Source organism: Lontra canadensis, unplaced genomic scaffold (assembly GCF_010015895.1).
Source record: "Lontra canadensis isolate GAN:19392208 unplaced genomic scaffold, GSC_riverotter_1.0 scaffold33, whole genome shotgun sequence".
NCBI lineage: Eukaryota > Metazoa > Chordata > Mammalia > Carnivora > Mustelidae > Lontra > Lontra canadensis.
In genome coordinates, this window is record NW_022631027.1 from 13,214,599 (window position 1) to 13,358,777 (window position 144,179).

General features: G+C 39.7%; 3 protein-coding genes and 1 pseudogene across 7 annotated transcripts in view; 2 read left to right on the forward strand and 2 right to left on the reverse strand.

The window, feature by feature from the left end:
- Positions 1-903: 903 nt before the first annotated feature.
- Positions 904-55,357, reverse strand: DBT (dihydrolipoamide branched chain transacylase E2). The gene is made up of 11 exons (XM_032867218.1): positions 55,285-55,357; positions 49,192-49,315; positions 45,515-45,590; positions 33,691-33,872; positions 24,344-24,465; positions 14,565-14,781; positions 13,078-13,244; positions 8,447-8,524; positions 6,545-6,736; positions 6,323-6,394; positions 904-2,558 (listed from the first exon to the last, which is right to left on the reverse strand). Exons 1-11 carry the CDS (start codon positions 55,333-55,335, stop codon positions 2,391-2,393), a joined length of 1,449 nt encoding a protein of 482 aa, XP_032723109.1. The 5' UTR covers positions 55,336-55,357; the 3' UTR covers positions 904-2,390.
- An 8,512-nt stretch (positions 55,358-63,869) lies between these two features.
- RTCA (RNA 3'-terminal phosphate cyclase) lies at positions 63,870-88,942 on the forward strand. Of its 2 annotated transcripts, XM_032867219.1 has the most exons (11): positions 63,870-64,005; positions 64,094-64,194; positions 65,979-66,122; positions 71,516-71,639; positions 72,036-72,094; positions 73,454-73,595; positions 74,191-74,315; positions 76,279-76,337; positions 83,035-83,129; positions 85,109-85,213; positions 88,581-88,942. In XM_032867219.1, exons 1-11 carry the CDS (start codon positions 63,961-63,963, stop codon positions 88,680-88,682), a joined length of 1,101 nt encoding a protein of 366 aa, XP_032723110.1. In that variant the 5' UTR covers positions 63,870-63,960; the 3' UTR covers positions 88,683-88,942. The 2 variants fall into 2 exon arrangements, with proteins under 2 accessions (XP_032723110.1, XP_032723111.1); XM_032867220.1 differs by lacking the exon at positions 63,870-64,005 and having other exon boundaries at positions 64,095-64,194; positions 65,964-66,122.
- Positions 83,150-83,601, reverse strand: LOC116873436 (annotated as a pseudogene).
- A 37,803-nt stretch (positions 88,943-126,745) lies between the features above and the next one.
- The window catches only part of CDC14A (cell division cycle 14A), a 170,507-nt gene continuing 153,073 nt past the window's right edge, over positions 126,746-144,179 (forward strand). For 2 of the 4 annotated variants that reach the window (XR_004383809.1, XR_004383810.1), the window contains exons 1-2: positions 126,755-127,373; positions 128,175-128,265. Coding sequence is in view for 1 of the 4 variants with exons in the window: in XM_032867221.1 (XP_032723112.1) it covers positions 127,325-127,373; positions 128,175-128,265 (140 nt within the window). In the remaining 3 variants the exon portion in view is untranslated. Of the gene's footprint in view, positions 127,374-128,174; positions 128,266-144,179 lie in introns of all 4 variants that reach the window. The other 2 variants (XR_004383811.1, XM_032867221.1) reach the window with 2 other exon arrangements.

A 144,179-nucleotide genomic window follows, 5' to 3' on the forward strand; every position in this document is an offset into this window, starting at 1 on the left:
CTTAGAGAAGACCTGAAACAGGATAAAGTAATATCTGGGCTTCATCAGGCACTTCCCTTGATAGTGATAACCCATTACTACTCTCTATTGCTTATTAGCTTAAGTAAGAGAAGTTGGTCAGAGTTGTGCTAAGACATAATGTGACAGAGTAGCAAGTGGATCTACCCAGACTGAGCCTCAGTTTGCACTGTAGTGGATGTGTGACATGAAGAAATTGCTTTATGTATTACAGTCTTTAACTTAAAATGTATAAAATATCTTCTATTAGCAGAGATGGCAATTATCTCCTAACAGCCTTTCTCTCCTTTACCCAAAGTAACAAAATATTTAGCTAAGCACATGCCCTCTTATTTCCCACACTTTTTTCAACTAGGTTGGCCATATAACTAAATTATAGTCAGTGGGAAGTAAGGGACAGTGTCCAGAGTGGCTTTGGGGAATCTTCCTTAGAGGACAACTGACCAGGCAGACAGCCTCTTCTCTGCTGTCCTGCCTGCCACTCCCTTATGGTATATTCAGTAAACTTCTATCTCCTTCATAAAAAAGAGAGACAGAGAGAGACAACTGAACATATTGTTCTTCATTTAAAATTCTACAAATGCCATCAGTAGAGGACAGGTTAAATTATGGTACATACTCTCCTAACCCTCTAAGACAGGATTAGTAACCTTTATTAGATGCTGTCACAGCACCCTGTTTTTTCCTACTTAGACATGTAATGATACTTTACTTTTAATGATTATTTAGTATCTGCCTCCTCCTCCTTACTAGACTGTAAACCCAGTGAAGGCAGGGACCATTAGGGAGGGCATTCTGTGCCCAGCGCTTAGCATCATGCCTGCTGTACAGAAGTTTAGTATCAAATGTATAACAAACACACACAACAGAATATTACATAGCCACTTAAAGTACAATAATGTAGAATTGTTTATTGACATGTAAAGTTACCCATGATGTTAAATTAAAAAATCAAATTATAAAATAGTAGATATAGCATGATTTCATTTTTATAAAAAGAATAGCTATGTATACAGATACCTTGACCTAAATGTTAACAGTAATATGATTATGGATGACTTTATTTTCTTTGTAACTCCTTAATGTAATATCTAAATTTTAAAAATAACATTCATTTGATTATTTTCTAATTTACATGATTCTCATTTTGAAAAAAATTGAGATTTACAACAACTTTTTTGTTACAAAATTTCACTTGAACATATAGACAATATTAGAAGCAACCTGGATTTCTGAATGCAAATCAAAATGTTGGATTATATTCACCTTGATGCTACTTCTGATTAAAGTGGGCCTCTTACAAAAAGATCATTCTGATACCTTCATTTCTATATAATATTTACCGTTTTAATGTCCATAATTACCCATTAGACTCTTCTCTCCCCTCTTATTCACATTCCTTCTCAGGATACGGAGAATGGAATACATTATCCTATCCTATGTTTTAGCTAAAGACAAGAAGGATAAAAAATAGTTAAAGGGCAATGGACTTTTAAATGTAAGACAGTGTCAGCAGCTGCTACATTTAAAGCACTTTCCTTACATGAGGCAAGTTTCCCAAGGTGAAGTTTTTTTCATAACAAAACACAAAAATGTTACCAAAATTCAAAAAGTATATTCATTTTAAACAAATGCTTTTGACAGCCTTACTGGTTATAAAACTATAATTGGGCTTTTTTTTTTTTTTCCATGCCCAGTGTGGGGCTTGAACTCATGACTCCTGGAATCAAGAGTCACATGCTCTTCTGATTGAGCCAGCCAAGCATCCCTATAATTGGGCATTTTTAAGATTAGCTTATAATTTTCCCTTTTAAAAGATATTAATTTATATAAACAAGACATTTACAGATAATCTCTATGGAGCAACATAATCACGGATATCTTAAAAGGTTAAGTAATTGCACTTATCCAACAGTTAGTGTTATCTCTCATTTCTATTGTGGGGAAATGGAAGATACTTCTGTACATAAATTCCTTTTCCTAACTAAGTGTAACTGAGAAGTTTCACTAAGGTCAGTCTAAAATAAAAAGAGAAAGAAAGAAAGAAAGATAGGGTAAACACTGGATATGGCAGTCTGTCTTTTAGTAACATTAATTTTGTTGTTCTTCCTAGTTTCAACCCAGGGACACAAAGACCTCAGCACCATATTAAGAAGTGACATCATGACCTATGAATTGTGACAGCCGCAGAAGAACTCTTACACCATCATTCATTTTCGGTAAAAAGTCTAACAGAACAGTGAGAAATATTGTGCCTTGGAACCTTAATCATATAATACAGATCGTTTCTAATACAAATTGTGATGAAGCTGCACAGCTAGCTCTACATATTCTTTGGAAGCTCAAAAAGTTCAAAGACATCCGATGAATCTTCATTTCAGATCTAGTAGCATATAAGCTGGGTTTTCTAAGTAGGATTTCCACAAATTAGAGAAGCGTGACATTGTAGCACCATCAATAATTCTGTGATCAGCTGACCAGCTCACATTCATTATCTGTGCTTTATATAGTTCTCCGTCCTGGTTAAATCGGGGAAGGGCCTAAAAATAAGGCAAAGAACAGTCAACCTTCACTTGCTCGAAGGCTCTAGCAACAGCAACAGTGAAAGATTAAGCAAATTCCCCTCCTTGTAATAGAAGATACGGGCATCCCAAAATGACTTGAAAACGCTAACTCCAATTTTTCCCATTTTTATATTTGCCTCGAGCTTTCGGTTTCCCCAGGGTACTTCCTGTCCCCTGCACAATTTCCATATATACAGTAAATCTCATTTCAGATTTCGATTACTTAACAAATATTTACTGAGCACCTACTATGTACCGGGTACTCTTCTCAACTCTGGAGCTAAACCAAAAGAAGCAACATTCCTTGCCTTCTTGGAGCTAACATTTTAATGTAGAGAGACAATTAAGATACATAAGTAAAATATGTAACATGTTAGATAATGAAAAGTGCAAAGGAAAAATATATCATGCAGAAACGGGAGAGAAGGTAGGCAGGGGCCAGGTGCAGGCAGCATTTTCTGTTTGACAGGCTGGGCAGGGAAAGCCTCACCGAGGCTGAGGAAGAAAGCCAGGTGGATACTCCAAGAGATATAGAGGGGAAGGCAGGGCTGGACTGTTGGAGGAACAGCAAGGTGGGCAGGATGGCAGCTAGGGGTGGGAAGTAGGAGATGAGGTCACAGAGGGAGCAGGCGGAAGGCAGGGCACATTGTCAAGAGCAATGCTTCTCAATCTGTCTTTGGTAAATGCCCTACGGTTGTTTTTTTTAAATTTCTATTCCATTGCAAGCTATTTTAAGAAAACATATTAAATTACTAGAGGGGACCTAAGTGGCTCAGTCAGTTAAATCACTAAAGACAAACAAATTTAAAGAAAAATTTAAAAAGATAAAGAAAACATAAGCCCTAACTTCTTATTAGATTCAACAGACCCCAAATCACCCGTCAGACTGCTGTGAAAGTACCCGAGCCCTATTTTCCCTTTCGGCGGTGACCTCCTCACAGCCTCCTCACGGGATAGAGCAGTCACAGCTCCACATGGGTCCCTGATTACACTGAGGAGCACCAGTGCAGGGCCATGGAAGCCACCACATAGGTTCAAATGGCCCTGAAACTGAGAAGCTACAGGAGGAGGTCTTTGGGAAGAATGGCCATTTACCAAAAAGGGAAAACTTCAGAAGGAGCAAGTTTGAGGGTGGGGGGTGGCAAGGAAAGGAACGGAAAATCAAGATGCCTAATTAGATCTCCAACCAGGATATATTAATTTGGCAGTCAAAGGAGAGGCCAGGTCTGGAGATATAAACTTGGATGTCATCAGCATATACATGGTGCTTAAAGATCAAGAAGAGGGCCAGAACTGAGCCCTGGGGTACTCGGAGGCTTAGAGATTAGGAAATAAGGCAGCCTGGGCAGAGGAGCCTCAGAGGGAACAAGCAGTAGATGGGAGGAAAGCTGTAACAGCAAGGTATTCTACTAGTCGTAGTGAAGGACACTTTCCAAGGAAGTGGTGTCAATCAACTGACTCCAGTGCGGCTAACAGGTCAGGGAAGACAAGCACTGAGAACTGAGTTATGCGGGGTATTAGCGACTTAGACCATTTATCAACAGGACATTCAAAATTTACAGTGAAAACAGAAAGTAGCAAAGAGAGGATACACTGAGAGAGAAGAATGAAATACGCCCTACTTGTTCCTACCCAGAAAATATCAGAAGGTTTATACTTCAAGAACTATTCTTCTTAGCTTGATGAAATCATGGGTCAAATGATTTGGTAAACTGACACCTGGTGAAAAGATATTTGCACACCAATGTTCACAGCAGCAGTCTTCACAAGAACCAAAGAAAGGAGACACCCCAACTCATTAGAGCCAAGCAAATAAACAAAACGTGGTAATATTCGTGCACAGTTTCAGTCTGGGACAAAGTTCTGGAGATGGATGGTGGTGACATTTGTAAACGTGAATGTACCTAATACCACTGAACTGTACATGTTAGCATGGTGAATTTATGTTATGTATAACTTACCACAATTATATATATAATTGTATGTGTGTGTGTATATATATATATATATAGAGAGAGAGAGAGAGAGAAATGTATATAGATATATAGACTTATATATAGGTATATATATAAATGTGTATGTATGTATATACGTACATATAATCCAGAGGATAATACATCTCTTTAATGAAAGGGAAAAACAAGACTTTGCCAAGTAGGTATCATGGCTGGGAACCTATAGGAAGTCAGAATCCTGTGAGATTCAAATGCTGAGCTCTTGCTGGCTGGGGAATGGGTGACAGGGAAGGTATATTCAGAGAAACTCCCGACTTCCAAAGAACAGAGTCTGCTATGTGTTTTGGGGTTTTTTCTCCCCTATGTCCTCTGTGTGCCAGGAGGGAAGGTTGCTGCTAGGAAAAGGAGTAGCATAGCAGCTAAAGTACTATCTGCAAGAGAGCAAATCAAAGGCCGAATGAAAGTATCTCTGGAAATTTTAGATGACAAAACAAAAATGATAACTCATGAAAGACAAGTCCCAGACATGCTTGGTGTGCAAGCATCAGAAATATAAAGAAAGAAAGATTCTTCTGAAAACATGAACACCAAAATAAGTCAAAATAGTGATGACATTTAATAATGGTGGTACTGCAATGGAATCCAAGAGCTTAATTCTTTGATTCTGATGCCTCTCAACACTGAGTTAACAGAGATGCCCAAGCTCTGTTCCACCACCCCCCACCCAGTTGTAATTCAGTTGGTATAGAGTGAGCTTAAACATTTTTTTCAAGCTCCCGGATGACTGTAATTTGTAGCCAAGAATCACTGCAACCCTGGGGTGCCTGGGTGGCTCAGTTATTAAGAGTCTGCCTTCAGCTCAGGTCATGATCCCAGTGTCCCGGGATTGAGCCCTGCATCAGACTCCCTGCTCAGTGGGAAGCCTGCTTCTCCCTCTCCCACTCCCCCCGCTTGTATTCCCTCTCTTGCTGTGTCTCTCCCTCTGTGTCAGATGAATAAATAAAATCTTAGGGAAAAAAAAAAAGAATCACTACAACCCTAATTCTAAGTCAGTGTCTCCTAAAACATGGCCAAGAGATCACTCATGTTGGAATCACCTGGGTTCTTGTTTAAAATGTTAAGTTCTGGGGGCTCTGTCCCCAAAGCCAAAAATACTGCTTTCTTTTTTTTTTTTTTTTAAGAGAGGGAGGGGAAAAGGGGGGGGACAGAGGGAGAGAAAGAGAGAGAATCTTAAGGAGGCTCCATGTCTAGCACAGAGCCCAATGCAGGGTTCAATCTCACAACCTTCAGATCATGACCGGAACCAAAATCAAGAGCAGAATGCTTAGCCGACTGAGTCACCCAGGACCCCCAAGAATACTACATTTTTAACTAGTACTCTCAATGAGTCTTGAGCAGAGTGAAGTATGAGAAAAATGGTCTAAATGGTGTCTCGCTTTGTTATAAATGATAATTTAGACTGGCTTACTATTATCTGTAGTCTTTGGAAATAAAGATATTTTGATAGAAGCATATTGACTGTATTTGTGATTTTCCATAAAGATGTGCATTTGTGCCTGGCATGAACTACAGTGGTTCCATATGGAACAATCCAGATCACCACCATTTCCTATACATAGAGGCAGCCACTGCAATTGCAGGCCTACCTCTTAGGAAGAATAACTGGCTTACAGAGCCAAATGTTACACTCAAACCTATGAAGTGAGGGCAAAACTTCAGAAATGAGTCTTGTGTTTACCCTCCCAATTTGCTAAAACTCTTTTGCCAATTATTTAATAAACATACCTTAATTGATCCGAGAGCCCCAATTGCTACTTCAGGGGGCAGTATCACTGGTTTGGCGTAGGTACCACCAATCTAAAAGAAAAAAAAAAAGTAAAGTAAAACAGAAGAGTAGAAAAATTAAGCTTTTGAGGAACAAATGGGAAATGAAATATTATAATTTTAATTGAGCATATGATCAGAATTACAGTTACAGTTTAGAATTTGAATGTTTCTATTACTCACTGATCCAATGTTAGAAAGAGTAAATGTTCCTCCTGTAAGATCAGTGGTACTGAGCTGACCTACAGAGCCCAGTTTCTGAAGGCGGTTCAACTCAGTGGCGATCTCAAATATGGAGCAGATTTGGACGTTTTTCACATTAGGCACAATCAACCCCTGCTCAGTATCCATTGCTATCCCAATGTTGTGAGAAGCCTAAAAAAAAAAAAAAATTATATAGTAGGCCTTTTCATAAGTTAACAGAAAAGAAAGGACTAACCTTTGTTATGAAAAACAACCAAAAACTATTTCTACCAGATTGATGATCTGAAGAATTTTTAAAGAATTTTAAAAAGATTTTTTGGAGGGGCGCTTGGATGGCTCAGTGGGTTAAAGCCTCTGCCTTCAGCTCAGGTCATGATCCCAGGGTCCTGGGATCGAGCCCCACATCGGGCTCTCTGCTCAGCAGGGAGCCTGCTTCCTCCTCTCTCTCTGCCTGCCTCTCTGCCTACTTGTGATCTCTGTCTGTCAAATAAATAAATAAAATCTTTAAAAAAAAAAAAGATATTTTGGAAAAAATAATTTTTTGTTGGTAAGAATATTGGGCAACAGGCTATTTCCATTCATTATTAGTGGATATATGAGCTGGTGGCTATGTAAGACTTTCTAGAGGGGCGCCTGGGTGATTCAGTGAGTTAAAGCCTCTGTGTCGGCTCCAGTCATGATTCCAGGGTCCTGGGATCAAGCCTCTGCTCAGCAGGGAGCCTGCTTCCTCCTCTCTGCCTGCCTCTCTGCCTACTTGTGATCTCTGTCAAATAAATAAATAAAATATTTTTTAAAAATAAAATAAAAATACTATTTAAAAAAAAATATGTGAAAATAAAATCCTAGAAGAATGCATATCTCAACATCAACAGTGAGTTATCTTAGGGTCATGAGATTAAACGTAAATAGTTACTTTCTTGCCTGAGTTTTTTGCAAGTAGATACTTAATCAGGAAATTATACTAATCATATGGGAAGATTTTAATTAATTAATTAATTAGTTAAAAAAATAGGCTTCACACCCAGCATGGAGCCCAATCTGGGCTTTGAACTCATGACCCTGAGACTAAGACCTGAGCTGAGATTAAGAGTTGGATGCTTAACTGACTAAGCCACCCAGGCGCCCCTTCATATGGGAAGATTTTAGATCTGACCCCCTAAAATACCTAAGCTTACTACTAGATAGAAATATAAATAATGATTAGCATCCCCAAAACAGTTCTTAGTCTCAATAAATCTTCACTCCAAACAGAAAGGCTCATTCAAATGGAATGCATACTTTCATTACTTGTCCTATTTCTGTTTAAATTATTCTTGTTTTGGAACACCTGGGTGACTCAATCGTTAAGTGTCTGCCTTTGGCTCAGGTCATGATCCCAGGGTCCTAGGATCGAGCCCTGCATTGGGCTCCCTGCTCTGCAGGAAGCCTGCTTCTCCCTCTCTCACTCTCCCTGCTTGTGTTCCCTCTCTCGCTGTGTCTCTCTCTGTCAAATTAATAAAGAAAATCTTAAAAAAAAAAATTATTCTTATTTTAAAAACTGCAGGAACTCCATTTTGACAGAGGTTATCTCTTTGAGAGGAGGGTATGTAGGATCGTTAACATAATCCATTGCCTGACGGCCACTTATTTGCATTATTTTAAGCAATAAGCCAAAGGGACTTAGAAAATGAAACTCCATATATCTGAACAGTATATGGGTAACCAGTAAAACCAGTAAAAATAACAAATTATATTTCAGTTTAATAGTTTATCCCATACCTTTAATTCTAGTCTAAAAAAAAAATTCACTCTTTGGGGTACAAAAGAAGCTTTTCCAACCTATAAGCACAGCTGCACCATTTTCTATTTATAACTAGCACTTTTCCACAACACATAGCCAACCTTGTAAGTTACGTTCTGGCAGTTTTCGTCCACAGAAGCATTAAGGATAGGAAACTGTAGTAGTCCCAAGGAAGCTGCCTGTTTAACAGAAAGAGAATGCAACATTAGCACTCTTAACTGGGAAAGGGAATCGGAAGCAATGAGGGGAGTGAGGGAGGGAGGGTGAGAACCCTCATTTACACTGAGCTTAATTTCTCATCTTTATGTATCTAGGCATACTACTCCCAATATCACCTTGAAGAAGGGTGGAACCAGGTCACCCTAATCACTGAAGAATAAAAGATAAAGTTGTCAGGCAGCTTATAAACATCAGGAGATTTTCAAAATAAGTGTAAAGACTGACCAAAGTACCAAACAAAATGTCTAAATTCTATAGGAGAAGAATTTTACATGTAGAATCTTACTTGAGAAGCAAATCCGAAGTTCAAAAACACACTGAGCTAAAACAAAAAGGCAGCAAGCTGTTTCCCTGTATAGAAAGAACAAGCACAAAGTGTTTCCAAGGGCACTGACCATGCGAGGCTAGTGTTCCTCTTGGTGTCCTTGGCCAAGTCAAGGGCACAGCTGGTGTGAACGTTTACTTATTGGCCACCTCCCCAAATTGATGGCATTTTTGTTTCCCTCCTCTGCTTTCTTCTCCCTTCATCTTTTTTCCTTTTTCTTCTTCTTACTCGGTACCATTCCTCTTCTATCCATATTCAAATTATCCTAACTGTCCCCCCAAAAGTTCTTTATACCCTGTTTTTCTTCCCATCCAGGATCTAATCAAAGCTCACACTGCATTTGGTTGTCATGCCTTGTATTACATCCAAAAAATAGGTAAGTAAAAATGCTTAAGATTGTCCTTAAAATCCACCCCCCCATCCTGGCCTTCATCTAGTCCAATTAAGAGTTATTTATCAGCATTGTGTTAAGTATTATTTTTGTCTGGGGGTCAGTGGTTGAAAAAAAAATCATTTCCTCGAACTAGAGAGTTAAGTTTTACTAAGCATTTGATTTGACAACTGTAAATTTAATCTTCTTTATATAAAAATCCATGATTACAATTAAAGTGTTAACAGAATTTTGAGTACAGTCCAAATTTTGTAAAAGAAAAAACAAGGTGGGGGTGAGTCTCTCAATAAGAAGTTATTTTCTTCCCTAAACAATACATTCTAGTATTTCCTGAATGTTCTGAAACTTATATAGGCAGAAAAAATGTCATTTTAAAACAAATAAAGCACACTAAATTTTATTCTCAAAATAAAGATCAGGTATTTCATTCAGACTAAAACGATGAAGACAAATGATAATAAAATAAATTCAGCATATTAAAAAGCGGGTCTCAGGGCACCTGGGTGGTTCAGTTGGTTAAGCGACTGCCTTTGGCTCAGGTCATGATCCTGGAGTCTTAGGTTCGAGTCCCGCACCAAGCTCCCAGCTCCATGGGGAGTCTGCTTCTCCTTCTGACCTTCTCCCCTCTCATGCTCTCTCTCATTCTCTCTCTCTCAAATAAATAAATAAAATTAAAAAATAAATAAAAATAAAAAGCTGGTCTCCCCTTCCTTCAAAACAGATGTCGCCAGTTTCATTCATATGTTTTTATCATTTGTCACTCACATATTTTTAACTCTCCATTTTCCAGCTTTCCCTCAGCCTCAGATCTGTTCCAGTTTTTCCAGGAGGGGAAGAGGGCAGATGGAATCTTTCCTTAATCTACCCCAAACTACCACCATACCTGCCCTCTGTGCCTATGCTCCATCTGCCTTTTACCAGATATTTATAGCGTCTCCTCTTCCTTGATTTCTATTCATCCACCAAGCAACTGGAGTCAAGCTTCGACGTCAACAATACTTTATTCAATCAGTCCTGACTAAGGCCACGCATGACCACTTTTTTTTTTTTAAGATTTTTATCTATTTATTTGGCAGACAGAGATCACAAGTATGCAGAGAGGCAGGCAGAGAGAGAGAGAGGAGGAAGCAGGCTCCCTGCTGAGCACAGAGCCCAACGTGGGGCTCAATCCCAGGACCCTGGAATCATGACCTGAGCTGAAGGCAGAGGCTTTAACCCACTGAGCCACCCAAGCACTCCTACTCATGACCTCTTAATTACTAATCCAACAGCCTAGTCCCATCCTAACTTTTTTCTTAAAAGGCTTTGAAATTCATTTTTAAGTAATCTCCACACTCAACATGGTGCTCAAACTAATGACCCTGAGATCAAGAGTCACATGTTCTACTAATTGAGCCAGCCAGGCGTCCCCATCACAACATTTTTCTTCTCTCTTGGCATGAGTGGCTGAGTGAATGGCTCCAATGGTTCATGCCTCTGTTGTATCCATGCCCCTTGGCGGTGCTCTGTGCAAGCGGACTCTGAGCTCAGTCATGTGACTTATTTTGTCAATGAGACAAGAACACACGTGATACAGCAGAGCTTGGAAAAAGTGCTGGAGCATTTCTGCTTCCTCTTCATCTCTGCTAGTACTATGAAACCACATGCAGGCTAGCATGCTGTGGAGCTGAGAAAGACATAAGGGAGAGAAACGAGTCATCCCTGCCAAGGCCATCTTACACTAGCCCACCTACACCAACCTACTAGCTGTCTGTAGACACAGGAGTGAGCTCTGCCGAGATCAGCAGACTGGCCCTGCTTACCTGTGGATTCATGAGAAATAATAAATGGCTGTTGTTCCAAACCACTAAACTTAGGAGTGGTCCATTATACACCAAGAGATACACTTTGGCTTCTAGGAGACACTTGCCTGCTTTTTCTGTCGTCATACCGTTGATCCATTCACTCTCTTCTACTGTCTTTGCCAAATCCACTTCTATCTATCCCTTAAACACTGATGTAAATTCCTTAGCCTTTTCTCCTCCTTTGCACACCATGTGGGTAATTTCATCCACCTGATTCGATGACTGTGTCTCTAAAAATGACTCTATAGCTAAAATATAGCCCAGGTGTCTCATTTATAGACATCTATTACATCTCATGTTCATAGATCACTTAGTTGTTCGGGTAGCAGCTGAAACGATGGAGGTAAAGACCAGTTTGTGCCCTGTGAGCTCAGCACGCAGTGAAGAGAAAACTGAGCAACACTCGCACTGCACTGAGATGAACTGCAATGGGCAAGAGGAATATCGAACTCAAACTGTGACAGCCACAGACAGCTTCTGGAAGAGGCTGCTCCTGAACAGAATTTGGCATTTAGGATGGGCAGGTATTTGATCAAAGGAGGAGGGGGCATTTCACATGAAGTCACCTAGTCCAACAACTATGCAGGCTTAATCTGACCAGAACAGAAGGAGGGGCGCCTGGGTGGCTCAGTCAGTTAAGTGTCTGCCTTCAGCTCAGGTCATGATCCCAAGATCCCAGGATGGAGACCCGTAGTGGCTCCCTGCTTGGCAGGGAGCCTGCTTCTCCCTCTGCCTCTGCCTGCCACTCCCCCTGCTTGTGCTCTCTCTCTCTCTCTGAAAAACAAAACAAAACAAAACAAAACAAAACAAAACAAAACAAAACAAAACTGAAAAAAAAACCAAAAAACAAAAAACCCAGAAGGAATGCCTGAGAGATGAAGCTGGAGAGGTAGGAAGCAGAGACTTGCAATCTTATTTATCTGCCAAATTAAGGGGTTTAGAAACTAACCTGAGGATAATGAAGGAGACCAGTGGAAATAATCAGGGAATAACACAGTGCTTTCATTTATAGAAATGAAAGATTTGTCTTGGTGCAGTATGGAGAAAGGGCTGGAGTTAGAGACATCTATATGTGTATTTGAGTAAAACAGACCAGAACCTGGAACTTAGCTTCCCCACTTAGCTATATATCCTTGACAAGTTTCTCAACTTAGAGAAGCTGAGAAATTCCTAATTTCCTTAAACGGAAAGTGGGAATAGCAATATCTGCATGCCAGGTTTATTCTGAAAATTAGAAGAGATGATGTATATAGCATGCTCAGTACAGGGTCGGCCACATGACACCTGCTTCATAAATGGTTGTTAATATGAGTGAGATACTGAGCTGCCTACGGTCAGCCGATAGTCTGGTTTTATACCAGTCACAAGGCCAAGAAGTTATGACTCTCCATATAAGTTTGTTGAATAAATGAAAATGATACATGTCAGTGATCTACGCAAGATCAACACCAAGTCCTGTTTTTGTTCAAATCAGGATTTTGCTGGAGTGATCCTTTCAGAATTAAAGGCTTTATTTAACTGGCAAGACAATCCACTATCTGACTGAGAGATGAGCTGATAAAAATATGACACAGGGGCGCCTGGGTGGCTCAGTGAGTTAAAGCCTCTGCCGTGGGCTCAGGTCATGATCCCACAGTCCTGGGATCGAGCCCCACATCCGGCTCTCTGCTCAACGGCGAGCCTGATTCCCCACTACCTGCCCGCCTGCCTCTCTGCCTACTTGTGATCTCTGTCTGTCAAACAAATAAAAATAAAATCTTAAAAAAATGACACAAATTTTAATTTTATAAATTCCTAAGAAACAAAGAAATAATGCACTTGTACATTTTTCTAACTATATGATATGGTGAGAAGTAGTATTTTTATCTAAATCCATAGTTAACACATTGCATATTTCCAAAATAAAATTTTAATGTCCTATTCAAGCCCTGTTTGAAATGAATGAAACCTCACCTTTAGGAAGAAGGGCATAAAGGTGAGTTTAATTCCACGAGCAGAAGCAATGGATTTTAATTCTTCTCTTAACTTGACCAATTCAGTAAGGTCAACTTCATCACAATATCCAAAGTGAGGTATCTTCAGGGCTGCAGACATGGTTTTGACCATTGCCTTGTGAAAGCCTGGAAAACATTAAATATATGTATTTTAACATTAACATTGAATACATATATATTTTAAGATTTGAGAGAGAGGGAGAGAGAGCATGCATGCGTGAGTGTGTACACGGGGGCAGACCAGGGAAAGAGAACCTCTGAGCAGACTCGTGCTGAGCACGGAGCCCAAGGAAGGCTCAATCTCACAACCCTGAGACCATGACCTGAGCTAAAACCAAGAGTGGGATGCTTAACCAACTGTACCACTCAGAATCCCAAATTTACATATATTTTTAAACTCTTTTTTTTTTAAGGTTTATTTATTTTTTTGAGAGAGAGAGCATGCATGCCCTAGTGGGGGGAGGGGCAGAGGGAGAGAATCTCAAGCAGACTCCGCATTGAGCACAGAGCCCAAGGTGGCTCAATCTCATGACCCTGAGACCATGAGCTGAGCTGAAACCAAGAGTGGGACACTTAACCAACTGAGCCACCCAGGCATATATTTTTATTTTTTATTATTTTTTAAGATTTTATTTATTTATTCGACAGAGATCACAAGTAGGCAGAGAGGCAGGCAGAGAGAGAGAGAGAGGAGGAAGCAGGCTCCCTGAGGAGCAGAGAGCCCGATGCGGGACTGGATCCCAGAACCCTGAGATCATGACCTGAGCTAAAGGCAGAAGCTTAACCCACTGAGCCACCCAGGTGCCCCCAGGCACATACTTTTAAATTTCTTAAATCCTTTAAACCTTTTTACTAAAATGAAGGGTTTTCTAATGTCATTTACTTTTTCAACCCTACTCTCCCTCTCAAGGCCACCATCTTCATTATGTAATTGAAAGACATTAATTCCAATGCTGGAGCACTGACTACAGCATAGTACCCAGTGTCAAGTGTAATGATATTAAGAGGTAAGTGTCCTTAATGCTTAATGGGGTATATTAAAAAAATATAAAAGGATAAAAGTCATGTATTTACTTACTGGCTTTCTTGCAAAGCCACACTTCTGGAAGTTAATCGTCCTAAGAGTTTTAGGTAACAAATCACATCTAATTATTCTGAAGCTGACTAAAAATTACATTTGTAACATACTGAGTCTTTAAAAAGAACAACTGTTAGTATATAAATTTATATTCCAAGAAACCTGCTCACATAATACTCTTCAGAAATCAACAGTAGAGATTAAAGCATTTCCTGGAAAAACTATGCTATTTCACCACTTAAAAAAGTATGATCAACTTAAACGTTCCCTTCAGTAGGAATTGAAAACACCATATTCTATACACCTGGATCTACTGAAGTAAATTTCCCCAAATAACTTGTAGTAGTGCCCTACATTACTATTATTACCTTTTATGGGTTCTGTTTTGTCTTTGCCTGTGAATACTGGAGGTTTTGATACTGGTATAGGAATAGTTCTGTCTTTTGGTTTTGGTGCAGGTGGCACTATTTCAGCTTTTGGCGAAGGAGGTAATATAGCTCCAGTCTGCTTTTCCAAATAGTTGAGAATATCTTCTTTAAGTATTCTGCCATCTTTTCCTGAGCCAACAACTTCACTCAGCTTAATCTATTAAAAAAAAGAAGAAGAAGAAGAAGACACATTTTAATGTTAAAAAATTAAACCAATGTGGGAAACAAAGGCAAAAGAAAAATTTAATTTCCTTACTACTTACGGCCCACTGACAAGTCCTTGAGACAGGCAGAGTGACACTCCTCTAAGAACTCAGCTGCCTTGATGTTAATACTTTGCTAAGGGCAAAAGGCAATCTTAGCGTAACATTCTCCCAACCCCAGGACCCTGTAAGTTGTCTTTAACGTATAAAAATTCCTTTGGAGGGTCTGTCCAACAAGAAGATCTAACAATTTTAAATATCTATGCCCCTAACGTGGGAACAGCCAACTATATAAACCAATTAATAACGACATCAAAGAAACACATCGACAATAATACAATAATAGTAGGGGACGTTAACACTCCCCTCACTGAAATGGACAGATCATCCAAGCAAAAGATCAACAAGGAAATAAAGGCCTTAAATGACACACTGGACCAGATGGACATCACAGATCTATTCAGAACATTTCATCCCAAAGCAACAGAATACACATTCTTCTCTAGTGCACATGTAATATTCTCCAGAATAGATCACATCCTGGGTCATAAATCAGGTCTCAACCGGTATCAAAAGATTGGGATCATTCCCTGCATATTTTCCGACCACAATGCTCTGAAGCTAGAACTCAATCACAGGAGGAAATTTGGAAAGAACCAAATACATGGAGACTAAACAGCATCCTTCTAAAGAATGAATGGGTCAACCATGAAATTAAAGAAGAATTGAAAAAATTCATGGAAACAAATGATAATGAAAACACAACGGTTCAAAATCTGTGGGACACAGCAAAGGCAGTCCTGAGAGGAAAATATATAGCAGTACAAGCCTTTCTCAAGAAACAAGAAAGGTCTCAAATACACAACCTAAGCCTACACCTAAAGGAGCTGGAGAAAGAACAAGAAAGAAAGCCTAAACCCAGCAGGAGAAGAGAAATCATAAAGATCAGAGCAGAAATCAATGAAATAGAAACCAAAAAAACAATAGAACAAATCAACGAAACTAGGAGCTGGTTCTTTGAAAGAATTAATAAGACTGATAAACCCCTGGCCAGACTTATCAAAAAGAAAAGAGAAACGACCCAAATAAATAAAATCATGAATGAAAGAGGGGAGATCACAACTAACACCAAAGAAATACAAACAATTATAAGAACATACTAAGAGCAACTCTACACAAACAAATTTGACAATCTGGAAGAAATTTATTGCATTCCCACAACTGAACCAGGAAGAAAGAGAAAACCTGAACAGACCCATAACCAGTAAGGAGATTGAAACAGTCATCAAAAATCTCCAAACAAACAAAAGCCCAGGGCCAGACGGCTTCCCGGGGGAATTCTACCAAACATTTAAAGAACTAATTCCTATTCTCCTGAAACTGTTCCAAAAAATAGAAATGGAAGGAAAACTTCCAAACTCATTTTATGAGGCCAGCATCACCTTGATCCCAAAACCAGACAAGAATCCCATCAAAAAAGAGAACTACAGACCAATATCCTTGATGAACACAGATGCAAAAATTCTCACCAAAATACTAACCAATAGGATTCAACAGTATATTAAAAGGATTATTACCATGACCAAGTGGGATTTATTCCAGGGCTGTAAGGTTGGTTCAACATCCGCAAATCAATCAATGTGATACAACACATTAATAAAAGAAAGAACAAGAACCATATGATACTCTCAATAGATGCTGAAAAAGCATTTGACAAAGTACAGCATCCCTTCCTGATCAAAACTCTTCAAAGTGTAGGGATAGAGGGCACATACCTCAATATTACCAAAGCCATCTATGAAAAACCCACCACAAATATCATTCTCAATGGAGAAAAACTGAAAGCTTTTCCACTAAGGTCAGGAACACGGCAGGGATGTCCATTATCACCACTGCTATTCAACATAGTACTAGAAGTCCTACCCTCAGCAATCAGACAACAAAAATAAATTAAAGGCATCCAAATCGGCAAAGAAGAAGTCAAACTATCACTCTTCGCAGATTATGCGATACTATATGTGGAAAACCCAAAAGACTCCACTCCAAAACTGCTAGAACTTGTACAGGAATTTAGTAAAGTGTCAGGATATAAAATCAATGCACAGAAATCAGTTGCATTTCTCTACACCAACAACAAGACAGAAGAAAGAGAAATTAAGGAGTCAATCCCATTTACAATTGCACCCAAAACTATAAGATACCTAGGAATAAACCTAACCAAAGAGGCTAAGAATCTATACTCAGAAAACTATAAAGTACTCATGAAAGAAATTGAGGAAGACAAAACGAAATGGAAAAATGTTCCATGCTCCTGGATTGGAAGAACAAATATTGTGAAAATGTCTATGCTACCTAAAGCAATCTATACATTTAATGCAATCCCTATCAAAATCCCACCCATTTTTTTTCAAAGAAATGGAACAAATCATCCTAAAATTTATATGGAACCAGAAAAGACCTCGAATAGCCAAAGGAATATTGAAAAAGAAAGCCAAAGTTGGTGGCATCACAATTCCGGACTTCAAGCTCTATTACAAAGCTGTCATCATCAAGGCAGCATGGTACTGGCACAAAAACAGACACATAGATCAATGGAACAGAATAGAGAGCCCAGAAATAGACCCTCAACTCTATGGTCAACTAATCTTCGACAAAGCAGGAAAGAATGTCCAATGGAAAAAAGACAGCCTCTTCAATAAGTGGTGTTGGGAAAATTGGACAGCCACATGCAGAAAAATGAAATTGGATCATTTCCTTACACCACACACGAAAATAGACTCAAAATGGATGAAGGACCTCAATGTGAGAAAGGAATCCATCCAAATCCTTGAGGAGAACACAGGCAGCAACCTCTTCGACCTCAGCCGCAGCAACGTCTTCCTAGGAACATCACCAAAGGCAACAGAAGCAAGGGCAAAAATGAACTATTGGGATTTCATCAAGATCAAGAGCTTCCGCACAGCAAAGGAAAGTTAACAAAACCAAAAGACAACTGACAGAATGGGAGAAGATATTTGCAAACGACATATCAGATAAAGGGCTAGTGTCCAAAATCTATAAAGAACTTAGCAAACTCAACACCCAAAGAACAAATAATCCAATCAAGAAATGGGCAGAAGACATGAACAGACATTTCTGCAAATAAGACATCCAGATGGCCAACAGACACATGAAAAAGTGCTCCACATCACTCAGCATCAGGGAAATACAAATCAAAACCACAATGAGATACCACCTCACACCAGTCAGAATGGCTAAAATTAACAAGTCAGGAAATGGCAGATGCTGGTGAGGATGCGGAGAAAGGGGAACCGTCCTACTCTGTTGGTGGGAATGCAAGCTGGTGCAACCACTCTGGAAAACAGCATGGAGGTTCCTCAAAAAGTTGAAAATAGAACTACCCTATGACCCAGGAATTGCACTGCTGGGTATTTCCCCTAAAGATACAAACGTAGTGATCCGAAGGGGCACATGTACCCAAATGTTTATAGCAGCAATGTCTACAATAGCCAAACTATGGAAAAAACCTAGATGTCCATCAACAGATGAATGGATAAAGATGTGGTATATATACACAAGGGAATACTATGCAACCATCAAAAGAAATGAAATCTTGCCATTTGCGATGACGTGGATGGAACTAGAGGGTATTATGCTTAGTGAAATAAGTCAATCAGAGAAAGACAACTATCATATGATCTCCCTGATATGAGGAAGTGGAGATGCAACATGGGGGGTTAGGAGGGTAGGAGAAGAATAAATGAAACAAGATGGGATTGGGAGGGAGATAAACCATAAGTGACTCTTAATCTCACAAAAACTGAGGGTTGCTGGGGGGAGGGGAGTCGGGGGGGTGGGGTTATGGACATTGGGGAGGGTATGTGCTATGGTGAGTGCTGTGAAGTGTGTAAATGTGGTGATTCACAGACCTGTACCCCTGGGGATAAAAATACATTATATATTTATAAATAAATAAATAAATTTAAAATAAAATTCCTTTGGAAACTCCTTTTATCTCTACCCCTCAAGATGTATGTTGGCAGTCATCCCCCAAGCATACGGCCCACTGATAAACATCTGAAGGGGCTCATGACTAGGATTTTATTAGAAATAAATGATCTTTTCCTAACAATGGCTAGCTAGCCCCCTCAAGGTCCTGGAAACCTTGCTTCCAAGATTCCTTAGAGTCTTAAGCTATCCCTAACCCCTTCCCAACTTGAAAGTATATAATCAGCCACTCCTCATGACCCCAGTGCAGCTCTTTCTGCCTATGGGTCCTGTCTCTGTGCTTTAATAAAACCACCTTTTTGCACCAAAGATGTCTTAAGACTGTTTGCTCTGAACCCCAACATTTTCTGACATCAAAAACTATCTAGAAATAAATATATTCATCATTAAGGTCTCTAAACAGAATTTAATCAGTTGAAGGTAAAAATAATCTCTGTCCACTACAAATTTGTCCAAGGAAATAACATTTTTATCATCTTAATAGAATGCTCTTAAACTACAGCTCTCCTCTGTATATAATCATTTTTTACTTTTTTATTCGTTACTTTTGTATATACTATTCATTTGCCCGGGTGGTAACAATGCAGTATCTACATTGTATATAATCCATACCTATGAAAACTTACATTTTATAAGCAATCAATTATTTTTAAACTTCTTGCATAGTTCTTATTAGATTTTTTTGTTTGTTTTTAAATTTCTGGAGACCATATAAGGAGAACCGAAAATTTAAAGACTTAAACACTATAGCAAATGTAGACCAATGTTTCTGACCTTCTGTAGAGAGAGCAAGAGAGAGCCCATGTCAAGCAATGACATAAGCAGCCAAAGGCATTGCAGCTAAGACAGGAAATCAGGAAAACCAGCACAGTTCTAAGGACTGATAATCAGTAAAGTCATGCAAACCTGGGAGAACTAGGAATAGAAGTTATTAGAATCAGAAGAAGCCTGCCAAGGCCTAAGACTAATGAAACTTTAAAAAGGTTAGACTGTGGAGCATCCGGGTGGCTCAGTGGGTTAAAGCCTCTGCCTTCAGCTCGGTCATGATCCCAGGATCCTGGGATTGAGCCCCCCATCAGGCTCTCTGCTTGGCAGTGAGCCTGCTTTCACCTCTCTCTCTGCCTGCCTCTCTGCCTATTTGTGATCTCTGCCTCTCAAATAGATAAATAAAATCTTTAAAAAAAAAAAATCCTTTAAAAAAATAAAAAAAACAAATAAAAAGGTTAGACCTCTGTAGCACACAGACTCTCCAGATGCTAGACCTTTCCTTATCTGACTGCATTAAAAAGGCAACTGCCACCAAAGGTTCGCCAAACTGCTTTCTGAGCATAAGAGATGCTCCCCTGCCTGCACACAGTAAGCAGCATGTGTGGAGAGCTGACCCAGACCAGATGGCGTCCTCCTCTCAACCGTGCACTCAGGGACTGACTTAGTGTTTGGTTTGTTAACTTCTTACCCTTATTGTATTTTGTTTGTTGTATGACTTTATATCATACTTTGTTTTCTGTGACATGTATGAAGCCAGGTTAAATGCATAGTAAAATGTCACTGAGTTTGGAATCCTGAACCTACTTTACAATGATCTTAACCTTGTTTTGGGATTGAATAAAGCTTACACCGGGAAAGACACAACACATGTATATGCCTTTATAGCATGTTTGAGACAACGCAGCCAACAGTAAACTAGTAACAGTTAAAATAATCACCATACAAAAGCTCTCTTAGCTTTTTTTTTCTCCCAGTTGTTAAAACACTGAAATTTTACTAGTAAATTTAAACTTAATTGACTTTCTCAGCCCAAGTGTCAAATGTATGCTTTATTGTTTCTTTTCTGTTGTTGTTTTTCTTTTTAAAGATTTCATTTATTTGAGAGAGAGCGAGAGATAGAGAGCGCACAGATTGAGCATGAAGAGGGGGGAGGGTAAAGGGAGAGGGATAAGCAGACTCCCCACTGAGCAGGTAGCCAGACAGGGGATAGATCCCAAGACCCCGGGATCACAACCTAAGCCAGAGGCAGATGCTTAACCGACTGAGCCAACCAGGTGCCCCTTATTGTTTCTACATAATAACAAATGACAAAATTCCACTTTCCACTACACAATCATTATGAGATTGTGATTTATAATAAGTATATTTTTGGTCTTTCTCCCCATTTCCCCGCACAGAGCTCCTAAAACCCTTGAAAGGGCCTGTGAAAAGAGGTCTCTTTAGTTATGTTAATTAACTTTGGAAAGCCCTTGAGGAACTAAAAATGGAGGCTGGTTACCAGGGGAACCAACATGCGATTAAAGATTGAAAATTTTAGTACTCCTACTCCAAATCTGGGAAGGGGAGAAGGGCAGGAGGTTGAATCCGTTCTGTTGTCAACAGAACAATGATTGAGTCAGTCCTGAGCAGGTAGTGAAGCCTTCAAAGAAAACCCATAAGAACTGGCTTTAGAGAGCCTCCAGGTTGTGAGCACGTGGAGATTTGGGGAGAGTGGCACACCTGGAAAGGGCATGCAACCCTTATGCCTCTTTCCACACATGCTCTGTGTCCCTCCACTTGGCCATTCTGGAGTTGTATTATTTATATTATTATTTTAAAGATTTTATTTATTTATTTGACAGAGAGACAGAGCGAGAGAGGGACCACAGCAGGGAGCGGGGAGAGGGAGAAGCAGGCTTCCCAAAGAGCAGGGAGCCTGATGTGGGATTCCATCCGAGGACCCTGGGATCATGACCTAAGCTGAAGGCAGACCTTAATGACTGAGCCACCCAGGCACCCCTGTATTCTTTTCTAATAAATCAGTAATCTAGTGAGTAAATGGGTTTCCTAAATTCTGTGAGCTGCTTTTGCAAATTAATCAAACCCAAAGAGAGGACTGAGGGGACCTCTCAGCCACAAGCCAACAGGTCAGAAGGATAGGTAATAACCTGGGCTTGTGATTGGCATGCTGAATTGGAGGAGGTCAATGGAAACTCCTATCTGTAGCCAGCTGGTCAGAAGCATAGATGATAACCGGGCTTGAGAGTATCTGAACTGTTGTGGGGGACAGTGGGCAGTCTTGCAGGAATGAATCATTAACCTGTCAATTCTGACACTATCGACAGACCATGCAAAACTGACCTGAATTGTAGGATACTCAGTTGATGTCCAGAGAATTGCTTGCTGATGTGGGAACCATCCCCGCCCCCTGCCCCCAATACACCCATTGGAACTGGGTCCTGGAACCTAAAAGGTTCATGATTCCCTGTGGAAACACTTTGATCAGGCTTTATTTAATCCCTTCTATGTTTGGTACAGAAATAAAATATTCTTTTTAAATTTCATTCTGTTTAAATAAAAAGACACATAAGCTTAGATGATAGCCTCATACTTATTGTGTATTTATTAATTTCTCAGGGCTAAGTCCTGCATCATTTGTATTAGTGCTTCTCTAAGGGTGACTTCAGAAGAATAAAGGATATTATCATGTCAAACATTTAGTTTATAAAAAAAATTCTGAGGATTCAAATAATTTTTAGGTAATTTCAAGTAACTGTAAATGCCACTGGCTTTTAATTTTAAAACAAACCCAATTCGTAAATATGTAAACTGCAAAAAAAAAGAAAAGGTGATTTACAATAAGTAATCTAGTAATTTCTGGTAATTATACAAATATTCCATTTATTATATACATCTTTAAGAAATGGTAGAGGAAAGCAAAATCAGGCACTGCTACACATAGTTTTGCCTTTTTTTTTTTTTTTTTTAGGATTTTATTTATTTGAGATAGAGAGAGTGAGAGAGTGAGACAGGACATAAAGGGGGCTGAGCAGAGGGAGAAGCAGCCTCCCCACAGAGCAGGGAGCCCAATGTGGGGCTTAATTCCAGGACCCTGGGATCATGACCTGAGCCAAAGGCAGAAGCTTAACTGACTGAGCCATTCAGGTACCCTAATAGTTTTTCTATATAATTAAGAACAACATTAGTAAAATACTTATAACTTTCAAAGTAATACATAACATGAATCTTTCATCTGATGCCCTTCACAATGTAGTGTTCCATATTATTTCTGTTTTCTATTATGCCAAATAGTCTTCATATCTGAACACATTTAACTGCTACATAAATTTTCATCAAGGGTTTAAAACATAATTAACCCAGGGACGCCTGGGTGGCTCAGCTGGTTGAGTGCCCTGACTCTTGCCTTCAGCTTGGGTCATGATCTCAGAGTCCTGGGATCAAGCCCCACTTTGAGCTCTGTGCTCAGGGCAGTCTGCTTATCCCTTTCCCTTTGCTCCTCCCCTGTTCTCTCTCTCTCTCTCTCTCGAATAAATAAATAAATCTTTAACATAATTTACCCAAGCATATCCCTCATTCTGAACCCGTATGTGCCGTCTCCCTTTTGGCTATATAAAAGACTTAAAAGAATATATCCTAGATTATTTCCTTGGGATAGTCTCCCAATGATAGGATAAGGGTCTGAAGGGATATGAACATTTTAATGACTCATTACCTTATTTCTAAAATGTAAGCTTTTGTTTTTTCCCACTGTAACTTAACTACTTCTCTCAAAAACAGACAAAAACCCTGCATAGTGCAAAGAACCCAAGTATGGAAAAGAACAGATGTGTTCAAACCCCCAGTTCAGCTACTTAACTCGGTTTGAGGCAATTAATCAACTTCTCTGCCCTTTCTCATCTGCAAAATGGGGATAATCCAAACTACCCTGCAGGATGGCCGTGAGGATTAGAAAGACTGTGTGTGTAACAGTGTCTGACTCAAAAAATGGACGTAGTAACCACTGAGGCACTCTATCAGGATTAAGGGCACAGGTTTTGGAGTCACAGAGACTCACTTCAGAATCCTGGCTCCACCACTGTGTCAGCTGTGTGACCCTGGACCTGTTACTTCACCTCTCCACGTCTTCAAACAGCCCCCATAACTTACAGCATTACTGTAAAAATTAAATGTGATAACGTATACATACTGATTCCAGGACCTGGGAGCCACCAAGCTCTGGATAAGCACAAATGATGGACAGGAGGAAATTCAAAAGGCTGGTCTCCTTGTCTCAAGTCAGTACAATTTCAATGGTTTTGATGAAGCCACTGAAATTGTACTGGATGAGATCCTTGAGACCACTTCCTTGCCTGGCCCATTTTCCTTCTCTTCCCTCCTCTATCTGCTTCCCTTATTCCTAGAAAAGTTGTTCCCTCCCTCAATTGATCCTTCACATGCATCCAAATCCCCGTCTCAAGCTGGCATCCAGGGGACCTGGTCCAAACACTAGTATCTACAAGTGTTCCATAGATGGTAGCCCTGATGTTTATTAGGCTCTAAGGAAAAATAATAAAACCACACTACTCAGCTAATACAAGAAACAAGTTTGTGGTTTCTCATTTCTCTTTTCAGTAACACACACTATCATTTTCCTTGAATCTCAACTTGAGCCATCTCTTCACAGAATAGTTGGCCAACTTTACACCAAGACAAATGTATATTTCCTATGCAACCTCACACTTAAATATTAAGACAACTTACATTGTTTTCCATTGCGAGGCGGCGAACTGCAGGAGTTGCCAGTGTTTTCTGGCCCTTTATCTCTTGGTGCGTGTGTTCATCATGGGACACAGCAGGAGTTTCAACCACATCTTCTTCTGAATCTGGTCAACAAGGTAAAATTTTACTCTTCGGTTGAAAAATACAAAAAAAATAAAAACGAGCTTCTTGGCTTATAATACACAAATAGATTTAACTTAATACATCTAATCACAAGCATACTAGTCAGGCTACTTCACAGTGGGAAGACACAACTTTACAGAGGGAAACAAAAGGGGTTGAGGGGAGGGGGGTACTGGTACCTAGAGCTGCGGAATGTTTATTATTACCTGGTGTTTACTTCATTTCTCTTAGAATCATGCAGCAGCTACAAGTTAAAAAGTGAAAGCTTCTTCAATAAATGTTTAAATGTTTTGTATTTTAAACACTTCCCTGATAAAGTTCTCATTTATATTTAAATAGTATACAGTAAGAATCAAATGTGAGGCAAATGACGTGAAAGAATCCATAAAATCTGTGACAATTTTAAAACGCCTTCCTAAAATAATAAAGCGTGTAACATTTTTCTCTGCTTTGAATATGGCTTAAGGAATGCTGAGGAAGATTTTATTTTCATGGCTAATGCTAATGCGGCTGGTCTAGTCTCTAAATCGAGAGTGCCGATGGATGAAAAACCACCTCAGGCTCTTAGCATGTATTTTTGCAATGAAAAATTAAAAAGTCTCAGAGAGCACTGAACTGTCAAAGTCTGATGCTTGGAAATCCAGGCTGTACAGCAGAATTCTCTGTGGGAATGAGAGAAGTAGACACTAAGTCTCTGAAAGCAGGCAAGTGAATTTGCTCTGACATTCCATTCAAAGCAAGGAACGATTCTCCACTGCTCTACCCACGGAAAGACAATCTCTTCATTTCTCCTCACTGGTCTATGAACGGCCCCAGTGGACTCTCAAAGTTCCCCTAATGGCGCAGAAGGGAAAACAAAACAAAACTTGTACCGAGCATGTAGGTTCACAGAATATGCCATCCCGAGCATACCACTTTCATGTACTGATTATTTTGAGCTTTAGGCATTTGAAGAACAGCAAATGCAGGGAAAGGCATTCCCTACACTCTCGTGTGCCTAAAGACAGATCTTCCAGAAGGAACTCAATAGTCATAAGCCCCTTCCCCAGGAGTTTCATCCACCAGGGAATATTGATTCCCATCACAGGAGAGACTAGAAGTCAGCACTACACTCAAACTTTGGCCCAAACTGTCATACCTCCCATCTGTTCTCTAAGGGCCCATTCATCTTCCTGAAAAACTATTTACTCTCCCCTCAGAAGCCAACATCCCACTTCCTCTTTCCCTATCAAAACGCTATTTAAGCCTGAACTCTAAAGCCACTTCTTTGGGTTACTCATCTTTCCCTGGGTGTCTACGTGTATAGATGAGGTATACATGTTAATAAACGTCTGTTTTTCTCTAGTGAATCTTTTTTTTAATAAATCATCATGTGATAGGTGTAGATTTAGCTTTATTTTATCTTTTTAAAGATTTTATTTATTTATTTGACAGACAGAGATCACAAGTAGGCAGAGAGGCAGGCAGAGAGAGAGAGGAAGGGAAGCAGGCACCCTGCCGAGCAGAGAGCCCGATGTGGGGCTTGATCCCAGGACCCTGGGATCATGACCTGAGCCGAAGGCAGAGGCTTAACCCACTGAGCCACCCAGGCGCCCCGAATCTGTCTTTTATTACAGGAAGCTCAGCTAAGAACTCAGAAGGTTAGTGGGAGAATTATTTTTCCTCCCCCACAATTACCTATTATATGTCAAATACTACACTACATATGCAGTATCATATTTTAATCTTCACTCCAACTGTGTTAAGATAGGTGTTATTATCCCACCCTGTGGAATTAAAAAATCTGACACTTGAAAGATGAAAGGATTGGCTTAAGTTCACACAGCTGAGACACTATTAAGAACTGGAAATCATTCCAAGGCTGCTTCACCCTGTGTTGTTTCCATTAGTTCACGATCCTGGTAAATTTTCTCACAGAAGCTAGAATACAGCTCCTATGGTTCAAGGTATAGTTTTGCTGCAATTTGAGAAACCCTGTAGTATCATCTGTTGAAGTTATTGGAGAAATTAGTAAGAAAGATGAGCATTGGGAACTAGGATTCAAAGGGAAACCAAGGTGATCCCATTGTAGGAATTCTAAATATAACCTGAATTAATGTGTATTTGCAGTAATATGAGAAATGTAATAATGCTCAGATACAAAAGTTATATATTTCCAAAAGATCACTGAAAGTATTGCTACTCAGCTTTTCTGGAAAACATTCTGATATATGACCAAGTAGTACTGCCTTTCAGAAAATTTGGGTATAAATATGAGACAAGTTCATTGGTGAGAAGTCATTCATATTATATATTATTTGTAGTAGTCAGGTAGTTGTTAGAAGAAAGCTCTCTTCAGCACTAAAATGCCACCTTACTACACAGTACCTTAAACCATTTTCTAAGTGTTTTTATACATATTTTTTCCTTTTATGATCACAACACTGTTACAGAAATGAAGGGCAGAGTTCTCAATTTTACCAATATAGAAACAGATTCTAAGGGCGATGGAGTTAAGGCTAAACAAAAATTTCATAACACTCCCCCAAGTGACATGATTTTCATGGTTCTAGCACTGTAATATGTGGGATTTTATTCTTTCAGTAGTGGATTTAGAACACATAGTTTTAAAAGCCTTAAATTTTTAAAAAGAACAAAAGAACTCTGGTAAATAAGCATTTTTATTAAGTCATTTATTTTATGTCATTTATTATATAAATTTTATATTTTATTTTATAAATATGTCATTTATTTTAATAAATCATGAAAACTGCCAATTTAATGTTGCCAGAATTCCTCAAGTGATGCAAATTTATAACAGAACTATTATTTCAGATTAACTAAATAAAAAAGTAATTTGAATTGGTAAAAACATGAAAACTGAAATTACAATATTCTTAGGTATTTTAAGAGCTATTTCTAAAAATGACATTAAGTAGTCAATTAATTCACTTAATTGGGGAAATTCTTGTAGAGAAAATGTTTAAATACTAGAGCATTCAAGGGTGTTTGAAACAATTTGCTTTCACAAAAAGTTTTCTCTCTGCAAAACTTCTTAGGACGACTTTTCCTTGTAGAACAAATGTAAACTTTAGTTCCTATATAAATGATCATAAATTGAGAATGATGATACCCAAACCAATGAGGTCCCACTGTATTTTCTCTTTCACATCAAATAATTGAAACAGCTAATTCAATCAGTTTAATCTACAACTGGCTGAACAAAACTAAGTTACAGCTATCATTCACTGCTCACTTACGATGCCCAGGGATTACACTCTGTAATTTATGTCATTGAGTATAATTTCATTAAATTACATGTTATGTTCTTAAAATGGTTTTATGTTAAAGAGGTTTTTTTAAAAAGATTTTATTTATTTATTTATTTGAGAGAGAGGGACAGAGAGAGTGTGAGAGGCGTGGGGAGGTGGCGGGAGGAGGGGAGCAGAAGGAGAGGGACAAGCAGACTCCGAGCTGAGCACAGAGCCCTATGTGGTCAAAATCAAGAGTCAGACACTAACCAACCAAGCCACCCAGGCACCCCTCAAAGAACTTCAATTCAGAATACTTTATTAATCCTGATAAACATTTTAATATTATAAACTCTTTGTAGGGTGGTGCCTGAGTGGTGCAGTTGGTTAGACATCTGCCTCTTGATTTTGGCTCAGGTCATGATCTCAGGATTCTGAGATCGAGCCCTATGTCAGGCGCAGCACAGAGTCTGCTTCAGATTCTCTCCCTCTCCCTCTGCCCTTCCCACTCGTGCTCTGTTTATCTATCTAAATAAATCTTAAAAAAATAGATTATAAACTCTGTGGGACACCTAATTTATGTTGTTACAGCAGATTTTCATAAGTATGCATACAAACAGTGCTAGAAGTTCAGTCCCAGTGTTCTAGCTGCAGAATGGAGCTGATACTCATAGTCTCTGGATAGAATTTTCAGTGTAACAAAGTGGCTAGGATTACGGGCTTTAGAATTAAACAGAGCTGGGGTCAAACTGTAGTTCCCCCAGTTACTAACCATGTGACCGTCGGCAAGATATTAAACTTCTGGGGGTCTCAATGATGCACATGTCAAATGCAAGTAATAATCTAGATAACTCAATCTACATGATTATATGAAATAATTTATATACAGCATTAGAACAGAGAAAGTATTCAGTCAATGAGAGGCAGTGATGTTAAAGGACAGAATTCTGCTACAGCTTATGTTCCTCCTTCTCTTTCCTTAATACTTTCCCATGATGGCAAGACTCCTCTATTAGGATTAATTAGGTGTAGTGGTGGTGGCCAGACGTTCTGGCAACTTAATTCCACAGAGCTTTAGGATCAGAATACCTAGAACAGCTGCCACACAGCCTCAGCATTAAAACCATGCCCTCGCTCCAGAAAAGAGGAATTTAGACTCTTAACTGATCACACTTGCTCTTCTTTGTACCTACTTTTTTTTTTTTTAAAGATTTTATTTATTTATTTGACAGAGATCACAAGTAGGCAGAGAGGCAGGCAGAGAGAGAGGGGGAAGCAGGCTCCCTGCTGAGCAGAGAGCCCAATGCGGGGCTCGATCCCAGGACTCTGGGATCATGACCGGAGCTGAAGGCAGAGGCTTTAACCCACCGAGCCACCCAGGCGCCCCTCTTTGTACCTACTTCTTAACAAACTTAGTTACTGGTGTTCCCAGAAATTTAGGAAGGAGAATCATGGGTGGGCATGGTAATAATGCTAAGAAGTAAGCTGAAAAACCAAAAGCCAGATGCAAAATTGTGCTGTTTCCAGAATAATAAATGTTCATTAGTGTGCTTTTACATAATCCTAAAGATTCTAGGCTATACTCAATACCCTCCCTATAAGGAGTAAAATATGTAAAATTTAAAAAAAAGAAAATTAATGATTCCCCTAAAAAATATTTTGATAAGTTGTTATAAAAAACTTCAGCTATTTAGAAATGTGAGAAGCCATCTTACTTTGTTAAATAGAGACTAGAGAAAGCCAGATCAGCTGTCACAAGAATTCATGGCATTATACTTAAAACCGAGTTTATAACAGACAACACACTGAGACATGGAATAGCTTTGATATAATCTTGATAAAATTAAATAATTGGATTTCAACTTGTAATATATATTTTTTAATAGTATATGCCTTGTAGTATATGTGCTGCTGAAGCAAGTACAACAGTATATGCCTTCTAAATGTCACACATACAAAGAGGCATAAGTCAGTCCAGTAAGCTCTTTTCAAGCAAAGGTCTGTCTACAGTCAAAGCACTCATAGACAAGACCTGGACATCACAAATACTCAGAATTATCCTGATACTCCAGCCTTGAAAAGTAGACACCACCACCATGTTCCAAAAGACAGTACCACAAAGTATCATTTAAACAAGCATTGGAAGAGAGGATTAATTTCCAATACTACTATTAAGATGTCTAATTTTGATCTCTTATACCTTTGGTAGTTCTATGCTATAATTATTTTCCACCTGTAAAATGGAAATAATGTATCTTATACTTATAAAAGACTTTTTGTTTGGTCATTTTCTATTTATAGTATAATTGGTTTTACTAGCACTAAAGCAAAAACGATATAAACAAGTTGAATATTACTACAAATTCTTGCTTGAGAAAAGGTACATAAAATATTTAGAAATCTTTCCCATTTCCAAAATTAAAGAGAAGCATATATAAATCTCATTAAATTGAATCTTCTGTTCTATAGGTTTGCTTATATATAGGTTATGATTTGTAGTTTATTCCTACAGTAAAAAAACACAACATAAATATAAGAGCAAAAAGGCACATATGCAAAATAAAGCCACAATGCAAGATAATTGTTTAGATTATACTCTACTAGCAAACAAAACAGAACAGTGAGCAAATGATCAGTTCTCTCTGAGGAGAGTGAATGGATAATTTTTATTCTGAACATAACCTACACAATCTCATTTTTTACAGATATAAAATAAACTGCACATACATAAAACTTGATAAACCTGAAATATATATATACCCATACTCCATTACCACAATCAAGAGAAGGAACACACCCGCCCCACTCCCAAGAGATTCCTTATCCAGGCAACCACTAATCAGTTTTCGGTCTTTATAGATTAGTTTTCATTTTCTAAAATTTTATGTACATAGATCATACAGCATGTTCTCTTTTTTGTCTGGTTTCTTTCACTCAGCATAATTTTTTGAGATTCATTCATGCTATACAGGAGATGAATTTTTATGAAACAATTCTCTAGAAAAAACACCCCTACTCTGAAACAGTTCTATGACTTTGTATTTTGCGATATAACAAGACTTATAAAGTTGAATCCCATCAGAAATGTCAAAACAAACTCTGAAGCCAAATAATAAAAAACCCATAAATCTCAACTGTTTACATGTTCATATAAATACTTCATTTTTTTGGATGGCCTAGATTAGTATCTAATCTGGTCTATAGCACCAGTCTGCTATAGACCAGATATAGACTGGGTGTTCTAATTTAATGACATCCGCAATAGTGTTCAGCATCTTTGCTTGTTCAGTTTGTGCCCAAACTGATGCTCCCTGGTGGTCTAGTGGTTGGGATTCAGGACTCTCAGTTTGTGCGAAGAGTATAACCCTCCTGCCTTTTTACGTCCTAACCGAATAATAACAATAAAAAAAAAGTCACTGATCCATCAAAATAATTTTGTGTTTCAGGTAATTTTAAAAGGTAAATTCTTCTTTGTTTTTAATACTCCTAAATCGTGCCTTTCAATGTAGGAATCACCTCTACTACATAGATTATGATCTCCGGTCCACTTCACATTAAAAGGAACAAGAGCCCCGAAGAAATGGATAATTCCAGATCTCAGGTAGGAAATGTACACAGTGAACCCCAATCATCTTCTTGTGCCAAAGGCAAGAAAGCTTTTGAAAATTAACGAGGTCATGTTAAAAGAACACACAGGAGGGGCACCTGGGTGGCTCAGTCGGTTGAGCAGCTGCCTTCAGCTCAGGTCATGAACCCAGGATCCTGGGATTGAGCCCCGCATCAGGCTCCCTGCTTGGCAGGAAGCCTGCTTCTCCCTCTCCCACTCCCCCTGCTTGTGTTCCCTCTCTTATTGTGTCTCCGTCTGTCAAATAAATAAAATCTTAAAAAAAAAAGAGAGAGAACACACAGGAGCCACCCTGAAAGAGTCTCTTCTATTACAATTTCAGCATGAAAAAGACGATTGTAATAGATTAAACACAGCAAATCAACTGAATACACACGAAGAGAAAAATAGAAATTGAATCACTATTAGAAGCAACCCCTTGGTAAGGGAAAAGAATTAAGCATTTATTCTGTCTTTCCCATAGAAACTATATTTCAGAGTAACTAACAGACCCAAATGATTGAGGGTGAAGCTCCACTTCACAGAATAATGCCAGCTAATAATGTAAAAAGAATGACAGAATCAAAAAATCATCATTCCACAACCCCTAAAGCAATTGTTGATTTAGGCAAGGACACTCAAATGATTATGAAGTATCTATATAGTGCCATATATAGTGCCATATGTAGTAAGGGAAAAAAGACAAATCCCAAAGACGTGACATTTTGCAAAACAAATGGCATAGTCCTGTCCACAAGTCAGTGTCACGAAACAAAATGGGAAAGAGTATGTCACATGAAAAGAGACCATGGGCCATGTCTAGTCCCCTATTGGACCTCAGTTTGAACAAACCAGTTGAAATTTCAAGGACATTTTGGGGGCAACTGGGGAAATTTAAATAGTCTGATTATCAGATGAAATGAAAATGTATTGTCATGAAAACACAGACCTAGTTAAGCAAACAGATTAGAATACAGTAAGCATAATACATTACTTTGGTAAAAAACTACTTCAAAGCATGTGTGTGTGCTTAGAAAAACATCTGGAATGATATACACTACTGTGTTAAGAGTGGTGATTTCTGAGTAGCAGGAAGGTTTTCATTTTATTTTTGGTTTTCTGCATTTTATATACAAGAAGGCTTTAATGGGCCATCTTCCAACTTTTGGAGGCAGCATGTCATAGTGTAAAATATTCTGGACAAAGACAGGCCATCAAGTTCTAAATCTGGCTCTGTCACTGACCAATGGGCAAATCGCTCAACCTTTATAGGTTGCATTTCGTTTCTTCATCTGTTGAACCGAAATACTTCACAAGTAAGGATAAAGTAAATAGTGAAACTTTTTATAAACTGTGAAGTATGACTGTGATATTAGTTGTTGTTGTTATTAATGATACAGTCTATGAGTCAAGCAGCCACCGTAATTCAGACTTCTTCTGGATGTCTATTTTAGCCCTTCCCATATAGATTGCTGGCTTAGGGTTGCATCACAAAACTTAACGCCACACACACGCCTCCTCCTGCCCCCCACCCCGGGCCAATCTCTGATGGCCAATCTGTTTTCTAGGTGACATAACTTTACTGTATCACAACAATGGCATAAGGAATTTCTGAGGTAGACAGCTGTCTCCCACCACTGGGAGAGCCCACTGTTTGAGTTTTCCTCTGTAACACTGTCACAACAGATTCACTTTTGTCAGGACATCTACTGCTTCTAAGTCCCATGGTCACTGCTTCTTCTGAATGCTAGTCTCTTCACTTTTTGTTACGATTTTCCTTCTTTTCTCTTCCAGTTCTCTTCAAGAAGTTTGGCTTTCACAACCATAATTGCCAATGAGAGTATGGGTTTTTTTTTTAATATTTAATTTAAAAAATTTTTTAAGTAATTTCTACCCCCAACATGGGGTTAAACTCACAATCCCAAGATCAAGATCAAGAGTTGCATGCTCCACTGATTGGCTTAGTCAGGCAACCCAAATAAGTGCTTTTGTTTTTGAATCAGTGGCAAACTAAATGATCTCACTGTTACATTTAATCTTTCACATATTCCAGTTTTTGTCATTAGTGACTAGGATTAAAGGCCTGAATCTTTAATTCCTAAGAAAGACTGCTGATTCTTTTGAACACTAAGGATTACAGAAGGCAGGCCTCCAGATAAATTAAGTGTTAATGTGTATGTTTCTAACATGGTAACTGGTCAGAAGATAATCATTCATCACAGAGGACCTTTTCTGTTTTCCTAATTTCAGCTTTTAAACCACCAAATTAAATTCTGTAAGTTATTAAAAGTAAACATCTCTTTTAATTAGTACCCATAACAAAAGGACAGCAGTAATCAATTTGGCAAAATAGTTGAACATGTTTACAATACCTTTTAAAGCTTCCGTTTCTATGTCTACTAATGGCTTTCCCACATAGGCAATATCGTCTAGATTATAATACAGTTTTTTAATGACTCCATCATAACGACTAGTGATAGTAACAGAAGCCTTATCGCTTTGAACTTCACAGATGCTATCAAATTGAGACACTGTATCTCCTTCTTTTACATACCTAAAAGAAAAAGACACAAAATACTTTTACATCAATAATTATAAGTATATAATACTAATCATTCTAACAATGTAAATGTTACACTGAATTAGGTCAGTATCCATCCACTACGTCATTTAGTCCCAGATAGTGCACCAAAAAATGTCAGAAAAAGACTGTAAGGGGTCTCTTTGATGTATCCTCAAGAAATACTAAAAATTTAAAAGCCATTGATAGATATATAATCCAAAAATTTAATTACACTTTCAGGTGTGATGCCTCACCCATTTCTTGGAAGAAATTCTAAAAATGTGTTTTTAAGATGTTATTTCCTTTTATTATATTAGCCTTCATCAAACTTTAAGGTTTGTCTATTATTCTATAATTAAGTCCAAAAATAGATATCCCTAATGCATATTCTTTGTAATTTCATGAATTTTGGATTGAGTTCTCTCAGTCTTTCCTTCTAGAATTTTTAAATCTGTTCTTTTATATGAGTCTCTTTTTCTCCTTAATCATCTTAGGTATGCTTTGTAAGGCTCTTCTAGATATTATTTTTTTTCCCAAAGATTTTATTTATTCATTTGACAGAGAGAGAGCACAAGCACGGGGAGTGGCAGGCAGAAGGAGAGGGAGAAGCAGGCTCCCCAGTGAGCAGGGAGCCTGATGTGGGGCTCAGTCCCACCAGGACCATGACCTGAACTGAAGACACACACTTAACTGACTGAGCCATCCCAGTGCCCCAGAGTCTTCTAGATACTCTTAACAAACAGAATAGGATGAATGGAACCAAATCTGAAATGCAACATATGATTTTGATTCTTATACCATATTTCTTCATGTATCTGGCACATTTCTGACTTACTATCACCAATTCTTCATTAAGATAATTGTTCAGTCCTTCTTATTCCTTGTCTTCCTATCTTAGCCAGTTCTCAGTCCATAATAAAACATCATCCATGACATAGAAACTAGGTTTAAAAGCACATATAGAGGACTTAAAACTTCTAGAATGGTGGACTAAGTCCCTCTGGAACTCTGCACCTCTATAAATACAAGTATACCGGCAAAAGTTATTAAAAATGGACTTTTTCAGAATTCTAGAAATTGCAATAGGACAATAATCAAGAAAGACCTATTCAGGAAAAGTGGCTGAATCTCATTAAAAACATCTGGCTTCATCTTTTTTAAAAAAAGATTTTATTTATTATTTGAGAGATAGCATGAGAGAGCAAGCACAAGCAAGGGGAAAGGCAGAGGGAGAGGGAAAGAGAGAAGCAAACTCCCCAGTGAACAGGAAGTCCAACATGGGTCTCGATCCCAGGACCCTGACCTGAGCTTAAGGCAGATGTGACTGAGCCACCCAGGCACACCCTAGTTTTATTATTTTAACTCCTATTCTCCTTTTCCTTTCCAGCTCAGCATTAGTCTTGAAAATCAGCAGCCTTATGTTATAGCAAGGGCAGACCCATGTTTGGAGTTTCACAAAAAGCTATACTCCCAGAGAACTGTCCCTATTTGACATGTTGGACAGCTCTCTGGGAAAAATCTATACACAGAGTTCATTCTTGTTTGACATGACTCAGTTTCCTCAGGGTGTTTGCTGAAAACAGTCCACAGCAACTGAAAATTATGGCTAGCTGAGGCAATGATAAAAGGGCAAACAAGAGGTTCTTAAAAGGAAGACCTGGGTAATAAGATGTCCATACATCCTACCACATATCTGCCACATTATTTTATGTAAAATATCCAGTTTTCAATAAAAAATTACAAGACATGTAAAGAAACACAAAGTATGGCCTGTGTAGAGAAAAAAAGCAGTCAATGGAAACCATCCCTGAGGATGTCCAGATATTAATTAATAATAATTAATGTTATTAATTAACTTTAATAAAAGTTAAATCAGCAATTAAATATTCAAAGTGCTAAAAGAAACCATATCTAAACAATTAAAGGGACATAGGAGAAAATGATGCCTCACTAAATAAAGAATATCAATAAAGAGATAAAATCTTTGAAGAAATAATGGCTAAAAACTTCCTAAACTTGATGAAAACATTAATGTACCTATGTGAGAAACTCAACAAAGTTCCAAATAGGATAAATTCAAAAGAGCCACACCTAGACACATAATAACCGAACTGCTGAAAGACAATGAGAAAATCTTAAAATCAGCAAAAGAAAAACCACTCATCAACTATAGGAACCCTTTCAAGACTAACAGATGGTTTCTAGTCAGAAACCATGGAGGCCAAAAGGCACTGAATGACACATTCAATGTGCTGAAAGAAAAGAAAGACTGGGGATGTCTGAGTGGCTCAAATGGTTACATCTGCCTTTAGCTCAGGTCATGATCTTAGGGTCCTGGGATCAAGACCCACATTGGGCTCCTTGCTCAGCCGGGAGCCTGCTTCTCTCTCTGCCTGCTGTTCCCCCTGCTTGTGTATTCTCTCTCTCTGACAAATAAATAAAATCTTAAAAAAAAAGAAGAAGAAAGATTGTCAGTCAAGGATCTTATATCTAATAAAACTGTGCTTCAAAAAAAATGAAGAAGAAATAAATACATTCTCAAATAACTTGAAACAGAATTTTTGCTAGCAACCTGCCTTACAAGAAATGCTAAGAGGAGTCCTTCAAGCTGAAATAAAAGGGCAATAGACAGCAACTCAAATCCACATGAAGAAATAAAAAATACTAAAAAAGATTAACTACATAGGTAAATATACAAGACACTATATATATATGTGTAATATATATAATAGTATATTTTAATGTTATATATATATAATTTTAAAGATTTTATTTATTTATTTGACAGACAGAGATCACAAGTAGGCAGAGAGGAAGGGAAACAGGCTCCCTGCTGAGCAGAGAGCCCGATGTGGGGCTCGATCCCAGAACCCTGGGATCACGACCGGAGCTGAAGGCAGAGGCTTTAACCCATTGAGCCACCCAGGTGCCCCAAGACACTATATTTTCTTTGTACTGCTTTTTAATTCTACCTGATTTACAAAACAAGTGCATAAAGCAATACTTTAAAAACTGTTGATGGGCTTATAATTTTAAACAGGTAATACATATGATGATAATAGCAAAAAAGGAGGGGAGAAGGGAAGAAGCTATATTGGAGCAACGTTTTTAATGTACTATTGAAACTAAGTTGATATTAATCCAAACTACATTGTTTTTTATTAAACCACATGACGGCCACTAAGAAAGTAACTAAAAAAAAAAAAAAAATATATATATATATATATATATATATATATATATATATATATGGAAACAAGGAAATTAAAATGGTATGGTAGAAATAGCTATTTATCACAACAAGAGGCACTAATGGGAGAAATATATGAAAAAAAAAACCCACAAAAACATATAGAAAACAAACAGCAAAATGGCAGATATGACTCTTACTTTATCTATTAATATAAATGGCTTAAACATGCCAATAAAAGGCATAGTTGGAAAAATGGATTTCAAAAAATGATTCCACTATATACTATCTATGAGACACAAATAAGTTAAAAGTAAAAGTATGCAAAAAAAAATATCATGCAGGAGGGAAAGATGGTGGCAGAGCAGGAGGACCCAAGGCTCACCTCATCCCACAAATACAACTAGACAACTCCCATATCATCCTACATACCCTTAAGAAATCATACCTTAAGAAATCAGTCTTAAGGCTGGCAGAACAAACTCCACAACTAAAGGTAGAGAAGAGGTCACATCAATGAATGTAGGATGTGCAGAGACATGGTTTAGGAGAGAAACAGACTGGCAGCTGCAGTTGGGAGGTGGGTAACTGGTGGCAGAGAAGGGTGAGAGACAAACTAACACACAGGGGAGTGCACGGGGAAAACTAATTGCAATAGTAATTGGCTTGGAATGTGAGAGGGGCTGAATTTCAGGAGTTCTTGCAAACAGCAGGGCTTAAAGCCTAGAGCTGTAAAGGTCAGTGGACTTGGCTCAGATAGAGCCTGAAGGCATTGAGGGTGCTCTTGGAAAGAAGACTAGGCAAATAGCCTGCAGACATACAGCATGGAAACAGTGACCTCAAAAACATCCTGGATCACAAGGTGGGAAGGTTATTTGTTTATCTCAGAGGACATCCCAGAGAGGCAGCATTCACAGAGAGAACCCTTCAGGAACAAAAGAACTGGGAGGCACGATTTCCCTCCCCTACCCCTCAGCAAAAGCACAGGTCTACCTACAGGAAGCTGTGTGGTGCTGACACATACTACTTAGCATGTTTACACCAAGTCCCACCACCCCCGGCACCCCATGCTCCAGTGGAAGCACACTTCCTGGCCACAACTGCCTCAGTCCCAGCATGGTGGGCCCCCTCCCCCAAAAGACTGGTCCAAAATCCTGCCAATGCTGTATCTCCCAATCTGGGAGTTTTGTGGAGCCTTGGTTCTGACAGCGGTGGCAACAGGTCTCATTTGACAAGCAGACCAGAGCACACCTAGTTAAAACACACCACAGTCAGGCCAGGGACCAAATACTGCCCACAACAGGCCAAGGCATCCTCTGCAGACAACAGGCCTAAAGGATAAAGTGGCCAGGATAAAACAGCAGAGTACATGCAACACACACTGGAGACACTCACATAAGTGCCAGGCTCTGGGGAACAGGGGACACTACATGGCAGGGCACTAGGACACTAGAGGACCTCTTCTTTATAAGACTATTACCTTTAAGAACATGTTTCTAAACACAAAGAAACAGGCACAGAGACTTAAACAAAATGAGAAGACAGCGAAATTTGATCCAAATGAAAGAACAGGCCATGGCTGGAGATCTAAGTGGAAGAGATATAAGTAATATTCCTGATGGAGTATTTCAAGTAATAATCATAAAATACTCCTTAAACTTGAGAAGAGAGTAGAAGACATCAGTAAGACCCTTAATGGAGATAAAAAAGATCAAATCAGAGATGAAGAGTAAAATAAACAAGATTAGAAACACACTTTATGGGGCGCCTGGGTGGCTCAGTGGGTTAAAGCCTCTGCCTTCGGCTCAGGTCAGAGTCCTGGGATTGAGCCCAGCATCGGGCTCTCTGCTCAACAGGGAGCCTGCTTCCCCGCCTCTCTCTCTCTGCCTGCCTCTCTGCCTACTTGTGATCGCTGCCTGTCAAATAAAATAAATAAAATCTTAAAAAAAAAAAAAAGAAACACACTTTATGCAAATTAATGATCTAGAAAACAAAGTAATGGAAAGTAATCAAGTTGAACAAAAGAGAGAAAAAAGAATTATGCAAAATGAGAATAGACTTAAGGAACTCAGTGACTCCACCAAATGTAGTAACATTTATATTATAGGAGTCCCAAAAGAGAGAGAAAAGGGGGATTAAAAACTTTATTTGAAGAAATAAGCTGAAAACGTCTCTAATCTGGGGGAAGGAAACAGATATCCAGATCTAGTAGACACAGAGAGCCCCCATCAAAACTGACAAAAGCAGATCTACACCAAGACCTATTGTAATCACATTGGCAAAATATGGTGTTAAAGAAAATTTAAAAGCAGAAAGACAAAAGAAAACAGTAACATACAAAGGAAACCACATAAGGCTATCAAGAGATTTTTCAGCAGAAACTTTCTAAGCCAGAAGAGATTAACATGATATATTTGAAGTGCTAAATGGAAAAAAAAAAATGCAGCCACCAATGCTCTAGTGATCAAGTCTATCATTCAGAATAGAAGGAAAGAAAAGGAATTTCTCAAACAAGTACTAAAGGAGTTCATGGACACTAAACCAGCCTTGCAAGAAACATTAAAAGAGACTCTGAGTGGAAAGGAGAGACTGAGAGTGACAGTATGATGGTAGGAAACACAAGAGCAGTAAAAATGACTATTCCTGTAAAAAATAAGTCAAGGAATTCACAAATAGAAGGATGTAAAATATGACAATATATACCTAAAACATGAGGAGGAGAGAAGAATGTGTTCAAACTTACATGGCCATCAACTTAATTTACACTGCTATATGCAGAAAATGTTATATATAAACCTAATGGTAAGAACAAAACCAAATCCCACTAATAAATATGCAAAGAATAAAGAGAAAGAAATCTAAATATATCACTCAAGAAAACCAGAAAACCATGAAAGAAAGACAGAAAAATTCTTCAGAAACAACCACAAAACAGGTAATAAAATAGTAAAAAATACATATCAATAATTACTTGGAATGTAAATGGATTAAATATCCCAATCAAAAGACACAGGGTGACAGAATGGATAAAAATAAAAAAACAAAAAACAAGACCCATCTATATGCTGTTTACAAGAGACTCATTTTAGACACCTGCAGATTGAAAGTGGGGATGGAGAAACATCTATCATACAAATGGATGTCAAAAGAAAGCCGAGTCTGGGGCGCCTGGGTCTCTCAGTCAGTTGAGCTCCTGACTCTTGATTTTGGCTTGGGTCATGATCTCAGGGTCATGAAATCTAGCCCTATATCAGGCTCCATGCTCAGCATGGAATCTGCTTTAGATTTTTTTCTCCCACTTCCTCTGTTCCTCCCTCAGCTCATGTTCTCTTTCCCTAAAATAAACAAATAAATAGAATCCTAAAAAAAAAAAAAAATAGAGGGGCACCTGGGTGGCTCAGTGGGTTAAAGCCTCTGCCTTCAGCTCAGGTCATGATCTCAGGTCCTGGGATCGAGCCCCGCATCAGGCTCTCTGCTCAGCGGGGAGCCTGCTTCCCCCACCACCCCCCCCCACCTGCCTCTCTGCCTGCTTGTGATCTCTGTCAAATAAATAAATAAAATCTTAAAAAAAAAAAAGAAAGAAAAGAAAAGAAAGAGATAAATAAGGACATTATATAATGAGAAAGGGGACAATCCAACAAGAAGATATAATTGTAAATATTTATGCATGGGGGGACCCAAATACATAAAATAGCTAATAACAAAAATAAAGGACCCAATATATAATACAATAATAAAAGAGCACTTTAATACCCCACTTACATCAATGAACAGATCATTTAAACAGAAAATCAACAAGGAAACAATGACTTTGAAAGACACTCTGGACCAGATGGATTTAATAGATATATTCAGAACATTCCAGTGTAAAACAGGAGAACATGCACTCTTTTCAGGCATTGTTTTCAAAACAATCCTTGACAAATTCAGGAAGACTAAAGTCATACGATGCATCTTTTCCTATCACAACGCTATTAAACTTGAAATCAATCACAAGAAAAAATTTGGAAAGCTCACAAATACAGTGAGGTTAAATAACATGCTAATAAGCAAGAATGGGTCAAACAGGAAATAAAAAGAGGAAATTTAAAAAGTACATAGAAACAAGTGAAAATGAAAACATAAGGTCCAAAACGTTTGGGAGGCAGCAAAAGAAGCTCTAAAAGGGAAGTTTACATCAATTTGGCCTACCTCAAGAAGAAAGAAAAATCTCAAGTAAACAATCTACTCTTACACTCAAAAGAGCTAGAAAAAAGAACAAAAAACAAAACCTAAAAGCAGCAGGAAGGAAATAAACAAGATTAGGGCAGAAATAAATGATAAAGAAATTTTAAAAACAATAGAACAGATCAATGAAACCAGGACCCGGTTCTTTGGAAAAATCAATAAAATTGATAAACCTCTAGCCAGACTTATCAAGGAAAAAAGAAAAAGGACTCAAATAGATAAAATCACAAATGAAAGAGGAGAATCAACCACCACCACAACAAAAACACAAACAATTGTAAGAGATTATAAAAACTATCTGCCAACAAATTGGACAACTGGAAGTAATGGATATATTACTAGAAATGTATAAACTACCAAAACTGAATCAGAAGAAATTGAAATTTTGAGTAGACAGAGAACCAGCAAAGAAATCGAATCAGTAGTGAAAAAACTCCCAACAAACAAAAGTCTTATCGATACATCACATCAGTAAGAGGATAAGAGTCATATGATCATTTCAATAGACATACAAAAAGCATCTTACAACGTACAGTATCTATTCATGATTAAAACCCTCAACAAAGTAGGTTTAGAGGGAACATAACTCAACATAACAAAGGCCATATATGAAAAACCCACAGCTAACATCATCCTGAATGAGGAAAAACTGAGACTTTCCCTAAGGTCGGGAATAAGACATGATGTCCACTTTCTTCACTTTTATTCAACATCGTACTAGAACTACTCACCTCAGCAATCAGACAACAACAAAAATAAAAGGCATCCAAACTGGTAAAGAAGAAGCAAAACTTCCACTTTTTGCAGGTGACATATTATATAGAAAACCCAAAAGAGTCCACCAAAAAACTACTAAAACTGATAAATGAATTAAGTAAAGTTGCAGGATACAAAATCAATGTACAGAAATCTGTTTCATTTTGAAACATCACTTCAGAAGCAGCACAAAGAGAAATTAAGAAAACAATCCCATTTACAATTGCACCAAAAATAAGAAGACATCTAGGAATAAACCTAGCCAAAGAGGAGAGAAAGACCTGTACTCTGAAAAAAATAAAACATTGATGAAAGAAACTGAAGATGATACAAAGAAATTCAAAGATATTCCAGCTCATGGATTGGAAAAACAAATATGATTAAAAATGTCTATACTACTGAGCACCTGGGTCGCTCAGTGGGTAGAGCCTCTGCCTTCGGCTCAGGTCATGATCTCAGGGTCTTGAGATCAAGCCCTGCATCGGGCTCTCTTCCCCCACTCTCTGCCTACCTCTGTCCACTTATGATCTCTCTCTGTCAAATAAATAAATAAAAAATCTTAAAAAAAAAAAGTCTACTTTTTTTTACTCAAAGAAATCTACACATTTAATGCAATCCCTATCAAAATACCAACAGCATTTTTCAGAGAGGTAGAACAAACAATCCTAAAATTTGTATGGGATCACAAAAGACCTCAAATAGCCAAAGCAATCTTGAGAAAAAAAGCAAAGCTGGAGGGATCAAAATTCCAGACTTCAAGTTATATTACAAAGCCATAACAATCAAAACAGTATGGTACTGGCACAAAAATAGACATGTTGATCAATAGAACAAAACAGAAAATCCAGAGATAAACTCACAATTATATGGTCACAACACATGCAAAATACATACAACACACACACACACACACACACACACACACACACAATCATGCAAACAGTAACCAAAAGAAAGCTGGAGTAGCTGTATTACTATCAGACAAAACTGACTTTAATGCAAAAGCAAATATATAATCCAAACTTTTGTTTTGGAAATCTGTCAAAGCCTTTTTGAAATTGAAGTATTTTTCTTCTTTACCCATTTATTTGCTGCTACAAATTCTAAGAATGAATAAGGTTTAACTGCCACTTAAATGAAAACATCACCTTCTGATAAATCATGCTTCCTTACACATTCAAATTTCTATTCTTGCTGTATAGCACACTATTCTACTTTTGAACATTTTACCAATCTACATTATATATACGTATAATGTGTACGTGTGTATATATATACACACACATACACAGTGTACGTATGTGTGTATATATATATAGTATGTGTATCTATATATATACCATATAGTATACATATTACATATATCACATAATATTATATAGTGTATGCATAAATACATGATGTTGTATATATATAGTGTGTGTGTATATATGTAATTATATATACATATACTTTTTTTAAGTAGACTTTAAAAAAGAAAGCCCAATGTGGCGCTCAAACTCACAACCATGAGATCAAGGCCTGAGCCAAGATCAAGAGCCAGACACAACTTACTGAGCCACCCAGGCGCCCCCAATTGCATTACAATATATATATTTCCCCTTGAGTTGAGATTTATAGATATTAAGTTAGAGAAAAAGCACACAGAAATTAAGAAAGCTCTTAATATTTCCTTTTTTTTTTTTTAAGATTTTATTTATTTATTTGACAGAGAGAGATCACAAGTAGACGGAGAGGCAGGCAGAGAGAGAGAGAGAGAGGGAAGCAGGCTCCCCGCTGAGCAGAGAGCCCGATGTGGGACTCGATCCCAGGACCCTGAGATCATGACCCGAGCCGAAGGCAGCAGCTTAACCCACTGAGCCACCCAGGCATCCCAAGAAAGCTCTTAATATTTCTTAAAGAACTTCTGTAAAACCTTAATCAAACATGTGTTTCTCATCTAATGAGCTATTGATTTTCGTTAGGAATGACATAATCTCCTTTTCCAAGAACCTTAAAACCCTATATCAAAACATATGTGTCCAGAGAATTAATAAGAGGTAGAAATTAAGAAATGTTTAAAAAAAATTCTAGAATCTACAAAGACTAGTGTTTGTCTTAGAAAGAAGTTATTTTTCTAAAAGATAGAAAGAAGCAAAAATGTACATAATACTTGGCAGATTTAAAAGGCATTCTCTATATATTAGATTATTTGATCCTTTCAAAACCTTTGTGAGGGCACCTCGGTGGCTCAGTTGGTTAAGCCACTGCCTTCGGCTCAGGTCATGATCCCAGGGTCCCGGGATCCGATATCTAGCTTCCCCTGCTCATGGGGAGCCTGCTAAAAAAACAAAAACAAAAACAAAAACAAAAACAACAACAAAAAAACCTTTGTGAGATGGCAGCGTAAGTGCTGTTTCCCCCAATTTACACATTAAGAATCAATGCTCAGTAGAGACCAAGTGAATCCCAGGCAAGATGGTTTATAAGTTTCAGAGTCAGGCTCTTCTGATTTGCTCTTGCTCTTTCCTTAATCCCACAATGCCACCAGAGATATAACGGTAAGGCACAATTACATTCTTACTGTTTTCTAACTTACGAAGTAATAATAGTGAGAACTACAGAGAAAGAATATATAGGTGGCTGAATCAGATTCTTATAGGGATCTTCAATGGTATAAAACTATGGTGAGAGAGCACCCATTTATTCATCTTCACTGCTACTCCTAGACACTTTTAAAAAATTAGTTCACTACCAAGAAGTGTTTCTTTTTTATTTCCAAAAAGGAAATGGAAAAGAGGTAGAAGGATGATTAAAGCAGTAGGAGCCAAGGCTTTTTTTGAAAAACTCTGAACCTTTGCAAAATTACTTTTTTATTAATGTCTTTCGGTATTATATTTTAACCTATCCTAAAAATACAGGCCAACTGTCAGAGAACAGTGAGTAAAATGTACAGGCATTCTTACTGAGGTCATTTTCAGTAAAGAGAGCTTAGACTATATCATGATTTTAAAATAGTCTGGAAATAAATAGTTCATATACAAATGTCATTCAAACACATGGTCATATCAAGTTAACATTTTTTACAGGCTAATTTCCCTTCTTCATAGAGGGGTGAGCAGTGAAATAATTTTTTTAAAAGAATAAAAAATAATCCTTAAGAAATTACATCAAATAAAATGTCATGATGTATGATGAATTGTGTTAACAACCTATTAGCAACATAAACTACCTTAATGCTTTTAAAACAAAGCATTGTTACAGAAAGAAATTTCTCAACTTAAAGAATTCATATTTATTTTTAAACAACTTATTTTTACATTGACTTACAATCTTTTTCAGAATAACTTACCTTTTTTTTTTTTTTTTTTAAGATTTTAGTTTTAGGTAATCTCTGCACCCAGCATGGGGCTGGAACTTCCAAACCTGAGATCAAGATCACATACTCTACTGACCGAGCCAGTGAGATGCCCCAACTTACCATTCTTTAATAGTTACTTCTGTAATACCTTCTCCGATGTCTGAGAGTTTGAACTGAACAATCTGCCCCTGCAGAGCTTCAAAGACAAATGAGAAATGGTCTCATTAAATACATAATATATTCCTAATAGATGCTTTCACAACTAAATGAGAGGCAGAACCTATTGCATTTTACAGATAAAAAAGTACTTAATAATTTTTGAAAGCATAAACATCATTCATAACCATCAAAGATTTAAATAAATTACTCATCATCACAGACCTATGGATAATGGCCATAGCACTTCCATTTTCTAACTTTCAAGAAAAAGAATGCGCTCTTACAAAGGTATAGAAGGCCCAGCTAGCTGGATCTTCTTGTTTTCTGCTATTAAACTATAATAACCTTACTGTCCTGCTCTTAGATCTCTTTTGACTTCCTGTCTTCATGACTTCACTCATTCTTAGTGGTTAACAATCAGATGGGTCTATATATAGAAAACTTGGAAAATTTTCATCTGTCCAAACCATGTTCTGCCAACTTATTATAAAATCTTAGTCTCTCTCCTTCCTTTCCATTGTTTATCCCTTTTTGAATTTCTACTCCACTCTTATAACAACTAGATGCCAAGTGATACTTTATGGCAATTATTCCCCAGAGAAAGTATTTCTGGTCAACAGGAAGTAGGTATGGATTCTCTCACTTTTGCAGGATAACAAGTGGCTCTGAAATGATTCAAGAGTTCTCCTCTATCTTCATCAAAATTCATCAAAATTACTTACAAAATACACAACAAGCTGATTCAAGTCCTAAGATTTTCTTTAATAAATATGAGGAGATAAGGTTATGGTTAAGAAATACAAGTGCAGGGGTGCCTGGGTGGCTCAGTAGGTTAAGCCTCTGCCTTTGGCTCGGGTCATGATCTCAGGGTCCTGGGATCGAGCCCCGCATGGGGCTCTCTGCTCGGCGGGGAGTCTGCTCCCCCCACCGTCTCTCTGACTGCCTCTCTGCCTACTTGTAATCTCCATCTGTCAAATAAATAAATAAAATCTTTAAAAAAAAAAAAAAAAGAAATACAAGTGCATTTTTGATATGGAGGTATTAGGCACCTCTTATTTCCTCTCTGGTAAGTTCGGTCCTCTTATGGCCTGCTGCTCAAAGTACAAACTGGAACCTTTCTGAAAAAGTAGTTTGGTGTTAAATATCAAAAGCTGTAAAAAAAAAAAAAGTCTACATCTTTGACTCAATAAGCAATTCTGCTTTTAAGACTTTTTCCCCCTGAGGAAATAATTAAGAGAGGTACACAAAGATTTGTACTCAAGACTAGTTATCATAGGGGCACCTGGGGTGGCTCAGTGGGTTAAAGCCTCTGCCTTTGGCTCAGGTCATGATCCCAGGGTCCTGGGATCGAGCCCCACGTTGGGCTCTCTGCTCGGCAGGGAGCCTGCTTCTCCCTCTCTCTCTGCTTGCCTCTCTGCCTACTTGTGATCTGTCTGTCAAATAAATAAATAAAATCTTAAAAAAAAAAAAGAATAGTTATCATAGAGTTAAAATGAAGATCTATAATTCCAATCAAAGTAACTGAAAAATCACAAATATATTTGGAACCTCTATACAAAACAGTATTATTCAAGGGACAGCATGTGCAAGAAGAATATAGAAATATAGCACAGAGCATAGTTAGGGAATAACACACAATTCTGTGGCTGAAGATAGTACATGTGGAAAAAAAAAAAAAAAATCAGTCAAGATTGAAAAAGGCTTTCTTTGCTGTGCCATGGTGAGCTGTTGGAAAATTTGCCCTGAAGGTGATCATGAGCCGGTGGTAAGTAAATATGGTCACACCTTTTTTGCAGTTGCTCCCATAAGATGTAGAGTCTAATTTACCACTACTTAAATCTACGCTGGCTTATCACTTGCTTGGACAATAGAATACAGCAGAAGTGAAGCTGTACAAATTCTGGAGCCAGGACCTCGCAGCTTCTTCTACCATCTCCCTCTTGGAATACTGCCTTGAGATTCTGGAGTAAGGAAACTGATCTAGTCTACTGGAGGATGAAAGGCCATGTAGAGGAGAAATGAGACACCCCACCCAAAAACCAGGACCAACTGTCAGACACGTATGCGGGACCATCTTGGACCTTCCAGCCCAGATAATCCTCTAGCTGAGGATCCTCATATTAGCGTGCTCAGGTGAAACCAGCAGAGGAACCATCTGGGTAACTCCCAGAATCCTGAGAAATAATAAATCATTGTTGCTTTTAGCCTAAAGTCATGGGCAGGGTTGTTATTCAGTATAATTAACCAATAGGGAATACCATCTGCAATTTCAGATTTGTAACTTTAAATCTATAAATTTTAGAAAGAAATCTCCTTGGCAGGAATGTGGTGGATGGGGTTGGGGAAGGGATGACAGAGAAAGCAGTTAGGAGGCTACTACATGTACGAAACTGAAGTATAGAATTTAATATATTTACATATTTTCAAAACTGTCTGAAAAAGAGAAGACAGATTTAAGAATCATGTAGGATGTCAAATTAATAGATCTCAGTAATCAATTTGATGTGAAACAGGAATCAGGAAGGCTCCAGGTTTCTAGCTTAAGTATTCACCGAGTTAGGGAATATAGGAATAGAATGCATCCCAAGTACCTGGAACAGTGCCTTGGCAGACAGCAGGTAATAAATAAGTATTTGTGTTAAATGAATTTATTCTCACAATGACACAATGAGTTAGGTACAGTGATTATTCCAATTTTACAGATGATGAAATAGAAAGGAATTAAGTAACTTGCTTAAAGTTACACAGCTAGTAATTGATAGACCAAGAACCCAAAGCTTAAGGTAAGTGTTTAGAGACTAGAGCAAGAAGTTGGGAGTTTCTGCTTGAATGGCCTCTATTTTCTCTAAGAAGTAAAGAGAAAAGATCAACTTTTAAAAATAAAAATCTTAAAAAAAAAAAAAGGCAAAGGTAGGGTTTATATATCTTAAGATATTATGTAAAATGACCTATAAAAATGCATGGAAAGACTGATCTCAGGGGTTGGATCTGCCTGGAATCCCCCTATTTTTCATTGCTAGCACAGACTATGGCAACAAGTATCTGTCAAAAGCTTAATGATGTAACAAAAGTCTAAGGTTCTTTATCAGAGATCTAAATAGAAAATCTGGGGAAAAAAAAATCTTAGTGCCCTTGCCGAATCTAATACTTAAGCGTCAAGTTCTTTACTGAGGGTAGAAAAAGATGTGAGAAAGGTAATTAAATGGTAAAAGTCAGGAAACTTCCTATTTAGAACACTTGGTGATAGTTTCAACACACAATCTTAACACAACAGACTGAGGTAAGTGCTTCATCCAACCAGTAATACAGTGACAGTATAAGGATATAATCTACTACGTTAACAATTTACCTGACTATTGCACTTCATGAGCCAGGTGATACAGAGCAGATGGCCCAAGACAACCCATTCCCAACATTATGAAGACACGTGCACTTATGTAAAGATATGAAAGGGATGGGGGCAGGGCACACAAAAAAGAAAGTAAGAAAAGGACAGATTCAGGGAAAGCGAGGAGGGCTGGGCTAGAATGAAAAGGTTAACTCTTTTTACTTTGGTAAGTTTTTAATTACCTTTTTAAAAAGTTCTGAGTATGATATAAAACATTATTGTAGACAGTCTATTTTGAGATCATACTTACCAGCAGTTGTTTTCAGCAACTGATGTGGATGACTATACTTGAATGAAGGATAACCAAAGAAACACACATATTTTGGCTTCAAAACATGAACATTCGTACATGTCTGAAAGTAGCGAACACAAATCTAAAGATGAGAAAACAAAAAAGTAAAAGCTTCTGTGAATGTTCTTGATGGCTTATCTCTGTAAGTACATACTGAATTTCAAGTCTGTTCTAAAAGTAGAACAGTCATTATCACAATACAAACAGTATGAAATTATCCAGGCCAACATCAGAACTGGCCCAAACCTGGAATCAGTGAAAATAAAGTTTATTAAGACTGGTTATTTCTCAAGTATTTCTGTTCAAGAAATCAAAGGAACTTAAACCCTGTCACCCAGGAACATTATTTTGTTCTTTTACTTAGTAAAACTACATCCCTGGAGTCACATTTGTTTATATGCTTATGATCCTTGCTTAAAATTTCTTGTGAAAGTGAAGAAATTTTAACGATATATTTTGTACAAACACATGAGTTTGTAGGTACAGTTGCATCACTAAAGACTTCCCAAAATAAAACTACTAAAGAATTCAAAACTGACTGTCAGCATCTAAAGACACTGAAAACGTGTAGTGCTGTAGGGAAAGGTTTTCTTACTATAATTTACAGATGACTCTTTAGATGTGACCATTTTGTATAACATCTCAGTATAATTCAAGACAATATACAAGAGAAACAAGTTGACCTTAATCTATTCAACTTGATATATTAGAACCTATGTGTCTGAAAGGTAGACTATTTTATTTTGAAAGTTAACATTTCAATGTTATTAACAGCAGGTTAACTATATCACACTTTTAAACATAATGTACAGAAATTTTTAACCCCATTACTGTATTTGAGAAGAGTGGTATATATTCGCAATTTTTTAAATTAATGTAGGAGTTACTTTTAATTAAAAAAATTACTTTATTATCATGTACTTTATCCTTCAGTGGTGATTAGCCCTTAAAATTTAAAAGTTATTTTATAATACATATTATGTTATATACTATAGCCACATTATAATATGTATTTATAAACAAGAATTTTGTTCTTTTTCTGACAGCAAATAATATAAAAACAAGTATTTGGTTTACCAATACAAATAATACATTTAAATTATTATGTGATATTTCACCTTACTTTCTAAGCTGTTACTGATTTCTGAAAGCAAAGAAAAACTAAAGATCTCCTTCCTAAAACACAAATAATCTTAAATCATGCATCTTAATTTTACCTTAAGAGATAATTGTAAAGCAACTAATCTTTACAATATAAATTTTATTTTTATTAACATTAACATTTGGGAAACATAAAACCTAAAGAAAATTGATAGCTTAAAACTTAACAGATAGTGAAAGAATTCTCTTTCCCAAACCCCCATTTTCTGTGTCCTTTCTTTCTCCTTCAACTTCCACTATCCTGGCTCTTAGTCAACAACAGAATCAAAGGTGTAAATCAACCTCCACTTCATCAGACATTCATAAATTTTAATTTAGGGCAATAAATGGAAGTTTTGGAGAATATGGATTCACCTTGATATAAAGAAATAGTTTTTTTAAAAACCTTGAGAGAAAATTAAACTACTAGGAAGTCCTACCTTAAACAATGGCAACTTTTATTGAAGGATGACTAATCAGGCAAGGGAGGCATGAACTAGCAAACATTTATTGAATGCCTACTATGTGCTGGATACTTTAAAGGTCTTTAAATGCATCATCATCTTTTTAATCTCACAATTACCTTCTGAAATAATGGGCACATTAGCCATCTTTAGCACATGAGAAACTAATGATCAAAGAGGTTAAATGCTTTGTCTAAGGTCACAAAGCAAACAAATAGCAAAATTCAGCTCTGAAACCAAGAAAATCTGACTCTGAAGCTGAGGCTCCTTCTCTCACAACACATTGTTACATGTAGGAGAAATAATTCCTGCTTTGAATTTATAACCTAGCAGAAACAAATAAACACACACACACACATTCATACATGGACGTGTATGCTCTAGTTTTTTGTACTAAGTATAGGCAGTAGGCGTTAGAGGAACTTAAGCAGAGAGTTTTTTTGTGTTTTGGTTTGTTTTTTTAAGATTGGCTTGATCTGGGAAGGCTTCCAGGGGAAGAGTTGTGGTGGGCCTTGCATAGTAAGTATTAATTATTACAGAGCGGCAATGCACTTTTTAAAGCAGAGGGAACAGAATAAGCAAAGAACTGCTTCCGGAGCTTGTCTCCTCCAGGCAGTGGTTGCTTGATTTGGCTTCATCGAATTTATAAAAGGAAGTGTTACAGGGCACCTGGGTGGTTCAGTCATTACGCATTTGCCTTCTGTTCAGGTTATGATCTCAGGGTCTTGGGATAGAGCCCCACAGGCTCCCTGCTCAGTGGGGAGTCTGTTTCTCCCTCCCCCTCTGCTGCCCCTCCTGCTTATGCTCTCTGCTCTGTCAAATGAAATTAAAAAAAAAAAGGGGGGGGGTGGGAGTGTTGGAAGTTGCTCAATGAGGACTGAATTATTGTTGAATATAACCGTCAGGATAAGGAGTTCGAAATTCTACACTACAGATTATTGAAGAAAAAGGACTAAGAAATTAATATAGTTGCAGTTTATTGATTAGATTATAACAGGTAAAGCCAAGTAAGAGAGGAAAAAGTTAAAAAACTATTACAGTATTTGAGGCATGAACTACCAGGCTCCTGAAGTGATTTACAGTGGAAAAGGAGAAAGCAACATAAGTACAACAGGCATTATGTGACAGTGACTAACTGGACTAAGAGAAGGCTAGACTAATTAGTGAAGCTGCTGAATGGAAAGATAAAAAAGCGACAGATGGGGCGCCTGGGTGGCTCTGCCTTCGGCTCGGGTCATGATCCCCAGGTCCTGGGATGGAGCGCCATATCCATCTCTCTGCTCAGCAGGGAGCCGGCCTCCCCCGCTCTCTCTGCCTGTCTCTCTGCCTACTTGTGATCTCGGTCTGTCAAATAAATAAAAAAATAAAATCTTAAAAAAAAAAAAAAGGCAACAGAAGAGAGAAGGAGAAAAAATAATTTGTCAAACTAAAAAGACATTTTTTCTAGAAACAGAATGCAAAAAATAGGAAATGAAACCAAGTTTTAGTAGATTCAAATAAGGAAATAAATAATAATTAAACAGGCAATTGTTGAGCATTCCTAAAGACAGGGATTGTGCTGGGCTTGGGAATTCAAAGCTGAATAAACTATAGAATGTAGTCCCTAAATTCAAGTTGCTTACACTTCATTACAAGAAGACAGACAAAATAGAAAAGTTCAATGTTAATTCAATGGTAAGTTCATCAAGAGTCAAATGCCCAGTGCAGTAAGGGAGAATAAAACCCAACATAGTAAGACCTTGTTAATGATCTACTACATGTATTAAGACCTCCTATTGTTTATACTTTACAACAGATGGAAAAAAATAGACTTTTTACTGAGTTGTTCAACAAACGTTTTTTGAACATCTACTCTGTGCTAGGTACTTGGGATTAGAGAACAAAATAGATGAATTCCTTCTCTCATGGAATGTACAGTCCATACCTTCAAAGGAAGACAGTTAAAGAGTTGATGATGACATAGTGTTATAATGGGAGGAGCAGAGTATTAAAAACAAACCAAAGGAGGAAACCAATCTACTTCAAGAAAGCAAACTTGAGCACCTGGGTGGCTCAGTGGGTTAAGCTGCTGCCTTCAGCTCAGGTCATGATCTCAGGGTCCTGGGATCGAGCCCCGCATCGGGCTCTCTGCTCAGCAGGGAGCCTGCTTCCTCCTCTCTCTCTGCCTGCCTCTCTGCCTGCTTGTGATCTCTGTCTGTCAAATAAATAAAATCTTAAAAAAAAAAAAAAAGAAAGAAAGCAAACTTGAAGTAAGACCAAAGGGCTGAGTAGGAGTAATCCAGGACATGAGGTGTTATTGCAGATGAGGACATAGGGAAAGAAAGCAAGAGTCTTTAAAGCAGAGGAAATACATGTGCAAAGGTCTGGAGTCTGAAGTGGAGAGAGGCAGTGTGTTTAATTAACTGAAGCTCACTGTATTTCCAATGTAGTTTAGTGTGGGGCAAGGGTGAGGCAAGTGTCAGAGTGGGGGTTGGGGTGGGTAGGTTTCAGCAAGAAATGAAGCCTGAGAGATTTGGAAAGGTCCAGATCATAAATTGCCTCATAGTCTTTTAGATTTTGGACATTTTGCTTGAGGCAATTTTAAGCAAGGAAATGACATTCTCAAATATGTCTTACTTTGTAAGATCACCCTGGTTACATTATGGAGAATGAGTTGGAGAGGCACCGATTAGAGGCAGAAAGTCCAATTAGGAAGGACCAGGAAAGCTGCAGTTGGGGTCAAGATGGAGGATAATGACTAAATTCTGGAGTTGTATAGGCTAGAATCAAAAGAGAGCTAAGGGTTTAACTCCGGAAACTAGAATCCAATGTGCCTCTGAGGCATTAGGGTAGATGCTGTGAGATAGCTAAATGCTAACTCCTTCAAGACCCCCTGGGCTAGCGGTGGCCATGTAACATAGTCCTGGCCAAAGTGTGGCTGGTACCACCCCCTCCCCCTTCCTCCCTCGACAATGAAGTTGTAGTGGTCCTCTTGTAACCATAAGGGAAAAGCCGCATGAATTGTTAAAATGACAACCCTGATAAGTATGAGCCACTTAACCAATGCCAGCTGCCATCTAGCTATGGGATGCATAGTTAGTTAATTTCCCATTTATTGGCTGGGTTTTTATTACTTGCAGCTGAAAAATACCTACTATGTATGCAACTGGAGATCTCCAGGACAGCAGGATATATGTGGGTCTGGAGTAGAGCTGGCTTGAAGACTGGAACTTTAGGAATTATCAGCATACAGACAGCAACTAAATTGGAAGAAGTGGCTGAAGTAGTTTGGGAAGTGCAGAGTGCCAAAGTCCTAGCCCTCATAAACACCAATACATATTTAAAAGTCAGGCAGGAAAACAGGAGATTGGGCTGGAGTGGCCAAACATCTAGGAAGAAGAATAGTGGGAAGTGGTGTCACAGAAGCCAAGCAAGGAGAACTTTCAAGAGAGGCCAATACCTACCACGGTGCAAATCTCAAGTTACACAGTATCCCTTGAGAACTCCTCTCTGACCCCCCAATACCCCTCCTATGTGTTCCTGTAACTGTATAATGTCCCATTTAGCACTTCTCAAGCTGTCCTAATTCTTTGTAACTTTTTCTCCCCTGCCTTCCACCCCAAGGCTGTAATTAATCTGAGACAGCAGGGTTCTCTTTCACATTTGCTTCCCGAGTGCCTAGCACAGGACCTAGTACACAGCAGGCTCTTGACAGATTTTCTAAGCTCAGGGGTCGACCACTGTAAGACCTTAGGGAAGAGGGATCCTAGAAGGAAAAACGCTATGCAAATAGGACGAAACACTATGATTACTGGGATGTCAGGCGATTGGTGCTAAAGGGTTGTTCAAAGGGAAAAATTTCAGGGGAGATGGAGGTAGGTCGCAGCTATGGTGATAAAAAGTTGTAAAGATATGTGGCACAGACACGGGAGAAGAACACAGGTCCACAGAATGAAGCCTGAGTTTCCCTGCTCCTCGGAGGCAAGGACCCGTGCTGTTACGGTTTGCTTTATGGGTCTCTTCCTCTAGACTGTTAAGTTCTCCGAGTTCCTCTAGACTGCAAGTTCTCCGAGGCAGGGGTCCTGTGGTCAGTGTTTGGCACACAGTGGGTGCTCAATAAATGCTGAATGAATATGTATCTCCATATCCCCAGCGCTTATCACAATGCCCAGCACCTAGATGGTGCCCAATGAAAGGCTATCGGGTGAAAGGCTAGATGGCCCTGGGTGTAGATAAAGCTGGAAGGAGACGGAGTTGCGACAGATACGCGGCCAGGTAAGGAGGGAGTGGGTCTCTGGACCGGTCCGCTCGCCACCTTCTCTGCCCTTCGTGTAGCATACATCCTTCCACTTCTCCATCACACGTGCCCCGACCGCCTGGCTCTCGGACGACAAAGTAACACACCTCCCAGGGAACACCGGCGACAAATCATTCCTTCCCGACCTCAAATCAGCCCCAAACCGCTTACCAGACGCCCAGCATTCTGGCTCCAAGTCCTCAGCACACGCACTGCAGCCATCTTACCCGGAAATGACAAATGCTCCGTGGTTGTGAAGAGTTGTTTAGCACGGCCGACCTATGGGGAGCCGGGAAACGCACCTCCCCCTGAGCGGCCAATGGCGAGGGCAGGAACGAGCCTCCCACCCCACAGCCAACCAGCGGGCGGGGTGGGGCCTGAGGGAAACACGAAGGGGCGGAGAGTCCCGCGCAGAGGTAAGAGAGCACGCTGGAGGGAAAGAGCGGGGTGGAGGCAGCTCAACGTGAGTTTCAGGGACAAAGTTGGGCAGGCCATGGCTGTGTCCACCAACGATCATCTTTTTCATACGTGTAGTAGAAATGGAAACTGTTAAGGGAACAAAAAGGAAGACTATTACTTGGAGAGAGTTATGGTGAAGACCTGATGAGTAGGAAAAAAAACCCCTTTCCGCTTGTATCGTACCCGCCTTGATTACAGAAAATGCGACATTTCCAAACTTTGCAGCAAGGCTCTGTACCACTAATCGAGTCACAAATCTGTGCTGGAATCCTACCCAGTGACTGGTATTCTTTTCTCCCATTGAGGGTTCTTGGTGACCGAAATTGCCTTTTCAATTTTTTTGTCCTACAGAAGATAAAGGTTACCCTAACGTCTGAAATAAAGATACCAACATTATCTTTTCTTCTTAGAGAATGTTGTCAGATGCAGCTGCCCAGCGTATACAATATATATCACAGACATATATAACCTTGATTTTCTTGGCTCTTGGAGAATGTCAAATTCAGGTCAAGGTGATTGGGGGGGAAATATGAGATCAGAGTTTGTTAACAGTCAATCTTTCTCAGAGCAACTAGGATAACAATTACTAGAAACTTCCAGGATGACATTTGCATGGTTTTTGCCCTCTAGATGAGAGATAAAATCTGTACAGATGTCTAAAGAATTAAAGCCCAAAATATGGGAACAAAGACATTTTAAATCCTCAATATTCAAGGTTAGTGACTGGAACAAATTCTCAGTTATTTCACAAATTTGCTAATATTACTCAAACTCACACTTTTTTTTGCTTTTTTTTTTTTTTTTTTGCTTTTCAGTATATTTCACATACAAACTATTGTAAGCAATACATTCGAATCATTACTTTTGTTTTATTTAATTTTTTTTTAAAGATTTCATTCATTCACTTGACAGACAGAGATCACAAGTAGGCAGAGAGGCAGGCAGAGAGGCAGACAGAGAGAGAGAAAGGGAAGCAGGCTCCCTCCTGAGCAGAGAGCCAGAGGTGGGGCTCTATCCCAGGACCCTGAGATCATGACCTGAGCCGAAGGCAGAGGCTTTAACCCACTGAGCCACCCAGGTGCCCCTATTAGACTGGTTTTACTGGACTTTCTGGCTTACCTCTTGGGCTCTCCATGAGTTCAAGTCTACTTAAAGGATAATGCCCTACTTTTTTTTTTTTTTTAAGATTTTATTTATTTACTGGAGAGAGAATGAGAAACAGAGCATAGAGGGAGAGGGAGAAGCAGGTTCCCCACTGAGCAGGGAGCCCAATGAGGGACTCAATCCCAAGACCCTGAGATCATGACCTGAGCCAAAGGCAGACACTTAACCAACTGAGCCACCCAGGTACCCCTAAATTTATAAATAAAACTGGCCTATAATTTTTCTTTCCCATGTCATCTTTCTTTGGTTTTGGTATCAACATCAAACGAGTCTTGGGGCACATGCACCCCAATGTTTATAGCAGCATTATCAACAAGAGCCAAACTATGGAAAGAGCCCAAATGTCCATCAATTGATGAATGGATAAATCTTCTATATATTGGTATATATATACAATGGAATATTACTCAGCTATCAAAGAGACTGAAATCTTGCCATTTACAATGACATGGAGCTAGAGTGTATCGTGCTAAGCAAAATAATTCAGAAAAAAAATACTGCATGATTTCACTCATATGTGGAATTTAAAAAACAAAAACACATGAACATATTGGAAAAAAAAAAGAGAGGGAGAGAAAGGGAGTGAAGCAAACTGTAAGGGACTCTTAATGATAGAGAACAAACTGAGGGTTGATGGAGGAAAGTAGGTGGGGAATGGGCTAAATTGATGATGGGTATTAAGGAGGGCACTTGTTTATGATGAGCACTGGGTGTTATATGTAAGTGCTGAATCACTAAATAAAATAAATAAATAAAATACTTTTAAAAGAAACAAAACAAAAACAAAGTCATACTTGTAAAAAGAATTGGGGTGTCTTACTTCTTTTTCATATTACCTGGTACAACTTATATGAATTCATGGTCTGTTCTCCATACATGAATATCATCTGTTCCCAGAAAATTTGGGATATCTTGTCAGTAGAACACTCTGACTGCCTTTCCTGTTTCACTCTCTCTCCTTGAGTTCAGTTAAATTTCTTAAACAGTTATAGTATAAGTAGGTCTCTATATTACTTCTCCTTCTGTTCTTTTTTTTCAAGATTTTATTTATTTTTGAGAAAGTGCACCAAGTGGTGGGGAGGGCCACAGAGAGAGGGAGAAGCAAACTCTCCGATGAGCTCAATGTGGGGCTGATCCTAGAACCCAGGACCTTAGGACCCTGGGATCATGACCTGAACTCAAGGCAGACCTTAACAGACTGAGCCATCCAGGTGCTCTGTTCCTCCTTCTTCCTCCTCCTCCTCCTCCTCCTCCTCCTCCTCCTCCTCCTCCTCTTCTTCTTCTTCTTCTTCTTCTTTTTTATCATACAAGTTCTCAATAGTCTCATTTATATTAGAGATTCTTTATATTTTTACAGTTTGTTTCAACCAAGATCCAAAAAACTACCACTATTTGTTTTCCCTGCACAATTTGCTTGTTGAAGAAAATGGGTTTATTTCTTGAGCCGGTTTTAGTAAGTTATATTTTTCAAAGAATTTGTCTATATCATTTAAGTTTCAAATTAATGGGCAAAAGTTGTTCAGAGTATTCTCCTGCTTTAAAAAAAAAAAAAAAAAAAAAGGTCTGGGAAGCCTGTGTGGCTCATTGTTAAGCGTCTGCCTTCAGCTCAGGTCATGATCCCAGGGTCCTGGGATTGAGTCCCACGTGGGGCTCCCCGCTCAGTAGAAAGCCTGCTTCTCCCTCTCCCTCTACCTGCTACTCCCCACCCCCACCCGGCTTGTGCACTCTCTGTTAAATAAATAAATACAATCTTTAAAAAAAAAAGATCTGTTGTATCTGTAATTATGTGCTCTCTTTTCTTTTCAGATATTGTGCATTTGTACTTGCTTTTCTTGATCAGTCTTTTAAGAAGTTTGTAAATTTTATCAGCTTAAGGAACTAATTTATTTTGTAATTTATTAATTTCTGCCTTTGTCTTTATTAGCTCCTTTCTACTGACTGATTTTTTAATTCTTTTTCTGACTTCTTAAGTCAATTTTCAGCCTTTATTCTTTAATAATAGTAATATCTAATGAAAAAATTCTTTTGAAGTACTAGTTTCATTGTATTCTTTAGATTTTGGGGTCACCTTTAAGTATTTTAACATTTTTTTATTATCATCTCTCCAATTACCTATGATTTATTTACAAGTGTTTGTACATTATTAAACGTACTTGTTCTTTGCTTGTTGTTTTGCTTGACCTCTTTGGAATGAATTTCTAACAAAATTACATTTTGGTTAGAAAACGTCACCTGTAGATACAAGTTTTTGGACATTGTTTAGATTTGCTTTTTGACTTAGTCATTTTTATAAATGTTTTATGAGTTCTTTAAGAAAATATATAATCTATAATAATTGACTGAAGAATATATATATGGAAATATATATGTATATATCATTGCCATTAAATCACACTTATTTGTTGTTTTGTTCAAATTATCCTTATCTTTCCTAAATTTTCACCTGCTTGATCTAGGGCTTACAAAGTTTTGAAGAGTTATATTTTCCTGGTGAATTCAACCTTTTATTTTGTAGCTACCTTTTTTTGTTGTCAATGATAATGCTTTATGTATTAAATCTAATTTATCATTACTATAGCTATATCGTCTTTCTTTTAAAAGTTGGTATTTATCTGGTACATCTTTCCATCTTTTTTATTTTTAACTTCTCATGATCCTTAATATTTTAAGTGCATCTCTTATAAATGGATTTTTTAAAAAAGGTTTTATTTATTTATTTGTCAGAGAGAGAGAATACAAGCAGAGGGAGCAGCAGGCAGAGAAAGAAGCAGGATCCCCGCTGGGCAAGGAGCCCGAGGTGGGGCTCTAGCCCAGGACCCTGGGATCATGACCTGAGCAGAAGGCAATCGCTTAACTGACTGAGCCAACCAGGAGCCCCTGGAATTTCTTTTTAAAAGATTTTATTTATTTATTTATTTGAGAGAGAGAGAGAGAGAGAGAGAGCGAGCCCATGAATGAGGGTTGGGGAGGGGTAGAGGGAGAGGCAGAACCCCTCCCAGGACCTGGAGATCATGACCTATGCCAAAGGCAGACCCACTGAGCCACTCAGGTGCCCCAAATGGATTATTTTTTAAAAGAACCAATCTCTGGCTTTCAACCAGAAAATTACTTTACGTTTTACTTTTATTAGTTGTATACATGAACACATTTCTACTTTCTTGCTTTAGTGCTTTTTTTATATCCTGCTTTTTTATGCTGATTCAATTTTTCTTTTTTTAAAAATGGAAATGTGTTTTCCACTTAGTTCATTCTTCCTTTCAGCTCGTTTAGAAGTTATATACAATGTTACTTTATTGATTACCCTTGAATTTTAACTTGATACTTACCTTTAAAAAAAATATTTTATGAGAGAGAGAGCATGGGAGGACACGAGGTAGAGGAAGGAACAGAAGGAGAAGGACAAGCAGACTTCCCACCAGGCAGGGAGCCAGTCCCAGGACTGAGATCATCATGACCCGAGCCAAAGGCAAATGTTTAACCAACTGAGCCACCCAGACACCCTGTTTGCATACTTACCTTAAAGTCTTTAATCAATTTATGTTTTAACTCTATGCCCAAAGAAGATCTTAGAATTCTTTAACTTTAGTCATCCACCTCTTGACTTACACACTTTTGCTGTCTGGTGTTATTTTATGTAATGCTTTTTTAGATAAACTGATATGTTTATAATTTCTTTTTCATTTTTCTTCTTACATATCAGACTTTCCCTCTGAGTCAATTTTTCCTTTTTTCTTTTTTTTTTTTAAAGATTTTATTTATTCATTTGACAGAGCGAGACACAGCAAGAGAGGGAACACAAGTAGGGGGAGTGGGAGAGGGAGAAGCAGGCTTCCTGCTGAGCAGGGAGCCCGATGGGGGGCTGGATCCCAGACCCTGGGAGCATGACCCCAGCCGAAGGCAGACACTTAACGACTGAGCCACCCAGCCGCCCTAATTTTTCTTTTTTAAAGTTTTTTGTTTTTGTTTTTGTTTTTAATTTGACAGATCAAGAGAGCGTGCACAAGCAGGGAGAGCAGCGGGGAGAGTGAGAAGCAGTTTTCCCACTGGGGAGCCCAATGATGCAGGGCTTGATTCCAGGACACTGGAATCATGACCTCAGCAGAAGGCAGAGGCTTACCAAACTAAGCCGCCCAGGTGTCCCTGATATAATTTTTCTTTTCTGAAGTACATCCTCTATTAAGTATCTTAAACTCAGTTTCTATGTATCTGGAAACTATTTTCTTCATCTCATTCTCATTCTTGAAAGATAATTTTGCTGATGACTCAATTCTATGTTGATGGTTACTTTTCTGTCAGCATTCTGAAGATATGAATCTATTGTCTTTTTTTCCTTTTTTTTTTTTTAATATAAGTTCTATGCCCAATATGGGGCTTGAACTCATGACCCTGAGAGCAAGAGTCCCATACCCTACCCACTGAGCCAGAAGCCTCCCAATCCATTATCTTTTCTACTTCCATTGTTCTCTTGAGGAATTTTTTGTGGGCTTAAGTGTCTTTTCTTTGTAGATAATTGCGAAGACCCAGGATCTAACCCAACTATACCACTTGTTATGTCACCTTGGCATGTCTTTTGATTCCCTAGGCCTCAGATTCTTCTTCTTCTTTTTTTTTTTTTTAAGATTTTATTTATTTGACAGAGATCACAAGTAGGCAGAGAGGTAGGCAGAGAGAGAGAAGGGGAAGCAGGCTCTCTGCCCAGGACCCTGGGATCATGACCTGAGCTGAAGGCAGAGGCTTTAACCTACTGAGCCACCCAGGCACCCTAGGCCTCAGATTCTTTTTTTTTTTTTTTTAAGATTTTATTTATTTGACAGATAGATCACAAGTGGCAGAGAGGCAGGCAGAGAGAGAGACAGAGAGGGAAGCAGGCTCCCCTCCGAGCAGAGAGCCCGATGCGGGGCTCGATCCCAGGATCCCGGGACCATGACCCGAGCCGAAGGCAGAGGCTTTAACCCACCGAGCCACCCAGGCACCCCTAGGCCTCAGATTCTTATTGGCCAAATGGATACAGTAACATCGACCTCACAGCTTCTAGTGAACATTAGTACAGATAATGTATATGAAAGCATTATATAAATGCTTACTATTACTTACTCTTGCCTGGCTAGTTTCTCCATTATCTTACCATCTTGTTCACTTCCTCCTACAACTGGAAGTAGTTAGAATGAGACGAATGGAGCAGAGGCAGGATTTCATAGCAAAGTTAGGAATGAAGACCAAGGATCCTGAGAAGGTTAAGTTTCTACAATAGGATCTAAGATGTCAAATAGGAGTAGAGCTTTACTATTCCATCGCCACTGCTACTGCCTTTCTTCAAATTCTTATTATCTCTTAGGACACCTGGCTGGCTCAGTTGGTTAAGCTTTTGACTCAAGATTTGGCTCAGGTCACGATATCAGGGTCCAGGGGTTGAGCCCCTGCCATCAGCTCTGCACTCATCAGGGAATCTGCTTGAGATTCTCTCTCTCCTCCACCTGCCCCTCCCTCTGCTCTGTGCTTATACACACACACACACACACACACTCACACTCACTCTCTCTCTCCTTTTCAAATAAATCTTTAAAAACAAAAACAAAGACCCACCTTTCTACACTTGATCTCAGTCAAAAGGCCGAGAAGTGATCTCACCTTTCTTTAAAAAAAAAAAAAATTCTTATTATCTCTTGCCTAGATTATTACACCATTGTCATTTTTCTCTTCAGCCTCTTAGCCCTATTTACCCTCCACACATTGTCAAAATCAACATTCTAAAATGCAAATATGACTACTTCCCTGATTAATGTCTTATGGCTAGTCCCTGATATTACAGTGTCTCAGATTTGGTTAAGTATACAGAGTATGTGTTCCCAGAACATATCTGTCACAAAAGTGGCAGAATAATCTCTTAGAATTATTTATTAGGATTAGGAAATAATGGTAGTTACATCAGATCACCCAGGTTCATGGTACAGTCTTCTAGTTAACAACTGTGTGGACTTGCAGCAAATTTTTAACATATGCAGTTGTAAAGCAGAGGTAAAAACACTAAGTACTTCAACAGGTTGTGAATGCATGCAGTGCATGGCACTCAAGTAAATGCCTAATGAATGTTGTCTGTTATTGTTGTGGTTTAATTTCTGTGCCCTCCTATTTAACTCTAAGATTAGTATATGCTAAATATTATTTATATTACCAGAGTATAACGCTGTAAATGATTACTTCTCAGTGTCCTAAATATACCTCCAGTAACCTCATGGTAGAAGCTGCCTTACTCTTCTTTGCTTACCTAGAGGCTTGCATATCATGGGATACTCAGTTACTGCAGGAACTAGCCACAAGCAGAATCAAGAAGCTGACTGTTTTTTTCTGCCATCGTCTGAGGTGAATGACGTTAGTTCAACTGTCATGAACTTGCCCTTGCTCTTGGACAAGGTGATGTAACTAGTTTTTTAGAACATTGTATCACTGATTCCAATTCTGCCCTTTCCCACCCACCCCCAAATAAATCATGCTTCAGAAGAGAAAAAAGAACGCTATTACTACTACTACTACAACTACAACAATACTACTACTACTACTACTACTATACTACTACTACTACACACAACCCTGTGACCAATGAAGGGCTCACAGGTATTATAGGGCCATCTGCAGAAGAGGCAAACCCGACCAGGGAGAAGGTGGTCTATGCATTGCAGGATCCAGACCTTTCTTCCAGCTTCAGCTCTAAAATTCGTCAGGTCTGGAAACAGCAGCATCCTTGAGAAAAGAGATAAACACAGATGTTTGCAGAAGCCCGCGAGACAACCGGAGAATCCAGTTTGAGTTTCTTCAGTCTGCGTGTTTTGCGGTGCTAGGGGCTGGTGTTTTCAAGCGACGAATCTACTGCGGAGCCCCAGGGTGCCTGCCAGGCCGCCGCCGCCTCTTCGGGAGAGCGTCCGATTTGACAGCATCTTTTGGGCACCGCCTCTATAAGCGCCGTGGCGCGCACGCGTACTGCCGCTGGGCCGGGAGATCCCGGGTCCCCGCGCGGAGTGTCTTGAGTTTGCTTCAGCTGCTTCCGGTTTCCCGGGAGCCGGCGCCGCTTTCGTGCTTCCGCAAGCCCCCGCGGCCGCAAGCGGGGACGGAAGTTTCGGAGCGGCGGGGCCGGAAGTTTCGGAGCGGCGGGGCCGGGGCGAGCATCTTTTCTTCCACCCTTTCCGGCAGAGGCCTTGTCGCTGCGGGCCGGACCGCAGGGCGCCCCCGATGGCGGCTCAGCGGGTGGAGGTGGACGGCGGGATCATGGAAGGGGTGAGTGCGGGGCAGGGCAGGTGGCGGAGGGAAGCGAGCTTGCCCGTCTGATGTTCTTTCTCTCCTCTCCCACCCACACCCTTGGCAGGGCGGCCAGATCCTGAGGGTGTCTACAGCTCTGAGCTGTCTCCTGGGCCTCCCTTTGCGGGTACAGAAGATCCGAGCCGGCCGCAGCACGCCTGGCCTGAGGTGAATGGGGGCCCTGGGGGGCGGGGCCGCGGGACTAGGGGGTGCGGGTGAGCGAGCGCCGGGCGGGGGAGGGGGGACGGGCTGCTGTTTTGGGGCCTGGGGTTTGGGTCGCCCTGTGTGGCTGGGGAATTGGCAGCCCGGGCGTGATGGTTGTTAGAACCGGCCCCAAGGTTGAGGAATTTGAAGCCAACCTCAATGCTCCGGGGCACCACGCTCCAGCTGGGGCGGTTAGCGGTAGTAGGGGCTGTGCGGTCTTGACAGCCTGAAGGGGCAAATTGAGAAAATAGGCCCGCGTTCATTCTATATAGCTAAAGTTCTCTGGTCTCCTGATGAGTTGTCTTTTAAATGTTTTCTCCCGTCATTGAGTTTATTAAGTACCTGGAGAGGTTGCGGCAAAGGGCAAGAGGGTTCAGGACAGCACAGCCAGGAGGGCGGTAGGATACCGCACTTTTTAACCAGTGTATTCTCTGCTGCTGCATATTTCAGAATCCTAGCTCAGGCAAGGACCCTAACATATTATTCTAGCTTACATTCAGACCTCTAAGAAGTAACGCGTCCAATCAGAATTAGCAGTTGTGGACAAGGAAACACGTTGACCCTTGAACTTGCTTCGATCTGCCTGCAAAACCAAGCAGGTCATAGCTAAGTTTCAGGCATAGGCACCTATTAGAATGGGACCCAGGTTGAAGCCAAACTGATTCCTTTGGATATTGTAATAGATGAGCAATCTCTTGGTCTTTTATTTTATCCACATTCCATTTTGAAATTATTAAAAGGCAATTATTAATGTGTGCAAACATTAATTACCTTATTCATACCAGTTGTTTGCAGCAATCAATTTCACCAGAAGGAAAATCCAATTTATTAAGAATGTGTTAGGTACTTCATTAGTTTGCTAGAGCTGCCATAATACCAGACTGGGTAGCCTAAACAACAGAAATTTATTTTTCTCACTGTTCTGAAGCCTGCAGGTCCAAGATCAAGGTGTTGGCAGGGCTGGTTTCTCTGAGGGCCATATGGGAAGATTCTTTCCAGTCTCTCTTCTTGGGTTGGAGATGGCCTCACTCTTGCTGCCTCTTCACATGGTCATCCTTGTGTGCATGTGTACCCCTGATGTCTATATGTCCTAATCTCCTTTTATAAAGATACCACAAAGAATAGATTAGGGCTTACCCTAACTGCCTCTTTCTTTTCTTTTCTTTTCTTTTTTTAAGGTTTTATGTTTAAGTAATCTCTACATCCAACATGGGGCTTGATTTAACAACCCTAAGATCAAGAGTCCCATGCTGTACTGACTCAGCCAGCCAGCTAGCCAGCCAGCTGTCCCCCGTCTCTTTTTAACTTAATCACCTCCTTAAAAGCCCTAACACCAAATAGAGTCAGAATCTGAGGTATTAGGAGTCAGGGTTTCAACATAAGAATTTTGGAGGAACACCATTCAGCCCATAACAGGTTCCATAGATTATTCAATGACATGCAAGTGAGATTGGTGGCCCTGGGATAGGTTTTCAGCTTTCCTCTCTGTATACTTCTCATTTGCAACAATGCATCTATGTATGTGCTTTTAGCTAAAGTAAGTGGTTTGGAAGGAACCAAATGATGCCTTCAAGCAGGTAGTCTGGGTCCCTAAAAACTCAAAAGAAGCTCTGACACTGAAGATATGGCACTTGTTGTGGTTAGACCTTGCTCTTTTCTTGCCATTGCAGTTTTATAAATGGGCCATAAAATGTGGGGCTATAGGCAGTCTGAATACACACGTTTTGATGCAGTATTATGACCTGAAGGCCTCAACATTTATCTGGACTGGAAATGATTCGAGATTTGTGTGATGGGCAATTGGAGGGAGCAGAAATCGGCTCAACAGAAATAATATTTACACCAGAGAAGATTAAAGGTGGAATCCACACAGCAGATACCAAGACAGCAGGGTATGTATCACTTATCTTCCACTAAAGTATGGGTTTTAGGGTGAGACCTGGATTCAGGTGCAGGTACCACCTACCATTACTAGACAAGTTGCTTAACTTCTTTGGGCTTTAACTTCTTCACTTTTATTTTTTTATTTTATTTTTTTTAAGATTTTATTTATTTATTTGACAGACAGAGATCACAAGTAGGCAGAGAGGCAGGCAGAGAGAGAGAGGGGGAGGCAGGCTTCCTGATGAGCAGAGAGTCCAATGCAGGGCTCGATCCCAGGACCCTGGGATCATAACCTGAGCTGAAGGCAGAGGCTTAACCCACTGAGCCACCCAGGCACCGCACTTCTTCACTTTTAAAATGGAGATAAAACACTAACCTTTTAGGGACAGAAATGATGTAGTTTTGGGTATCTAATTGCTTATTAATTGTAGCTATTAAATCTAGAATTTTCCTTTGTGCATGGTATAGCCCGTTTGTTTCTTTTCATTATTTAGAAATGGACTGTGGGAAAATGACCAAGTTTTTATGCTCTGTAGTAAGAGTAGTTTTTGCATTGTATGTAGCCTATCTAGTTCTTGGCTTGCTGCTAATTATGGACCATATTCTACTATTAGTCTAGGTATTTTTGTTGTCTTTTAATAGATACTTATGCTACCCTGTTTAGAAATGTTTAGATCTGATCTTGGGGTACCCCCCCTTTGGAAAATGGATATTTAACAATTAAATTGAGCCTTTATCCTTTTCCAAGAATTCCTCCTTTTATTGATAACACACAGAGAGCACATTTTTTTTGTTTTCTGAGTTATTTGGCTGATTGCTATTGTAAACTGTATTGTTTTACCAAAATCCTATTTTTACTGGGAAATTTGATAAAATAAGAACTAGTAATGTAAACCTGATGCTACTTTGTATCAGAAACTGTTTTAATAGATTTTGATTATTTTAGTTTATGAAAATATTTAGTGGGCACCTAGGTGACTTAGTCGGTTAAGTGGTTAAGTGTCTGCCTTCGATTCAGGTCATGATCTCAGAGTCCCGGGAGGAAGCCCTGAATCAGGCTTCCTTCTCAGTGGGGAGCCTGCTTCTCCCTTGCCTTCTGCCCCCCCCTTCACCCTCCACCCCCACCCCATGCTCTCTCTCTCACTCTCTCAAATAAATAAAATCTTAAAAAAAAAAAAGAAAAAAAAATATTTAGTGATAAGTGAGACTTGGGTATGGTGTGAATAGACCTCTGTGAAAAGGGACCTGCTGCCAGGCCTAAGGTGAGGTTTTCTGACTGAGAACTTTCTAAGGAGATTAAGGAATTTTGAGGTATCTTTATTTATAGCCAGCATGTTATTTTGGATATTCTCCTGTATAGGAAGGGGGGAAGTTAGATAGTTAACCAACTGTCTAAAGGTTAAAACAGAATTACAGAATTTTGAAGCTGCAAGAAGGAAAATAGAAACCGTGTATTTCCAGTTCTTCCTCCACTTTGTGAATGAGAGAATAAAGAGCCTCTGGGGTTGAGTGATCTACCCAATGTCATGGAGTCAGGGACAGAACTAGATTAGAATGTAGGCCTTCTGGCTTCTAATCCACTAGACTATATGGGAAATGAGTTTAAAGTTGCAAATCCAGCTCCATTCATGAGACTTAAACTAAGCTTTTTCCTAGCAAGAAACGCATCTTACTTACTCACATTCTAACATTTTTATCTTACACTGTGATTATAGTACCATGTGTTTTCTCAGGTGTCTACTCTTGTTTTTGCAGTTTCTTACTCTCCTAAAGTTAAGGTTTCCTTTTTTTTAAGCTTTATTTATTTATTTATTTGAGAAAGAGATGGAGAGAGCAAGATCGCATGGTGGGGAGGGGCAGAGGGAGAGAAAGAGGCGGACTCTCCGCTGAGCACGGAGCCCAATACAGGGCTCGATCCCAGGACCATGACCTGAGCCTAAGGCAGACATTTAACCAACTGAGCCACCCAGGTGTCCCTGAGGTTTTCTTTACTATTCTTAGAATCTGATTTTATCTGTGGAGAGGGGAAAACACTTCAAATTTCGGGGTCCTCAGAGGGAATAAACACTGAGAAATTAAGTAGTGTTAACCTTATGGTTTGCTGTAAACTAAACATTTCCAGGTTTCTTCACTTGCTCCTCACTTAACTCCTTAAGAACAGGGATTATGTTGTATATGTTTTCTCTTACAATACCTAATATGTTACGCAGTCAGTAAATGAAATGCATTGTCAGTGACAGAGACTGTTTATTTCAGCACATGTGTGCTGTTAACATGAGAAGGTTAAGTAAAGGTCTGTCTTTTGGTATTAGAGGCTATGTTTAATCTGTACCACAATTTGTATGAATGTGACAGCTCATGTAGATAATCTGACCAAGGGTTTCATTTTATAAAATACTGCATATTCTAGAATTAATTCGTGTGATTTCTCACATTATTTTACTATAATGACCAGAGGTGAGTTACAGCAAGGATTATTTCCTTTAAACTTACTTCAATGTAAATTATTCAGCTGTCCGTCTTTGTAAAAGATTATTCCGTCATATCATAAACTCCATGATGGTAAGTACTGTATCTTGATATCTGGAACAATGCCTTGTGCATGGTAGAGATTCAGATGTAATTATTTAAGTATTTCTCGACCTCGGCCTTGATTTGTGTGTGTAACTATCTGTGATTGTAGAAAAGTTCTTACAATTTAATTGACTCTATTTTCTTCGCTGTATTTTTAGGCTTTAGCTATATTAAGTGGATTTTCATAGATCGCACTTTCAAAAATCCTTTTATAAAAACTGTAAGAACAGTTTTATTTAAAAAAATTCTTTTTTTACTTCTATGTAACTTAAAGATTACTTGACTAATGAGGTAGATTCAAACCTAGATTTGCTGATCATTTAAGGCCCGTTCCTTTTGTGAAATACTGTCTTTCCTTTTATTTATTTATCTGAGAGAGAATGAGAGAGAACAAGCATGAGAGGGGGAAGGTCAGAGGTAGAAACAGACCTCCCCACTGAGCAGGGAGCCTGATGCAGTACTTGATCCTGGTACTCCAGTATCATGACCTGAGCTGAAGACATTCGCTCAACCAACTGAGCCACTCAGGTGCCCCAGAAATGCTGTCTTTAAGATTCAGGATTTCCTTAGTTACTGAGGTGTTTTGTTTTTTTGTTTTTGTTTTTTAAGTAAGCTCTAGAGACACCTGGGTGGCTTAGTCAGTTTTGCATCTGCCTGGGTTCCTGGGATTGAGCCCCACATCAGGCTCCTTGCTCAGCAGGGAGTCTGCTTCTCCCTCTGCCTGCCGCTCCCCCTGCTTGTGCTCTCTCTCTCTCTCTGACAAATAAGTCTTTAAAAAAAATGAAGCAAGATCTACGCCTAGTGTGGGGGTTGAACTCATGACCCTGAGATCAAGAGTTGCATGTTTCCAAGAACCATAAGATACCTGGGAATAAACCTAACCAAAGAGGTAAAGGATCTTTACTCATGGAACTACAGAACACTCATGAAAGAAATTGAAGAAGACACAAAAAGATGGAAGACCATTCCATGCTCTTGGATCAGAAGAATAAACATTGTTAAAATGTCTATACTGCCTAGAGCAGTCTACTTTTAATGCCATTCTGATCAAAATTCCACCGGTATTTTTCAAAGAGCTGGAGCAAATAATCCTAAATCCTAAATCCTGGAATGAGAAGAGACCCCGATTTGCTAAGGAAATGTTGAAAAAGAAAAACAAAACTGGGGGCATCACATTACCTGATTTCAAGCTTTACTATAAAGCTGTGATCACCAAGACAGCATGGTACTAGCATAAAAACAGACACATAGACCAGTGGAACAGAGTAGAGAGCCCAGATATGGACCCTTAACTCTATGGTCAAATAATCTTCAACAAAGCAGGAAAAAATACCCAGTGGAAAAAAGACAGTCTCTTCATTAAATGGTGCTGGGAAAATTGGACAGCTATATGTAGAAGAATGAAACTCGACCATTCTCTTACACCGTACACAAAGATAAACTCGAAATGGATAAAAGACCTCAATGTGAGACAGGGATCCATCAGAATTCTAGAGGAGAACATAGGTAGTAACCTCTTCGATATCAACCACAGCAACTTCTTTCAAGATATGTCTCCAAAGGCAAAGGAAACAAAAGTGAAAATGAACTTTTGGGACTTCATCAAGATCAAAAGCTTCTGCACAGCAAAGGAAACAGTCATCAAAACAAAAAGGCAACCCACAGAATGGGAGAAGATATTCACAAATGACAGTACAGACAAAAGGTTGATATCCAGGATCTACAAAGAACTTAAACTCAACACGCACAAAACAGATAATCACGTCAAAAAATGGGCAGAAGACATGAACAGACACTTCTCCAATGAAGACATACAAATGGCTATCAGACACATGAAGAAATATTCATCATCACTAGCCATCAGGGAAATTCAAATTAAAACCACACTGAGATACCACCTTATACCAGTTAGAATGGCCAAAATTAACAAGACAGGAAACAACGTGTGTTGGAGAGGGTGTGGAGAAAGGGGAACCCTCTTCCACTGTTGGTGGGAATGCAAGTTGGTACAGCCATTTTGGAAAACAGTGTGGAGATTCCTCAAGAAATTAAAAATAGAGCTTCCCTATGACCCAGCAATTGCACTACTGGGTATTTACCCCAAAGATACAGATGTAGTGAAAAGAAGGGCCATCTGTACCCCAATGTTTATAGCAGCAATGGCCACGGTCGCCAAACTGTGGAAAGAACCAAGATGCCCTTCAATGGATGAATGGATAAGGAAGATGTGGTCCATATACACTATGGAGTATTATGCCTCCATCAGAAAGAATGAATACCCAACTTTTGTATCAACATGGACTGGACTGGAAGAGATTATGCTGAGTGAAATAAGTCAAGCAGAGAGAGTCAATTATCATATGGTTTCACTTATTTGTGGAGCATAACAAATAACATGGAGGACATGGGGAGATGGAGAGGAGAAGGGAGTTGAGGGAAATTGGAAGGGGAGATGAACCGTGAGAGACTGTGGACTATGAAAAACAATCTGAGGGTTTTGAAGGGGTGGGGGGTGGGAGGTCGGGGGAGCCAGGTGGTGGGTAATATAGAGGGCACGTATTGCATGGAGCACTTGGTGTGGTGCATAAACAATGAATTCTGTTACACTGAAAAGAAATTAAAAAAAAAAAAAAAGAGTTGCATGCTTTACTGTCTGAGCCAGCCAAGTGTGCCCCCTCTCTTTTAATGGGGTGTTTTTAAACTTTAGACTTGAGGTTACATACCTGCCTGCCCAGTTGTCTGTGTTCGGCTCATTTTGATGTGTAGTAACACCATGTTCTTGAGACTTTAAAAAGAAAATGTGGCTAACCCTGTTTTGCCTTCTTAGGAGTGTGTGCCTCTTGATGCAGGTCTCAATGCCCTGTGTTCTCTTTGCTGCTTCTCCATCAGAGCTTCGTTTAAAAGGTGGAACTAATGCTGAAATGGCACCACAGATTGATTACACAGCTATGGTAAGGGCCTTTGTTGTTGATGAACTGAGATGATTTCTCATGTATTCTTCTGCATCTCTATCCTATATTTAATATGTCCTGAGTGGTTTGTGTGCATACCTGTTCATTTCTTCATGGTGTCTAGTTCTTTTGTGGGAGAGGGTAATGGATTGTGTTTAGATTTTGTGTTGTATCTTAGAACAGTGTTCATAGTGAACAATTAAATGTTAAACTTTTAATTTTGGTTTATATATCAGTTATTTTATTTGAAAAATAGAACTCTCCTATGTATTTTTGTATCAATATTTATCCATAGTGCCTTCTTGCCAGCTCAGTGCAGAGCACTTTTGTTTAATAAATATGCGTGTTGAATCAGTGAGTATTTGTGGTTTAAGTAACAATAAACTGATTTTTCAGGTTTTCAAGCCAATTGTGGAAAAATTTGGTTTCAAATTTAATTGTGATATTAAAATGAGGTAAGTTACTTATTTGTTAGCCCTTCGACCCACTATTTATACTTAAAATTGTGAGAAAGTGAGACATTAGAGAATTATTCTGGAACTCACTACTTCTTGTAGTAATTAGGAAATAGAGTTTGTAGGAAATAATTGTGCTTCCTGGGCTTAAAAACAGAAAGCAGCAGGGGGGCATGAGGACTTGAAAGCAGCCACATATGGTGTTTGCTTGTTTCTAGGGAGAAATATTTTCAAGGGAATCGCTACACTGAGGGACCTTCACGTCTGGTGTTATCCATGCTCAGCACAGACTGAGTACTTTCTGTGTGCAGAAGGTGGATTAAGCATGGCAGGGTCATAAAATGGACTCTCCTCCACAATGCAAATCAGTTATTTTCCAAAGAAACACATTGATTTTTCAGATTTTTTCTCTCCAAGGCTTCCCTTCTGCCACATAAAAACAAGGCCAGATTTCTTCATGAGCATTTAAATGTGCTACATACAGTCTTGGTCCATTGTTCCAGTTTACCTTTCTAGCTTCATTCCCTGCACCCCCATGCCCCATGTATTCTAACACACGTTTACTTGCTCGTTAAACCTACTCTGCCTTTGGGTTTTCATTTCTTTGTTCATGTTTTTCCTTTCCTGCTTTCTTAAAAACTAGAAATCCTACATTTTTTCATAGTGTAACCTGTAATTTCTTGTGTGAATTGTCCATGAGTGTGTCTCTGTTAGAATTCATATTTGTACCTCTCTTGTGGTCTTTTTTACAGGCTGGTGTGGTCTAGTATGTTGTCTGTGCGGCCATGTATTTATCAGATGGGGAGCTCCTTGTGGATAGGACCGCTGTTACTCTCTTCTTTATGTTGCCAGCGTCCTCTATAGAATAAAGTGACACTCAGTATTTGAGTTACAATTTTGTTAGTGTTTAGCTACTTCAGTATTCGTCATATATTACTGAGGACCTCCACCTTGCCAGATTTTTTTTAGGGTGCTGGAATATAGCAGGAACAAAACAGACAAGGTGCTGCTGTCAAGGAGCTTATATTCTAAAACAGCACGGTCAAAAAGAACTTTCTGCGTTGAGGGAAATGTTCCCTATCTGCCCAATATAATAGTCACTAGCCACATACGACTGATGAGCACTTGAAATGTGGCCAGTGTGACTTGGGAGCTGAATTTTAAATTACATTTAAATTTAAATGGTCACATGCAGTCTGTGGCTACCATATTGGACAGCACAGACTCAAAACATTACTTGGAAATTTCAAACATGAACTCTATGTTTGGAGATCATTCACATGTTATTTTGTTGTAAATGTTTAGCTTTATTTTTGTTGTACAAGCAGTTTATGTGAGTGTTTGTTATACTTTCTGTAGGGGCTACTACCCAAAAGGGGGTGGTGAAGTGATTGTCCGAATGTCACCAGTTAAACAGTTGAATCCAATAAATTTAACTGACCGTGGCTCTGTGACTAAGATATATGGAAGAGCTTTTGTTGCTGGTGTTTTGCCATTTAAAGTAAGTTGTCTGGAAGTGTATGTGGGTTTTGGTATTATGTCATATAAATTTTGAAATTATTGAAAGCACTCATTTTTTTTTGAAGATTTTATTTTTAAATACTCTGTATGCTGAACATGAGCTAGAACTTAAATACTTGAGATTGAGAGTTGCATGCTCCAGTCCATGGGGTACCTGGATGGCTTAGTTGGTTAAGTGTCTGCCTTTGGCTCAGGTCATGATCCCAGGGTCTTGGGATTGAGTCCCTCATTGGGTTCCCTGCTCAGTGGGGAACCTGCTTCTCCCTCTCCCTCTATGCTCTGTTTCTCATTCTCTCTCCAGTAAATAAATAAAATCTTAAAAAAGAAAAAAAAGAAAAAAAGAATTGCATTCTCTACTGACTGAGCCAGCCAGGTCCCCCTAACGCACATAATTTTTTAATACATTTTTTTCATTAAAAATTTTTCCTAAATATCTATGCTCTTTACTCTTGAAAGTCTAGTTTTTATATAATGCACATAAAAGTTATTATTGTGTGTTCCTTTGAAGGCTTGAAAATAATTGTCAAAATAATCATTAATTTCTTTTATTCTATTTTTCTGTCTTGCCACAATAGGTAGCAAAAGATATGGCAGCGGCTGCTGTAAGATGCATCAGAAAGGAGATTAGGGATCTTTATGTTAACATCCAGCCTGTTCAGGAACCTAAAGACCAAGCCTTTGGCAATGGAAATGGAATAATGTGAGACAATACACTTTTTCCTGGGTACTGATTGAGAGCTCTGAGATAATTATCCTGTTTAAGTGAAAGATCTGTAGTTTTTCTGTTGAAATAGTACAGTTTTAAAGGCATATTTTTAAGGACATTCCTACCTAAAACAGCAGTATGATGAATTAAGACCATTATTTTATTCAGAATTTTCCTCTGGGTATGGTTTGCTTTTCATTACATTGTAAGAGTTCTTTCACTCTTAAGATGGCTCTTAAACTAATCAGAAGCTGATCCTAATCTTTGAAGCTGATCCTAAGAGAGACATTTCCAGTTGTTTTTCTGTACCTCAAATGTGAAGTCCATTGACATGTAAATGTTAGATCTGGCAAAGATCTATTTAGAAAATAATTATATTAATTTAATTAGGAGTTATTGATTTAAATATAAAAATGCTTTAATTTTTTGAAGTATGAGAGTGTCTCTTGTGGATAAAAAGTATCTTTCAGAGTTTCTATTAAAGGATTTAAATGCATGTCCTACATTTGATAGTTCTATCTAAAAACTATAAAACAGGGTACTTGGGTGGCTGAGTGGGTTAAGCATCTGCCTTCGACTGAGGTCATGATCCCAGGGTCCTGGGATGGAGCCCTGCATCAGGCTCCCTGCTAGTTGGAACGCCTGCTTTTCCCTGTCTCTCTGCTGCTGCTCCTGTTTATGTGCTTTCTCTCTCTCAAATAAATAAAATCTTAAAAAAAAAAAAAAGTAAAAACTAAAGCAAAACCAAACATTTCTGTAGAAAGATCTTTCCTTTTTTTAATTGAAGTGTGGTTGGCATTGAGGTGTATAATATAGTGATTTGACAGTATGTTATGTTTTGCTCACCACGAATGCAGCTTCCATCTGTCACCTTATGATGCCGTTACAATACCATGGACTGTATTCCCTATGCTGTGCCTTTCATCCCTGTGGCTTACTCATTCCATAACTGAAAACCCTGTATCTCCCACTCCCCTTCTCCCATTTTCCCATTCCCCATCCCTTCCCCTTTGACAACCCTCAGTTTGTCCTGTATTTATGGATCTGTTTGAGCTTTTGTTTTTTAGATTCCACATATAAGTGAAATTGTGTGATATTTGTCTCTCTTTGACTTATTTCACTTGGCACACAAATGGCAAGATCTCATTTTTTATGTCTGAGTAGTACTCTATTGTGTATATACATACCACATCTTTAGCTATTCCTCTATTAATGGACACTTGAGTTGCTACTGGCTTTGTAATTATTGATAGATATATACTTATTGCCCTTTTGTTAACTGTTTTCTGGTTGTTTTTGTAGTCCTCTGTTTCTCTCGTGTTCTTCTCTTGCTCCCTTTGTGATTGATGACTTTTGGGTAGTGTTCTTTCTCTTGGTGTTTTCTTTATTTTCTGTGTACCAATATTTTAGTTTTGTGGTTTCCATGAGGTTCATATAAAACATCCTAAGTATATAGCAGTCTATATTAAGGGAGTGGGAGAGCCTGAGTGGGGAGAGAGGCAGAGGAAGGGGGAGAGAGCGATCCCAAGCATACTCTGCCCTGAGCTTAGAGCCCCATATAGAGCTTGATCTCCTGACCCTGAGTTGGTGACTGAAATCAAGAGTCGGATGCTTAATGCACTGAGCCACCCAGGCGCCGCTCATAAAATACTTTATAGTATAGTAGAAATGGTATCTTTTATTGTGGATGGCAGAACTTCAAGGAGAGTCATTCCTTGCATGTGAAACGGTTAGAATCTAGTGTGACTTCTTGTCGGAAGTGCTGAAGGATACTGATGCTCTGATGAAGTTGGACTATGCTAGTTGTGCCGCTCCCTATATAAAGAATTTCACTTTTGCAATGTACTAGATAGATCTAATTCTACATACTTAATAATCACTATTCCACTATATTGTATTTGCATGTAATTTTAGAATATATCATAGATAGTAATACTTTTTTTTTTTTCCTATGTAGCATTATTGCTGAGACATCCACCGGCTGTTTGTTTGCTGGATCATCGCTTGGTAAACGAGGTACAGATAAATGAATGGGGGTCCACAATTTCCAGAGCTAGTGTAAAACTTTTCAATTATCTGTTAGGATTTGAATGTTATAGCATGATTGATGGTAAGTATAAAAGGATATGGTTAATAGATTATGTTTTAGAGTCAGACTTTTCAGTCTTTCTGCCAACTTAATACTTAGAAAAATTTCAAAGTTATAGAAAAGTTGAACGGCTAATGAACATCCATCCGCTGTTCTCCAAGATTTACCAGTAGTGAACTTTTAGCTACAAGTTTGTGAATTTCTGAACTATTTCAATGTAAGTTGCAAATACTGTCTTACTCTTGAATACCATAGCACGGATGTCCAGAGAGTAATACCTAAGTAATCACAATAGCATTTTACACCCAGAGAATTTGTCTGTTATATTCAGATATAACCAGTTGTTTCCAAAATATTTTTTACAGCAGTGTTTTGTTTTTTTGACCACTCAGCTAATTGGTCATGTCTACTTAATTTCTTTTCTTTTTTTTTTTTAATTTTTAAATTTTTTTTATTAACATATAATGTATTATTAGCCCCAGGGGTACAGGTCTGTGAATCTCTATACTTAGTTTCTTTCCTACTGCAGAATAGTCTCACTTTGCTTTTTCTTTCATGATACTGACGTTTTGAAAAGTCCAGGCCATTTTCTTATAGGATTTCCCACAATTTGGATTTGTCTGATTGTCTCATGATTAGATATATTCAGGTGAAACATTTTTAGTGGGAATAGGTGCATTCCATTGTATCATAACAGGGTAGGTGATAATGTCAGTTTGTCTTTTATTGATAAAGCTGGCTGTGATCACTTGGTTAAAACAATGTCTTCCAGGTCTGTTGGCTATAAATCCTTTCCCTTTTTAAAAGTAATAAAGTCATCTGGGATAATACTTTGAGACCATTTGATTATCTTATTCCTCTACAGCTTTCATGCAGTGGTTTTAGTGTCTATTGGTGAATCTTCCCTGCATTAGTTATTACATTGGTGATTTCAAAAAACTGAATACTTTTGTGAAAGGGAAGTGTAGTTAAGATTTAGTATATTTGGGAGAAGAGATACGTGTATACATTGGATTGTAATATTTGAAGTTACTTTTGCCACTGAGGTCACTTCGAGTTGGACTCCTTCTTACTTGTGTGGTAGCTGCTTACTTTATTGCTACTTTGTAGATCTTTAAAAGGTACTTCCCCAGGGCGCCTGGGTGGCTCAGTGAGTTAAGCCTCTGCCTTCAGCTCAGGTCATGATCTCAGGGTGCTGGGATTGAGCCCCGCATCGGGCTCTCTGCTCAGCAGGGAGCCGGCTTCCCCCCTCTCTCTGCCTGCCTCTTGTGATCTCTCTCTCTGTCAATAAATAAATAGAATCTTAAAAAAAAAAAAAAAGTACTTACCCTTGCAGTTCTGTTTAACCACATTTATTACTGCCAAAAATAAAAAGTTTCAGGTAAATCTTAGTCTTCTCACTTGGTAGATATAGATACCAGTTGGGTATCAGATCTTATCAACATAATGGAATAAGTAAAATCATAATGACATAATGAATATGACATAACTGAATTCTATTTAAAACTGTGCTATATAAAGTGTGATTGGTGGACCAGCAGCGTATCAGCATCATCTTGGAATTTGTTTGAAATACAAGTTTGGGGGTTTATTTCATACCTATCAAATTAAAATCTCTGGAAGTTGGGCCCAAGAATCTGTTTTAACAAGCTCACTGGAGCCATCAGAAAAGATGAATATCCAACTTTTGTATCAACATGGATAGGACTGGAGGAGATTATGCTGAGTGAAATAAGTCAAGCAGTGAGAGTCAATTATCATATGGTTTCACTTATTTGTGGAGCATAAGGAATAACACGGAGGACATTGGGAGATGGAGAGGAGAAGGGTGTTGGGGGAAATCGGAGGGGGAGACAAACCATGAAAGACTGTGGACTCTGAGAAACAAACAGGGTTTTAAAGGGGAGGAAGTAGGGGTATGGGTGAGCCTGGCAGTGGATATTAAGGAGGGCACGTATTGCATGGAGCACTTGGTGTTATGCACAAACAATGAATCATGAAACACTACATCAAAAACCAACAATGTGTTGTATGGTGACTAACATAACACAATAAAAAATAAGTAAATAAATTTGGAAAAAAAAACAAGCTCACTGGATACTTCTGATGTACAATGAAGTTTGAGAAGTAGTGGTCAAAAATACATTTAGAGTATGCTAATTACTTGTTAGATATGGGGAGGAATCAATATGGATAGTGAACCACATTGATTCTTCCCTTTACCTAACAGTCTTGAGAAAGCAAAGATAATGGAAAATATAAAGCAGGTACTAGAAGCCCATGTAATACGTGATAAGTGCTGGACAGGCATTGGGTAGAATATGACTTCATTGGGTACCAAGATGTGCCAGGTAGTGTATTCTATGGTCATAGTGGAAGAGCCACTGTCCTGCTTCCTGGCTTAGTCTGGCAGAGGAGACAGGACAGTATGATTTTGCTATTCCCAAACACAGGGGAAGAACAGCTAATTCTCCTTTGGGAGCTGATTGACTCCAAATATGGCTTCTGCCATTCAGCGATCCTTGAAAGGGTTCTGTAGATAAGTAGAAATTAGCCAGATGACAAAGTGAGCTAAGGAGGAAGGACATGGGACAGTGCTGACGTAAAAGAGTTGTATTCTCTGTTTGGGCAGTACAACCAAGTATGACAGGTACAGGATCTGGAGTGGGGGAGTGGAGATGAGGTTAGAGAGGTTAACAGAGGCCAGATGTTGAAGCACTTCATAGGCCGTGGAAAGGACTTTGAGTTTCATCATGAAAACACAAATATTTTACAGAGGAATGTAATATCAGATCTTTAGAAAGATAATTCTGATAGATATGTGGAGGATAAGAAGAAAACCATTTTGGAGGCAGGAGGACAAGACTGTTGTAGCTGTTCAGGTCAGAAATGGTGAGGGCCTATATGAAAGAAAGCGGTGACTGGGACTAGAGAGGGGAGTTCCGATAACAAGGGTATTAGGACGGGGAGTAGATATTTGGTGACCAGTTGCATATGGGAAGTGAGGAAGGCTAGCTTGGCTAACTGGAAACACTTACAAATTGTGATATAGGAGGTGGAGTTAGTTTGCCAGCATAGATGATAGTTTTAGATATGTTGCATTGAGATTGTAAAGCGACCAGTACTCTGTTATCAGCAATACCTAGAATGAACTTTGCTGGTCAGCTCTGAAAAATGTCTACTATTCCATCAACACTTATCCTTACTTCGTCATATGAGACCACTTTTACTTTGAAGTTGTCTTTGGACAATACAGTTTCAGAGTGCACAGTATTTATTTCTAGAGTTATAACAGAAGGAGGGAATAGATGATAGGGCAACATACTTGTTCAGAGTGACTGACTCCTGCTGGTGCTCTCCCTTGTTTCCTAGCAGGCATAGATGTCAAATGAGATGTCATTAGTTAATGTCAAGGCAGCTTGGGGTCTTATCGCTCAGCCTAGGTTGTGTATATATTTAAGGATGTCAGAGAAAATGTTGTAGCTTGCATTGTTCCCCTTCATTTCTGATGGAGAAAATGTCCCCTTTCATTTCTGACTGAAATTAACCAGAACATTACCAGACCCTGAACGCTAACATCTAAGAGTTATTACCTGAAGCAACATTAGCTGCTTGTCCGTGCCGTTGGTTGTGGTAGGAACAGTAACCTGTGAACTAGTCATTTTTCACTGTCTCAGTCACTAAAACTAATTTGATCTTCATTTCCTTATCTATTGAGTGAGAGACTTAGCCTGGAGAATCTCTCAAGTCCTTCTAGCTATAACATTCTCTGATGTTGTAACAAAAGTGAGGTTTGGTTTTGTGTGAGAGTCCTGGGGCTTTGGATGGAGGCAGTGTGTTTTAACAGAGCACCAGACTGAGAATGAGAGGACGGAATATTCAGTCCTGCCGTGATTCTGCATGGCAACTCTGGGCTCTCCTTTTCTGAAAAATGAGATTGGACCACTAGCTGTATGTGAGGACCTCTTCCAACTTTATATGATGGCAGTATGGACAGGATATATTTTGTCTTTACATTGTTGTGTATTCTTTGCTTGCTCTTGTCTTTCTGTTAGTTATGTTCTTTAAACATTTTTTTTAATTTTTATTATTTTTTTTTTAGAGGGAGAGAGAGAGTGAGTGGGGGAGAGGGGCAGAGGGAAAGGGAGAGAGAGAATCTTAAGCTATATGCTCCATCTCACAACCCTGAGATCATGACTTGTGCTGAAATCAAGAGTCGGACGCTTAGCTGCCTGAGCTGCCCAGGTGCTGCTCAGTTAGTTATGTTCTTTGCTGTGGTGGCACAGTGGTCAGCTAAGATGACTTGTGCCTCTGGTTAATCAGTCCCTGTTTCCTGCATGTGGAAATTGCCCAGGTTAGAGTAAGCACTTTCCTTCCCTCCATCAGTGTATGTGGTAATTCATGGCATCCCTCTAATGTCATAAAATCAATCCTTTGACCTTTTCTTTTTAATCTATAACCATTTTGTAATATTGTCCTTTTTATAAGCTAGAAAACACCCAAATCATTGAATGCAAATTTTAATTTGCTGTTACAAACCATCAAAATTGAGACCTTTTTAAGAAATACCCAAAATACCAGATGATTATTTGTCCATAGAAAAACATTAACATTTCAGAGGAAATTAGGGTTTTGCTCTTTTGTGTAGAATAGTACTAATAAGCAGATTTCTCATATATACTTCATTTTGTTGAGTTGCCACAGACCTCTAGTAATAGCTGGTAATGATGTAGATCTACTTGTACCATTATTCACTATCAAGGCAGCTGGGTGAGAGGGAGTGTGAACGGCTCTGGGAAATACTTCACCGCTTGGCAGAGAAATCTTAGCCCATCTGCTGCTCACTAATACTGCCAAGCCAGAAATTCTTTCCTTCTCCCTCATCCTCTGTGCGAGTTTTAGCCATTCTTCAAGAACTCACGTTGAGTCCTTAATGCTCCATGAAACATTCTCTAATTGTTCTAGAAGCTATAGTCTTTTCCTTTTCTGAACTTTCATTGGGGATATAGTTTATACCTTACAGTTTAGTACCTGCTTATCCTCTGATTCTCTAATATATGAGTATTTTCTTATGTTGCCTTACCAAAGGAACCAGTTACTATTACTTAGTGGTGGGACACACATACTAGGTACTCAGTATTAACTTATTATTAATAGTTTATTATGAACCAGTCACGGTAATATGTGCTTTATAAATATTACCTCTAATACCTGTAACAGCTTTGCAGCTTTTATCATCTCCATTTCCATCTCCACTTGGAAGAGGAAAGAGAAGAGGTTGAGTAGTTGAGATTCATACCATATGTTCCAAGTCACTTCATTCAGTTATGTACTTGACTGATGGATATTGTGAAGATATTTATTATATTATAGTAACCATTGTAAGGAAAAACAGTTAAAATTTTGAAAATTCCACTTTTCTGGGAAATCTTACTGAGGCATATATGTAATCAAATGAATTTCCAAATATAAAATTGAAATAAAAACTAACCACATTCTCATGCCTTAAAAGACATTTTTATTTGTAGCCAGGGGCTTCTTCTGGTTTAAAGTAAATACTTTAAAAGAATCATTTGAGGGGCACCTGGGTGGCTCAGTTGGGTAAGCAGCTGACTCTTGATTTCAGCTTGGGTCATGATCTCAGGGTCCTGGGATCCAGTCCTGGGTCAGGCTCTGTGCCCAGCAGGGAGTCCGCTTGAGGATTCTCTCCCTCTCTCCCTCTGCACCTCCCCCTGCTCATTCTTTCTTTCTCTGAAATAAATATACAAATCTTAAAAAAAAAAAAATCATTTGATATTCTACTACTTTTGACAGCCTTATTTTGTATTTAGCGTTGTATAAAGATTTGGGGCATGTGGAGACTCCAGCAGGGAGTAGGGGATGGCGATAAATATTCTGTCTTATTTTCAAAATAAGATAATGCCTGTTTAAGTCTTAAAGGAATAATATTTTATAATATTTAATATGAGAATTTTTTTGATATGAGAATTTTAATCTGTTCTTCCTTATAGATGAAAATTAATTTTGACTTTTAAAAAATCCTTTAATTCTAATAGAATTGCCTGCAGACTAATTATAATACATATAAACTGCACATTTTAAATTTGAAGTTGAGGCATAGCATTATGGGATCATAACTTGGTTATAAATTGGTTTCACAATTAGTACTTTTATTTATTTTTTTATTTTTTAAAGATCTATTTACTTATTTTGAGAGAGAGTGTACAAACAGGAGGGGCAGAGGAGAAAGAGAGACAATCTCCAGCAGACTCCATGTTGAGTGCAGAGCCCCATGTGACCCCGAGATCATGACCCCGAGATCATGACCTAAGCTAAAACCAAGAGTCAGACACTTAACCAACTGATCCACCCAGTCGCCCCTCATAATTAGTACTTTTAAAACAGGGCCAAAGCAGCCTGGTTTTTCCTCCACTAGGTTCATTTAAAGATACAAATGATTTGCCTCTGCTAAGCTCCCAGAAGTATTTTAAAGGTCTTATCCTAAAAATTGCATTGGGTGAATGTAGAGGCCTAAAAAAATGTTACACCAGTGCTAACTGGGATATTTTAATTCAACTTTTTGCCTCTTCATGATTTAGTTTTTTCCCATCGTGTCTGTCATAGGTGTAAATGCGGACAAGGTCGGAATTGAAGCTGCTGAAATGCTCTTAGCAAATCTCAGACACGGTGGCGCTGTGGATGAGTATCTGCAGGACCAGGTAAGCATGCTCGCGGGAGAGAGACCTTGTAGATCCAGAACTTCATCATCATCATCCTCTCTGGGAGCAAGTGGTGCTTTTCCATCCACAGATTGTTTGGGTAGAGCTTCAGCCAGTCTTCTTAAACTAGTGAGACTGTCTGCACCAAGTTGGCTTAAGATACTGGGTAGCATTTCCGTCAGCTGCTTTGTCTCAGCATGGCCTGTCGTGGTAAAGTGTTCACTGCCAGCGATGCCTGAACTTTGGGGTTGTTAAAGTGGATCACTGTTCCTTGGTTTGTGAACATATTCACTTCAATACTAGAGATATTATTTACCCCTAACTTCTTTAAGGAGAACTGAAGTTTTTTATCATCTGCTGTAGCAGTTTTATGAACCACCCTCTTCTTTCGACGAGCAGTTCCTTTCCCACCAATGCGCAGTTGTGCTTGCAGTTTGGCGAGTTTCTCCTGGTTCATGATAGTTTGTTTCATCTTGTTGGGGTGGAAGTGGGACCGCGTGGGGAACTAGGGTTGGAGCTCAGGGGGTCTCAGGTGGACCAGCTGAGATTAGGTCTGAATATAAATTTTAATCATTGACTTTTGAAGACTAATTGGCATGTCCTAGTTCCAGTTTTTAAATATTCTGGAATTACATACCTCACATTTCAGTTTTCAGCTTGACCTGGCTACAGCATTTGGCCCAACGGCTCGCTCTTTCCTTCTTGAAATACTTTCCTCATTTGCTTTCTTTTTTTAATTTTAAAATTTTTTAGAGTCGCTGGTGGGTGCAGAGGGAGAGGGAAAAAATCTTAAGCAGGCCCACGCCCAGGACAGAGCCCGACACAGGGCTGGATCTCACAACCCTGAGATCATGATCTGAGCCAAAATCAGGAGTTGTATGCTGAACCAACTGAGCCACCCAGGCACCCCTCTCACTTGCTCCCTGAAACATGATCATCTTTCTTTTCTCCCTGGCTGTGTATTCTAGTCTTTTTGCTAGTTTGTTATTACTATTGTTTTCATCTTCTCAACTCTAAATTTTGGAGAATCCCTAGGCTCAGGCTCATGCATCTTTTCTTTATCTGTATTCACTTCCTCAGTTGTTTTGTCCCGTGTCACAGCTTACGTACCATCTGTATACAAACAACTCCCAAATTTATGTCATTGGCTCAGGCTTTTCTCCTTAACTCCAAATTCATATCCCTTGAGCCTGTCAGTATTTCTACTTGGATTTGTCATAGACCTCTGAAACTTAACATATCTACTTACATGGAGAGATACTGGTGAATGTTTCTAAGTAAGATCTTTTTATGGCCCACTGTCTTGATAGATTTTCTTTTTTTCTACCACACTTTTTTCTCCTTAATCTCAAATCAGCAATCTGTATTTAAAAATATACTCTTCAGGATTTCTTAACCAGTTTCTTCTTTCTTTTTTTTTAAAAAGATTTATTTTTAAGTAATCTACACTCAGCGTGGGGATTGAACTCACAACCCCAAGATCAAGAGTTGAATGCGCCTCTGACTCAGCCAGCCGGGCGCCACCCCCCACCCACTGCTTTAACTAGTTTCTTAAGACAATTACCCTTGTTTCTAGTCTCTTCTTACCCTGGTATACTCTATACTCCCAGTAATTCTGTATTAGTGTATTTATTTACCTGTTAAAATGTAATTTTAGAGAGTGGAAGAAGTTTGTCATATTCCAGCTTGTAGAGACAGTTGGTCTGATTAAATAGATTAGCTTTTAACACTATATTTTATTCTTAAACAGTAATTTTAGAAAACCTATGTTAACAACTGCTGCTAAGCATTTCTATATGATATCACAGACTGCAGGTGACACAGGTTTTTTATCATCTTCAGAATGATAATAGAAAGAAGTAGAAATTCTTTTAGCTCTTTTGATTTCTAATAGTATTTTCATGTGGTAAGGAGTAGAATTTTAACTCCAAATACTAGTAAACGTGCGAAATTTTTCTTCCTTGTTCTTTTTTTAATAGCTGATCATTTTCATGGCATTAGCCTGTGGAGTTTCCAGAATGAAAACAGGACCAGTTACACTCCATACACAAACGGCTATCCATTTTGCTGAACAACTAGCAAAGGTGAGTATTCCATTAGTGAGAATAATTGATTTTTATTGTAGCCAGTTTTGAGTCAGGTTGTAATAGACAGAAAATTTAATGATTATCATAATTGGTGTCACTCACCTAGTACTTCCTGTGTGGCAGACATTGAGCTAACTCAGCAATTTACTTCATCATCTTATTCTGCATGAGCACTTTATTATTTATTTGAAGATTTTATTCCTTTATTTGAGAGAGAAAGAGAGAGCGAGCGAGCACAGGCAGGGGGAAGGGCAGAGGGAGAGGAAGAAGAAGGCTCCCCACTGAGCAGAGAGCCCAATGCAGGGCTCGATCCCAGGACCCTGAGTTCATGACCTGAGCCAAGGCAGAGGCTTAACTGACTAAGCCACCCAGGCACCCCATATTTACTTATTTGTAAGGATTCATTTACTTATTAGAAAGAGCCAAGAGCTAGGGAGAGGGACAGAGGGAGAAGGAGAATCTCAAGCAGTCTCCCCGCCAAGTGTGGAGCCCGACATGGGGCTCAATCCCAGGACCCCAAGATCACAACTTGAGCCGAAATCAAGAATCAGATGCTCATGAGCCATCCAGGTACACCTCTGCATAACCATTTTAGATGGCTGTTTTTTATTATTCCCATTTTCCATGTGAATAAAGTAAGGCAGAGGGATTCAATTAATTGCTCAAGACTGTATAGTTTCTTAGTGGCAGAACTGCACTTTGGGTAAACCCAGGAAAGCATACATCAGAGCCCACATGTGGTACTGCCTTACAGAGTAAAGATGTTTTGGTGAGAACTATGAAATCAAATCATAGGGGATTTATAATTGGTCATAAACTTAAATATTTATATAATAATTTAAATGTTTCATTTTCTTGTGATTCTGTGGTAGAATGGAATATTTGCTGAAATTTTCATACCAGTCCTCTTAACTTTTGTAAGACTAGATTTACAGTTTTTTGTGAAATAAGATTTAGTATTGTATCTTTTTTAAAAAAGTGACTTTTATTGTACCTTTTTAAAAAAAGTGACTAACATGTTTATCTCATCTGGAACTAACATAATTTCTTTATAGAAAATTTGGAAAATAAGGGGAAAAAAGTGCCATAATTCCCTTTTGCTAGTAAAACCACTGTTGACCTTTAGGTATTTTCCCCGGAAAAGTGTTTTCTCTTTGTACTTTTTTTTTTTTTTTAAAGATTTTATTTATTTATTTGACAGACAGAGATCACAAGTAGGCAGAGAGGCAGGCAGAGAGAGAGAGGTGGAAGCAGGCTCTCCACTGAGCAGAGAGCCCGATGCAGGGCTCAATCCCAGGACCCTGAGATCATGACCTGAGCCGAAGGCAGAGGCTTTAACCCACTGAGCCACCCAGGCGCCCCTCTTTGTACTTTTTTTTACACTTAATGCACACAGCTTCATTTCTTGCCTTTTCCAGTAACTTTGCATAGTTCCATTTTGCTATATAGTCTTTGTAATTTCATAAAGTGATATAAAATTTATAAGTCAGAATTTTATGAAGGTGCTGACCTTAAGTAGTTTTAAAAATTATAAATCACACTGTTTTTAAAAAAAGCCACTATAAACGTGTACTGAGCACAAAGTCACTGTTACCCTACTCCCTCCAGTTTATTTGTACGATTTTTAATAACATGGGGACATAGATAAGGGGCACCTGGGTGGCACAGTCCGTTAAGCGTCCGACGCTTGGTTTTGGCTCAGGTTTTGATCTCACGGTTGTGAGATCGAGCCCCACATCAGACTCTTCACTCAGTATAGAGTCTGCTTGAGATTCTCTTTCCCTCTCCCTCTGCCCCTCCTGCTTGTGCTCTTTCTCTCTCTCTGTTTCTAAAATAAATAAATAAAATAAAAATAATAATAATTAAAATAAAATAAATAAATAAGTTTAAAAAAAAGAAAAAAGCTTGGATAAATTTTGGTTCAGTTGTAGGAAAAGGCTAATAGGAATTAAAAGCAAATTATATTTGATATCGAGAGATCGTTAGCTGTATTTTTTATTTTTCCATTAATGCTGTATTTCCATAATGCTGTATTTCCATTAATGCTGTCTTTCTTTGTGGACTATAATCTCCTTGAGAGTAGGGACCAAGTTGTATTCATTTGATCTTCTGTTTTATAGTACTTTGCATGTAATAGACGCTGACATGTTATTTGAAGTGAGTACCCAGTGAAAAGTACTGTGACCTGGCATTTATAGCTCTGGTTTCTTTTTAACTTTGTTGTCTTTTAACTGAGGGACTTTGGGTGAGCTGCTTTGCCTTTCTGTGCCTCTGTGCAGATAATTGATCTGTAAAATCAGAGACTGGTGCATAGTCCCTTAAGACTCCTTCCAGCTCTAAATTTTTGTAGTTTTCAATATGTTTATATATAGGTTAGAAATGGTTTCCTTGACTGTTCCTATGTTTCATGTTTATATAATGTTTACAGTGTGAAGAAATATTTATGCATATGTAGTTACATAAATAATTTGGCTATATAGCTCAGAATTCAGTGTGTATTCTTTCAGCAATAATTTTCAGTATTACTGTGTATCAGTACACTGCCACATAAAACTGAAACTGGAATAATTTGTGAATATTATTATTTAACAGGGCCCCAGAGTGATGGTTTTCAAATGGTATTTCATAGAATCCTAAGGTTTTAGGCACCCTTGAAATCCCTTTGCTACAAATATATAAACCCACTCAGTTGGTTTGATTTTAATTGTTTTGTTAGAATGAACACAGTAGCTTTAAAAAAAAAAAAAAGTTTCCAGAATACAGTAATGGAGATCGTATATTTCAAAGCCAAACTTGAATTCGTTAACAAGTCAAAAATAACACTGTTAAGCCAGAAAAGATGAAGAGCCTCCCCCCACCTTCCTTCTCTGAACTAGATTTTTTTTGAATAGCATACTTAGGGAATAAAATTGGCAAGAAAAATTTGAGGGAAATTGAAAACTTGATACTTGACAAAATAAGAGAAGTATAAATGCTTCAGTGCCCCGTCTTAGAAAAAATTTAGGAAGTAGGTAGTGAAGGTATGTTACAGTTAACAGTTGATATTTTAAAAACGATGATTGCCTAGCCTACAGACATCCTGGGATTTTGATTCAGTGGTTACGGAGTGGCTATACATTCTGGCAGGCTATACATTCTGACAGAACTGCACAAGCATTATTTCTGAACAAGAGTCATAGTTCTGGAGCAAAATATTTTATATCCAGACTACTGAATTTCTCATGAGTCATTTGATCTTTGTGCCTCTAGCTGCTTCAATAAAATGAGTTAGATATTAATTACCTGACTTTTTAAGTAGGATTTGTGGGCTCTCCTTTTATCCCTCCTCATATTAATTATATACTAAACACTTCTCTGGTTTCAGGCTAAATTCTCTGTGAAGAAATCAGAAGATGAAGAAGATGCATCTAAAGACACTTATATTATTGAATGCCAAGGAATTGGAATGACAAATCCATATCTATAGGGTATTTGCCTTTTAAATAATACCTCAATGATTTATTGCACTAATCCATAAATACTAGAAAATAATGAATAAGAAGTAACTTATTAAAGAACCTGACATAAGCATGGAGATGAAGTACAGAGTGTTGTAGATTTGCTGAAAATTCTTCATCAAATTAATCTTACTTTGACTATCTCCTGAGATAAGGACAAGGAAATAAAGAGCTGATGGATGTGTATGATAGCTGATTTCAGTATTAAAGTATTGATATAGAACATTCATTCCACCTGAAGTGTGTTTTTCTTCTTATATAATAGATTAAGTCAGGGATGTAGATTTGGTCTGTAATTTGGATCTCGTTCTAATCACTTTACCAAAACATTAATTAAAGTATGATGAGGCAGCTTTTTGCACAGGTACTTATTGTGTCAACAATAACATTTAATAAGCACTTTCTCGTTCAAATTATGTGTACCTTCTTTACAACGGACATTTGGTAAATATTGATTTTGAATCTGTGGAATGTTTTAAAATCTAACAATGAGGATTGCAAAATTTGAACCCTAGTAAATTAGTCCAAATTTTCAACCTTGGTATGTTTTTGTTTGGCTTTCAAAACATTCAACAGACTCAAAATCTAATTAAAAAATAATAGAGCACCTTTAGAACAGAGTGTGCCTTTCATCACACTTTATTATCTTATACCTAGTCAGCTTCCTCATTTAGATTACTTCCTGGTTGCTGCAGGCAGTTGAGGTTGTGACTTAGATGAAAGTGGTTTGGTGTTATCAGCTAACTATGCTGTCCTGTAATACAGTGAGGAAGTCTTTTTTTTTTTTTTTAAAGATTTTATTTATTTATTTGACAGAGAGAGATCACAGTAGGCAGAGAGGCAGGCAGAGAGAGAGGAAGGGAAGCAGGCTTCCTGCTGAGCAGAGAGCCCGATGTGGGGCTCGATCCCAGGACCCTGGGATCATGACCTGAGCCGAAGGCAGAGGCTTTAACCCACTGAGCCACCCAGGCGCCCCAGTGAGGAAGTCTTTTAAACTTGGTTCTGTTTTGGACTTTATCCTGGGAGGATTAAAACAGAGTCCAAGATATGGATCCCGGGGATGGTATTATAATACTTTTAGAAAGTGCTGAATTAGTCTGTAGAGAACAGTGTAATGAAAAACATTACTCCGGTGTATATAATCATAATTATGATATCGGTGATTTGTGTGGCTTCAGATGGTTGGGTTGAATTTGCTCTGAAGATGTGATGATAGTATCACTTGCTGATTATGTTGTCATGAAGTAGATGAACTTTATGAGCTCATCTCTATAACAAATGAGATGTGGAGTGTCTTTCTATGTTAGAGTAAAACTGTACTTTTAGTGTAGTTTTCGGAGAGACTGTGATAAATTTAATGGGTCTTTAGGGTAACATGACCCTTGCTGCTTCTGGCAAGGCATGTGGCAGGGTTAAGTAGGAGGCTGGAACACAGAAATTGGGAATTTTGGAGGCTCCTGGTTGGCTCAGTCTGTTAAGCGACTGCCTTTGGCTCAGATCATGATTCCCCGGGTCCTGAGATCGAGCCCCATGTCAGGGTCCCTGCTTAGCAGGAAGTCTGCTTCTCCCTCTCCCTCTACTCTTGTTCTCTCTTGAGTGCCCACTCTCTCTCTGTCTCTCAGATAAATAAAATCTTAAAAAAAATGAAATTGGGAATTTTGTAATGAGAGATTTAAGATCAGCTGTGTACATGATGAGTTTAATTAATCTTGGCTTCGATGAGTCACTGTTTTTGAGCCTCAGCTCGGGTAAAATGAAGGTGGGACTGCAAAGAAATTTTTGCAAAGTCCTAGAAGTGATTTGAATTTCTATTTATTTTTCCCAAAGAAAATTGTTTTTCTCTTTTTTCCCCACTCTCATTGTTGGTTTTATTTTTTTTCTTTTATAATCTTAATAATGCTATGTGCATTTTCTTTACTAACTCAGTTTGTTGTTGTCAATCACTCTACCTTTGTAATTTGATTTCTGTTGTTGTCTTGATGCCTTCCTGTTTTACCTATTTATTTATTTAAAGTTTATTTATGTTTTTAGTTCTCTCTACACCCAACATGGGGCTCAAACTCAGGACCCCGAGTCAACATGTTCTTCCCAATAAGCTAGCCAGGTGCCCCCTTCTTGTTCTTTTTATATTTACTTTGCTTATATGCTATTATTCACTATCCATTAAGCTCCTGCAATGTGCTAGTCATAGTGCTAGGCAGGGCTGGCAGTAATGTTTGGGAAGACAGACTGTTGTCCCTGAGTTGGAAGTTGTATTACTGTTTCTACTTCTGTGTTTTAAAGTCTCTTTCAGATATTTCTTTTTTCTGTTTTTTAAGACCTCTTAATACAAGTAATTTTGTTGATTTGGTGCTCTATGTACAGTGGTCTTCAAGAATATTTTTTTAACCAGTAGCCTTCAAGTGGCTTGAAGTTTCACAGAGCCTTCCCATGAATTTCAAGTTTGGAGAGGACAGTAGTTTTTTGTTTCTAAATTTCTCTGTTAAAATACATACTTCCACCTAAAATTGAGTTGCCTGCTGTCAAAGAAGGACTTTGCAGGTTCTCCTTTTTAGCTTATTTCTCAAAACTACCATTTTACTCTTTACAAAAGAAAAGTGTATTTTTTAAATCCATCCTATTTTTACAACAGTGCATTCCCCAGAGTATAAGAAAATCTCCAAGACACCAAATAAAGGGACAATTTGAAATATTAGTCTCTGAAAATCCTATTCAAACTAAGATATAAACTTGCATCTTATTTTATATAGTTGCATGATTTTAAGTAAGGAGGTGAAAGCATCAGTGTTTACTTCCTATAAATCAACCTTACATCTTTAAATAAAACATTTTTCTGATTGTTAGGAAAAATATTTTCATTAGCTTTGCTAGAGGCTACTAGAAAGTTTACATCTGTTTTTTTGTTTTTTTAAACTTTGGGAGTTTATTGCTTAGTAGGAATTATCAGTTACTTCTTTGCTTTCTATTCATTCCTACCATATGGAGTGTATTTTAGCATCTCTACATTTTTAACATTCTGGAAACATGCTCATAATTATTAATATATAGATTTTTAGTTCCACACTTGCTCAGTAACCTGTTTTGCAATTGATTTCTGGTGAGCTCTGCTTCATCTCAGTACCACAGATACATGATCTAATTTTTTAATAAAGAGCATCAATCTGGAGTGCCTGTTTGGCTCAGTCAATAGAGCATGTATCTTGGGGTTGTGAGTTCAAGCCTCACATTGGGCATAGAGCTTACTTTAAAAAAAAACAAAACAAAGCCACCACCAGGGCACCTGGGTGGCTCAGTCAGTTGAGTGTATGACTCTTGATTTAGGCTCAGGTTATGATCTCAGGATGGTGAGACCAAGCCCTGAGTTGGCTTTGTGCTGAGTATCAAGCCTGCTTGGGATTCTTTCTCCCTCTCCCTCTGCCCCTCCCTCCTCTCTCTCTCTCTCTCTCTTTCTCTCAAATAAATAAATCTTTATTTTTCATTTATTTAGTTTTATCTTATTGATTTATTTGAGAAAGTGAGACAGAGAGAAAAGTACATGAGTAGGAGGAGGGGCAGAGGGAGAGGGAGAAGGAGGCTCTGTGCTGAGCGATAATCCCAATTCAGGATTCTATCCCAGGACCCCAGGATTAGACCTGAGCTGAAGGCAGATGCTTAAGTGACTGAGTCACCTAGGAGGCCCTAAATAAATCTTAAAAACAAACAAACAAAAAAATCTAGCAATCAATCTCATTAAGAGATCTACATCCATTAAATTTTACTTTTACATTCAAAACACATTTGTAATGCTTATCTTTATAGTAATATGAATTGTAATTAATCAAGCCAGGATAAATTTAAAACACTTTTAAGAGTCTTTTGTTCTCTGAATGTTTTAAAGCAATGCAAATTAATATGCATATTTTTATTGCAGAGAAATAGGACAAGGTGAACTTTTAAGCATAAAAATATAAAATTATGAGAGATTGGAATGTGTTTCTTTTATTGGAGATAGTGGATATCAGTCCAGTGGACAAATTCGAAAGTGATGGAATAGTTTTATTTGAAAATGGCCATATTTATAAAATGAAATGAGATTTTTTTGCTATAACTATTGAAATTTAGGATGAGAAATTTTGATGCCCAGGTAATTGGTAAAAGATTATTTCTCTGTATATCTGTGAGGGTATTTCCAGAAGAGATTAGCATCTGATTTGGCAAACTGAGTAAAGCAGAGGGTCCTTCCCAGTGTGGCAGGCCTTATCTAACCCACTGAAGACCTGAATAGAACAACAATAGAACAACAATAGAAGGTTGAATTCCCTCTCTGCCTAACTGTTGGTCCCAGGTCATCAATCTTCTCCTGTCCTTAGTGCTCTTAGTCTTTAGGTCTTCTTGTCCGGACTGAAATCTCCACCATGGCTCTTTAGCTCTCAGGCCTTTGAACTACACCACTGGCTTTCCTGAGTCCCCAGTGCACAGATGGCAGATCGTGGGACTTCTCAGCTTCCATCAATCTCTCTCTTTCTCCTTTGTACATGTGTGTATAAGTTTCTCTGGAGAACCCTGACTAATACAACTGGTGTCACCAGAGCCTGTGAGTTTGAAGGAGGTATTCTCTTGGGGCTGATGATCAGATTTCTTAAGAAGGGGTACATTTTAGCTGGTGATGAGATGGCAGGAGCATTGCAGCTGATAGACTCTCAAGGAGAAGGATGCCCCCAGACAGGTGCCCACGGCTTGGCCCCGCAGGTGAGGGAGCACAGTGGGGCGAATATTCCTGCTGCCAAGGAGGCACTGCAGACTATGTGGCAGGGCCAGCTGAAGGGGACTTGGGGCCTTGGTTTGCTGCCGCTGTTGCTTGAGCAATCCTGACAGGAACTAGAAGGAAGAGTTTTTTTCTCTCATCTGTCTTCCATGCTCCACCCAGTTTTCCCTTTTGTGGAACCAAACCCGAAGCCCGCGGGCATAAGAGTCTGGAAATTATATAATTTACATACAAAAACAGATTTGGACAGAGCTTTGAAAGGTATACTTGGAGCTGAGAGACCTTAAATAGCAAGATCTATCATTTTGGTCATTCATTATCCATTTACGTGTTTCTGTCTTACAACAACATTAATGTCTTTTTGCTTTTGCCTAGCAAGATACAACCATCCCTTTTACCAAGTTTTTTCCATCTTTTTCCTCAGAAAAGAGGCCCAAAGTCCCAGCAGTCACCATAGCAGTCTCTGAGTAGTGTTATTTTCTATTTTATTGAATCACATCTGAATATTCTATAACATATAGAGTAAATTGTAAAGTTAACCACCAAGAGTACTCCTTATTCAAACTAAAGAGGAGAAGTAAGTAAATATCTGTCAGTATATACCTGACAAACAAGGAAGAACATTTCCATAACTTCTACAGTCCTGTGTGCTCATGCCTGCTATACACTCTGTTCCCTTAACCGTCAAAGGGCATGGCAGCCAGTCGGGGCTTTGTTCCTGGTGGAGGTCATCCAAACCCCACCCTCCTTCCCAAAGGGTCTAAAGCTTTTCGGTCTGTCTCATGTATTGCTGTAGTTTCACCATAGCTTTTACTACTACTGGGTTAGAGAATACTCAGAGTACCTCAGAGAAGGTCTTGGGCTCCAGACATAGTCCTTCTGTGTGTCTAGTGTCAGAGCAGCCATTCAGTTTACCCTTAGTAATTGGGACCAATTGCCCCAGCAAAAGCAATGATCCCTCCTTAGTTATTTCCATAGCAGGTGAAGCTCTCCGTGGCCAGTGAAATTCTCATTTTCCAATTCTTTGGTGTCATTGTTGCGACCTCTGGCGGAAGCATTTTTCTCTGGGGGATGAAAACCTCTAACCCAGCAACAATCAGAGTTTCAGGGATGGGAAACAAAATTTGGGAGATTATAATGGACCATGATATTGGGGGAGCCACTCTCACTTCTTCCTTTTATCCACATATCCTGGCTGTGGAAGGAAGACTGTCCCATATTTGTCTCTGGTCCCAAGAATAGCCCACATTCTATGGGATAGTACTCGAACTTTTCAGAGTGTTTTTTCCCAACTGGCACTGTAACTGAATCTTCAGCTCTGTTGCTTCTGAGGGATGTCATACCTGGCAAGACCAGCACACTCTATGGGAGAGGTGAGTTCCCTGATCAGAAGCAGTATCGCGTAAAACATGCGTAAGTCCTCAGATAGCCATTATATTTATCTCTTGCTGGATCACAGACTGTTTCAAAACTTAACAGCTTAAAACAACAAACATTATTTCATAATTTTTGTTTGTCAGGCACATAGGATCAGCCTAGCAGGGTTGGTTCTGGCTCATGGTATCTCATGAGTTTGCAGTCAAGCCAAGCCACTGGGTGGAGCTACAGGCATCTCAAGACTGGCATGGAGTTACATACTCACTTTCAACCTCACTCATGGTTGTTGGCAGGCTTCAAACAGGGCTTCATTCAGTTCCTTGCCATGCTGCATGGGCCTTCTTCCCACAGGACTTCTCACAACAAGGCAGCTTGTTTTCTCCATATGAGTGGAGAGAGAGAGGAAACAAGGGAGAGGAAAGCTCCCCAAATGGAAGCCAAAGTCTTTATAACCTAATCGCAGGAGTGCTATACCCTCATTTCAGCCCTATTCTATTAATGAGAAGCAAAGCCATTAGTCCAGGGGATACCGAAGGGGCCAGGATGATTCAAGGGCATGGAAAGCGGGAGGTGGGATCATTGGAGGCCATTTTAGAGGCTACCTACAAAAGTCATGCTAGCAGAAACCCCGGCTGTTAGGGTTTTGGAATAGATAACTACTTTTTCAGAAACCACTCTTGGTTTGCTACTGGGCCCTGGTAGAGACTGAACTGATCTGGGGCATTTGGAGATCATGTAACCTAAGCTAAGATGAACTGGGTGTTTCCTGACCCACCAAGATACAAGGTTGGTTGACAGTATCAGCAATGCAACATCAAGTAGAGACAGCATAAATGAGATAAGATGCACAGTGAGGTTAGCTCCTGAAGATAGAAGCTCGTTGCATGAGAGCTGATTCAGCCTCCTGCACACCTACACCTGCTACATGGCTGCCTCTTTCCCCAACCTATGACCTTGAAGGGGGGTGGGTAGTTTCTGAGGAAGAAAAAGCTAAGGCCTCATTTACAGGTAGTTTTGCACAATGTGTTGGCATCATCTTGAAGCAGCATCTCAGCCCCATTCTGCAGTGGTCCGGTGATGCAGTATTGATGGGAGATCCTCCCAGCGCACAGAACTTGGAGCAATACATTTGGTTGTCCATGCTGTCTGAACTGAGAGATGGCCAGAAGAATTGGTAAACTGATCGTGGACAGTGATTGGCAATTTGGCTGAAATGTTGGGAACTCAGAAAACAAAGATATGGCAGATGGTAGCAAAAAAGATAAAGGGAGAGGCACATGGACAAGACTTTCAGAATGACCATAACGTGTGAAAAAAAAAAAAATCATGCCCCACGTGGATAGTATGCAAGAGAACATCAACAGTGAGGAGACTTTCAGTACCTGGGCAGACAGAGTGAACTTGTCTGTGTATGACAGTCAGCATTTTTCTGCAGTTGCCTTAGTGCTTGCTCGGAAGCCACAATGGTGAGGGTGAGGTGAAACATGGGCCTCGCCAGGGCTGGGCCGGCCATCCTCACTGCTGAGTGACTGACCTACGGAGAGCAGAAACTGACACTGGGCCCTCTAGACCGCGCCTTTCCCCCAGAAAGACCAGAAAACCACCTCGTGGCAGGTGGATCACAATGGAGGCAGCAGTTTGTCCTCACTTGGAAGAACTTACTCAGGCGTGGATTTGCCTTCCCCGACCACAACGCTTCTGCCAGTATAACTGTCTCTGTACTAATGGAAGTTTGACAAGATATTGCTTCGGACTGAGAAGCTCTTTTCTAAGTCGTCCTTACATTAGGAAAAGGCAGCTTTCTTTAAAGAAGGAAAAAAAGAAGAAGAAGAAAGGAAGAAAAGAAAGAGAAAAACGAGAAGGTAATATGTCAAAATGTTAAACTGTCTAATGGGAGTTAGGGTAGTATGTATGTATATATATATATACACATATATATATGCTATTTGTTTCAATTTTTTTCCATGTGATGTATCTGGAATAATACATTGAAATAAATTATAAAGGCCACTGAAGATATTTTTTAAACTGCATTCCTGAAAGATTGGTTTCCCGACTAAGAAAGGATTGGTTGGAGGCTACTCTATTTTAATCCTGATTTCAGTTCTCCTGTTTTCAAGCCACCCAGGCCCAGACTGCTGCAGTCGGAGCCAATGATATTTCTCTACAATCTTAATGATTCTCAAACTTCTGTGAACATAAGCATCTTCAAGGAGACATAAAATGCGAACTCCCAGTCCACCCCCCTGTTCTGGAAATTGGGTAATTCTGGGAGGGACCTAGGAAACTATATATGGTTGACCCTTGAACAACTCAGGTTTGAACTGCACAAGTCCACTTATACACAGATATTTTTCAATAAATACAGGACTAAAAATGTATTTTGTTTTCCTTATTATTTTCTTAATACCATTTTCTATAGCTTACCTTATCGTTAGAATGTAGTATATGATACATATAACATAAAAAGCATTTGTTAATTGACTATTTCTGTTATCAGTAAGGCTTCTGGTCAACAGTAGGCTATTAGTAGTCAAATTTTTGGGAAATCAAAGTTATACATGGATTTTTGACTGCATAGGAGGGAGCCAGTGTCCCTAACCCCATTCCCACCCCTGTTGTTCAAAAGTTAACTGTATTTTTTATTTATTTTTTTTAAAGATTTTATTTATTTATTTGACAGATAGAGATCACAAGTAGGGCAGAGAAGCAGGCAGAGAGAGGGCTGGATCCCAGGACCTGGGGATCATGACCTGAGCTGAAGGCAGAGGCTTTAACCCACTGAGCCACCCAGGCGCCCCAAAAGTTAACTGTATTTTTTAAAGGTTTATTTAATTTTTTATAATTTATTTATGAGAGAGAGAGACAGCAAGCAGGGGGCACAGCAAAGGGAGAGGGAGAAGCAGGTTCCCTGCCGAGCAGGGAGCCTGATGTGGGGCTCAATCCCAGGACCCTGAGATCATGACCTGAGCTGAAGGCAGACACTTAAGTGAGTGAGCCACCCAGGAGCCCCAAAATGTTTTTTTTTTTTTAAGGATTTTATTTATTTCTCTGTGAGAGAGGGAGGGAGAGGGAGAGAGATAATAATAAAAAATAATTTATTTTTAATAAATAAATATTAATTATATGTGGGTGCGAGGGAAAGGGAGACTGACATCAAGCTGACTCCACAGGGAGCTGGATGTGGGGTCCGATCCCACAACTGCAAGATCGTGACCTGAGCTGAAACCAAACCAGCTGAGCTGCCCAGGTACTGTAAAAGTTAACTGTATTTTTAAAAGGGGCCCCAGTGAGTGATCCCTATTTAGATGGTTCCCATAATATGGTTTAAAGAACACTGCTTTGGATTTATAGGAGGCTCGAAGGCTGAGGAAAATCTGGGAAGAATTCAAGTAGGACTGAGGGGAAATACAGGTGCAAGTTGTTATTCTGTTGTCAACAGGATCAGATTCCAGAAACACAACCCAAAATCCTTTTTGCCTTTGGTTAGCATTGATTCAAAATGTACGCGTCATTGCACTCACATTACCACTCTAGTATACAGAACAGGTCTCTATCTGCATGAGAAAGGCTACACAACAGAATGGGTGCTGGTGTCAGATTGCTCTTTCATGACCCTATCACAGCTCCCTCCAAAACTGGCGGAGACAAGCAGATCGGAGTTTGAACACTAGCTTCATCATTCTTCATTGTTACTTTTGGGTGAAATGACTAAGCCCTCAGAGCCTTGGCTTTTCCATGGGAAAAATATCTTTGAGCTTTTTTAGAAGTATGACTTAAGTTGAAATATGTAATCATTCTAGCCTTAAGTTCTTTTATAGAATAAAGAAGACAAGAACCTCCGATATTCTCTTCAGCTCTAAAATTCTTTGTATGTTTTACTAGGATCCTGTTTCTGTCATAAACTAAGTGAAAACATGCAGGTGATACTTGCAGAAAACATAAAATCACAATGTTGAGGTAAAGGTCATGAAAATAATTCTGTTTCCTTGGGCAGAAAATTTTAAAATAACCAGTATATTCCTCAATTGAATGATGATGGATAAGGCAATGATTACTAAAGGTGACGTGAAACTTAATGGCGAACATGAAGGGTTTCCCCAACTGAAGGCAGTCTTTGGGGCCTGCCCCCTAAGGACTGCTTATCAGATGAATTCTGTGAATGTCCTCAGGGGACTTCCTGTCATGGAAAAAGAGTGTCCAGTGATGAGAGACTGGAGTTCTGTCACAGGGACCCTGAAGTTAGTGGCTCCAAAGTGGGGTGTATGAAGAGCTGATGACACTAAATTCCTAAGGAGCCTTTGAGCTAAATAAAATAGGGCATGGCATCTCATCTCACTCCTGATGTGTTTCAGATTTCCCTTCCTTGCTGTCACCACCAGAGAATACAAAGCGGAAAGATTTTCCTGTCAAGGACCAGGATCCTGGAATCCAGCCTTTTCCCACTCTCCCTTACTCTCCTGGCACCCACCTTGTCCACTCCAACACACACTGTTCAGATTTATGTAGACAACTGGCATTTATCGCATAGTGGGGATTCTGAAGTACAAACACGCCATAGCTGAGATTTTTTTGTCTCAAGTGTACTTCGTATCATTCAGTTGGCTTTGTATGGTTATTAAATCTCCCAGTTATGCATGCTGGCCAAACAGACTCCCAGGTTTAAAGTATTCACCAGAGAGTCTTTTTGGCGGTCCACTTGGCCAAGTGGTCTCTATGAGGACCCCGCCTTTGGGAGTATGGTTGTTCTGATGGCCCTTTTGCCCTTTCCATACCGTGTGCCTTTCTGTTTTGTGGAAGACTTCTTTCTCCTCACTCTGAGAGGTGGCAGATAGATGGCATCACTGAGTCAAGGAGAAACTGAGAGTGAGTATGTAAGCCAGGTTCAAGAAAAGGCCAGGAATGAAGCGCAGTAGAAAATGGTGAGCTACTCTCGAATCACATAGTGAGAAAGACTTTGTGAGAGTCAGGGGTCATGGAGCAGTTACAGGTTAAGCCAGGAGGGCACTCAGGAAACCACACAGACGAGAAGACCTGGAAACTGAGCTGAAGTCTACTGCAGAAAGGAAGCACCATATAGTGTTTTCTTTTTGTTATCTCATGGCATTCTTGCTGAATGAGGGACCTAGTTGACATGCTCTGCCAGAAAGGCTGTTCCAAAGCAAGGCTGAAAAACTTAACGCTGCCCTCTCTGAGAGAATTGATTCCATCCTATTTGTGATCCAGATCTGTACCATTATTAATTCTAATACTGTGTCTGTAGATTCCTTTGTCATATTATCATGTCATATTGTCTGTGAGTAGTGGAAATGCCTCCTTCCTAATCCTTTTTACCATTATGTTTTAAGCAATTATCTGTTGAAAAAGGATTAGCATGAATCTGGTTATAAAACGAATAATAAAGAATTCGAGACTTCTGTTATAAGGCTCCATCAATGTAGACAACTGCTTTCTTTTTAAAGTTAACTATTTTTTTTTTTTTAAAGACTTTACTTATTTACTTGTCAGAGAGAGAGAGAGAGAGAGAGTGCACAAGCAGGGAACAGCATGCAGAGGAAGAAGCAGGCTCCCTGACCCAGGACCCTGGGATCATGACCTTAGCTGAAGGCAGACGCTTAACCGACTGAGCCACCCAGGCATCCTGCCAACTGTATTTGCTCACATCTACCAAGATGGAGATCATGAATGGTCATGAACTTGTAGCCTAAAAGGTTCTTTAATAATTAAGTCTAGAAGACTGTAATTTCTGGTTCTGTGAAGTCTCTTTGAAGTTATTAAGGCAAACTAACAGCAGGAATGACGAACACATTTCCCATAAAAGAGAAGCAGAGCCTGTATATTTATTTAGTATGTCTGTATGTATTTATTTATTTAGTTAGTTAGTTTTAGAGTGCATGCACAAAGGGGGTAGAAGCAGGGGCAGAGGGAGAGGGAGAGAGAGAATTTCAAACAGACTCTGCTCTGAGCTCAAAGTCCGACCTGGCCTTGATCTCATGACCCTGGGATCATGACTGGACCCAAAATCAAGAGTTGGACACTTACCCACCTGAAACACCCAAGGTGCCCCAGAAGCCTTTATAAATTGGGACCAAAGTCTTAAAGATAAGGTTTATTGATCTTTCCATTTTCTTTATCCCCAGGTGTCTGCTGAAGCAGAGCCTAAGCTTCTAGCCCTACCTAAAGTGGATATTTTGACATATTAAATGTATCTTCTCTCCAGCAAGCAGGACTCTAGTTCTTTGACTCTACCAGTTGAGGGGCTGCTTATGTTGGGAAGAGGCAGGGGAAGAGAATCAGGGAAACAAGCTAGGATGGGCAGGGCAAGTGTAGCTGGAAAGCAACTCTGAGTTGTGGTGAAGATGGAGGGAAAGCAAACAGTAAGGAATCTGACTTTTCCATAAGCATTAAATTTTGGGAAAACAGCAAAATATAACAAAATACAAAAATAAACTCATCCATGGTTCAACCACCACCAGGACTTAACATTTTTATAAGAGTATTAAAATAGAGATGGATAAGTAAATATTTTTAAAAATAAAATTGGGATCATAGTCAATATAGTTGTGTCTAACCCCTCCCACCCCCACTTCATTTATAAACCTTGAACATTTCCTCATGGAAGAATACATTCCTTAAAAATGTTGTATTCAGAGATGCCTGGGTGGCTCAGTTGGTTAAGTGTCTGCCTTTGGCTCAGGTCATGATTCCAGGGTCTTGAGATCAAGCTCCGCATTGGGCTCCCTGCTCAGTGGAGACCCTGCTTCTCCCTCTCCCTCTGACTGCTGCTCAGCCTACTTGTGCTCTCTATCAAATAAGTAAATAAATCTTTTTTTTTTTTTAAGATTTTATTTATTTATTTGGCAGAGAGAGATCACAAGTAGGCAGAGAGGCAGGAAGAGAGAGAAGGGGAAGCAGGCTTCCTGCTGAGCAGAGAGCCCAATGAGGGGCTCGATCCCAGGACTCTGGAATCATGACCTGAGCCAAAGGCAGAGGCTTAACCCACTGAGCCACCCAGGCACCCCGTGAAGAAATCTTTTTAAAAAATGCATTCAAATCCAATAATCCAGAACAGAACCAGAGTTCACCAAACAGGACCAAGGTGACATCTAGGCCACAGAAGAGTCTAATTCCCTCGGGGTAAGCAGGACTAGAAAAGATACCAGAGTAGCAGGGATGAAGGTTGTATTGTTGTTCAGTGGACATAGAGTCTTCCCAGGCCCCACCCCAAGATGTTGTAAGAAACTGGAGCCGCTCCTTGAAAAGAGACTCTGTGTCCTTGTCTGTCCTCTGGGTTTACTCTTCCCCGAATGAAAGTCCTAGACCTCAGACAAAGGCACAGCTTTTCAGGTAAGGAAAGAGAAAACAAAGAATAAGATAAAAGAGAAAAAGAATAAGGTGATGTTGAGAGAAAAGAGAAGTAAGGAAAGGACCACCGTAGAGGAGGGGATGAAGGCCACCCTGTAGACTTTTTGCTTATTGTTTGCTGTAAGAAAAGCAGGTGACAATGAGAAGAATCTTGGTAACCACTGGAAAACTGGGTGATTTTGCTCATTCTGACTTTGTTACAGAGTCTGCCCTAGAAACTTGAACAGGAAAAGTCATCTTTCCTTCATGTAAATGGGAGGCAGACTAAAGTCATTGAGTCATAATGGCAAGTAATGATTCTCATTTCTCGTGTCCAAGTCTGCCTTCTTTCTATAGGAACAATCCTATATTTTCAGTCATCAGCTCTGCATTTTCATTTTAGTATGCTGCTTCAAATGCAATTTGAATAAAATTATTACATTGTCCTACCTCTGTCCATCTTCCCTAATTTTTACATTTTATAGTTTTTTTTTTTCACTTAAAAAGACATATCTTAAATCATAAGAGACTCTTAATCTCAGGAAACAAACTGAGGGTTGCTGGGGGATGGGTTGGCTGGGTGATGGACATTGGGGAGGGTATGTGCTATGGTGAGCACTGTGAATTGTGTAAGACTGATGAATCACAGACCTGTACCCCTGAAACAAATAATACATTATTAATAAAAAAAAAAAAGACATGTCTTATATATCTGTGTTGCAGCTAGATGCTATGTGAGGCACAGACTAAGGAGAAGCCTCTCTGGTCTCGGGATTTACAGCCAGTTGGTGGGGGCATGGTGGGTGACTGGAGAGACACCGTAGAAGTCAAGCCACTAAAGTGTAGTTATGCTGTGGGACCAGAAATTATCCTGAACTTCTGAGTATAATCCACCAATTAACATCTTCCTCTCCATCTCTCAGCCCTAGTCTGAGCCCTGAACACTTTGGCCTGGATAACAACATGGCTTTTCTGATGGTGTCTCTGTCTCTGAGTTTTCCTCTCAATCCAACCCAGCACCACTGCCAAACTAGTCTTGTACACAGCTTTCAACAACCTCAGTGAGTGTGGAATCAAGTTTATATTTTTCCACCAGTTCTTGAAAGCTTTGTGATTTAGCTTCATCAAGGCCAGCCCAGGACTTTCTATCTTGTCATTGTGGTATCTTCTATGCCCTTAGAAAATACTATTGAAGACTTGCCAGGAAGAATGACGATTGAGATGAAGCCATTGGATTTTGCAGCAATGAAATTATTGGTAACTTCCCAAAGTAAAATATCTTTATAATGATTGTTTCAAAAGCCATTAACAGGTGTTTTTAAAAAGTGAGGGATCAAGAAAGAGATGCACAGATTGTAAACTGTGCTAGGAATTTTGGCTGTGAAATAAGAAGGAAACTGTTGTTAAGTGTTTTGGTCATCAATAATGAACACTATATTCAATACAAAGCCTAGAGGACTTTTTAATGAAATGTTTCTCTTCTTCCTGTCACATATAATATACCCAATTTGGGGTCAAACTTCTTGTGATTAAAAATGGCTTTCGGAAAATGTAGCTACAAAATAAAGTTAATACTAACGTAAGTAATAAAAATATAAAACACTTAGGAGTACCTAGCTGAGTCAGTAGAGCATGTGACTCTTGATCTCAGGGTTGTGAGTTCAAGTTCCACACTGGGTGTGGAGATTATAAATTAACAAACAAATAAATAAAACACTTAAATGGTGCTTACTATATGCCAAGAAACTTTCTTAGTGTTTTATATGTATTAACTTATGTAATTCTCACAATTGTAAGAATTGTAAGAAATTAAGAAATAGATTAATTAACTTGCCCAAGGCCACATAACTAGTAAATAGCTATGATCCAAACCTAGATGGTGTGGCTCTATAAGCCAGGCTCTTGATTACTTCACTGTACTGCTAAGATTCAGTTTACCTTCCTGCATTCCTCTGATCCTCTCAAGGCATGGTCTGTGCATAGTATTCTTGGTCAATGAAGCCCTAGGAGCTCAGGAATGAGTTCAAGTTCCCTAAGCTTTTCATGCTTAGGTGTATATATAGAGTGCTTTTATATTGTCTTGCATGACTAACTGTTATTTTGGATGAAATTGAAAGAAGTTGACCAAGAGCCCATGGAAAACCTGAACAGAAGTGATTTCTGGGGTTGACTTAGGTAGACATAAGTTGTAAAAGGAGATTTTGCTTAGATGCCTTCCTCCTTCCCTGGTAACTTTGGGTCCCAAACCAGTGCCAGACTGTGGGGTCCTAACATAAGACTTTTTTTTTTTTAAGTGTGAGCTCTACTGGGCTCAAAGTCATGACCCTGAGATCAAGAGTCACATGTTCCACTGACTGAGCCAGCCAGGTGCCTCTGACAATTATTCTTGAATGTTGAGAGATCTCAGCAGAAGATAGTGCCACCTATTATTATGCCTTCACAAGAGTATTTTGGAGAAAAGAAGATTTTCTGGTAAGGATCAGCACACCTTTCCCCTTAGGTAGGAACACAAAGGAGTCAAGAAGTTGGAGAGATTCAACTCTAAAGAAAAGAAAAAATAACAGGTTATTTCACGAATTCTGTACTAGTTTCCATCCTAGCAGGGATCTGAAAGGACCATGGGTTTGAGAACTTCTTTGATTTCCTAATCTTTTTAACACTCTCAATGTTTTTTGTTCGTTTAACTTTGGCATTTTCCTCTCAATTTCCCTAATGTTAACAATAAAATCCTTATAAATAGAAAGTTCTTGTGTTTTTCTTTGAGGGCAGCAAGGTGGAGATAGGCGGAGAGACCACAGTCAATTCCAAATTTTGTGCCATGTGATAGGATCTTAAGAAATAGTGTAGAGAATGTCTGCAGACAGGGTCCAGTGCAGGGTAAACATGACAAGCACTGAAAAATTCTCTGAATCCAAGAAGGAGCTAAGGTGGAGGGGTAGAAAGATGGTCATGGAACTTGACTTGCTATTAAAAATAGCATAAAAAGAACATACAAGTCAAATTCATATGGAGAATGCCTAAGGAAAGTGTGGTACAGTCATACAGTAGAATAGTATATAGCAGGAAAAGGAATAACCAATGAATTACTGCTACATGGACAAATATAAAAACAGCTCGAGTTGAGAAGGCAAGTCACAGAGACATACATCCAGTGTAATTCCCTTTATGAACGTTTCAAAAACATGCAAAACTATACTTTTATTTTATTGGGCTACAATAAATCCCAAGTTAATGGGAGAACTCAATTTTTAGAAAAGTGACTGTTCTGGGATAGAGGGGGAAAGAAAAAATAAAAAAGTGCACAGAATGGGTTTCCAAAGTGCTGGTGATTTCTATGACTTAAGCTGGGTGGTAGGCACATGAAATTTTGCATTGTTATTCTAGAAAATATACACAGAAGTCATTATGTGTATTACATACACATAATGTATACACATTATCTATATATAAATAAATATATTTATTTATATAAAAATATAATGTTTATATTATAGGGGCATCTGGGTGGCTCAGTGGGTTAAAGCCTCTGCCTCTGGCTTAGGTCGTGACCTCAGGGTCCTGGGATCGAGCCCTGAATTGGGCTCTCTGCTCGGCAGGGAGCCTGTTTCCCCTCTCTCCCTGCTTGTCTCTCTGCCTACTTGTGATCTCTGTCTGTCAAATAAATAAAAATCTTTTTTAAAAATATGTTTATATTATATATGTAATGTCTTTCGTAATAGATTTCACAATAACAGAAAGGATTACTCTGGTAGTTATGTGGAAGAGATTAATAGGCTCAAGGAGACAAGTAAAGCCGTTGATGCAATAGCGATAAAAAAGGACAACAAAGGTCACATCCCTTTTGAGATAGAATTAAGGACTTCGAATTAACTGGATGTTGGAGGTTGGAAGAAAAGAAAAATTTGACGATAATTCAATTTTTGAGCTTGTGAGACTATAAATTTTTACGAATTAACAGAAAATTTCTGAAAGGGTAGTTATGAACTAGCAACAATGTTATTTTCTTTTCTTTTTTAAAGATTTTTTTTTAATTTGAGAGAGAGCGTGTGAGCAGGGGTGGGGAGGTGGTGATGATGCACAGGGACGGGCAGAAGGAGAGGGAGAAGCAGACTCCGCTGAGCAGGGAACCCCAAGCGGGCTCTAACCCAGAACCCTGAGATCATAACCTGAGCCCAAGGCAGACACTTAACTGACTAAGCCCCCCAGGCACCCCAACAACAATGTTACTTTCACTGGAGAAGTGAATGGTTCCAGGCAGGGAAGAAGGGAAACGTACTTTTTTTCACTGTCTCTCTAGAATTCTGAACCACAGTTGTGTATTACTTGTTCTGTAGTAGCAGTATGATGATGGAAATGACTCTGCCTGTGTTCCGTGATCCACTGATGAATTAAGGTAAACGGTAAACCTTTTGTATTTACTCTAGGTCAGGGTGGGAGTGAGGTCTGACCACCCTCTGGTCAAGGGCTGACTCTTGCTGAGGTAAAACATGCGTGCTAGTGTAGCGCCTTTAGTAGGGCTATGGGTGGGCAGTCATCGTGATCGACGTGTTTGGTACAGCATCACAGAGAAAATGTAAATACTCCCAAGGCATTCCTTGTGGCTGCAATAGCACCATTGAAAGGTTATGAGTAGAGGCTGGTCCTTGACATTCTCTTACCTGCCCTTTCTGTGTTTTTTCCTATCAGGATCCTCTCCTGAATATATACATGTTAGCTGGTCCTCAGTAAACTGCTGACTGATAAAGCCTTAAAAACACAGAAAGGGCAGGTAAGAGAATGTCAAGGACCAGTCTCTACTCATACTCCAAAGGTGTTAATGCTCCAAGGGGGGGGATCAAAAATCCGAAAAACAAACAAACCAAAAAAAAACCCCAAAAAACAAAAACCTCAAAACTCAAATAAATCCAAATGTTATTGTGAGTTTTCTAATATTTATGTCTTTTCCATTGTACTATTTGACTAGAGACTAAGTCTGATCCCACCTCTCACCTTACGTCATTTATGTAACATAAACATTTTGATCATTGTTTTAATTTTTATTCATACCTCACCTCATTTCACAAAATATTTGAAGTGCCTTATGATCTGCCCATACAATAAAAATGGTGAGTTTCAAGTAAGAAATTACAAATCAGACCCAGAGAAATAAAAACTAGGGGAGAAAGTTATATCCAGGCATGAAGGTAGAACACAAGTGAACCATTAGAATCGCGTTTTAGGCTTGATCTAAGATACCTGGCAAAAGAAAAAAGGGAGACATGATAGGCTGCTAGTCATCTGCTCTCCCTTCCCCCATCATTCCTCCAAAGCCCACCATTTCCTTAAGGGAAGTATGTAGTTTTTCCTAACACATGATCCGCTACTACAGAACAAGAAACCTCTCACGTGGGGCTGTAATGTTTTATTATTACCTCTGAGTCTGCATACCTTTGCACAATAAAGGACACAAAGATCTGAAGAAAATACACCTTGGTGGAATTAAAATTGTGCAAATGGTTAACTTGTGCGTTGGGCAACGCAGGAACAGTAGACGGAGCTAACCTGACTTGAGAGAGCTATATATTTGTTTACCAATTTATATCTCAGTAGCAAATAACCAGGGATTTAAGAACCCTCACTTGTGTGCTTCAGAAACATCACGCAATCTCCTGTTACAATTGCATCATTTTGGGGGGGTTCATATGAAAATAGGTGAAGTGATGTTCACGAGAAAATTCTGTTTGCTGAACTTTGTGATTTATGTGTCATTTTATAGCATATTTAAGTTGTTCTCTGCATGATTAAACACCTTCATTTAATGGGCCACTGGGGAAATAATCTTAGTTTCTAACGAAAAGTTTGGTTCAGGTGTTTATCGATGCTCTGGGTGAAGGCAGAGTATATTGATTGAAATGGTAATGGGCACAAAGCTGGCTAATTCAAACGCAAGCCAGGTCTCACTCCATCTTGGGCCCTTAAATGACCATATCACAAGTTATCTGAAACAAATTCAGATCCAGCCAAAGACATTTCTGTCTGTCTGGAATTTTTCCACACCATTTCCTGTTCTGAGCGTCTGTTCTGTGTCATGCTCTGTGTCCCCACTGGTTCAGCCCCTCTCATCCCAGGATTCTGCTGCTGACCTATTTGGATCCACTTCTCCAGCTATGTCCTTGGCGCTATTTCCTGCAGATGATCTGATGTTCTGACTTTGGCTCTGTTCCACGAAGCTCTGTAGTAAAGGTGCTCCTGCCTTCCCCTGTGCCTGTGAGCCTGACCCAGCGTGGCCCGGGGCGGTGTGCTCCTTCATGGTATGGGAGTGTGTAGGGTGTGACCAGTGTTTGTCTCCTTTGTGTGTGGACTGGAGTCAAAGAATGAGGAAACCTAAATGCTCCTCAGAGTTGCTTCACAAAGTGAAAAAGCTCCAAGGGGTATTCATTCATTTACCATTCATTCGTTCATTCATTCATTGTCCATTGTGTGCTGGGCTCGGAGAACACTCAGGTAAAAATGACAGAGACTGTCTGTTTTCACAGAGTTGAATTAATGGCAAGGGAGGAAATAATGTTAAGGTGGCTTCTTTCTTTTTTTTTTTTTTTTTAAGATTTTATTTATTTGACAGAGATCTCAAGTAGGCAGAGAGAGAGGGGGAAGCAGGCTCCCTGCTGAGCCGAGAGCCCAGATGCAGCTGGATCCCAGGACCTTGAGATCATGACCTGAGCCGAAGGCAAAGGCTTTAACCCACTGAGCCACCCAGACATCCCCCCCCATTTTTTTAAGGCAGCTTTTTTATGTGTGTGATTTATTTACTATTTAGTTACATGGTGGACGTAGCTGATTCGGGTAAGAGCAATATGACCAAGTTGAGCTGTTCTTAACGGCAGCTATTAATTGATCTCACAGGGTGATCCTCAGACCGGGGTGAATTTGCTTCTCACCCCCCGCCCCAGAGACATTTGGCAATGTGTGGAGACACTTTCGGATGTCACAATTAGGGTAGTGCTACATGGTGGTTAGAAGTCAGGAATGTTGCTAAACATCCCACAATGCATATCAGTCACCCATGACAAAGAATTATCAAGTCCAAACTGTCAATAGTACTAAAATTGAGAATTTGTGGCTGGGGTATGTGTCAACCGGAATGTTATTTTTTTTTTTTAAGATTTTATTTATTTATTTGACAGAGATCTCAAGTAGGCAGAGAGGCAGGCAGAGAGAGAGGGGGGGAAGCAGACTCCCTGCTGAGCAGGGAGACTGATGCGGGGCTCGATCCCAGGACCCTGAGACCATGACCTGAGCCAAAGGCAGAGGCTTAACCCACTGAGCCACCCAAGCACCCCAATCAGAATGTTTTTGGGAGAGTAACTATTAGGAAGACTTTGTTTAGCCTGATATTCATTATTATTATGAATGGCTGACGTTTATTGAGCCCGTACTATATGTCAGGCATTATGGTAAACACGTCAAATGGATTATCATCTAAAACGCTACAGAGTGGGTATTATTACTAGCTCTATTTTACAAATGGAGACAGGTTTAGTAGGGTTAAGAAACGAAGAAATTGTCCTAAGATCTTCTTGCTAACAAGTGGCAGAGTAGGGAGTTGAACCCAAGAAGTCTGGCTCTTCTGTCTTTACTACCACAAACAGTTAGCATCTCTATCTTAGAGGCCAAGCCTCCCTTCAGCTGTTCCTTGGCCCATTAGAAATCGCTTTAGTGACAGACTGAGCTGGCTCAGCCCACTCTCCTTCATAGTCATCTCCTGCAAGCCAGAGGGGAAGGAAAGGTTGACGTGACAGTGTATAACTCAACCAATTTGGAAAAGAGACTTTAACCTTACCTTAAAACATCAACACTTGGTTTATGATTAATGGTTCTCCCACATGGGGGTGCAGCTGGCACATTAATCTGACCCAATTAAAGAGAATCAACCAAGACTGTTAGTCATATTGAATTCAGCTACAATTGTATTGACACAGAATAAACCACAATACTATAAATAGCAGAATGGAGCTAACAGGCTCTGAGGCCATCAGCATTCATGATCTTACTCTTTGGTTTTACTTTTCATTACTTTACTCTTCTGCTTTACTAAGAGCTTCCGGGCAGTTTTTGGTAAAAATTTAGGATCAGGTCACTTTTTTTTTTTTGGTTTGTTTGTTTGTTTTTGTCAGTTGGTGTTTTCTGAAGGCAAAGCGGCAGTCATCCATACCTTCACTTGCATAACAGTGCCGGAAGACTCCTACACTGTAATTCGAACTAGTTCCTCGACCCTATAATCTAACTGATAGAACGTAATCGAACACTGTGTCTGCCCATGTGATAGGGCAGAATTCCTCTGTCTTCTCGCCTGAGTACAACAGGCTTGTGCCACCCAGAAGAATGAAAAGGTAACTCGGAATATGTGGGGTCCTTATAGCCCAAGCGGATATCCTTATGAAGAAGAGGAAGTATGGGCCCCGCAAATTGCAGGTCAGTGTGGAGGGAGGGTGGTTTTGGCCCCAGTAGACTTCTGAAATGACTTGCTCTGAGAAATATATATGTGGATATCCATGTATATATGAATATATATGAATGTATAAATGAAATGTATAAATGTATAAATGAAACGTGGGCTGTTTTATTTTGAGGTCCTGGAGGTATGCGTGGGTGTGGGTGTCTTTTTACAAAAAGTCACATCCCTGGAATTTATTTCTGGTGGGCTGACCGTGAAAACACCCCTGTACGCAGGGCCAGTAGTGGGTTAAATATCAAGAATGTTGATTTTTTTTTATTATTATCTCTGTAGTATGAACTGTTAGGTAACGGGGAGGTTGGCAGGTGAAGAGTTTTTGTGGGGAGGTGCCTTTTTCCTTGCTTGTCATTAAGACTGGTGTATTACCTTTGTCCCGTATAATTCAATAGATCTCATAGACACTGATGAATCACAGACCCATACCCCTGAAACAAATAATAAATGTTAATAAAAAATGTAAAAAAAAAAAAAGATCTCATAGACACTATTGCATTAACCTCCTTTGAATTCCTGGGGAATGGCTGCCTGGCGTTTTTTGTTTGTTTTGTTTTATTTATCCTTTTGTCCTTTACAAGTTAGAGAGAGGTTACATATGTTCAACTGAGCAGTAACACAGGGCAGCTACCATTTATTGACGGCAGTGCGCCAAGGTCAATACGGATCTGCCTTACACGAGCTCTCTCACTTCATCTGCAGGACGGGTGAAGTCTTACTGATTCTTTTACTTATTTACCCTCCTTCTACAGGGAAGTGAAGCTTTCTTAAGTAATAGGTTGGGTGAAGGCAAGGAGCTGGTTGGAAAGCAGCTAGACTGGGATGTGAATGCCGGTCGGCTGCAAGATGTGTATGATTCACTCCTCTCCTGCACTGGGCTTCCTTCTTAGGCTCGGGCTTTAGCTGAAGGGTTGTGGCCCGTGGAGACAATGGAGTAAGAAGTGAGAGAGTAAGAGTCGTGGGAAAGGAGTAGAGATTTCTTCCAGAAGACTGATTGGATATCAATTTGTTTCTCATTTTTCTCAGCCCGGTTCTGCTTCTGCATTTCACAATGATTCTAAAAGTGGCAAATTGCCCTAGGAAGACGGATGGCACTTTCCGGATAGAGAAAACAGTATTTGCGAATTTCATTTTTAAGGGCAGACACTTAAAACGTTTTCCTAGTGTTATCGATCTCAGGCTTATTTCAGATAGAATTTCCTACCCTGTCCTGTTCTCATTACAAGGCAAATAGAAACTTAATTAAGACTCTTAATTAAGAGGCTTAATTATGGGGTACCTGGGTGGCTCAGTCAGTTAAGCATCTGCTTTTGGTTCAGGTCATGATCCCAGGGTCCTGGGGTTGAGCGCCGCGTCCATCCCTGCTTGGTGGGGAATCTGCTTCTCCCTCTGCCTGCTGCTTCCCCTGCTTGTGCTCTCTCTCTTTCTCTGTGTCAAATAAATAACTAGATAAATAAACAAATACAATCTTAAGAAAAGAGGCTTAGTTACTACTGGTCATTGAGTTATAATTTCTATGCAAAATTTTAGATGTCTTTAGAAAGATGTTTCATAATACTTGGGCTGTGTGGCCTTTACTCAGACCATAAAACTTTAGGAAAATAGGAAATGTAGATTCTTGAGTGTTTTCTCATACTTCTTGACTTTTTTCTGCTTTTGACTCAGCTGTTACACCCGCAAAATTTTCACCTGATTCATCTGCAAAAGGAGGTTGTAGGGTTGGTAGGGGGATAAGCTGGTGCTTTACTGTAATGTATAGTAACCGCTAATATTTATTGAACACTCAACTATCTGGCCCTGTGTGAAGGCTAGGTACTTTACATCACATTACGTCATTCATCCTCACAGCGCAATACGTGGGTATTAGTTCCATCGCCATTTTACAGATGATAAAACAGATGCATAGAGAGGTTTGGAAGCTAGGTCAGATCATACAGTTTGTGACAGTCTGGGCTCAGTCACAGGTCTGACTCCAAGGTCAGCATGCCCATCTTTGCCTCAATGGTGTCTGGGCTTCAGAGGAATGAGGGTGACATGTATGACAGAATTTTTTTCTTTTATTTTCTACTAAAAATCTGAATGCTTTATTTTTAACCCTGACGCAGACTTATATCTATAAGAAACACTAGTAGCCTTCTTTACTGCAAATGGAAGGTCGAGCGATCAGGAAGCACAGGTTTGTGCTGCCACAGTTTAAATGCCTCACCCTGGTGTTAGAAAGTCTCTTATTTTTCTAGTTTCATATCCCTGAACTTTCTTTCATGCACCCATTGCTCCGGCCACCCTCAGCATACCCCAGACATGCTTCACCTTTTTCTGTAACAAATCTGTCGAGGATTTAATACATACAAGGCACCCCTTAAATTTGGGGAAATTTAAAGGAGCATAAACAGTCCACTACCTAGGGGGAATGGTAGTCATCCGTTGAGATGCCTTTATTGCAGATTTTAGTATGATAAGCATCCCCAAAGAAAAGTACAGATAAGTTTCTGTGGGAGCTCAGTAGAGGGAATAATGAAGTCTACCTAAGTCCTTGGCTTCTATGTCTCAGTAGCATTTGAGCTGGTCGTTGGCCAAGAGGATTTTGGCAGGTGGAGATGGTATAAAGGTCATGATAGAAGGCACTGAGCTCTGAAGGGCATGGGGTATCCAGGAAGAGACATCATCATGGCATGGAAGAGGACGGTATAAAATCAGACATAGCGGAAGATAAGTTTGCAAGGTGTTGGTGGAGAGAGGGCCAAGGGCCTCAAGTTCTTAATAAGGAAATGTGGATTTGGTTCTATAGGCACAGATACCATTAAGCTCCAAAGAGCTTCCCAAGGCCTATAGATTCTCTAAGATCTGCTGCACCCATCCTCCTTACTTCCCTTCTGCTCTCACTCCCTACCCTTCTCCCCTTCGTTCACTCAGCTCCATGCATCCTGTTTTCCTTGACTGCTCCCAAAATGCTCAGGGCTCACTGGTTAGCACTTGATGTTTTCTCTACCTGGAAAAATTATTCCCTATATATTTGCATAGCACACTCCTCTTTTCTCTTTTAGGTCTTTGGTCAAATAACACTTCATCAGAGACATTCCTCTGATTACTGTTGACCTTAAAAGTAAAACATCCTGGGTGCCTGGGTGGCTCACTTGGAAGGACCCAACTCTTGGTTTCGGTTCAGGATTGCTGTCCAGGATTGAGCCCCAAGCCTCTGGAGATGCTTAGAGTGCTCACCTTTTATCTTTTCAACTTTTTCTTGTCTTTTAAGGCCATGCGCCAAAGCATCACCTAGAATGCTTGTTTTAAAATGCAGATTTCTAGTACTTACCCTCTGATATAATTATGCTAATAATCCCAGATCACATGTTTAAAAACAGTAAGGTCTGTGTCATTTTCAGACTCTTAGTACTAGTCAAAGACACTAAAACTCAAATGGACTCAAAAGGAGAATTTAGTGCCTCAAAAATAAAAAAATATCATGTGTAGTTTCTTCCTTCATAGCTGACCTAGCGATGTCACCAAGTCCTGTTTCTATTCCTCTCTCTGCTCTGCCTTTCCTGGGCTGCCTTTATTCTTGAATTCTACTTGGTGGCAAAGGGTAGCTACAGTTCTAGATGTTAACTTTTCTCCCCACATCATTCACGATTCAGCTTTTTGGAAGTTGCTCTGGCACAGAATTTGGGATTCATTCTTGCTCTTCGGTCCGTTCTGCAAAAGACCTAAGGAGCCGTAAGGAGGAAGAAAGGGGCGGGCAAGTCTAGCTTGATAAATGGTTTATTAAGAGGACTTAGGGACAGAAGCATGTCTTGGGGAGCTGCAAGATGAGCAGATCTCCACCCCTGCACTCGGTAAGCCCCTGCTTTTAAATCCTAGAGCCTGGGTCCTACGTGCTAGGAGACCACTTGGAAGGAAAGGTTTGACTCATAGTCCTATCTCCAGAGCAGATCAAGGATATTATGCCTGCAGGGTATACTTAAGGGTGTGGTTAAACAAGAAGAAAGAATGTGGTGGGGTCCTGTGCTCAAGAGGACTTCAGGTGATGGAATGATTGTCATGGCAGATTTGTCCAAAATGGCGTGAGACTGGTTCACACAGGCCAAGACCGTGTTCCTTCTTCATTCCCAACTTAGTCGTTGTGACCATTATGGGGGATAGGATATGCCGAATGACTAAGCCAGCCAGAACCCATGTCTAGAGCGGAGGGGGAAGGCTGAGGTTAACGCTGCCACAACCACATATTTGGTAGTGGTTGAGGGGTGAATGTTTCAAAAGCGGATTAGGGTGCTGTTGGAAGAAGAAGGGGAGAGGGAGGCAGCCAACCTAAGACTAGCTTCATGAAGTCTTTTTTTTAGATAGTTGACTTCTGTTCCCAATAAAATGTCCTGATAAAGCACAATGGTGTGGGTTGGTTTCTAGTCTCTATTTGGCAATATTTCCCCCTACCCCTTTCTGTACTTCTTTTCTTTTCTTTTCTTTCTTTTTTAAAGATTTTATTTAGTTATTTGTCAGACGCGCGCGCACACACACACACACACACACACACACACAGAAAGCACAAGCAGGGGGAGTGTCAGGCAGACTGAGAAGCAGGCTCTCCCTCTCATCAGGGAAGCCTGATGCGGAATTCCATCCCAGAACCCTGGGCTCATGACCTGAGCCAAAGGCAGATGCTTAACCGACTGAGCCACCCAGGTGCCCCCCTTTCTGTATTTCAAATATTTCAAATATTCATCACTCTCCGCAAAAGCCCTACCTTGTCCCATTCCCCTCTTAGGTGATCCCAACTTCTAATTCATAAAGAAAATAGAGGTAATGAGAGGCAAGTATATCATTTCCACCCCTTGCCAATCCAATTCATTAAGTACATTTACTCTCATTCATACCGCCTCCTCGCTAATCGTAGAGTTGGGGTTGGCAACCTACAGTCTGAGAGCTTGCCATACATTTTTTTTTTAAGATTTTATTTATTTATTTGACAGAGAGAGATCAGAGATCACAAGCAGGCAGAGAGGCAGGCAGAGAGAAAGGGGGAAGCAGGCTTCCCACTGAGCGGAGAGCCCGATGCGGGGCTCGATCCCAGGACCCTGAGATCATGACCTGAGCCGAAGGCAGAGGCTTAACCCACTGAGCCACCCAGGTGCCCCTGCCATACGTTTTTGTATATAAAATTATATTGGACGACATCTATGCCCATTTGTTTATGTATTATGTATTGTCTATGGCTCTTTTTGCAATTCAAAGGGGAGTTGAGTAGTTGCAACAGAGATCTTCTGACCTAAAAAGTCTAAAATATTTATTATCTGGCTTTTTAAAGAATTTGCTGTTCCCTGTCTTAGAAAATTCAGTGATCCTCACATGATCAAGGCTAATCTTTCTCATTCTTAATCTCGTCCTCTTCCATTTCTTCAGATTAGTTAGGCTTTCCATCTGGACTTGGCCTTTGCAACTCCACTCACCTCTTTCCTTCTAATCTATCAGTGTGTTCGAAGACACCAGCCTTAAAACAATAAAACAAAACAAAACAAAGCATTCCCTTTGTCCTTCAACACTCTCACAGTGCCTGCCTTATCTCTCATTTTCCTTCTGACCCAGGATTCTTGAAAGTGTTGTTTTCATGATCTCTCTCATACTCCTCACCTTCTAGTCACTTCTCAAACTGCTTAGTCTTACTTCTGTCCTCCCCGGTTGTTGTTAGTTCGTCAATTAAACTAATCAGTTGATTTAATTAATTATATTTAGTGAATTAACTAAAATATTTGTTGGGGTACCACCATGTGCCAGGTTCTGTTTTAGACTTTGAGGACACAATGGAACCAAATTGGCAAAAGTTTTTGCCATTTGAAATTTATACTCTAGAGGGGGAGGCAGACATGGAACAAAATAAGTAAAATATCCAGTATGTCAGAATATGTTCAGTGCTATGGAGACAAATCAGTAAGGGAAGGGAGACAGGGAGCACTGGTGGGGGATGAGAGGTTCAGATTTTAAAAGTGGTCATGAAAAGATTCTCTGAGAAAATGACATTTGAGCAAAGACTAAAGGGAGATGAAGGTGAGTCCCTCCCTGCCAGAGGGAACAGGAAAGGCAAGAGCCCTGAAGTGAGAATGTGTCTGGAATGTTCAAGAAACTGCAAGGACCAGTGTGGCTGGAGTGAACAGGAGTAAGGGGCAAAATGATAGAAGGTAGAGTTGGAGGGGTAATGAGAGACTGTGTCCTGTCCCTTAGAGCTTTTTTCATGCCATTTTAAGACTTTTGGCTTTTACTGTGAATGATTTGGGATGGTATTAGAGGGTTTTGAGCCAAGAAGTGATAAGATTCAACTTAGCATTTTATAGTATGTATGTATGTATGTACGTATTGAGAAAGGTAATGTGCACGGGGCTGGGTGGACAGAAGGAGAGGGAGAGAGACTCTTAATTAAGCAGACTCCATGCAGAGCATGGAGCCCCACGTGGGGCTTGGTCTCACGACCCTGAGATCATGACCTGAGCCGAAATCAAGAGTCAGACGCTTAACTGATTGAGCCAACCCAGCCCCCTGACTTAGCATTTTGATCCTTCAGCTGCTCTGTTAGGACTAGGCTGTAGTTAACATGGGCAGAATGAGGGAAGCCGGTCAGGAGATTGCTGCAGTTCTAGATGATGATGGCTTAGAAATGGTTTGGTAGTGAAGAACTGCTCCGGTTCTGAATATATTGTGAAGGCGACAGTGAAATCACCTCTAACGCAAAGACACTTGTCACTTCTAATTTTCTTTTTCTGTTATTTTTGACACCATGTACTCAACACCTCCCCTGGCTGTGAGAGAATTAACCTCCCCAGGAGGAGCCCTCAAACAATAGCTGGTAGGAGGTGGGAGATAAATATCAGAGCTCCTTTGCTCTTTGGGTGAATTGGGAGGCAAGTGGTTCTATACCATGACTCAGTGCATCCAGGGCGATCAGCTCCAGTTGCCTCCTATGAATGTTGACTGGGTCTGAAGACACATGGGATACTGGTTGCCTTCCCTTTCCTGCCCCATTCCTCCACTCTTCAGATGGCATTCTCGGCTCCTCCCAAATAGATGGCTGGTGCTTGATACCTTCTCTAGAATCCGAATCCTGTGGAACCTGCACATACACTATGCTGCGTAGTCAGACACATTCTAAAAATTAATAAGGACTCAGTGGACCCATGTTATGCTATAAATACTGATTTTCAATTTACAGTTCACATATTTGCAGTTAAAAGCCCCTTATTAACAAATAGTTTTGGGCAATTATAAAATGGAAAGATTGAGAAAGCTTCCTATCCCAAATAATCCTGAGGCTTTCCTTTTCCACCTGTGAAAATAAGAAATATATATTTTATCTTCTTCCCATTTCTTTTTAAAAAAATATTTATTTATTTATTTACTCATTTATTTAGAGGGAAAGCGTGCATGAGTTGGGGGAGGGTCAGTGGGAGCTGGAGAGAGAGAACCTCAAGCAGACCCCACGCTGAGTGCAGAACAGGAGGTGGGCCTCCATCTCACAAACCTAAGATCATGACCTGAGTGGAAATCAAGATCAAGAGTCTGTCTCTTAACTGACTGAAGCACCCAGGAGCCCCAGTGTCCTTCTCATTTCTGACACAGAGCTTCTAAGACTTCAGAATTTCCTGAAGGATAGGAGTGACAAGAGCATCTTTGCTTATTCGTAACAACTCATACCTGAATTTATGCTACGAGGTGATTCCTGGGGGGCTCCTAGGTTGCCTCAGGATGGGGCTGGTTACCAGAGGAACAGACCACATGATTAGAGAGTTGGAACTTTCAGCCTCATCCTAAACCTCAGGGGGAAGGGAGAAAGGCTGGAGATTGACTTTAGTCACTAATGACCAATGATAAAAATGGAAATCAGAAAGCTTCTGAGTTGGTGAACACACGGAGGTGCTGGCAGGGTGACACCCCCAAAAAGAGGAGGGAAAGTCTGAGCCCCTCCCCCATTCTTGGTCTTATGTACGATTTGGTGGTTCCTGATTTCTATGCTTTGTAATAAAGTGGTGATAGGAAGTAAAATGTTTTCCTGAGGCCTGTCAGCTTTTCTAGGAAATTATTGAATCTGAGGAGGGGGTTGTGGGGACCCCCGATTTATAACCAGTTGGTCAGCACAGGTGGACTGGCATCTGAAGCAGAGCTGTCTCTCGGAACTGAGCCCTTCACCTGTGCCGTCTGTGCTGACTCCAGGTAGATAGTAGCAGAAATGAAGCTGGTGTCTGCGGAGAATTGGACAATTGCTTGGTTTGGAAAGCAACCACATATTTGGTGTGAGAAGTGTTGTGGATAGAAACAGGAGCGAACCACCAAAACCTAAATTCTTTTAAAACGGTATGTTTCCTGCTTTTGAAAGGCATTAGCACACTAGGAGCTCTGCTTGCTACTGGGACGAGAGCAAAGATCTGATTTCAGACCAGGTATATTCGTTCTACGTGGTTTCTAATCATGTAAAATCTAGGAAATTATTAATTAGACAGTAATACTCAGTGCTTTTAAGAGATTTTCCTTTTGGAGCACTTTAGAAAGTTATTCAACCTAGAATCTGAAGTAGATTATTTTATAGTCAAAGTAGTTAGGGACAGTCAACATGTCATATAAGAAACCAAGTAATCAAATCATTTGTGTTAATTTATTATTTCTAAAAGTTTTTTTTTAAAGTTTTTTAGAAATCAAATGCTTACAAATCCTAATTTATTTTGTCAGTTAATTAAAATATTTTAATCAAGTGTAATTCTTGTATATCCTATTTTTTACATTTGCTTAGGCTCTTTGTACTAAAAATACTCTCAGTATAGAAGAAATACATACTGTCTTATCCACATTTACCTCCAATATATGCAAATTAAATTTCAGGAATCTCAGACAACTCTTCCCTTTATGCACCTAATTATGTTCTGTAAAAAAACAGGCGAGTTTGGGGCGCCTGGGTGGCTCAGTGGATTCAACCCTCTGCCTTCGGCTCAGGTCATGATCCCAGAGTCCTGGGATCTCTGCTCAGCGGAAAGCCTGCTTCTCCTCTCTCTGCCTGCCTCTCTGCCTACTTGTGATCTCTGTCTGTCAAGTAAATAAATAAAATCTTTAATAAACAACAACAAGAACAACAAAAACAGGCGAGTTCAACTTTGTCTTTTTAATAGTGAAAGCAAAAAAAAAAAAAAAAAGAAAGAAAGAATGGAAGATCCTATTAAGTGAGCCAGTCTGTATTCTTGTTATAATTCTGGTTCTTTGAGGATTAATGGAGTAAGCTCCAATCTGTTTACAATTAGTTTAAATACTTCGCAGACTATTTCTGGCAATTTTAAAATCCCTACCTGACTAGGCTTTGCCTACTTAATATATTTTATTTTGGGGCCCCATTACCCTCTGGATAAAGTTCAAATTTTTAACCTTTTGTACCAAGATTCTTTTCCCTTTCCTCCCACTTCATTCTCTATGCTGGAGCCAAATGGAACTTTGAACCAGCCTTTTCTCTATTGCATCCCAGCCTATGCACACCTCATTCCCTCAGTCTGGGGCTTTGACTTTGTGTCTTTCTCCTTCCCATCTTCCTGCCGCCTTCCTCCCTCTATAGGATGGCTTCCTCCACCTGGTTAGCTCCTATTCAACCTTCAAGTCTAGGATTCTCTGGTGTTTTTGTTTGGGCCGTGTTCTTGATTTTATTTTATTTTATTTTTAAAAAATTAAAAAAAAAAAGACTTCATTTATTTATTTGACAGAGAGAGAGATCACAAGTAGGCAGAGAGGCAGGCAGGGAGAGAGGGAAAAGTAAGCTCCCTGCTGAGCAAAGAGCCCAATGTGGGGTGTGTGGGGCTCCATCCCAGGACCCTGAGACCATGATCTGAGCTGAAGGCAGAGGCTTAACCCACTGAGCCACCCAGGTCCCCATGTGTTCTTGATTTTAATCCTAGCACTTGGCACAATGCTAACTAACTAACTAACATGGTACACAGTATTTGCTAAATTAATGGATGCATAAATATGAAAATGTATATTTGATGTTATGAGAAATAAAACATAATTATGAAGGGAAATATTTAATCTAAAATATGCTGACATATTTTAGGATAAGCAGAAATTATTTTTGTTTATGTGCATGTCAAATTATTCATATCATGTTTATCCCAAATTCATAAATACAAATTATACTTCAGATATACTCTGAAGAATGACATAGATCCTAATGTAGGAAGGCTTGGAAGGCCTTGGAAGACATAAAGTATATTTTTCCTCCATGGAAATCAATGCAAGTATAGGTGTTAATGACAACAGCAAGAATAACCATCAGTTCAGTGATTATACAGTATTTTGTGATTGGAAAAATGGATACCAAGGGCCTCCTGTTAGTTTACGGAAAAGATTGTTTTCTCCTGGAGTTGCTACTCCAGAAACCTAGAGTTCCAAAGGGGCATCAAGGGTCCCCATGGGAACTGCAGGGAACAACATTTGTGCCCCAGGCTTCTGGAACAGAACGATTAAAAGAATGTGAGCCAGAGTGGGGGAATTTAGGAATCCACTGAGGATGCCTGAATGGAGTTGTTGGCCCCCATTGCACTCTAGGGATAGTACCATGGCTACAAGCAGTCAGAAATGAAAGACAATGTTAACTTGTGCCTGGTGGGGATGTCCTCAGTTGATAAAAAGAACTTCTCTGTGAGTGTCTATTTTGCTTATGTTATTGGCGAGGGGTAACTTAAGCAAAAATACGTAGATCCAAAGAAATATAATAGTTTGAGTCTTGTGAATATCCGATTTTGGAAATAATTTTATATTTAATATAAGCTTTAACATTAATAACAAATATTTAGACAATGGCAGCACATCATGGTACTCTTATTTAATTCTACCATTATTCCTGTGAATTAGAAATTATTATAATATCTATTTAATGTCAGAGGAAACAGTCTAAGATTATACACACAGTTGGTGATAGAGTGATACTTGAAACCTGGCTTCTGATTATAAATCCAGTATTTTTCCCACAACTCCAGCTGCAAATGACTGCTTTACACATTGAAGTGATTCAGGCAAGTTCATTTCCCAACATTTTAATTACTCATTTATCTAGTCATGCTCTACATATTTGTAGAGCATCCATTTTGTGGCAGTTTCCTCATCTGTAAAATGGGAATAATAATAGTGCTTACCTCATAGGGAACTGATGTGAGAGCTGAGGTATAAATTGCGTGCCTGGTTTTCAATAAAACTTAACTATTATTATTTTTCTAATAGAAACATATACAGAATATAATAGGGACATAAATTAAATGGGCATGTGAAGGAACATTGGAAACTTGAGACCACAATATGTCACTAAATTGATGGTGATGAGGAGTGAGGAGTGGCACACAGAATATTATTTTATATATTTTTGGAGAAAAAAAGTTCACTTTTTTATTTCCTCTCCAAAAAAAGAGTAGAAATGACAAGTGTAGATGGATAAATTCTGTAAGTTTTGTTAAAAAAGTTTTATTTATTTATTTATGAGAGAGTGTGATGGGGAAACGGGAGAGGGAGAGCGAGAAAGAAACTCCAAGTCCAAGTAGACTCTGTGCTGAGCATAAAGCCTGATGTGGGGTTTGATCTTATGATCCTGAGGTCAGGACCTTAGCCCAAACCAAGAGTCAGATACATAATCAACTGTGCCATTTAGGCACCCCACATTCTGTAAGTTTTTAAAACTATATTGAGTGTTAGTCTATTTGAAAAATGTGGTAAACTGGGCAGTAAATTGAGCACTGTTAAGTTTCTCAACCTAGCCATGGAACTTTCTTTCACCTTCTAAAACTATGTCATTCTTTACTGGCTGCATCAGTCAAGGATAAGATGATTATTGAATTGAATTTTTATAGTTAATGTTCACTAAATTTCTCAAACTATGTTCTATAGAATACTGGTTATGCTATTAAAAATAGATAATTCAGATTTTTAGAGAAGCCATATGACAACAAGAGATAATGCAACATCTCTTATTTTTCCATTCTGAGCTTAAATTATTTCAATATTTTCTCTACAATCTTGAAGAAAAGATATTTGGCATATACATTATTATTGCTTGACATTTTATCCTCTCAAAAGTTTAAGAACCCATGAGCTAAACAATGTAAGATGAGCTAAGTTAGGAGAAAACTGAGAAAAGATTATTGGTATTAGCGCAAATAATGAATACTGGTCTTATTTCTACCACGAGTCAGCTATGTGACTTCAGAAAATTAATTACCCACCATGGACCTCAGTTTCTTCTTCTCTTTTCTTTCCTCTATCTGCCCCATCATTTTTTACGAGTGGAATATTTTGTAGTAGCTCTGCATGCCTACCCAGCACTCTCCACTCCCATCCCCAGGTAGGGCCTCTGCTACCTTAGGCTCTACCAGGGTGTCTGTTTGAAAACTGGAACTAGCTGATCTGCCAGGTCCTTCCAGGTTCTTACCATCTTTGATTCTGGTTTGGAGTTCTTAAACATGCATTGGTGATCAATGTGATGCAGAATATGGCTGGGTCAGTCCAAGATTTTAGCATCTGTGGGCAACTATTTCATGGTCACTTTATCTACATATTTTTGGTATTCTGATTGTTCTCTAATAATAGTTTGTGATTGTAACTATATATATGTATAAAGCTAAAAATTGCTTTAAATTATTTTTGGCACCTGGCAAGGAATCAAAATATTTAAACAATTCAAATTACTTTGAATTTTAAATTACTCAGAAAGATAGGTTTCCTTGTTTTACAGTTAAACTGAAAATTAATTTTTAGAAAGAATTCAAAGTACATATTCTAAATATTTTTTTACTTGCTTATGACTGAAAAAGCAACTAAAAGAGCACATTCCCATTATATATTCTAATAAGAATGATGCTTTGAATAGTATAATAAATGTCAGTTATCAGTCTTTGATTAGCCTAAGCAACTTTTTCCTTGTTGTTCTCCAACAAGAGAGAAGAGTATCCTTCTTTTTGCAGCTAAATGATAAAATTTGGTTCTTTTACATTTTTCATCACATTTGTTCTCATCTGAATCTTTTATCAGTGCTTTTTTCTGATCTTAGAACTAGTCACACTAGATCATCACTGGCCTGCATTCAGTTCTGGGACACAATTTATAAGGGATGTAGACAAATTGGAGAAGAAAGTAACTGGACTTGAAGCCATGCAATTTAAGAAAAGGTTGGAAAAAAATGAGGATTTTAATCTAGGGAAGAGTAAGAGGAAGCCGTGGCCCAGAGAAGCTGCCTTTGCATTTTTGAAGAGGTTTTTATGTGCAAGAATGACTAAGGGTGATCAGTATGGCCCCAAGGGGCAGAATTAGAACCAGATATATTTTGGTGACGTATTTTGGAGCTACCTCCTAGAGTGAGTTTTCTAGTTCTGCAGGTACACACACTGGTCCGTACGCTGCCTCTCAGTGCGTGAGAGACAGGATTCAAGTGATGTTTGTAGAGTTACTGTTGTTGAGACACTTTTGTACTGAACTGCTAGATTTCTCTGTATAACATTACCTTCCTTTTCTTCTTTGAGTGACATCTTAATTCTCTCAGTATTTTCTTTATGTGTGAAATGACTTTCTTTATTGTTGTTTAAAATTAGTCATTTCCTAACACTTTTATTAAGTTGGATGATTTGAAAAAATTTCTTCCATTATCTTCCTCCATTGACTGAAATCATGCCTTTATTATGAAACTGCAGCCCATAGGAACACTGACCTCATGATAATTGAGGGAATAAAGTGTTTTATGATGTCATTAGAACCTTGACGTGGATGTGTGCTGTGCGTGCACTAACTTGTTTACAGTTTTTCTTGTAGAATATTCCATATCTTTTACATTGCGCAGATTTTGGTTTAGAGAGATTTGATTATACTGATAATCACTTATTTGTCTTTTGTGCAACATTAAAATATTAGAAAGTCCTCAAGAATTTCATTATAATATCCATATTGTAAATATGCTAAGGAAAAAGAAAGTTATTCATTTTGAGTTCTTAATTTTAAGAACTTCTATTTGTTCTGGTCGTAATTCACTTTTCATGACCAAGATTTCTGAGCCAGAGAATTATATGAAAGGTTTTTGTAAATTCATTTTAGAAAATAACAAGAGGAAGTTCAGTTAAAGTTGCTTTCTCTGAAAATGCAGATTTAGAGTTCATTTCACTAGACTATATCATGAAATTAGAAGTTTATGTGTTGTATGAGAATTGAACTTCTTTTTTTCACTCAATTTTTCTAATACAGTACTGGGATGAGAGGTTTTTCGGAAATTTGCAAGTGAATTTAGATTCTACACAAATGTTAAATAAGCAAATTTGGAAACAGATTACCACCGCTGAATTCAGACTTCTGAACAAAGGAGTTAAGTTTACTGAGACATTCATTTGCTTTCCTTTGCCATCTTTCACATAAAAAAAACTGTTAGAAATTTTCAATACAATAATTTGATTTGGCCAACATGGTTGTTAACACCAGATTGTAAGACTGGGGTAATATCAGGCAAAATTCAAGTAATCATGTGAGCGTGGACAACATATTTGAGAGATGTTTTCCTCTTTTAGAACTCCATAGCTATTGCCAGTGGCCTGTAAGACATGGAATGCATCTCAACACAGAACACTCACTACAATTCATCTTTCAGGACTTTTATAGTTTCAAAAACTCTTGAGTTTTTTTTTTTTTTTTTTTTTCACGTTAAGATTATAGACGGTGCTGTTGGGGTATAGGGTATCAGAGATGCTCTTTAATGATTCTTCCAGCTTTACATTTTTGTGGTCTAAAGAATTGGATGTTAGGTTTTTCTTTTTACTCTCTTACAAGGACATGTTTGATTAGAATTGAGATGTTCTATTTTTTCTGAATATCTACGAAATACATACATATATTTTTCTTATTCGAGCAATTAAAAAAAAATCAAACCAATCAGGCTTTCACAAGCACCTTCTATTTATTTTCTGTTACTGTTTCGCTTTTTGGAAGAGTCAACAAAGCTGACTAACGGGCTAAGACCAAGGAATTGAGTTCTCCACGCTCGCCTCAAAGCGCTCCTTCCAAGCTGGCGGGGCGGCTCTTCACTGGTGCGCCCCCTTTCTCCCAAAGGCGGGCGCAAATCCCTCTCTGGTTCTGGAGAAACCACTCAGAGCGCATGCTCTTCTGATGATGGAGCCGGAGCGCCATTTTCATATCGAAGGGACTGTCCTCTAATTAGGCGCGTCCGCAGGGCACCCGGTATTAAAGTTGTTCAGTGTGAGGAGCTTCACAGAAACAAGACAAGGGCTTTTTGAGACGACCCACTCCCTGCAGCGCTTCAGCTAAGACTACGTAAAGAGATTCTTTTGTGTTTATTTCCCCCGTGTTCAAGTGGCCCTCTCCTGTGTCGCCTGTTCCGCCGGTCTCGCTCCCTTGCCCCCCTCCTGAGCCGAAGCAGTGTAGATGTTAGGCATTTTGCGCCCGCAGTGGTGGCCCCACTGAGAGGACGTGGGGGATCGGATGGGAACGTTTTCCCCCATGAGAACAAAGCACAAATTATATAAAAGTCCAGTGTGTGTAGAGGAAATCGGTACATGTTCTTTTGAGCGAGGAGGTAGCGCTTCTTTTTTAAACTTTATCATTTTTTAAATACAGATGAAGATCCGTCAGTGGTGGAGGGAATGCGGAGTGCTTGAAAGATTTGCTAATAGGAGGCAGGGCCGCAGATCTGAGGTCTTTAAGTGTGTGTGTGTGTGTGTGTGTGTGTGTGTGTGTGTGTATGCGCGCGCGCGCGCCCAAGAGTTTAGGAGAACGTGGGTGAGGGGGCGAGAGAGAGACAGAGAAGAAAAATCTAAGAAGACTTAGTGGGTGCAGAAAAGGGGGCGCCGGCGCATCCTTGCCAGTGAAACCGAAAGAGCGCCCTTCCCGACATCCACTCCCTACTCCACCGTTTCATTCATAAGTTTCTGGTCTGGAGGCCCCGCCCGGCTCCCCTGGGCCCAGAGCCCCGTTTCCTGTACAGCAATTGGAGGACGGCAACAAAGCCTTAGCAACTGGCTCCTAGTGACCCGCGGGGCGCCTGGTAACTGGGGCGCGGGGCCCGCACGGAGAAAGGAGCGGAGCTGTCCCTTTAAGGGATGGCCGCAGAGCCGTGAAAGTGGAGGGGGCTGAGGGAGGGCGGGGAAGACGGTCTGAGGGCGGACCTAGGGGGGAGGAGGAGGAAGAGTTGCTGCTGAAAGGAGGTGGCGAAGGAGGAGCCGGAGCAGCTGCTGCCAGCCGGCGGGCACTAGAGTCCTGCCCGCTGTCGCACGAGTAGCCACGGGCGCGATCGGGGCCAGACGTCTCCTCCTCCATGATCACTTTGGGAGCGGGGGGAAGACTTTGCCCGGCCGTGAGAGCTGGTCTGCGTTTCACTGGCGCGGCGGCAGCGGAGCAGCGGCAGCAGCCGGGTCCGAATCGGAGCGGCCACAGCCTGGGGCGTGTGCGCCCCGCGCGGAGCGGGCTCGGGTTCCCCACGGAATGTCCCCGGGGCGCCCCGCGCGCTGACCCCCCAGCCGCCTCCGCCTTCGGCGCCTGCTGCCTCTCTCGGGCGGGCTCGGTGTTCGGGACTGCAAGCTTCCCGGCTCCTGGGCAGTGGGGAAGCCCCCGGGGGCGGGTGACCTCAGCTGGCCACGACCTAGTCCTCCCCCGTGCGTATCTCGCTTAAGATGGCAGCGGAGTCAGGGGAACTAATCGGGGCTTGCGAGTTCATGAAAGGTGAGCAGCAGCCGCCCCGCATCCTCCAACCCTCCCTCGCCCCCAACTCTTCACTTCTACCCCTACGTCCCAACCGCTGTCTCCGGCTTTCCCCGGGCCCCTGGTGTCCTGCAGCCGCTGCGCGCGCTCTCGTCCCCTCTCCGTACTACCTTCTCCCCGAGGACCCCCTGCTTCCGGCTTCTCTGTCTTTCTTGCGTCCCCGGTTCCCTCTGCAGCTCCCTCGGATGGCCTTCCCTCCCGGTAATGGGACAGCGCCGGGTTCGGTCCGGCTTCTGCACACAGCAGCTGGTGGGGATCCTGCTCCGGTTGATTTTTTCCGTCTCCTTTATCCCGCTCTTGATCGCCTCGGTTTTCGGGACACCCCCCAGTCACACCTCCCTGTCTCTTCCTCCCTTCCTCTTCTTGAAGTCTTCGGAGCTGCAGGCTCGCCTCTCTTCCCCTTCCGCAGCTGCTGGGGTCTGGAGATTTCTGAGCCAAACTTGCATCTCCAGTTCTACGGGTACCCCCAGCTTCTGTCCTCTCCTGCTGGCCTTAAACAGGGGAGATGTGGGAACTCTGCCCCCACCCCCAGCCCCTAGCTGAGTGTCTCAGTTGGGTCCCCTTCTCACCTCTCTGTTGTGCTCTTGGGTCTCTGGGTTTCTGGGAGAGATCAGGTTTCTGCAAGAATTCCACGTGTTACTGGGGTCTTTAAATAATGGGTAGCAGTTATTATTTTGATCTTTCGTTTATTATCACCACTCTCCACGTTCAGCTGCCCTACTTCTCATATATTTTCTCCCGTCTTTTAAACTTGTCTTTCAGATCGGTTATATTTTGCTACTTTAAGGAATAGACCAAAAAGCACTGTAAATACCCACTATTTCTCCATCGATGAGGAGCTGGTCTATGAAAAGTAAGTTTCTATTTTTTTTTTTTTTTCTCAACCTTTTAGCCTGTTGGCTCTTTGGTGAGGGAACCCTATGCACCTTTATGGCAGTTTTATTCACTTACCCCCCCCCCCCAACAAGTGGTGTAAGTAACAATACTATTTTTTAAAGAATCAGGTGCTTGGGGAGAGGTGCAGGCAAAGTTAACATAATATGAACCTGTCAACAGCCCACTCCTTTTAAACCTTTGTCTGTATTAGCTCTTCTTGCCACCACCACAAATTGGAACCTTCTGTTACCTAACACTCCCCAGAGTAGGACCAGGGAGACTCTCTGTCCTTGCTAGCCGCTGTAATTGGCCTGTGAATCAGCCGGGGAGTATTTATGGGGCACCCACAGAGTACAGGGAAGTGTGTGTATTAGGAGCACTTCAGCTTTTCAGTTCACAAGGCTTCTGTTGTCTCGCAGGATGTTTTTGTTTCTGCAGCTCGTTTTTGGAAAGTGGGACACGTTTGGCTGGAGGTAGCTGTACCCAGGTCTTATCTATGAGTAAGGCTTTACCTGTGTGAGAAATTATTGGGTGATTTTCTTTGGCTTCCCCCAAGCTTCAGCCCTTCAAGCTTTCTTTGTCTTTGAGGAAGTGGTATAGGAGTGCTGATTTACTTTCTTTGGTTACTTTGCCTCTGTGGGATTAGGATTTGAGAGTGTAAAATAAGAATAGGGAACTGTTTTCTGTGAAAGGCAATTAATTTACAGGGAAAGGATTACCTTAGTACTTTTAAGGGCAATAAAAATTTAATTAAAGAGAGATAAACCTCCACTCAATAAAAGCAACAGATAATAAAGAAAAGGAAGGCTGAACTGACTTGAGTGTGTTCTCCTTAAAAGAGCTGGTGTTGCAGAGTAGTCCAATATATTTTAACTTAAACATTTTAATTTGACTTTTGTTGTTTAACCAAACATGCAGTTACATGAACAGAGTTTAATGAACCATAGTAAGCTTCCTGGGACTTGTCACCTTAAAAGGGATTTTGGCCGATCTGCCTAAGGATTTGTAGGTACCACCCAGGCATTTGAGGAGTGAAAGTATTCTCCACTTTTAGGAGCATTATCTTTTATTTGAGAGCAAACCATCTTTAACTGTCACTTCACCATAGGGATTCTTGAAACTGGTGTCTTGGGGAATTTCTCCTAGTGGTGCTGGAGGCAGGATGCTTCTTGAATGGCTGAAGGCTGAAGTGGGAATGAAAGAGCCCTTTGCTACTGCTTATGAATGCCCAGAGTTGCTGCGGCAATGAGGTCTAAATCCGTGGTGTCAGATTACAGCTCTGCCCCTAGACAGAATGGAGGACTGCCGGGCCTGCTCCCTGACCAGGGGTACCTGGATGATGTCACTGCTGTTTATTGAGTGTGCACTCTGTTGTTGGCAATGTGCATTGTTGTGGCTTTGTTTTCGTGAGGTTAGGGTTTGGGGACCTCTTTTGCGTCTGAGGGTAGGGACTGTGTATGTGTCATGGTGTTCCATTCTGCAGTGACTGACATGCCGGAGGCTGTTAATATATCACAGAACAAGCTTCCGTCGTTGAGGTCTGAGTTACTTCTTTAGGGATGGCTAAATGGTAGATCTAGCGGGAAATGGCCTTTAACCACTAAACACAGTTGCTGGATGGTTTTTTGATTGTAGTATTGAGCATATGTGAGGAACTGTTTTTGTGTATTTTAATATTGGTATTTTAGGATAGGGTGACAAATCCCATTCCTCTTACATTTATTCTACAGTATTTCTGGTGTCTTATAAAGACTCGCTGGAGAGACCATCCCATTTCTATTATAAGTTTCGATGTCATCTGAAACTATGACGAGGACTCCAGTATGGGCAGAGCATACATTTCTCTTGGTTTGGACTTGCCCAGCTGCCTTGCCACAGCGGTGGCCATGGTTCTGATTAGCTGTGATTCCATCTTTTTTTGTGACCCCCCCCCCCAACATATTACTCATGGCTAGGTGCTGGAGAGTATGGCAATGATGAATGCACATAGGACCTTTGAGGAGCCACAAGCCTATAGGGAGAATGACAGTAGTGCAGTGAGCAGTACAGACAAAGAACTGTCTTCAGGTTAACATAGGCCCTGTGCTAAGAGGAGTTCCCAGGCAGGTGGGAGCACATTTGGTTGAAGTGTTTAGAAAAGAGCTTCCTGGAGGACTTACAGTTGGCTTGAAGGATGGACAGAGTTTTATCAGGAGAGATCCCAGAAACAAGAATAGCAAGGATGAGAAAGGAGGCTCCAGAGTGGGTTTAGGGACTAGTAAGTCCCCCAGTTTACCTGGTATGTATTCAGGTCCCATGGGGGTGTGCAATATGAAGTTGAAAGGTCAGCAGGGTGTAGACTGAATGGTGGGGTGGGGATCTGCTGTTTCATTGGAAGCCTTTGGACTCCTGCATGGTTTTGGGGAAGTCCATGGTATGACCGGATTGGGGCTAATGGCAAATAATGGCAAACATTTACTGAGTGTTTAAATGTATGCTAGGTGCTGTTCTAGGTGTCCCACAACTATTAATCATGAATTCATTTTATTTTCTCAACAATTCCATGAGGCCGGTGCTATTATCATCCTTAGTGTGCAGAGATGATGAGAGTTAGGGTACAGAGAGGTTAGGTAACTTGCCCAAGGTCACAGAATGAAGACGTAGCAGAGCTGGAATTGGAAACCAGACCCTCTGGTTCTGAGATATGTATATCTTCTCTCAAAAAGTTAATATTATAGTATCATCTAAGATGGGTTAGTGGAAGTAGAAGCCCACTTAGAAAAATTCTAGAATGTTCAAGGGGAAGAAATAAAGGCCTAGAGTAGGATTGGTGGCAGTGGTGGTAGAAAGAAGAGGTCTGAATCCATGTGACTGGCAACAGATTAGGTGGGTGAGTTGGGGGTTGCTGAGGCAAAAGAGGCGGCAAAGAAGTCCTTAAGACTACCGTGGTCCCAGGGAGCCTGCCGGGGCCATTCACTGAGCAAGAAGTAGTGTGGAAGAATTGGGATTAATGGGGACATCTGGCATTCCATTTTGATCATGTTGAATTTAAGGAATTTAAGGGCCATTGCGTAGACTTGATGTTCTTAAATTTGGGGAGTTTTCCCCAAAGGGTTGATAAAACTGCGAGAATGATGTGATTTGGGGGAAGACAGAGGAGATGTCAAGGTCCATATTTCACAGGCAGGGCTAGGAAGAGAGAAGCAAGGGAAGGAAGAGGAAATAAATAGAGAAAGAGGTGGACAAACAGTGGAGAGAGAGAAGAAAAGAAAGAGGGACAGAGGCCTGGGAATTCATCTTGTCAGCGCTGCTTCTTTGGGAAGTGTAGGATGAGAGATTCTACAAAGCCCCTGGAAGCATGTATAGTAACCTGTGTTCTCTCTGTGGAGGATGTCCTGTGGGGAGAAAAGTCTTGACCATCAAATCATACTGTACACCTCTCCAGGGAAAGGAGTGTGTTTACATACATTATCACACAGGCCTTGTACAGCCTTATAACTGTGTACTTACTCACTGAACGTATAAATGAAATGCCACCTCTCTGGCTAAATTATCACCTTGGAAATGCAACTATTATTTTTGAATCAGGAAGTAGACTCTAAACATTAGGCTGTCAGTCCTCTGGATGCAGCTGTGTTTTGCACAGGTGTTTAGTTAGTTCTAAGAGGAATGATAGCGCTCACTATCATTGTAATGGCAACCTTCTGAGAAGCCGGTGGAGAAAATTTAACAGAGTGGCACCATGAGGTGAGGTGATTTATTAGAAATGAAAGTCTGAATTTTCTGTGTGATTTTAATACAGAATTTATCACCTTAATATAAGGGCCTGAGCAGTTTTAGTAAAATATGGTTGATAAGAAAGCCATACATTTATCCTTGAGTTGTGATTTCACAGATCAGGATTAAAATCAGAGTATAGGCTAACACACCCATGGGACAAAAATAGCCCCATAAAAAGGGAGCCTTTCAAAGATTTATCTGTATTTGATTAAGCTACAAATAACACGCAGCTCTCCAGAAAGGATAATTCTTTGGTTTTGGAATGGGGCCCTGTAATCCAAATAGAGGCTTACTTTTTATAACTTGGCTCACATATTTTTGGCTCAAAAGTTAGGGAGATGAAATATGTTAATTGTTGTAACCTTTGTATGCCCCTCCTGACTATGATGATGGGAACAGGGTTGGATGTTAACACATGGAAAGCCAGTTTGCTGTGAAGGATAGTGTAGAGGGTCTCCATTTCCAGCCTTGTCCACTTTTATCTCTCCTCTCACTATGTTTGCAAAGGGAAGGTATTGAAAATGCAGGAGAGAACTTTTCATGGACATACTCTGGGGACTGAATATTAAGCAGTTTCCGAAGTGACTTGAAGCATTTCACCCACTGTTTTAGTATGGAAGAATGAGCAGCCTCTAATGAGGACTAATTAGCTCAATTGAAGATTTAAATAATTTAAAATGTTCAATTTTCATTTAAACTCTATTAAGCACCCTGATATTAATGCAACCAGGGATTCTTTGGTAAATAATATATAGAAGAATGATAAGAATAGTCTGTAGAAGAGGTATGAGTCAGAATGTGGATTAGGACATCCTTGAGAGAAATAGAGAAAAACTTCCCTTGCCTGGAAATATGTGTGGGAATGGAGTGAGAAGGAACCCTTTTTATTTTTGATTTTTGTTTTCAATTTAGTATGTGGCAGGGGTGCCTGGGTGGCACAGTCCTTTGGGTGACCGACTCTTGGTTTTGGCTTGTGTTGTGATCTCAGGGTCATGAGCTCAAGCCCCTTTTCAGTTCCTTGCTCAGAGGGGAGATGGGTGGAATTTCTCTCTCTCCCTCTGCCTCTGCCCCTCCTGCTCATGCTCTCTCTCTCTCTAAAATAAACAAATCTAAAATATTTCAAATAATATGGCAAGTAGGTTAATTTAATGGAAAGGCTAATGCTTTTTATGGACATGCTCAAATATATGATCTTATAGCATCTTAGGGCCATCATTTGGTACCCCAGTTCTCATTATCAGTTGCTATGATAGTGAAAGAAGAGGAGATATAGTTGAATTTTGGAATAAAAAGCAAATCATAACAATAGCTTACATTTATAGTCCCGTGCCAGGTAGTGTTCTTGTGCTCTGTATGCATTCACTCAGGCTTCAGAAGAACCCTGGGAGTTAGGTGCCATTATTATGACCATTTTACAGATGAGAAAGCTGAGGCTCAGAGGTCACTGAGCTGGTAGTTAAGTTGTTGAGCTGGGATTCAGGCTGTGGGTAATTGGCCCTGGAGTTCATGATCTTAGGCTTCTAGCAAGTTCCCAGTTGTCTAGAGCCGGAGGCTGGTGGGGAGGGTACAGAAGCACTTCGCCCCTCCCTGGCAGGCCTGGCCCTTCTAATTTGAGCGGCGATGGCTTTGGTTAGAAGCGAGCTGCTGAGAGTGTGGGCACCAACTTTATGTCTAGGCCGTATCTAGGAATGTGTGCTGGTAATGAAAATGATTTTTCCACTTCCACTTTTGTGGGTGTAATTTTGCTTTTTTTTTTTTCCCCTTTCAGTGGACTAAATAAATTAATAAATAAATTGAATTAATTATCATTCTATATTAATAGGATGGATGAAAACAAAAGAAGCCCAGCTTCTGAAAACTTCTTTTGCAGGCTGTCTAGTGAAATGTTGTTGCTTCTTAACTGTTGTAACTTAAGATATAATCGTTTCTATATAGAATTCTCCTAAAAACTCAGAAAGAAAACTCTTTAGCTTTAAAAGATGACGTGTTTACCCCTTTCTTCTCCCTTTCTCCTTTCTTCCATCCTAACCTTGCAAAAATAACCCAGCAGTGTTCAGTGCTACTTTTTCTCCTCCTCTGTTTTGAACATGTAAGTTTTAGGTGTGTATGTATGTGTGTGTGTATATATATAACCACCAAGAGTACCACATAGTATATGTGATGAGGAAATGCACATTTCTGTGTATACACGAACCAGCCAGTTCTAAATTTAGTGGCATACTAGAGTCAAATTTTACTTTCTAGGTATTGATTTAATTAAATACTTGCTGTGCACTGGTGGTGCAGTCTGTTGGGCGGCCAACTCTTGGTTTCAGCTCAGGTCGTGATCTGAGGGTCATGGGATTGAGTCCTGAGTCAGGCTTCCCGCTCAGTGTGGAGTCTGCTTGAGTTTTTCTCTCCTTCTGCCCCTCTCTCCTGAGTGTGCGCTCTCTTTAGAATAAATAAATAAATCATTAAAAACATACTTGCTGTTTTGACTTATTAAACCTTCATTGTGGGTAGTCTATCTCTAATCTTCATAAGGACAAATTACGATTCAGTTCTTTCAATTTGCTTGAGATGAGCCTGACAAAAACACAAAATTTAACCAAGGTGCTACAGACTCAGTTAAAACTCAGTGCAGTCTTAATCAGGCAGCCTGACAGAGGGATCTAAATGGGCTGTCGGAGTGTCCAATGGGGAGCTGTCTGCCGTCCAAGTTCTTTCGATGCCAAATCACCATGGGGCGGCTTCATTATTTTGTTTGAAGTAGATTCCTAAGACATCAGATGTTCTCATTTGTAAGTTCATAAACACATTCCAAAGCCCAAAGCAAATGACTTTTACTTACCCACAGCTTTAATACACCTTTGTGCTTAAAAGAAAAGGAAGAGAAAAAAGACCCTTGACGCATTTTCATAGGAAGTGAAAAAAACGAAACTTAAAACTTAGAAATGATTGGAAATTGCTGGAGAAGGAACCACCATTTAGGTGAGCTAGCTTTCAGTGTGGATTCTGTGCTAAAGCTTTGGGAGTACACAAATACATAAGGCAGTGAATACAAACACAGTGAAGGGCAAAATACGGCAAAATCTGCAAAGGTATTTTTTAGGAATCCAAGAGACATGGAGATTATTACCGCCCAGGGTGATAACAACTTCATAGAGGGGTTTGAACTCGCTTTTGAAGGGCACAGAAGAGCAGAGTGTATTTTACCATCTCTGTGAGGACATGTACTACCTGTTTTTGTTTACCATTGTATCCCTACAACCCAGCACGGTGCCTGACGCACAGCTGGTGCTCAAGAAATTTTAGCTGAATGAATGAAAGAGCAGAAGAGGAAGGAAAGAAAGTAGAGATTCCAGTGTTTGGAGTTAGCAAGATTCTCTTAGGTGAGGCAAAATGTTTGAATGCATGGAGGTCCCAGGTGGGGCTGGACACATAGTTGGAGACTACATGATAGAAAGCCGTTTGGACCTCTGTTGTGCGGGTTTATCAGTGGCAGAGAGCTCTGGTTTCGGCTGGGAAGTGGGGGTCTGGTTAGGCTGTGGGAGGACTGGATTAGGGTTGTAGCAGTGGCAACAGAAAGGCCAGAGGGAGAACAGGGTGAAGAAGCTAGAAGGGATGGATTGACTGTATTTGGGATTGACCAGGTCAGGGATGGGGGTGAGGAATTGAACATGTAAATTCAAGGTTTCTGGTCTGTATGACTGGGACGAAGAGATACATTATAGCAGGCAATTTATGTAAATCAGAGAAAGGTTTGCCTTTTTAGTGCTTGGTTTTGTTTTGGGGATAGGGAAAGGAAGTAAAAAGGGGGGTTTATAATGAAAATAAAAGGAGGAATCTTTGTCTTTTGTGAACTTTAAGGAGAAAACAGACAACACTTGCTCAGGAGTTTTAGATATTTACTTGTTTAAAAACTGAGAAGGTGGATGGGACAGTGATCTGAAGTTCCTTTCTGACTCCCTGATTTGAACTGGGCTTTCTAAGCTATGTGTCAAATTCATTGTTTCTTTAAAAACAAACAAACAAAAAAAACAACTTTTTTTGAGCTTTACTTTGAATTTACCTAAAAAGAACTTGAGTTTTGTTAATCATCTAAGTACTTCCAGGACCACCAGAGAATCAGATGTTGAATGAGAACCATCAAAATATCACCTTATTTATTGAAAGTATGTACTGTTTATTTCTGGTTCTGACAACTTGGAAACATCTGGTGAATGATCACAGTTATTTGTAATTGATAGTGAGTTCCTTTATAAGAAATAGTGTGTGTGAATTATAGTTTTTGAATAAAATGTGTTTTTTTTTTTAAAGATTTTATTTATTTGAGAGAGAGAGAGAACGAGCAGTGGGAAGGGCAGAGGGAGAGAGAGAAAGAGAGAAGCAGACTCCCTGATGATGTAGGGCTCCATCCCAGGACCCTGGGATCATGACCTGAGCTGAAGGCAGAGGCTTAACCAACTCAGAGCCCCTGAATAAAATGTTTCATGTATTAATCTATACACTTTAATATTTTGGTCTTAAAGATGTTCACATCCTATTGATGAGGAATTTGCTGGTTTGGACTTGTTCTTTGGTTATAAAATTTAATTTTGTTTTGGAGAACCAGGAAAGATGGTTTATTTCACATTTGTTCTCCTTGATGGGTATGTTCTAATAATGCATTTATCTGGTTGTGTTTGGGAATGTGGCATTCCAGGGAGGCAGCTCTTACAAGTGAGTTGGGAAATCACATCTTGAAATATGAAAGCAGTTTTATAATTTGTGGAACTTTTCTAAGGTGAGTCTGCATTTCCGCCTTCTTGAAGAGTTTACTGCTTATGATTTACCTTTTGTTTTTCTGTAATACTCAGACTCTATTACTACAAGTTCATTGGTTGTACAGTTTCACTGTAATTCAGGGATGGTTTTAGCTGCTTCTAAGGAATGAAGGGCTCTCTGTTTATGTAGCAGATGGTGCCTGTTTGCTAAACATCTTGTTATCTTTTAGTGGTTTTAATTTATTCAGTCAGTTTTTATTGATAGCTAACTACTAGGAGTTGAGTACGTTTTAGGTGCTGCTTACTATTGGGTTAGCTTTTGACATTACTGTCAGTGTAGCCGCCCCAATTGCTTCCTCCTCCATATGGTCTTATGAGTCTAATATACTATGAACGTAGAAACCAGACATCATATTTTATTGGCCTTTGGTACAAAATAAGACTAAATAGACCCTGTGTGAGAGTGGAACTTTCTTATAAACACAGCTAAAGGGTGTGGATTTTGGGGCACCTGTGTGGCTCAGTCGGTTAAGCATCTTCCTTCGGCCCAGGTCATGATCCTACGGTTCTGGGATCTAGCCCCATATTGGGCTCTCTGCTCAGCAGGGAGTTGTCTTCTTCTCCCTCTTTCTCGGTGCTCTCTCTCCCTCTCTCAAATAAATAAATAAAATCTTAAAAAAAAAAGGGCATGGATTTTGTGGCAGGCTTTAGAAGAAACAATATGACTTTGTTTATTGGCTCACTTACAATTCTCATTTTTATTCCAGATTGGGATTTCTGAATTAGGGATCCTTGAATAACTGATTTATTTATTCATTCATTTTTTTCCTCCCTCCCTCCCTCTCTTGTTCCTTCCTTCCTTCCTTCCTCTTCCCTCCCTACCCCTCCTTCCTCCCTCCTTCCCTCCCTCTCTTTCTTTCTTTGCCTGCCTGCCTGCCAGCCAGAGGGGGAGAAGGGGGTAGGGGCAGAGGGAAAGGGAGAGAGAGAATCTCAAGCAGGCTCCATGCTTGGTGCAGAGTTGAATATGGGGCTCAATCTCATGACCCTGAGATCATGACCTGAGTTGAAATCAAGAGTCAGCTGCTTAACTGACTGAGCCACCCAGGTGCCCCAAATAACTGATTTCTTACTATATACATTTCTCTTTGTTTTAAGAGGGCATGGTATTGATACAGCATTTACATTAGTCTTGGTAGTTAGTTATTGATTCTCTGCAGCTGGATTAGTCTGAAATGTTAAAGACTTTTTTTTTTTTTTTCCTTAATGTGAGATAAAAAGGTTTTAAAAAGGCCTCTTCTAGGAAGCTGTGAATGATGGGCTTGTAAAAGAGTGCCTTTCCTGTTCTGATAGCCCCTAACTAGGGTCCGACTTTGCACCTGTTTCACAAGCCCCACAGCAGATTGGCTGCAGCTCTAGAAAACCCGAAAATAAAGGCTTAGGATGATTTAATGGGCAAAGCTCTCAGAACTGAAGGGGCTGCTAAGACAAAAGGAATTGAGGTGATGTATAGTCAGGGTAAATCTTTTCAGACTGGGGGTTACTTCTGGAGCAGGCCACCTGGGGAGCAAGCCCGTGATAAAGATACAGGCTGAAGGGGGGTGGTGGGGCTGGACTCTAGACCTTTCCCAGCAGTAGAGAGGTGGGCCATCCTGCTGTTCTCCTTCCCCTTTACCGCGTTTACGTCTTAGGTCATTTTTGTTAATTTTGTCCAGTTAGTTTTATTATGTGACCATTGATAAATAAAATATAATACCTGATATCTCTCCCCACATTAATCTGGTGTATGGCTTAGAAGGATTAAATGGAAATAGGCAGGGTTTTGGCAGATGAACCAACCACATCTCAGTCTTTCATTCCTTACTCAGTCACTTCTGTGCCAGGTGCTAGGGAGGTAACATGACAGTGAGCACATTCGAACTCAGCTCCAGGTTCCTGGAGCTTCTATGGTGCAGTGGGCGATAGGGAGGATATTGGTCAAATATTCAGACATAGGATTATTTGTAAGTACTCTGAAGGAAAGATCCAAGAAGCACATGACAATGGAGCCTGGCCTGTGGGGGTGGGGTGGGAGCGTGGGGCGATGTGTGAAGTGGGGTGAGGCCGAGGTGGGTGTGGGATCAGGGAAGAAGTCTCTGAGGAAGTGTGAGTAGAGCTGACACCTAAAGGGTAGGTAGAAGTTTATTAGGCCTGGGAGGGTGAATGTGCTAACGGCCTGAGGCAGGGACTAAAAGGAATAGCTTGGCTGGAGCTTACTAGTATTAAAAGCAGGAAGATGAAGCCCCAAAGAGAGAGAGAGAGGTAGGGGCTGCACCAGCCTGGGCCTCACAGGCAAGTATGAAGGTTTTGCTTTTAATTCCAAGTGTTTAGAGGGGTAATATGATCTTCACTGGGTTATAGAGTAATTGTTTTCCTTTCCTTTTATTTTTTTTAAAGATTTTATTTATTTATTATTTGAGAGAGAGAGAGAGAGAGATAGAATAGGAGGAGGGGCAGAGGGAGAAGCAGACTCCCTTGCACATTCGGTCTTAAAGAGCAGAGAGCCTGACGTGGGACTCGATCCCAGGACCCTGGGATCATGACCCGAGCCGAGGCAGACACTTAACCGACTGAGCTGTCCAGGAGTCCAGTTATTTTCCTTTTCAAGGCCTTAGTTGCTTTATGAAATGTGAGGAGGGTACATTCTGTCTTCTATCAAAGCTGTGAGTATGCTGTCTGCATAGTCCTCTCTCCCTCAATATCTGCCATTGAATAAAGAGGTTAACTTATACTGCTTGAGAATGTTTCTGTGGGAGTGAATTTTAATTTTGCCAGTGCATTCCTGAAGAAATCTCCTCTTGTTTTTATTACTGTGAGCCTCAGAGGGGGTTTTCATTAATTGACTTGCTCCAAAGAGGGAAGTCACAGAATGACTGGAAGTTTCTTCCAGTCATTTTTTCTTCTGATGCTGCAAGTTTCCTTGATACCATCTAGTCTGTTGTTTGGCTTTAAGGCAAAGTGGCAACACTAACCTATTTTACAGCAGCAGCAAGGGCTTGTTCCTTGCCCCAGGGAGGGAAGGTACTAAGCGGAGAAAACTTCCTCATATTTCCGGTGTTGTGGACTTTTCTAAAAACCTAGAATAATGTACCAAAGACCAGGAGTCAGAGTCGATACTGGCGTTCTCCCCTTCCTTTATGATCTCAACAGATGTCAAACTTCATGCAGGCAAATAAATGGTAATGAGATCAAGCTTCCTATCTTATGAAGCCACTTTGTGGTCTGTGGGTTTGTTCCCCAGCTGTGCAGAAAGCCTAGTGAATTTCAGGGAGGAAACTGAGGTTCTTCCCCTTCTTTGAGGAGATATTCTGAAGGAAATGCCTTTGTACTCAGACTCAACACACTGGGAGGGTGGAATGCATCTATTAGGGCCTGTAGCCCTTGGGAAACATGTGAACTGTTGAATGGGTTTGTTCAATATGTATAACTTGAGTCATAGACTCTTTTTTCTTTTTTTAAAGATTTTATTTATTTATTTTTGGAGAGAGAGTGCAAGTGAAAAAGAACATGAGCAGAGGGGAGGGGGAGGGACAGAGGGAGAGGGAAAGGAGAGGGAGAAGCCGACTCCCTGATAGCAGCCTGATAAGGGACTTGATCCCAGGACCCTGGGATTATGACCTGAGCAGAAGGCAGATGCTTAGCCAACTGAGCCACCCAGATGCCCTAGAATCTTAGATTCTTTAAACTCTAGTATATATGCATACACACACACACACAGATTATATATTATATCTAATAGCCTATAATGTATATAATAACTAGAAAGCTGATATATGATATGATATGATATGATAAAACATTTGGAAAGAACTTTAGAAGCCTTAATTCAGCAGCTTCATCTGAGATGAGGATGTGGAGTCCCATAAGGCACCAGCCCAGAGACACCGAGGGATCAAATTGGGATTCGAACCCCTTACTTCCCAGTGGTCTTTAGTTTTATATCAGACTTTATATGACTGACATGGAGCTGGGGAGTTTCTCCCATGTGCCATCTCTCTTCCCTGGAAGTCAATGTCAGTGTGTGGTTTGTGATGCCATAAGGGCTTGAATGTAAGCCTTGAGTTATAAGGGCTTCGCGGTGTACTTTGATCTTAGATTAGTGTTTGCTGAGCAGTTGAAGCCTTTTTGAAATTTGATTATTATGAGTTTCAGCCATATTAAGAACTTCATCATCTCACTGGAGGGGTGTGGATAATATTCCAGTTATAGGGAAAATATTAGGTGGTGTGTAGAGCCCATGGGCTGCACTGATTAATGTCACCAAAATTTTATACATATTCACACATATATATAATCTCACTGTACTTTGGATGTACTTACTGTATATAATCTCATATCTCACTGTACTTATGCTACTCAGCATTTATCACACTGTGATAATGTTTACTTGTCTTTTCATTAGTTGGTGAGCTCCTTTTAAGTAGGGAATAGCAGTCTGCAGGCTTTCAGTAAATATTTGAGTGAGTGAGTGAATGAATAGACAAAAACTGTCAGCAGTGCTGGTAAAAAATTGAAGAGTTGGTATGCCTTACAATAATCTTATGGAATTTTTCGATCCTATTTATAAAGAAGTTAAACAGTTTTTGTTGTGGGGGCACCTGGGGGCACCTGGGTGAGCATCTGACTCTTGGTTTTGGCTCAGGTCATGATCTTAAGGTTGTGAGATTGAGCCCCACATTGGGCTTCACATTCAGTGTGGAGTGTCTGCTCAAGATGATCTCTCCCTCTCCCTCCCCTCTTGCCCCTCTCCCAAATAAATAAAATTAAAAATTTTTTTTTGCATTGTCAGTACTCTGATGAATATACTAACTTACAGTGTCTTGCCCAGAGTAGGTGGTCACAAACTTTGTTGAATGAATGAGTGCTGCTTGGAACATGGCTTATCTTTTTGCTGAGGAGTTGAAAATTTTTAGATGAATCTTCTGATACATAGAATAAGATACGATAGTGCTTTAAGGAACGGTTTCTCTGAGAATGGACCCACTTAAATTAGAGTTTGTTTGAAAAACCCAACACAAAATAATTATATGTCATATACTTCATAAGTCTATGAGAAGAGTTAGACATTTTGGGTATAATCAAAGGGCTTCTAGGCCCAATTTATATTTTACTTCACATCTGTAGGGCCAGCACTGTGGATGTTAGGTGACTGTGTGGGTATTGGGTGACCCTGTGGGCAGTGGATGATCCTGGTAAATGATTGCTCTGATCTTGGGCTCCCATTTCTTTTTTCTTCCCAGAAGGAGATGACTCTCTCTTCCCTACTTGCAAGACTCCAATTCTTTTAACTTCTTTCCTTTTGAAACGGGAAAGAATTTGATTTTAGCTATTTATACTTACCAAATAAAAGACAGATTGACTGATTTTTACTGAATAATTCATGAGTTTCATTCTGGTTCTTGACCCATAATTTGCCAATTTACAAGGGAAAATTTACAAATAGATAAGAGAGATTAATTTGTTGGTTTGTTCCTTCATTGCTTTGGAGGGAAAGCTGAAGGTATCTGAAATAATCAAATAATATATCCACGGTTTTCCCTGCCCAAATGAGCCCAAATGAGCCCAAATGAGACCAGATTACCCCCCCCTCCCCTACCCAAGAAAAAGTGGTAACCATTGCTTGACTGTGGCTCTGGAGGGCTCTTCCTGGGAATTGCCAGAATGGAGAAGACTCTATCTAGTGTCATTGACTTCAGGCTTAGGAGTCCGCTCTGTCCTCAGGTTTTTCTTTCTTACATCTCTGCAGGGCTCATCTCTGCCATTTTCCCTCCTCTTTCACTTTCCCTGGGTTGATGACTTCTATTTCTTCTCTTCTACCCTGAGCCCAACTTCTTCATTCTCCTGCCTTGCTTACAAGTTGCCCAAGTACATATTTTATACTCTCTAACACATTTGATTTATTTCAATTGATACCAATTGGTTTTTGTATTTTAATATTTCTCTCTAGTAATGGTCTGGCTTATTAAATGTGTTTCCATTTTCCCCCACCTCGGGTGAGGAGGATTCTTATAAAGAAGCACGTTGTTGCTAGGTATTTACCCCAAAAATACAAAATACTAATTCACAGGGATATGTGCACCCCAGTGCTTACAGCAACATTACCTACAATAGCCAAGATATGGAAATAGCCCAAGTGTCTGTTGATGAATGGATAAAGAAGGTGTGTGTGTGTCTACACACACACACACACAGGAATATTACTCAGCCATAAAAAGAATGGAATCTTGCTACTTGCAATGACATGCGTAGAGCTAGAGACTATAGCCAAATAAGTCAGAGAAAGACAAATACCATATGATTTCATTCATATGTGGAATTTAAGAAACAAAGCAAGTGAGCAAAGAGAAAAAAAAGAGAGAGTGAGAGAGAGAGAGAGGGAGAGAGGCAATCCAAGAAAACAGACCCTTAACTCTAGAGAACATACTGTGGAACCATAGAGAACAAACTGCTGGTTACCAGAGAGGAGATGGGCAGGAGGATGGGTGAAATAGGTGACAGGGATTAAGGAGAGCATTTGTGATGAGCAGCAGGTATTGTATGGAAATGTTGAGTCACTATATTGTACACCTCAAACCTAATACTCTCTGTTAACTAACTGGAATTTAAATAAAAAAGTAAAGAAAAAAAAAGAAGCTTGTTGTTGGAAGGCGTGTTCTTTATTCATGGTGCTTTATTGTATCAAAGTTGGTGATAACCCAGAACAGTGTGAGCAGCCATGACCATTTTCCCCCAATGATCTTGACATTTTCAAAATGTATTTAGCCAGTAAGAAAACAATATAAAAACATAAAACTCTATTATTATAAATACATATATATTCTTAGAAATGCCAACACTTATGAGGAAGGAATATATAAAATGACCTTAAGGTAGAGTTTGTTGGCTTTGTATTTGCCTGCAACAATTCTGATTTTTTTTTTCTAAGGTTTTATTTATTTATTTGACAGACAGAGATCACAATTAGGCCGAGAGGCACGCAAAGAGAGAGGGGAGGAAGCAGGGTCCCTGCCAAGCAAAATGCCCGATGCGGGGCTCGATCCCAAGACCCTGGGATCATGACCCAAGCTGAAGGCAGAGGCCCTAACCTACTGAGCCACCCAGGTGCCCCAACAATTCTGACTTTTAAAGACCTGTTTTAAATTGCTTTTGGCTGTGCAAAGGTTTTGACTCCATTTCTTAGTATGACTTGAGGCTCATTTCCCTTTTTGTGAAATATGAAAGCTGGCCCACTTAGCTTTAAGATCTTGTGATGTGGGAAACTCTGGGTTCAGGTTGCTTTTCATCTACCCTTTACTTGGTGTCGTGGTCAAGATGCAGGTGTAGCGTCTTCGGTGTAGCTGTCTGATGCTCT

Excerpts from the sequence above, each read along its gene's own strand:
- RTCA (XM_032867219.1), top strand. The coding sequence starts at position 63,961 with ATGGCGGCTCAGCGGGTGGAGGTGGACGGCGGGATCATGGAAGGG. Across the intron at positions 64,195-65,978 it reads CGCAGCACGCCTGGCCTGAG|GCCTCAACATTTATCTGGAC; the intron begins GTGAATGGGGGC and ends TATGACCTGAAG. Across the intron at positions 85,214-88,580 it reads TTGCTGAACAACTAGCAAAG|GCTAAATTCTCTGTGAAGAA; the intron begins GTGAGTATTCCA and ends CTCTGGTTTCAG.
- DBT (XM_032867218.1), bottom strand. The coding sequence starts at position 55,335 with ATGGCTGCAGTGCGTGTGCTGAGGACTTGGAGCCAGAATGCTGGGCGT. Across the intron at positions 45,591-49,191 it reads GTTGCTGAAAACAACTGCTG|CTCTGCAGGGGCAGATTGTT; the intron begins GTAAGTATGATC and ends TTGTCTTTGAAG. Across the intron at positions 8,525-13,077 it reads TTATGCCCTTCTTCCTAAAG|GCAGCTTCCTTGGGACTACT; the intron begins GTGAGGTTTCAT and ends TCTGTTAAACAG.